Here is a 139,763-nt window from a genome sequence, read left to right on the forward strand (position 1 = left end):
GAGCGTTGGAGCAGGGGGCGGGGCGCGCAGGCGCGGGTCAGAGGACACCCAGCGGCCACCGGTGCTGGCAGCCACGTCGCTGGAATGTGAATATGCGGCAACCAGACGCCAAAGCACAATGGGAGGGAGACTTCCACCATTGACGTTTACCCGTTATGCCCAAATAAAATGTAGAGATGGATACTCACTGCCATGGAGCCCTTTCTAGCTCAAAGCGATCATACAGGACAGCGCAGAACAGTTCCTGTGGGCGCCCCTGGCAGTAAATCCTGTGAAGGGAACAGAAAGCCTCATCTTTCTCCCGAGGAGTGGCTGGTGGTTTTGAACTGCTGACACTATCAGCCCAACAAGGAATCCACTATGCCATGTTATAAACACAACACATATATCAATCTCTGTCTATGCCCATACCCATGTCCCTGTATATGGATCACTGGAAGAAGACCTCATAGCTGGTCACGTAAGAGGCTTGCAGAGAACGAGCCACACTCCTAGTGACTGAGTGACACAGTAGTCACAGTAGTAGGACCCGCCTGGAGCACGATCCCTGGCAACGTTGTGTTTGGCTAATCACGAAAGGCCGATGCACGTTCGTTCTGACTTCACAGCAGTTGACAACCACAAGATACACATCCGCATCTCCTGACATGACCCGCAAATAACACCACATTCCACATGTTTCAGCCTGGCTTCCAAAACTCCCCCGCAAACTGCCTGGTCTCCTTCCTGCCTGCCTGGACCCTGGAGCCCCAAAGCACAGCGAGGTGGAAGGGTCTTTGTGCGCAAACCACCATCCCCACTGATATTATCACCATCCCCAGCCCCTCCGTAAAGGATGCTTTTTATCCCTCAAAGCTCCACCTTTGAAATTCCACCCAAGCCTTGAGAGGTCAAAGTCCTAGTCGTGCAGTGGATTATGAAGTAGGCTGCTCACAGTAAGGCCAGCAGTTCAACTCCACCAGCTGCCCCTCAGGAGAAATTTGAGGCTGTCTCCACCTATAAAAATTTACAGCAGTGGTTCTCACCTTCCTAATGCTGTGCCCCTTTCATACAGCTCCTCATGTTGTGGTGACCCCCCAACCATAAAATTGTTTTCGTTGCTGCTTCATAACTGTCATTTTGCTACTGTTATGAATTGGGTGGCTCCTGTGAAAGGGTCATTCGACTCCCCCAAAGGGGGCACAACCCAGAAGTTGAGAACCGCCGATTTACAGCCTCTGAAGCCTTAAGGAGCAGCCCTCCTCTGTCCCAGAGGGTCACTGTGAGTCAGAAGTGACCCCATGGCAGTTGTCTTGGTTTGGGCTCTTCAAGGACCGTCTTCTTCAGAGACGTCTCCCTGACCCACCGTCAGAGCTGCCCCGTCTCTCTCCACTAAATGCCCACAGCACCTGTCAGCATCTGACCCACATGGCCCCCATCGGTTCGCCACTTCAGCCTTGGCCCCTGTCGTCTATTGAGTGACCAAGCAGGAAGACCTACTTTGCACCGGCCACTGTCCCAGCACAGAGGGTAGACCAGGGAATCAAGCCCACCAGTGTTTTCTGCTCAGGGAGTTAGGGGTGAGAGAAGACAAAGAATAAACGGGTAGCGAAAGCCCACGGAGAATGTGTGGATGGTGATAAGAAGGAGAAGCACATGAAAGTAGGGGAGAGAGTGAAGTCGGGGTGTCGGCGGCTGAGTGATAGAATTCTCCCCTCTCCCGTGGGAGGCCAGGGGTCAATTTCTGACTGACGCACACTCCTGCATGGCCAGCACCGCTCTGCCGGTGGTGCTAAATAGAGTTATTTGGCAGAGCTGTCAGAGGAAGATGGACGAAGAAGAAAGGCCTGGTAACTCACTTCCAAAAACTCAGCTCAGTGAAAACTGGTGGGTCACATGGTCTGATCTGTATTTGATCATGCAGAGTGCGCAGGCCAGGCAGTGTCTCCTTCAGCTGTGCAGGGGTTCACCGTGTGTTGGGGGCTGGCCTGACAGCAGCCAATCGCTGCAGAGAGTGATGCTGCTTCTCATCTGGGTGAGGTGTTGCGGGGGGTGGGGGTGGCGTTCAGGAGCAGATAGGAAGGGAAGGTGCCTTGCAATTCTATCTGGGACAAGGGTGTCCAGCAAATTGGACCATGGATAGGGTCACTGGTCCAGCAGAGAGCGGCCACTGGCCCAGGCCTCTCATATTCTCCAGGAGTGGCCGCCCTGGCATTTATGAGGTCAACAGTATGACCACCTTTGCAAGTCACATCTCCAAGTTAGGCTTCTCTCAGAAGATATTCTAGGATGGCAGGGAAGAGACTCCAAGTCTGGGGTCAAGTCCTGGCATTGAGCCTTGTCTGTGTGTAATTGAGAGCTGTTTTGTCTCCCCGAGTCACATCGTGTTTAACAGGACAACACGTTGCCTGGGTGTGGGCCATGTTCTTTTTGTTGATCAGACAATGTGCTGTTGCGATCCGTCAGGTTCTTGTTGGTTAACTTTTCAAAGCAGATCGCCAGGCCTTTCTTCCTAGCCTGTCTTACATGTTGGAAGTTCCACCCATACCTGTCCACCGCGGTTCCACCCTGCTGGTTTTGAAAATACTGATGGCACAGCTTCTAGCACCACAGTCACATGTAAGTCAACACCGTACAACAGGCAGACGGGATGTTGTAGGAACCCCAAGAGTAAGAGCAACCATTTGCTGCTAACCACAAGGTCGGTGGTTCTGAGCCACCAGCTGCTATTTGGGAAAAAGATAAGGCTGTGCGTTCACAGACAGATTTACAGCTTTGGAGTCCCTATATATGGTTGCTAAGCATTGCCCTGGACCCCCTGGTAGTGGATTTAGCGTCTTGGTTGGGTTGTAATGAATAAGGCTCTGTGCTAAGTTTTTCCAATGCCTTTCCTCAATTGCTACTCGGTTTGAGGTATGACTTGTGGTTTGCTCAGCAACTTGCTAAGAACTCTCTCAGACTCCAACTCCCTGAGTCTTCCTCTACCACGATGCTGGAAAACAAGGTCCGGATCAAGTTTGCATTTTAACCCTGTCATTGATTTTGTTATTGGTGTTAGAATCTGCACAGTGAGTGGGCGGAGAGAGGAGGGCGAGGAAAGCCTACACACACACACACACACACGCACATGCAGGAAGACTTGTGTGTCAACTCAACACGTTGCTGCACACACAGCTCCCTGACACGGGTGGTGTTCTTTGAGTTGGGTAACCTCCCTCACCTTCCTTTTCTGTGCGGTTCCCCACCCTGCCCCGCCCCCCACTGACACCGCCACCCCGCTGTTCCCCAGGGTCCTATCTGATCTTCTCAGCTGCCATTATCATCTTGATCCCCTTTAGATAGTTCTCTTAAAAGCAGATAGATGCTCAAGGCAGGCTTTTGAAACATTAGACTGTTTGGGGCTTAAGGATGCTCTCAGGGTGATCTGTTCAGGGCTTCTACCAGACTCCTTGGCTCTAGCAAGTCTGGAGCCCATGAGCATGTTCGGCATTCCCTTGTTGCCAACCGGTATCCTTCTACGGAATCCTGGATCAAACAGCATCCAGTTTTCCCTGCTCTGGTGGCCAAGGAGGCAGGCATTCATGGGGGCTGTTAGCTGCACCTTCCATGCCCCCCCTGCATCCCGACTCGCCTTCCTCTGCTGCTCTAGGTAAAGAGAAGCCAGGAGTGGTGCCGGGGTCACTTGTGAGCTTTTAAGATCCCAGGTGCTCCATGATGAACTGAGAGGTAGACTAGAAGTATCCTTAGCCAGGGTAGCTTTTTAACAGCTGAAATTGATGTGACGCCACCAGTAGTTTTGTGAGAAACACATGTTTCTCTTATGAGCATGGGCATATTGTAAAGCAGACGCCCTACAGGGGAGCCAGGTGGCAAAGTGGTTATGCGTTAGGCTGGGAGCCCTTTGAGCCCACCAGCCGCTCTGCAGGAGAAAGAGGAGGCTTTCTGTCCCTGTAAAGAGTGATGGTTTTGGAAGCCCATGGGGGCAGTGCCGCCCTGTCCGAGATGGTCTCTCTGAGTTGTACTGGACATGATGGCAGTGGGTTTGGTTTGGGGGACAGCGGGTGGAGGGTGGGAGAAAAAACCTTAAAAAATGCTACCTTTGATTCTGCCTTGGGCAGAACCCCACCACAGAGCGATGTGCCCTGGGGTCACTAGTGGCAGGACACAGCCGTGGGGCCCATATGAAGGATGCTCAGGGAGACTGGGAGAAGTGGTGGCTGGAGCTGGTCTAAGCCTTCCTGCAATGGTCTGGGGTGGCTCCGTGCAAGACTGTTCCCCCAGAAAGCAGCAGCTTGGGTCAGTGAGGGGCGAGCCTGCAGGCTCCTGCTGGTGCAGAGAGCTCCTGAGGGCAGGCATATAGGACCCTGGGTGATGGCAGAGAGCACCTGGGAGCTGGAGCCCCTGGCTGTTACGGATGGACTGATGCCGTCAACAAGGACTGCTGCGCTAGTCACTCCTTCACTAGTCTTATGATGGGTGTTGTTAAAGTGCCCCCCCAAACACCTGGTGGGCCCTAAGTGCTGGGCACCCTGGTGGCAGAGTGGTTATGAGTTGGACTGAGATCCACAAGGTCGGCAGTTTGAAACCACTAGCAGCTCCGTGGGAGAAAGAGGTGGCTTTCTACTCCCTGACAGAGGTACAGCTTCAGAAACCCACAAGGGCAGTTTTGCCCTGTTCTATTGTGCTGCTGTGAGTCCTAAGTGCCCCATCGGTATCCGGTCCTCTGGCTCACTGATGGAGACCATACACAGGAAGAACTTCCGTCCCCGGGTCATGATAGGAGGGCCTGGGTGCCCTGCAGCCCTGCTGACCAGAAGACGTTTGGATGCCTGCTCTTGCCTCATGTTCTGACCCTGCCCGCTCTTGGCCAACAACACTTTGTGGTTTGTGCTTCATTTCCTTTGGTTGAAGGACTTGGAGCTGCGGGGCTGCTCTTGGGCAAGAGGATGATTTCTTCAGCCGCGCCTCTCAGCTGGCCTTTCTTAGCTCCCATCTGCAGCCTCAGCCTAGCTCAGACCGTCTGCCCCTTATCTCCAGAATCTTACAAGTCACTCTGTCCCTACCAGGTCCAAGAGAACCCCGTGGCCCCTTGCTCTGTCTGTGAAGTCTTTTCCCACACAGTTTATCAGATAAGCCTCATGGAAACAATCTTCCTAGACAGACAGGCATCTGGACTGTTTGCTGTGGAATCCCAGGGTGGCCGAGTGACTAGCCTAAGATCACACAGCGAAGGAGGGGTGGACTTGGGACCCCCACCAGCGAGCTTCCTGGTTGGTGGTGGGTATGGTTGAGCTGGCTCTGACTCACGGTGACACGATCGATGCACAAGAGATTGAAACACTGTCCCATCCTCACCACCAGTTGTCAGGTTTGACCCACTGTGACAGCTACTATGTCAATCCGTCTCACTAAAGTGACTTCAGCAGGCATGGAGTCCTTCTCTAGGGGCTCCGGGAAAACTGATAGAGGGGAAATCAGTGCTAGAATTATAACATCATTTAAGATTTAGTTTGTTTAAAATCCCAAATGTAACCACTCCTACCCCCCAACCCCGCAGCATACTTGCAGTAAATTCCTTTACGCTTAATCATCAGGGATGTCCCGACTTAGGGAAGGGCGCTTGAAGCATCAGGGAATGGTGGTCTATTGTCCCTTGGAGAAATGTAGGAATAGATAACATCCTAATGATCACTATAGAAACCTACCTCCTTAGAGCTTCAGTTGTATCCTGTGGCATCCTATAAACCTGCTGATCTCACTGTTGAAACCATCCCCCTCCCCGCTGTGGTTCTTGTATATTCGCATGTGGGGTCAGGACAGAACTCAGAAACAGCCCAGAGGGGAAGCCTGAAGCCTGGCTGCCTCCCTTTGGCCAGTGCTTGCAGGAACAAAGTTAGAATTTCTCAAATCCACCTGGTCTCTGTGTTTGGCTAATGCTGTGACAGGCTTACCTGACCCCGGCAGCCAGCCACAAACCCAGCTGACCGGGGGTGAGCTATGGTAACACAGTTTCCAGTATTGAAGCAACACGCAAGCCACCACAGATGGCCGAGTGATGGCCAGGACATCAGTGGACTGGTGGTTCTCATCTTAAATCCTAATCCCTGGTCCAGCATGCTGGCCAGGGTAAAGGTCATTCCATTCTGAATTTTTCTTACTCCCTTTATTCAGGGGGTGGTTTGTTGATCAGTGCTGTGCAGTCGGCTTGGATTCCGTGATGCTGCCTGGCTGTGTGCCATCTTCACCAATATCTCTATGTTTGGGCCCCTTGCTGTCAACACTTCATTTCCTTGAGGGCCTTCCTCTTTTTCACCGCCTCTCGACTGTTCCTCGTTGCTTTCCTTCTCTAGGGACTGGTCCCCAACGCATCCAAGTACACGAGACAAAGGTGCTCCGGCTGTATTTCTTTCAAGACCGACTAGCTCGTTCTGCGGGCAGTCCAGATGGTAGTCCACATTGTTCACCAACAGCGTAGTTCACGAGCGCCATTTCTTTGGCTTTCCTTATTCGAGGTCCAGTTTTTGAATATGTGTGAGGCTATTGAAAATACCCTGGCGAGAGTCAGGCTCACTTTAATCCTCAGAGTGGAATTTAAAAAAAAGTTTTATTGACTTATAAGTCCCGTACCATACAACTTGAGAGTTTGAATATATTTAAAAGGAGTTTGCAATCATCACCACAATCAAGTTAAGAACATTTTCTTCATTTTTGTATCTATTCTTATTGACTACCTAGTTTCCCTCATCTTCCCTTGCCCATAACTCTAAGAAATTATAAGTCTAGTTACCATCTCTAGAGCTGCACCTATCTTGGATTTCATACAAAGAAAATCATTCAACCCTGCCCCCAACAACAATAACAAAATAAAACACAGGAAAACCTCAATCCAAAGAAAGTAAAAATTACTAAAAACTAGAACAAATTAGAAGTGTGTCAAAGGAGGAAACAAATGATAAGATGTTGAAATTTAACTAACTAGATTGGGACGCTCTACTTCCGTAAACAGTGACAGTCTCTGAAACTCACGGGGGCAGATCTATCCTGTCCTAGAGGGTGGCTACGAGTCCTAGTTGACTTGACAGCAGTGAGTGAGTTATATCTACACCAGATCATTTCCTGATGCACTCTGTCAGAGAGCAAGTCTATTCACATCCCTGGTCAACAAATCCCAAGGGAATTCAATGGAGGTTTAATCCAACGGAGACTCTGCAAATGTCATCTATAGCCCTCTGTAAATGGGTGCTTGGAATTTACGCTCTTGTACAATTCCCTCCTCTGATCTTGAGTTTGAATATATACAACCCTTGGATCACACAGACTCAACATGACATCTTTGCTCTTGAGCACTTTAAAAAAGTAGAATGGTTCTGCTCTGTGTGCAGTGGGTCAGAATGGTTTGATGGCGGTGCATTTGTTTGGCAGGATAGGATAACTCTATGTCTAACATTCTGAGGAGCTGATAGACTGTTCCCTAGTAGAGTAGTGGTTATGAGTTGGCCTTTGAACCGCATGGTCGGCAGTTCAAAACCACTCACACCTCTGAGGGAGAAAGATAGGGCTTTCTACTCCGGTAAACAGTGACAGTCTCAGAAGCCCACAGGGAGGCACAGTGAGTCAGCAATGACTAGATGGCTTTGAGTTTGAGTTTGGCAGCCAAACCATTGCTGTAGCTTTTAGCACATTACCGTTCCTCCCAGCCAGGTGGGAGGGCCCCACTTTCTCCACCATTATTTATTCATTAGCTTTGACCATTTCTCAGTGGAAACTGACCCTTCCCCTTGAGCGGTGTAGGCTGGAATAAGACAGAGGTGTGGGCTCTGGAAGGGAGCCTGCCCTGGGAACATGCTGGCTTGCTCTTGAGGACTAGCCCCCTCCACTCTGTTGTGCGCTCTTGAGGGCTATTTAACCTTCTGAACGGGGTTTTCTCCTGAGAATCGAAGGGGGATATAATCCCAGGGAGCACAGGGCAGCAGAATTTTGGGGACACTGACCTCTACTGTCTTTCTTTTCATTTATAAAATGCATCACCCCCTAAAAGCCAAGTCTAAATTTCCCCCATAGCGTTGAGCAGCAACTGGGGAGGCAGATGGATCTAGATTTAAAACTTGACATCTCAGCCCTTTCTCTTAGGGGTCCTTACAAGGCCTGGAAGGGCTTCACCTTCGGCGCCTCGGATTCTTCCTGGGTGAGCCAGGGTTGAGATGGCACTTCACAGCGTTGTTGTCAGGACAGGGTGGCTTAGAGTGCGCGGCAGGCGGGGTTATGTGTTGGGCTGCTGACCATGAGGTCCATGGTTGGAATCCATCCACTCCCTGGGGAGAGAAAAGTGAGGCTCTCTGCTCCCAGAAAGATGGACAGAAACCTTTGGGAGCAGTTGGAGGGTCACCGAGACTTGGAATTCAGTCAATGGCAGTTTTTTGTTTTTACAACAAACTATTAAGACACAAGAAGTCCAGCTCATTCCACTAACATTGAACTCCTAATTAAACATCAATTCCTGTGACTCAGAGGGGACTGGAATTCTTAAGGTCTGCCAGCTTAGGGTTGAGGGACCGACATATAAACAAATACAACTATAGCTTGTTCTGTTGCTTTATACTTGGTGGCACTTTGAAAATACTGGGTATTTTTTATATATATATATATATATATTATTGGGGGCTCTTTCAGCCCTTATAACAATTCATACATCCATTGTATCAAGCACATTTGTATATATGTTGCCATTGTCATTTTCAGAGCATTTTCTTTCTGCTTGAGCCCTTGGTATTAGCTCCTCTTTTTTCCTTCCCTCCCCCTCTCCTACCCTCGTGGACCCCTGATAAATGATAAATTTTTATTATTTTCATATCTTATATGGGCCACTGTCTCCCTTCGCCACATCTTTGTTGTTCACCCCCCTCAGGGATGGTAGTGGTGGTTATACGCCCATCATTTTGTTCTGTTCCTCTTTTCTCCCCCTCCCCCCTCCTTCCCTCTACCTTCATGGTATCCCTACTCTCATCATTGTTCCTGAGGGGATTTCTGTCCTGGATTCTGTGTGTTGAGAGCTCTGATATGTACACTGTTTTTTGTTGTTGTTGTTGTGTTTTAATCATTTTATTGGGGGCTCATACAGCTCTTATCATAATCCATCCATCCATCCATTGTGTCAAGCACATTTGTACATTTGTTGTCATCATCATTCTCAAAACATTTCTTTCTACTTGAGCCCTTGGTATCAGCTTCTCACCCCTTCCCTCCCCTCCCTCCTTCATAAATCCTTGATAATTTATAAATTATTATTATTTTTCCATGTCTTACACTGACTGATGTCTCTCTTCACCCACTTTCTGTTGTCCATCCCTCTGGAAGGGAGTTATATATAGATCATTGTGCTTGGTTCACCCACTGATTGCTACTCTCACTATTGGTCCTGAGGGGTTTATCTGTCCTGGATTTCCTGTGTTTCCAGCTCTTATCTGTGCCAGTGTACATGCTCTGGTCTAGCCAGATTTGTCAGGTAAAATTGGGGTCATGATAGTTGGGGGGTGGGGGGAGGAAGCATTAAAGAACTAGAGGAAAATTGTATGTTTCCTTGAGTGCTATACTGCATTCTGACTGGCTCATCTCTTCCTGTGACCCTTCTATAAGAGGATGTCCAATTGTCTACAGATGGGCTTTGGGTCTCCACTCTGCACTCCCCCTCATTCTCAATGATCTGATTTCTTTTTCTGAGTTTTTGATGCCTGATACCTGATCCCATCGACACCTCCTGATCACACAGGCTGGTGTGCTTCTTCCACGTGGGCTTAGTTGCTTCTCAGAAAGATGGCTGCTTGCTCGCCAGTGGATTACCCAAAGAACCAACACAGCGGGCTCAGAGAGGGCACCTTGGAAGCCTGGAGGATGGGGAGATTCCCTCTTGCTTATGTCCGGCAGGTCATCAGGAAGGACCAGTGGCTGCAGAAGGGCATGCTTGGTCAAGCAGAAGGTCTGCCAGGAAGTGACCATCCCTCAGCGAGATGGGTGGGTGGACGGTTGCTGGGACACCAGGCACCAGGATGGTGTGGGGACCCCAGCATCCCATCCGCTGCATGTAGGGTCACTATATCGAGGGTGTCGCTGAATGTCCGAGCCGAATCCATGACAATGAACTACTAACCATCACCGTGGGGTTCAGGGTCCTGAAGGATGGTAGGAGTCTGATGGGGAGATGTTGGAGAGGGCCTGGAGGCAGGAGGGGGTGGGGGGCAGCAGTCACGTTTCTGCAGGGTGGGTTCAGAGAGCTAGGATAGGATGCAGTCCACGAAGGGGGACCCAGGAGATACAGCTCACCAGGAGACAAGAGCATGGGACTCGGGAGACCAGGCTGGGGTTGGGCTTCCTGCCGAAGGTGGTGGTGAAGTTCTTGCATAGGGAAAAGGCTGAGGCAACTGTAAACTCTTTGAGGGCCAGGGTTGGTCTAAGAGGTTTTTGTGGAGCCAGAATATTGGGTTCAAATTCCAGCCCTGCCTGGAATGGTCGTACGCCCTTGGAAACTTTACCTAACCTTGTGACTCATGTTTTTCATCTGTGAAAATGAACAGACTAAAAGTCACAATGACAGCTGGGTTGAGAGGAAGATAATTTTATTTTTCAAAAGGAAAACTTTATTTGAATTTTTTTAGATCATTTTATTGGGGGCTCTTACAACTCTTATAACTATCCATACATCAATTTTATCAGGCATATTTGTACATATGTTGCCATCATTATTTTCTAGACATTTGCTTTCTTTTTTTGGTTTTATTTTTATTTATTTATTTTTTAAAATTTATTTATTTATTTTAACAATTTATTGGGGCTGATACAATTCTTTTCACAGGACATTTACTTTCTATTGAGCCCTTGGTATCAGCTCCTATTGCCCCCCCCCTTCCTCCCTCATGGCCCCTGATAGATTGCAGATTGTTATTATTTTCATATTTTATTAATTTATAATAATATTATTATTTTCATATTTCACACCAACCACTGTCTACCTTCCCCTCTGGTTTCTGTTGTTCTTCCCCTGGATGGGTGTGTGGTTATGTGCCATTCATTGTGATCAGTGAATCAATGATAATTTTAAGGACTAGTGGATTTGGTTGGCATGTTACTAGGGCATGGCACTTGACTCCTCTGGGCCTTGGTGCTCTCCTCTATAACTGGGCCAGGGGAACCATTGCCACATCAGTGGATTCTTGCAAGGCTGCGATAAGGTGACACCACCAGAGCCCAGGCAGTCTGTGTGGAGGTGATGCCCAGAGCCAGATTTCAGGACACTTCACCTTGGGGTACTGGCAGTCTGGCAGTACCTGTGGAGAGGGCAGAGATGGGGCAGGGGCGGGCTTGCTGGGAAGCTGGGTTCAGAGTTGAGAGGAAGGGAGTAGATGAGAGCCTGGGACAAAGGGCATTGAGTGTGCCAGGGAGAAGGACTGCAAACAGGGCAAGATGGCACTGGTAAAGACTGGTGGCTCTGTGAGCCAGGGAGAGGAAGGAGAAGGCTGGCCCCAGGCTTGAGCCTGGCTGCCAGGAGAGGCTGGAAACCTGAGCAGAGCAGGAAGTCAGGTGTGCATACCGACAGGTTTGGCAATAACCCGACGGCGGGCCGTTCAGCGTCAGACTCTTTGTCGGGCCTGAGAAGGCGGCATCTTAGTAGCAGGGAGGCACACCAAAGCCTTGGACTTAGACGGGGGTGGGGTGGGGTGGGGGTGATCTAGAGGCCTTTCAGGACGACCTGTTGTATTCTCCTAATATAAAAAGGAGTGTGTATTCTTTTGTGTCGATCTTTAATTGGTACCATATGCTTTTAAGTTTCATTTATTTAAAATAGATCATATGTTCCCATGAGCCTAAACTTAAGGGCTAGCCTGAAAACACACACACACACACACACACACCAGGAGCCCTTGTGACATAGCGGTTATACATTCGGTATGTTAACAGCAAGATCAGCAGTTCGAGATCCCCAGCCACCCCGTAGGAGAAAGACGGGGCCTTCTACTCCTGTCAAGAGTTACAGCCTCAGAAAATCACAAGGGCCAGTTTTACCTTGCCCTATAGGGTCACGATGGCCCAGCAGGGAGTTAGAGTGATGAGTAAAAATGTTCCCCCAATCAGCCAGTCCTCCCCCCGAGAATGGCAGCTTTATTCCTTTCCCGGGTAGCCTTCCAAAGATAGTCTCAGTCCAGGGTGTGTTCTTTTCACATAAAAATTATATGTGGGCTTTTTAAAAGCAACACGGAAGGTCAGGATGAGGCTGTGTTTAGAGATAGGGCTGTGGAAGTCATTCATACGGTTGTCATGGTTGAAAGTGGGGAGCAGATTAGAAAACCAGGAAGGAAGGTCCGAGATAGAAGGGAATCGTGTTGAGCCTCCAGGGCCGGGTGGCGCGTTCAGGAACAAGGAAGATCAGGAGGAACCGGTGTCTTTGAGTGACAATGTTGGTGAGGAATGTGGAATGTGCCATGGACCGCCAGGAGAATCAGCCACTCTGTCTGGGAAGGAGGACAGCCCGCGTACTCCTTAGAAGAGAGGATGCTGACGCTTCATCTCAAGCAGGGTCAATCGCTGGAGAAGGGCACTGTGGGTGGTAGAGGGCCAGCACAAAGAAGACGTCTGATGAGATGGATTGGCCCAGTGGCTGCAACCCAGCCTGAGCACAGCGGTGACTGTGAACGGTGACTGTGAAGTTGGTGCAGGCCCGGTGGTGCATCCTGGATTGAGTTTGAAGTCTATGATTATGGACTGACTTGATGGTACCGAACAGCCTGGTGTGAGAGTTGGCACATGGACACTAATGTTTCATAGACTTGTTCTGAGCAGCCTCTCTCTGTCCCTCATCTGTCCAATAAGAACCAGACTCCTATCCAGCCTGACGCTGCATTAAATGAGATCATCCTCACTGAATGCACACAGACAGTGCCTGCCACGTGCGAGAGACTCAGTAACAGTGAGCCTCCAGGGTCTTGTCCTTAGGTACCATGGAATCAGTTCTGGCCCATGGCGACCCTGTGCATAACAGGACAAAACACTGCCCGTCCTGCGCCGTCCCAGGCACTTTTCCCACACGTGGGCCCGTTGTTGCAGCCGCGGTGTCAATGAAGCTTGTTGCGGGCCTTCCTCTCTCTCAAAGCCCCTTCACTTCACCAAGCACGGATAAGTAAAACGTGAGGGTGCAACCCTGATGCGCCCCACTCCCGATTTTAAACCATGGAGTATTACTGCCTTGTTCTGTTCGGACAGCTGCCTCTTGCTCCGTGTACAAGGTGTGCCCAAGCACAATGAAGTGGTCTGGAATTCCCGCCCTTCTTGAGACTCTCCAGAGCTTGTTATGATCCACACAGCCGAATGCCTTGGCATAGTTGGTAAGACACGCGCAAACAGCTCTCTGACATTCTTTGCTCTCCGCCAAGACCCCTCTGCCATCAGCTATGAGGCCCCTTGCCTCTACCTTCTTTTCTGAATCCGGCCGGAGTCTCTGGTAGCTCCCTGAATTGGTTGAACGTCAACCAGCTCTTTTTGGATAGACGACATCGGGACTGTTTCACCACGGAGGTAGCACGGCTGGCGGTCAGAAGTTGTGCCACCTGTGATGGATTGGTGCTACCGCTCCTGGCCGTTCCAGGTGACAACCTTGGCACAGGATATTGAAGGCAGAGCAAGGAAGGCGATGGAGGTCCACGTGGAAAATTTGCCAAGAGTCTGGGGGAGGACGGCATCGCAGTTATGTGCCTTTTAGAATGAAAGTTAGATTAGAGAGAGGGGCTTGGTGAGCAGACTGCTTCCTGGAAAAGTCAGGGGACAAGAAGGAGAACCAGAGCTGTCCCTGCAGCCGTGTCAGAAAGCATTGGTTTGTTTCTACAGGTGGAATCGGGAAATCCAAAGTGCAGTGCAATTGTGTTGCCCAGACAAATGCTGAGAATGTGATCCCGGGTTGACTTCTTGCTTTGTACTATTTGTAACATTTAGTTGGTGATGTGTTACAAACTTACAGACAATTGCTAATGTGAAGAACTTCTGCTCACCAAGAGATACATTTCAGAGGGACAAAGTCAAATCTCAGACAGAAATATTGGCTACATATTGAAGAGATACTTATTTGTCTTCATGAATTGTTTCCATTTTACTTTCATTTCATGGTTTTCTTTCTTTATTTTTCTTCTTCTTTTTGAACTGAAGTATCAATTACAGTTAATAGAACACACCAATCTTGAGTGTACAAGTCAACAAGTAAGCCTATGTGTAGACTCTCTGTATCAAGCAACTGGATCAAGATCTTGAACATTTCCAGAGACCCAGGATATTCCATTGCCACCACCACCCCTGCCCCACTCCTCTGCCCTCGGTCACCATCGTGATCGTTAGGTATTGTCAAGTCAGTTCCAAATTTCAGGCACAATACAACAGGATGCTGCCTGGCTCTTGAGCCAACCTTGTCATCATTGTCACCTTCGAGCCCACTGTTGCTGTATCCACCCATTCCCTTGAGGGCGTTCCCCTTTGTGCTGACACGATGTCCTTTTCTGGAGACTGAGCTCCAAAGTAGGTGAGATGAAGTCTTGCCATCCTCTCTTCCAAGGAGCATTCGGCGGTGCTTCTTACAAAATGGATTTGTTTGTTATTCTGGCAGTCCATGAGACTTTGGGTTCTCTTTGCCAAAACTGTAATTCTTCTGTGGTCTCCCTTAGTCATTGGCCAACGTTCACATGCATATGAGGTGACCAACGATATTGTGGCTTGGGCCCTCAAAGTGCCATGACTGCTCTCCAACACGTTAAAGAGCTTTTAGAGAGCAGAGTGACCCAGCGCAGGAAGTCGCTTGATTTCTTCACTGTTGCGTCAATGCTCATTGTTGTGGACCCAAGCAAAATGAAATCCTTGACAACATCAATCTTCTCTCCATTTATCCCGCTGTCGTCGCCTGGTCCATATGCGAAGATTTTGCTTTTCTTTACATTGTGCTGTAGTCCATATCGAAGGCTGCAGCCCTTGATCTTCATCAGCAAGGGCTTCAAGTACTCCTCACTTTCAGCCAGCATAGCACGCTTTGACGCAACAAATGTTGTGTCATCTGTGTGTTGCAGGTTAAGAAGACTTCCTCCAGGTCTGAAGCCACATTCTTCTTCTTATAGTCCAACTTCTCAAATTACTTGTTCAGCATACAGATAAAGTGTGATCAAATGATACAACAACCCGGATGCACACCTTTCCTGATTTTAAATCACCCAAGCTTCCCTTGTTCTGCTTGTGTGACTGCCTCTTGGTCCAAGTACAGGTTCTCCAGGAGCACAACGAAGAATTCAAGTTTATCTATAGTTTTTCCCGATCCAGCAGTCAAAGGCCTTTGCATAGACAATAAAATACAAGCAAACTCTCTTTGGTTGTCTCTGCTTTCAGCTAAGATCTATCTGGTATCAGTAGCATCTCGTGCTACATTCCCATCTGAATACAACTTGAATTTCTAGCAGTTTCCTGTTGATGTATGGTTGCAACCAGTGTTGAGCTTTATCTTCCAACAAAATCTTAATTGCATATGTTATTAGTGATGCTGGGACACTTTACTTTGGAATGCACTTTGGGATGTGCTAGGCTGGGTTGTCTAGAGAAACAAATCCAGTGACTCATCTACGTATGGGAAAGAGCTTTATACCAAGAAGTGATTTTATGTCAAAAAAGACATCTCAGCTGAGTCCAACCCAAGTTCTTAAAGATGATGCCAGCTGGGGCCCTCTTCAGGCTCATGAGGCTGCAGGCTGCTGACCCAGAAAGGTGATACGGGAGGCAGGAAGATCACATGCCCATTTGTGCTGAGTCCCATGGACCCAACGTCACTGGAAACAGGGCAGGGTGCGGACGGCTCTCAGGGTCAGATGGCTCACCAGGGACTTCTCCTGGAGGCAGGCAGAATCCCAGTGGGCAGGAAGGCAGAGGGGCAGAGAGAGGGAAGTTCTCAGTGTCTCTCACTCTTATACAAAAAGACGGTGGCACCAAGAAGGTGTCATCAGGCCACGACCCAATCAATCGACTGGACCCCACCTCTAACCTTACCCTGGAGCGACTAGTTAATGTAATTTCTAACCATCAAAGTACACAAATATGAATCTGTTCCCGGCTCGTGGTTAGGTAGCTGTCTTCCAAGTTTCTTGGCATAGATGAATGAGTGCTTTCAAGATCTCCTCAGCTTGTGAAAACATTTCGTTTGGTATTCCACCCATTGCTGGAGCCTTGTTTTCCACTCATGTCTTCAATGCAGCCTGGATTTCTTCCCTCAGTAACATCGTTTCTTGATCACATGCTGCCTCTTGGGATGATTTAATGTCATCCAGTTCTTTTGGGTTACAGCGACTCTGTGTATTCCTTCCATCTTCGTTTGAGGTTTCACGCATCATTCAATAGTTTGCCCGTAGAATCCTTCAATAGTTCAATTCAAGGCTTGAATTTTTTCTTGACTTCTTTTGGCTTATTATAAGCAGAGTGACTTCTTTGATTGGCTTTCTAACTCCAGGTCGTTGGAGTGATTAATTCCAGTTACTAATTTCCTTCACGGGGAACTGTGTTAGTATTTTTGTCACTAGTGGTGTTTTTTTTAAACTATTTTTTTGTGGGTTTTTGCAGAAACTCTAGAACGTCCCTTCCATGGAATCATATAGTGTCTCCTCTTTTGTGTCTGGCTCTTTCACTCAGGACTGTATGTCTACAAGATCCAACCATGGTTCTTTTCTTTCCTACAGCCATTCACTCACCCACCAGATAAAGACAATTGGGTTAATTTGTAGTAGTTTATTCTCTTTAATTAAAAAACAATCCTCTATCGTATTCTTCTGGAGGAACAAGCTCCGTTATGCATCCTGTGTTGGTGGTCCCGTTCCTCGTTAACATTTGGCTGTTTCTGTACATGGCTATGGTGGATCTGAGTCTATTTCTATTGGATATGTGTTCAGGTGTTGAACTGCTGAGTCATGGTGTCTGTACTTGTATGTTCAGCCGGAGTGGGTATAGCGAAACACTTTTCCAAAGTGGCTGCAACCAATGACATCCCCACAGAGTATGAATAATTGCACCCCATCCTCTACAACGCTTCTCACTTGAGTTTTAGTTATGAGGTGGGGTTGGTGATATCTCATTGTGGTTTTAATGATGCAATTCCATGATGACGCTGAGCACTTTTTAATATGCCTATTGGCTATTTTGATAGGTTCTTTTATGTTGTATTCATTTGAATACTTCCCCGTTCAAATAAAGGAAAAAGGTCGTCTCTCTTCTTAACAGACATTCTTAATGAACTCTAAGTACATGTCCTTTGTTAAAGGAATTCTGGTGATGTAATGATTAAAGCACTCAGCTGATAGCCAGTAGGTAGGTGGTTGAGACGCACCAGCTCAGTCTGCTGCTGCAAAGATGACAGCTGGCACCCAGCAGGGCCGCTTTGCTCTGCCCCACAGGTCACTCCGAGTTGGCACTGACGTAACAGGGTGTGTTTGGTCCTTTGAAAGGTGTATTTCAAGTATTTTCTCTACTCTGTGATTTGACTTCTCACGCTCTTCAATGTGTCTCTCAAAGAATGGAACCTCTTAATTCTGCTAAAGTTCAATTTCAAGAACCTTGGCTTAAGGGAAGTGCTTTTTATCTTTTTTGTCTTGCTCAAGAAAGGGTTGCCTGCCTCAAGATCATGAAGACATTCACCTACAACTTTTTCTAGGCGCTTCCTTGGAGCTCTTGGATTTTGTCTGCATTTCCCCCATGTATGGTGTGAGGTCGGAGTCAAGATTCATTTTTTGTCGTGTAGATATGCATCTGACCTATCAACATTGAGTGAGAGTCAGCTCAGTTTCAAGTCTAAAGGGTAAGGAAGGGTTATAGTCTTCCTGTGTGGGGACAGTCTCATTTGTTCTCTCTCTCTCACAGGTGCGCTTTGTACAAAATTGTATGAAATCTTGCTACAAAATAACAAAAACTAAACTAAACTAAAACTAAGTGGTTGCAGTTGAGGCTATGTGAACCAAAGACACAGCAGCACTGTCCCTGGGATTTCCATGGCTGTAAATCTTTACAGCAGCAGACCCCTACTTCTGTCTGCCACGGGTTCAACCTCGGACTTTCTACTTAGTCACTTGTTGCTCTCAAGTCCAGAGTGGATCATCAATGCACAAGGTAAGCACAGGTTTACTTGTGCTTACTTATAAACTTACAGTGAACAGTGTTACCTTTTTCTTTGGTGAGCTCAAAAGCAACTGAAAAACACACATTCCCTCCAGATTAGTTAGTAAGCACTCATCAACCCCTGCTTACCTTGCTACCTCTCTCTGTCCTATCAGGCACTGACCCGTTGATTCTGTCTGAAGAAGCTGTGGGTTAGGAGAAAGGCAAAGATGTGCTTTTGTCTAGAAATGGATCTTTGATGTTGATGCAACAAAATGTGAAGTTGTTCTCTCCAAATTAGTCAGTAAGCTCAAGTCATCCATGCTTACTCTGTTGGGTAATTGCCCCTGGCTTTAACCACTGTGCCACTAGGCTGGTTCCTGCTTGCTGCCACTGCCTGTCCATCCCACCCCCCAAAAAGGAAAACAAGCATTGTCATTGAGTTGATTTTGACTGTAGGAAAGAGGAGAATTGCCCTCTTGGCTTCCAAGGCCATAAATCTTTACCGGAGCGAAAGCCTCATCTTCTCCTGAGAAATGGCTGGTGAATTCCAACAGCGAAACTTGCGAGGAACAGCCAAGGTAACCACGACTTCTCCTTCCTGCTTCTGTAAACCCAAACCCACTGCTGTTGAGTTGAGACCCAGTCATAGCATTCTCTAACTTGTTCTCCTTGTTTAATATATTTTAAACCAATACATATTAAAACCAAACATTTACATTTTTCTGAGTGTTTTTTCAACATAGGGATGCAATCAAATTCATGGCATCGATCTTTTATTATATTAATTTTAATTTCAAATTTATTTTACTTGATTAGTTTTAATAATGATTGTAAACAGGTTTGCAGTGAAGACATTTTGTAATGCATGTCTATGCACCTCTCCAATTATTTTCCAATTGTTTTCAAATTGCTTGATCAATCCACCTTCTGACCTGGACACTGAAACCTGCCAACAGTGAGCATTTTAATTTTTATTTTCAGTTGGTGACAAGCGTGCCCCCATGCTGTTTTGGGTTCTTTAATTTTTCATAGTTATTGGGCATGTATTATAAAACGAGGGCCATTGAAAGCACTGCGCAGCTGACCTAGGAACACATAGAGAGATCAATAGATAATACGCATGAACAGAGTCAAGAGTAGATGAATCCAGGATGATGGCGGTGGTCCCTGAAATGAGTGAAGAAAATGGTGTTTGGATAACTAGCTATCCAAAAAGCTTCTTATTCACTCCAGAACCCAAATTTTCAGATAGATTAAAAGTGCAAAACATGCCAATAAAACTGCTAACATGAAAAAAATATATACAGAAGAAATGATCAATGACTTATTATCTTGTAATGGTAACTCGCCTCTCAAAAAAAAAGCATGATTTACCTTCCTGAAATACACACACACACACACACACACACACACACACACACACACACACACACGCAAACATTTAGTAACCAGGTAGATACCCAGAAGGGAAATCCCTGCTTGAGTAAATCTCCTTCAGCTCAAAAACATCAATAGATAGGGTCAGGAATCGAACTCAGGACTCACACTATGGAATCCGGGGCTGAGTCCACGCCCGCCCTCACAAGCCATGATAATTATGCAAAACCGCATTTTTCCCATATATGGTTCTTAGTAGCTGTTCTTCTGGTAGGATGACATGGGATAGGAAAAACACAGCTTGCGGGGCCCGTGCCAGCACCCCCGACCTTCCCAGCCCGCTCCCGCGGGCCTTGCTCCAGCCCAGGCAATGCACCAAACCCCGGCGGGCCCTCCGCGCCCTGAAGCTCCCCATCCGGATTGGACGCTCGCCGCGTCAATCCGCCTCCTCCCGAACCTGTTTCTGTTGGACCAGCCCTCTGGGCGGGGCTCCCGCCTAGGAAGCTCGGGGGAAGGTGGGAGCGGGCGGAGGTGGAGGCGGATGGAGAGGAGGCGGCCCCGCCCTCTGGCCCCCGGGGCCCCGCCCACCTCGCTTCCCATAGGCCGACCTGTGTGTCCATCAAGACCAGGAACAGGCGGCGGCGAGGACCCGAGCTGGGTGCGGTGCGGCGCGCAGATCCCCGCGGTTCCTGGCTAGGGCACGGAAGGCTGAGCGAAGCTGACCTGCTGCAGCTCCCGCCACGCGCGCTCGCCGCCCCCGCCGCCGCTCGAGCGCTCCAGAAAGCTCTCTCGGGAGACGCAGCTGCGCCTGATCCTCGGGGCAGATCCAGGTTCAGGTGAGCGAGCCCCCGGGTCCCGCCCAGCCCGGCGGAGAGCGGGCGGGGGCGGCGGGACGCGCGGCCGGCCGGGGCGAGCGCGCGGACCCGTGGTTCTCGGCCGCGGCCGGGCGGGGCTGCGCATCATCCCGGAGAGCACGGCACCCCGGCGCGGCCTCTGGGAGCGCAGGACGGCGGCGGCGTCGGGCGCCCGGGGCACCTTCCCGGGACGGCTCGGGGCGCGCGCCCTGCCCACGCCGCGTGAGTGCCCAAGTTGGCCAAACTTTTTAACCCCTTCCGGGCGGGGCCGGGCAGCGCGGGCTCCGGGCAGAGGCGCCTTTGAAAGTTCCCGGGCGTTTTGGACCCGGAGGTAACGGGCAGGCGGGGACCGTTTGGCAGCTGTCAGGGCGGCCTCCTGACTCAACCGGACACTCCTGCCCGCCGCAGACTGCGCTCCGCTCGGTTTCCGCCCTCGCTCCCCACTTCCTCATTCGCCCGCCGAGCCCGCAGCGGAGAGGTGGGGACGGTGGGGAAGGTGCACGCGGCCGGGGCCCCCGCCTGGAACCCCGGGCTCCCGCGCTGCCCGGGCACGGCCCGCCGCCGTCGGGGCCGCCCAGGCTTGCACCTGACCCCGCGCCTGCCCGCGGCCCCTGCTGTCCTCGGGCTAGGCCGGGGCAAGCGCATCTTCCTAGTGCGGCCCAAGCCGGGCGGGATTTCCAGCTCCCCTCCTTCCCGATGCGGGGTCTAGCCCATCCCGGCTGGGGCCACGCCTAGGGCCAGTCCGCGAGCCCTCCCCGCGCCTTTCCTTCCGGGGTGCCTGGCTGCTTCAGGCGGAGACCGTCACCTCCGGGACTTGCTCGCCGGCCTCCTGGAGGTTGGGGGCAGGGTGCGTGCCAGGGCTGCGCCTACGGCCCCACCCAGCGGTGTGGGGCGAAGGCTCTTGGGAAGTGGCAGGTCCAGAGAGGCCCAGCCACTTCTCGGCTCACTGCGCCCTGTTGTGGGTCTCACAGGATTTCAGGGGCTCTGTTGAAGGGGAAGCTAAGCCTTCCTCCATCTCCGGAGGACTCGGTGGCCGTTCCTGGCTCCACTGCCTGAGAGGGGGTGCCGATCCCCCGACCCGATGGTTTAGCCCCTTCCCAGCCAGGGGGAAGGCTGCTTTAAGATCTGTTTAGACAATCGTTCGATTAATATAAGTCAATTTACATACAAGGCTGTTCTGCGCCGCGGAGGGAGTGGTGGTGGGGTTACACAGATGTGTAATTGAGCAAATATTTAACAGACTTCTCTGTGCCAGGGACTCGACCAGGTGGTGGGGGTGCCAGGTTGAGTAAGACCCTGCCCCTGCCCTCAGGCGCTTGGGATAAATCTGTAGATGACTTTTGTATGAGGCAGAGATGACTGGGACCCCAGAAACACTACTGTGAGTCACGGGGCTCCGGCAGCCAGCCTACCAAGGCCCCCTTACAGGCTTGAAGGATAATAGTGGCAGGATGAGAGACACCCAAAGCTGGCCTGTGGTCCCAAGTTATCACGGATTCCAGGGCTGAGAGTGGCCCCTTCATTCTGGGCTGGGGGTAAAACCACCCGGGCCGACCACCTTCAGGAGCTTACTGCCGGGTTGGCCAACTGAGGCTGGCATGAGGGTGTTTGGAAAGTGAGGAGTCATTTAGTGGATAATTGGGAGGTAATTAAAGATGGCAAGATTGCTCTGTAATTTGAGAGCCACCATGCTCCAGGATGGCCAGGCCCAGTGACCCTGAAGCACAGCAAGCCCTGGCAGCAGCCGCGGGCAAATCCGGGCGCCTGAAAGAGCTGGACTGGGGGCGGTCTCCAGCCGTGGGAGCGGCCAGTGCTTAGAGTTTCATTATTTGGAGGTCTGCTTGTCGGAAGGGCCTGTGGGTCACTGGATGAAAGAGAGGCGCTCTGGTCTTGTTATCGGTTTTCCTTCTGTTCTTAAAACTTCTTAACTGGTGGGGTTGGAGATGGGACTACCTCTCTCTTGAAGGAGGAAGGCCGCCTGCTAATCATAGACTCCCATTTTGCCTGCTCTTGCTCCAGTAAAAAACACACACAACAAAACAAGGATCTGTTAGCTCTTCAACTGAAGAAAGAAAAACACTAAAAAAAAAAAAAGCACCATTGTTATGTAGCCTGGTAGGAAGGACATTGCTACAAGCCTCCTCCATGGCTACAGCTTTCTTCACTTCCTCTTCTCCTTAATCCGTCAATAAAGACAGTCTTACCAGCTTGACATCTTTACTTCAAAAGGAGAGGAGCCTTGACTGTTGTTTTCCTCTGAGCTGGGCCCTGCCCTTCTGGTGGTGGTGGTGGTGGTGGTGGTGGTGGGAGGAGGAAGAGGGGGGTGTTGCAGCTCAGAGAAACCAAAGCAAAGGGGGAGAAAAAGAAAGAGGGGGAAAAAAAACCCATGCCTGATAGCTTCCTCCAAGCATCACGTTCCAAAATATTTAGCAGAACAAAATCTGTGTGTCCTCTTAATTAAACAAACATCCTAATTTGCAGAGCATAAAACAGCATCTCTTGACTGCCTGGGGCAGGAAGTGTGTTTCCCCTTTGTGCAGCCCCAGAGAGCCACTGCCTGGCCGCCACCTTAACCCTTGGTGCTCCGAGTCCCTGGCCTCAAGCCCTCCAGTGACAGCCCAAGGACGCCACCCAGGGTTGCCCACTGGGGAAGTAGTGCTCCAGGTCGCTGGTAGAACTGGGAAGTAGAAGGAAGGAGGCGCTGGGCAGTCAGACCTGAGTTCAACTCCTGTCCAGCCACTTGTTAGCTATGGGCTTTAGGCAAGCCACATAGCTTACTGAGGCCCAGCGAAGAGCAAGGAGCCCACTGCCACGGCATCAATTCCATCTCCTGGCGATCCCATGCCTGTACAACTGCCCTCTGCTGGGTTCTCTGTGGCCGGGTTTTTCAAAAGTAGATCACCAGGCCTTTAAACTGGAACCATTTGGTTAGCTGCCAAGGGCATTCACAATTTGCACCATCCAGGAATTCGTGTCTGTAAAGGTCACCACCGTCCATGGTGGTGTGGTGGCTATGCCCGGGGCTGCTAACAGCAGGGTCAGCAGTTCAAACCCAGCCTCTGTGAGGAAGGGAGAAAGATGAGGCTCTTTGCCCGTAGAGATCACAGTCTCTGCAACCCACAGGGGCATTTCTGCTCTGCCCTGTAGGGTCACCATGAGTCAGAAGCAACTGACTGGCAGTGAGATATAGGTGTTATCAAGATAAATCAAATTTAATGATGGTTCCTGGGTTAACTAGGGTTTGTCAAGGAGGAAAATAAGGTTTGAGAGAAGAGTAACTGAAGATCTTCTTTTCAGGTTCTCAGCTCTGATGCACTTTCTACTTCTAAGGGATGTGTGTGTGTGTGTGTGTGTGTGTGTGTGCACGCACGCACACACACGCACACATTTCAGACTGCTTGCTCATCCTCAGGGCTCTGTCTGGTGCAGACCATGTGCATTTTAAAAACTGTTTATTATGGATTGGGAGTTAATACCCACATACTCGTATATCATAACATATTCCATTGTTCCATCACGTCAAGCAGTATTGTCCAATTAGCACCACAGTCAGTTCCCAAACATGTTTTTTCCTCCTGGACCCCTTGACCACCATGTGCAGTGTTTGTTCTCAAACCTGGTTCCTGTGATCCAGGCAGTGGCCAAGGGGATGGAGCATCCAGAGACCGGCCATCCAGGTTGGCTGCGGCCCAGGGAAGGTTTGATCTTAGCAGAAAGGGTCGTATCGCCCTGCAAAGATAAAGATTGTGCCCATCAGTGATGTGTGACAACGGTATGCCCTTGGGAAACTAAAAAACACACCAACAAAGAGCTAGCTTTTATTTCTCAGAGCTGCCCTTGTTTCTCAAGCGCTCTTGTCTCCGCTCGGTGAATGGCGCAGCTCTGGGTAGCAGGATAGCTGGCAAAGCATATTCCCTGTGATGGCATTCTAGGAATTTCTCACACGGGGAAACAGATGTGCACAAGGAAAGGTCCTTCCGAGGCTATTCGTTGTCACAGGAAGGGCAGGCAGCAGGCCGAGGTCTGTGGAGAAGAGGCTCAGGCGCAATCCTCACAGCCGTGTAAATATCCGCAGCTTCTCCGGACACACGGACGGGATGTGCGTGCCTCGGTATGTTGTGAGTGACAAAAACAATCACAGAGACTAGATGTGACAGATCAGGCCTAGCACTACTGGGGACCAAGCCCGGAGTTGGGATTGGAGCTGGGTCTCGGTGTAAGGCTAAGTTTGGGTTCATGATGGACCTACTCCCATTTGTGGGCATAACACGGAATATGGCCTCTGCTTCTGTGTCTGGACTGCTTCTGGAAAAGTTCTGAAGGGGCAGGACTGTGGGGGACAGAAAACAGGGCTGCAGCCGCTCCTGTAGAAAGATGAGGCTTTCTGATCCTTCAGGGAGTTCTAGTCTCTGAAACTGGGGGAGAGGGTAGGGGGTGGGAGGGGTGTGGGCTGGGGCAGTTCTACCCTGTCCTGTAGGGTCCTGAGGAGTCAGAACTGACTCACAGCAGGGCCTTCTCTCTGGTTAGGGCTGTCATTCCTCAAACATTTTAAAGCTTCTTTATCTATGTAGACTGGGGGCAGGCCCGCTAATCTCACAAGATCTCTGCACTACAATGCTTAGCTCTAGCTTTCAAATTTCTCTCCGCCCTTCCCTCCCTGGCTGCCTGTGGGATTGCCTGCACCAGAGGCAGGGTCTTAGAAAACAACCACCCAGCCTCTGGGCTCCTTGTGGTCCGAGGACTTTCCTTTTTTTCTGACTGCATCACTCGTGCTCCCCCGCCCCCCTTGGGTGCTTGGGAATATCAGGTGATTGCTTGGGCTCTGTGGTGGGAGACTAGGATGGAGGCCCTGCTAGCACGAGCAGGTAAGTACTTGGGTGGTTGGCATTTACCCAGAGGTGCTTTGGAAGAAAGGCCTGGTGACTTGCTGCCGAAAGGTCACAGCCATGACAGAGCTTTGGAACAGCTTTGTTAGGGTCGCTTGGAGTCGGGGTTGCCCACAAGTTGGAATTGACTCCACCAAAGGCAACTGTGGGTTTTTTGGGGATTTTTTTTAGCATTTTTATTTTAAACATGCTTTTGGTAGGAAGAACAGGAAGCTACCAGGCAGGTCTGGAAAGTTATTTGTGATACCCCTTTGCCAGACTTCTCTGAGTGCTCCTGGCTCCGTACCACACCCAAGTCCCTTCCTGGGCACTCAGAGGAGGGAGACCGGTCAGGGAGGCCGGCGGGGTCCTGAGCAGGTCCCATCCCTCGAGGCAGCCTAAGGGCCTCTGGGAGAAAGGTTGAGTCACAAGCGCCAACACAGAGTTTGAGTTTAGTGTGAGCCACCTCCACAGGAGGATGGCTGGAAGGTGGGGTGCCTGCTTGTGTCTTCCCCTCCATGCCCCACCCCCCCAGCTGGGCTGGGTGGAATGAGGGGAGGCCCCCTCCCCTTGAGTCTGATGCCAGTCTCTTTACGAAGTGTCTAAGGCTCTGTTGGAATTACTCAGGCCCCCATCCTGAGGATGAGTTTCTCAAGGCAGAAGTAATTCAGCGCCTAGAATGGGACACAGCACACGGACTTGTGGGCCCAGGGGAGGCCTCACTCAGCCTTTGGCTTCTCACGCTGTGCCTTCGGCAGCCTCTCCATTGCCAGCTCAACCACTCCAAGGACCCGAGAGCTGTGGCTGGAGGGAACCACCTGGTACCTTCCAGAAGTGGCCACTGAAGGGTGTGGTTTCCTGCCGCCACACGCTGGGCCGAGGCCTCTAGAAAGGTGGCTGTTGGAGCCCACAAGTCACTTCCTGGGTGCTGGCCGGCAGAGCAGAGGGTGCGCACCTGGGAGCTTGCTCTGAGGGAAGCTCCCATCTCACCCTCTGGGCCCCGTAGTATCTGTCTATCGCCTGTGCTTTAAAGTTTGAAAATCCACGAATTAAAAAAAAATTGTGGCAAATAAATGTCCGAGTCACAAACCTGTCATTTCGGCATTCTTCCTCTGTACAGTTCAGGGTTGTCCAGCCACCAGCTGTCCTTGTGCATAGGCGTGCACTTGTGTGCACGTTGGGTGTGGGGGTTTATGTCTCAGATCATGGATTTTGTAGTCAGTAATTTACACTACTTACCAGACCCCCAGTAGCTTGCCCTGTCCCTGCTCTGGTTCCGCTTCCCCTTCTTGCACTTCCGTCCCCCCCCCAAATCCCCCTCATTCTTCATAGAAGCTCTGTCCCCCTAAGCACTAGTCCCCTGTCCCCTGCCCACTAGTAGTGCTTGGTCCCTATGGATACTTTTGTGCCTGTCCACTCCAGACAAGGGGTCGATATACTAGTTGTCCTTTGTGAATGGTGGGCTTCGGCGAGCACTTTAACGTGTTGAGCGACTGATCCCTGGTCTCTTTCCCTTAGAAGATCTTTGTAGCCAAGGGGCCGTGCACAATGTGCAAGACAGATACCTGAGCCCTAGGCTTCCTCCTTTCTCCCCACTCCATGTCCATGTTGAATCCAGTGTCCCACGATGCCCCACTTAAAAAACCACTGCCATCACCAAAGCCCCTCTTGCCCAAGGAATTTGGGATTGGAGGAAGCCGGAGCAGGATGGGGTCTGAAGGATACTTTTTCACTTTTACTTTCCTCCAATTAGAGAAGGCGTGACTGGCTCACACCCTGCTATGAGTTGGTAGGCGTCTTGGCCCCTGGTTTCACTCACTTAGCTCCAGGCCTCTCTCTAACCATGTGGCCTAATTTAAAAGTGTTTGCCTTCACTCTTCTGCCTGGTTTAGCCAAGCACACATACTTAGCGCTTCCAATCTTTCCTCAAGGCCCTCTTCCTCTCCCGTAACCACCTTCTTTCGGAGGGGCGGGGAGAGCCTAAGGAAGCCCTGGAGGGAGGGAGGGAGTTCTGGATTCTTGAGCTTCTTCCAGGGGGGCAGGACCCCTTAAAGCGGAGGTTCCCACAGTTCAGAAATCAACGTTTCACCTGGGGCCATGTCAGGCATCAGGTTGGACAATCAGAAAGCTCCGCTGGCCCTCAGCTGCCCTTTGGCCAGGCCTGGTGTCTAGTAACTCTAAGCCAGACTCGTTACCCCAGGCGGTTGCTAGCTGGTGGCTCTCCTGACACAGAACCACTTTGGGATCTGGCCTGGACTGCTCTGGTAGGCCCGAGGCTGATTAAGAGTGCCTCTTCGAGCCTCAGTTTCTCCATCTGCAGCGTGGAGATCCTGCCTTTTCAGGAAAGCAGTCCAGCCTGCCTCCTCCTCCTCCTGCTCCTCACCCCCACCCCCTACCCCTGCACATTGCTATTAACTTCTCTGCCCCCAGGTGGTAGGAGACAGAGGTCGAGTCTTAAAGAGTCTGAGTTGGTCCAACAAGTCTGTACCTTGATGACAAGCTCAGGGACTAAGCTGCTGCGGAACCTTCCGGAAGCCGCCCCAGGCACCGAGGTGGGGGTTTCTGAGACCTCTTGCATCCTTCTAGCCACTCAGCCTTACCATGATCTGAGCTGGTTTAAGCTTTTTTTCTTGTTTCTTTTCTGCATTGCCTGTGTTCAAAGGCCACCATGTTTCCTGTGTTTTGCATGAAGTCATAGGCTGGGGAAGGCTGCTTCCTGTCTGATAAACATACAGAGCCAGGCATTTGGAACAGTTGGGTGGCTGGCCCTCGCCGGGCTGGAGCTGGGGGACCTGCAGGGCCCAGGCAGGGCATTTATATCACTGTCTCTCCCACCCCCAAACCCCTCAGCCCCCCTCAGTCCTTGTTGCACAAATGGGGCTCTGGTTGACTCTCGCTACTTCAGCATTGAAACCTAGGGAGGTGGGGCCCAGAATGCCAGGCAGCTTTTGAACATCCTTTTATGATTTCGCCAGCTTACCCCCCAAAAACCAGGCATGTGGGTCCTGGTGTGGCCCTGGCTGTGCTGAGAAAGGCAGGGGGAGGGCTAGTGGGTTCAAACCTTGGTTCTTGGGGTTAGCAGCCAAGTGCTTAACTGCTGTGTCACAGGGGCTCCTGGGTTTCAGGGAATGGTCCTAGCGTGCTTCACCGAGTCAACAGGGGAGACCCTACTTTCCCCGGCGCCTGCTGGGTGGCCTCTGGGGACAGCAGAGAGCCGTCCCTGCATGCCAGGACCCCCATCCCCACCCCATAGTAGCAGAGTCAGGCAGGCCCTGAGAGGCAAACCTTTGGCCTGGGTGACTGGGGACCTCTGGGCTTTGTGAGCCAGGCCCCATAGCACGAGCCCCAGCCCCCTGTTCTCCCAGGCTCCTGGTGGCTGGGTGGAGGGTTGGGAGGAGCCTCTGGTTGGAGGAGACCCGGTCTGGGGATCAGGAGGTCTGGCCTGAAGGCCCAGCTCTGCTGATGATGGTGATGGTAGCGACAGCAACGATACCGGGTGAGCCATTTCACCGAGACCCGTGCTGTGGCTGCTGCAGGCACCACCCCATTTAGTGCTTCCTGCATTCCCCAGGAGGGCAGAAGTGACCCCATTTTACAGGCAAGATTCCTGGGCAAGATTCAGACTCGGACACTGTCTTCTGAGGCCCTGTCCTCGTCCTCACCGCTGGTCCTGGTTTCCCTGGCAGTGAGGTGCCCGGCTGGCCCTGAGGCCTGCTTCCTACTTGTGGCCGAGAATTCATCCTGATGGCAGAATGGGGCTCCCCCACTTCACTGGGCTGCTGGCTCCTGAGAGTCAGGTTGCCGGTAGGGTAGTGTTGCCGTAGCTACTGACTATACCTTTAACCCCAAACCTATTTTTCACAAGGCGATTATGCCAGAGGCCGGTGGAGTGACTGGCCAGGCAGAAGCAGCATGCTCACCAAGCCTGCGTGCTGTAGGCAGTGATCTGGGGAGCCAGCTGGCCAGTCAGCCCCGGGGGTCCCTCCATGCTGACTGAAGGATATCCACCCACCTTAGCCATTCTGCCACTACCTGCAGAACAAACCCTGTGCCAGGTGCTGGCGATGTTGAGGTGAAGGGAACGGGCCCAGGTCTCTTGGAACCAATGTTGTCCGGAGACTTGGAGAATGAGGGAGCCCAGGACAGTCTGGGAAGGCTTCCTGGAGGTGGCAGCACCTGAGCTGATAGTACCTCCCCTGCCTTCCCCCCTCTGGCAGGGGCGGGGTACTGGCTGTCCCAGGAGCAGGACTGGGTCTTTGTTCCGTGGCTCAGCTTCCAGCAGGAGCTTTGTTCCGGTGATTCAGGGGAGCCCAGGCCTGTGAGTCACCCAGGGCTGGTAATGCATTTCCTCTGTTCTTTAGAAGTGCCCACTTACACCGTGGGAGCCCCTCCTGGCCTGCTGCCTTGTTCCCAGTGCAGACTCTCCCACTTCGCACCTGCAGGGCAAGATTCTCTTGAGCTTGCTGGATACCACCACTCTGCCCCCACCCGCCACACACATACCCAGTGGCCTCAGGGACTCTTCTATATGGTCAGCAAGTCTTCCCGAGTGAAGGGACTTGGGGTGAGATTATTCAGAGCCGAGAAAGAGGGACTTGGGGTGAGATTATTCAGAGCCGAGAAAGAGAGAGAGAGAGAGAGAGAGAGAGAGAGAGAGAGCCAGTACTGACTGGAGCCAGTTCCCCTTTTAGAGTGATGGTCCCCTTTAGGGACACAGGATGGGGGGGGGTGTTCATAAAGTCGGTGGAAAAGGGGAAAGAACAGATGACGGAATTTTCCCACAGGCTTTTTGAAGCACCCTTGCAAAACATGAAGAAATGGGTTGTTTATAGCAGCGACATTAAACATCAAAACTGGCAAGAGGCAAACTGTTTGCATTTTTCCTGGGTTTCCTGCCCGGAACCATGCGTGCTTCTCAAGAGTTGGAAGTAGCAGCCCCAGTTTGTCCATCAGTACCATTAAACAGCCATTTAAATTCCTGGGCTGTGGCCCCTGGGGGAGCCGGCCATCACACTCACAGTGGGCCCCTGCATCCAGAGACCGCCTAAGACTGTACCTCCTCATGGAAGCAGGGGGGTCACCTCTCTCTCCTCGGGCAGGTTTGAGCTTCCAGTTAGTAGTCGAGTGTGGGGCCTGACCATCGCACCATCAGTGTGTCCTCTCTGCCGAGAAGAACCGCTCTGTGCAGCTTCAGAAGGGTTCAAGGGCATCGTCTTGTGGGAATCCATCCCTCAGTTAAAAAGTATCTTAAGGCCTGTTTTAGGTTAGGGAGAAAGACCGGGCTTTCCACTCGCATAAGCAGTTCAAGTCTCTGAAACTCACAAATCATCCTACCCTGTCCTATAGGGTCCCGTTCCTGCAGGGTCCCATTCTTATAGGGTCCCAGGAGCCTGCATGGATTCCAGGGCCATTAGTGGGAGTCCTAGGTTAGAGAGTGAGTGAGATGTGAGTGGGTGAGATGCCTCGGGCCCTCAGGCCCAGCCCTCAAGGGGCCCTCTGCCCCACTCAGGCAGTGTGGCGTGTGATCTAAGTAAGGGCAGCCCACGGGCCCGGATGAGGCTGATGGGGAAACAGGTAGAACTGCTGGGTCATTGAGAGGCATCAAGCCTAGCCAGCTGGGCTCTTAGGAGGGAAATCCTGCACAGGCTGGTTCCTTCCCCCCACATCTTTGGAGCCCTCCTCTCTGCAGCTGCCAGCCCTGAGAAGGAAGGGACGAGAGACTCCAGTGTCAACAGGGAGGGGGCTTGGTCTCTGGACATCTCAGGGCCGGACCTGCCTCCCCCCCAGGCTGGGGAGTAATTGTTACAACTTGTTGCAAGTTTACTTCAGTTGCTCAGAGGCTGCTTCAGAGTCCTAGGGTGGCTTGGTGGGATGGAGGGGTTTGGGGGTGTGCTCTGTGGATCCATCAAGGGTTAGACTGGGATGCAGGGGGTGGCGTGACTCTTGTTGTTTTCATTCTACATCAATGGTTTCCTGTTTATCCCTCCCTGTAGTGGGGAGGGTCCTCATTGGGTTTCAGGTCCTGCTGACCTGGGCACTTCCCCTTTCCAGCCTGCAGGGCCTCTTGGGCTTGAGGTTTAGCTGGGAGAACTTCTAACATGGTCTGTCCCGCCCCCTGCCTGCCCCCCCCATTCAATACTCACTGCTCTCTAGTCTAGGCAGTCTTCATTCACAGCAGCCCTGCCGGACAGAGGACGCTTTATGGGAGCAGGCGGCCTAATCGTTCCCCTCGGGAGGGGCGGTGGGGCGTGGATTCAAACTGCGAACCTTGCCATTAGCAGTTCAACATGTAACCACTCTACCACCCGGGCTCCCTTCCGTGAAATAAGTGACAACGACAATGAAACAAAAAACCCAAACCTCGTTTCTTACCTATTGGCTTAAAATGAGTACTTGGAGCATACTTAACTCCGGGATCCCAGCACCCGTGGACTGTACACACCTCACGGGCACAGAGCAGAGGGCCTTGTGCCTTGTCTTGCTCATTTCCACACTCCTCTGTTTAGGAGCTCTGCTGGTACAGTGGCTGACACGCTTGCCTGCCTATCAGAAGGTCAGAGGTTCAAGCCCACTGGCCACTCCGAGGGAGAATGTGTCAGGCTAGTTCCCATAAAGAGGTGCTGTCTTGGAAACCCAGTGGAACAGGTTAACTCTGCCCTTTAGAGAGCCCTGGGGCACAGTGGTTACACATTGGACAACAGTTCAAAGCCACCAGCCCCTCCAAAGGAGAAATATAAGGTTTTTCTACCCCCATAAGGATTTATAGTCTCAGAAGCCCACTCTTTTGGGTCGCTATGAGTCGGGATAGTCTTTTTTTTGTTTTTTTACATTTTATTAGGGGCTCACACAACTCTTATCACAATCCATACATATACATACATCAATTGTATAAAGCACATCCATACATTCTTTACCCGAATCGTTTTCCAAGCATTTGCTCTCCACTTAAGCCCTTTGCATCAGGTCCTCTTTTTTCCCCCCTCCCTCCCCGCTCCCCCCTCCCTTATGAGCCCTTGATAATTTATAGATTGTTATTTTGTCATATCTTGCCCTATCCGGAGTCTCCCTTCCCCCCTTTCTCTGCCGTCCGTCTCCCAGGGAGGAGGTCACATGTGGATCCTTGTAATCAGTTCCCCCTTTCCAACCCACTCACCTTCTACTTTCCCAGTATCGCCCCTCACACCCCTGGTCCTGAAGTTATCATCCACCCTGGATTCCCTGTGCCTCCAGCTCCCATATGCACCAGTGTACAACCTCTGCCCTATCCAGTCTTGCAAGGTAGAATTCGGATCATGGTAGTTGGGGGGAGGAGGCATCCAGGATCTGGGGGAAAGCTGTGTTCTTCATCGGTACTACATCGCACCCTGACTGACCCATCTCCTCTCTTAAACCCCTCTTTGATGGGATCTCCAGTGACCGACAAATGGGCTTTGGGTCCCCACTCTGCACTTCCCCCTTCATTCACTATGGTATATATATATATATGTACCATATATATGATACATATATATATATGTATTTTTTTGCATGATGCCTTATACCTGGTCAAGTTGGGATAGTCTTGATGGGAGTGAGGAGTGAGTTTGAGTTCGGTACATACAGACTTGCTATCGGTCAGAATTCACTCTAAGGCAGTGGTTCTCAACCTGTGGGTCGAGACCCCTTTGGGGGTCAAATAACCTTTTCACAAGGGTCGCCCAATCATAACAGTAGCAAAATTACAGTTATGAAGGAGCAATGAAAATAATTTTATGATGGGGGGAGGTCACCACACATGAGGAACTGCATGAAAGGGTCGAGGCACTAGGAAGGTTGAGAACCACTGCTCTACGGTAATGCCCCTCCCCCCATCACCTTGTTTGGTGGCGATCACAGGCTAGCCATTAGCTTTAAGTGTATCCTTCTAAAAGGCGCACACTTAGTATTTGTTAATGTAGATGACAAAGTCATTATTTACCGTTGGAGGAGGTTCAGGAAGAGCCAGTTATGTAAAAAGTGGGAGGAGGAAGCGGGGTGCAGGGAAGGGAGGGGGCGACTGTCTCCACAGCTGCTCCATCGAAATCCTCTTTCCACTCTGCGTGTTCCTGAGATGGGTGTCCTGCCGGCCGTGTGCTGCTGAGATCATTCTGGGTGCTGGGCCCCACCGCTGAAGAACACTGACCGAGGTCCCTGCGGTGTGTGTGTGTGTGTGTGTGTGTGTGTGTGTGTGTGTGTGGTGGGGGTGGGGTGGGGTGGGGTGGGGAACAGGTAGCCACCAAACAGGCTTACTGTGGTCCACTTAAGAGGGTGGATAAGGTTGTGAGTCATTGACCCCTGTGGAAGACTCAAAGGACAGGATATTTCTGTACCATGAGCTCTCCTCGTGGCCACCCTGAGCCCCCAGCCCCCCAATAAGATGAGATCATGAGCCACAGTGCTCCTTGAGGAGATGAAGCATGACAGGGACCCCCACCCTGGCCCGTGGCCCCTGGAGCAACTTTTCCTACTCAGTTCCCACCCCTCTGCCCTTCCCCGGGGATGAGCGTGTCCCTGCCTGGAGGTTGGCTTGTTTTTGTCCTGGCCTAGTGTTCCTGGAGATGGCTCCCCCCATCCCCCCAGGAACCAGAGTGCTGCTTACCCACAAATAGGGAGTAGCAAGTACGGACAACTCTCTCAGGACTATAAACTTGAAGCCCCCATTGCCGGCCAAGGGGCTGGATGGCGGCCAGTCACAGCTTGCCTTGCTAAGTGCTTCCGCTGGTCAACACTCCCACGGTGCCCTGGTCGCCCCGTGCTGGGCTGCCGCCACGGAACCTGGTACCCAGGCCTTGCCTGTGGCGGGTGCTGTGACAATGGGTGCATGGGTTTGTAGCAGAGACCGTCGGGTGGTCTTAGGTTGGAGGTTTCTTTCTTTGGGGTTTAAGGGTTCACTACTAGCATTTACATCATGGGTGGTGTGTATAACCCTAGCATTTACACTGACCATGCAGGAGACCCAGGTCCGGTCCCATCTCCTGCAAGCACAGCTTCTCCACTGAGACACTAGGAAGAAAGTTCTGGTGATCTGTTTCCAACAAAATGGAAAAGCCCATGGGTCACAAGAGCCTGAGCCCATTGTGCATTGGGGGTGGGTGGTCCACGTGAGTTGGGGACTGGCTTGGTGGCATGTAACAACAGCTTACATAACAGCCAGGAGCTCTGGGCCGAGACCACTTCTGCCAACCCCAAACTCTTTGGCTGTGGACAAGTCACCCCAGGTTTCTGTGCCTTGGTTCCCCATCTGTGGCATGAGAAGCCGTCGTGGAAGATGTCGGTGTTCAATCAAGTTCAGCTCGATTAGTTTTGTACAATTGTCCAAGCTAGTGAATTCCCTTTTATTTTTAATCCATTAAAAAAAATCTACTTTGGTCTATTTTCCCCCATCGCTATGTCAAGTTGGAAGGAGCCACGTTCAGGCACTTGCTGTTAAAGCTTTACTGTTTTCTGTGTCCCCGTTTCGTAGCTGGGGAGACTGAGGCACGCAGAACCCATGTGTGCCGTGGCCCCAAGTTGCAGTGGGATGCTCTCGGCCGTCTCCCAGCTCGGTGGTTTCCAGACACCTCTCTCCCGCCTCCCTTCCCCCGCCAAACCACCTTGTGGGTCAGGTGGCCACCAAAGGCTTCTGTGGACATAGCCTTAAAGCTGTGGTTTTTTTTTTATCTTTTTGCCAGATATAAAATACACCCCTTTTGTCCCCCTGGAAGTTAAGATCCCGAGTCCCCACCCTGGGCTGAAGGCTGATTTTCAAGTCCACAACACGTCATCTGGATCCCCCAGGTAATCATTACCTGAGTCCTTTGCAAAGTGACCTGTGGCCACGCACTTAGATAACAGCAAATCAATGCCTAGCCGGGCCTGTCCCATGGAGACAGTGCTGCGGGGAGCAGGATGGGCAGGCGGGCACGGGCAGTCTGAGGTCTGCTCAGCCTGCTTTCTCACCCTTCCCAGGGCAGCCCACCAGTGTGCCGCTCTCAGCTGCCTTCTGCCCAGGCCGGGCCTGCTGCCCACCAACTGTTTCCTGCATTTGCCAGAGTGAGGAGGCGGCGGGGGTGCCGTGCCAAGTGCTCAGAAGAATGCCTGGCGACGGGGAATCTGTGCCCCTCCCAGCCTGGGCATTGGCCCTGGGCCATGCTCTACCCCACCCCAGCACTACCTGGGCCACCTGCCGCCTGGGGCCTCTGTGAGGGAGAGAGAGAGTTGGTGGCCATGCTGCTGAGACTGGGAGCGGGTACTGAACTTTGCCCTGTGTGGTATTGGGTTCCCTAAGCTTTGTGGTGCCATGCCCTCAGGAGGACAGGCCTGTGACAGGGGACAGTCCCCTGCTCTCATTGTCCTTATGGAAGTGCCCCCACCCCTTCCTTACTTCTGGCTCTCAGACAAGAATCTGAGGAATGTGATACTCCACAGGGGGTGCATTAGCTGCCTGGGGGCTGCAGCGAGTGGGGGTGGGGGCAGGAATCAAAGCGTCCGCAGCCTCTGTGCCCCTGGACCTTGGGTCTTCCAAATCGGTGGTGGCTAGCAGTCACTGACTTCTTACATTCTTGGCTGTTCAGCTTGAAGCCCAGATAGGGGGTGGGAGGACAGGATGACAATGATAAGACACGCCTCCCCCTCTTCCTTCCATGGGTGGGTGGGTGCCTGCAGCAGGGGTGCAGCCTTATAGACTGTGAGTTAGGCGGGAAGACTGGAGGGGGCACAGACTCCAGTAGCTGCCACCAAGTCTGCGCTTGAGCAAGACGCTCACACACTGAGTGTCTCTTGACTGGTCTGCAGTAGAGAAGAGCCACAGAACACAGCACTCAGAACTATTGGTGCTTCTTGCAGTCCTGTCCATGGGCTTTGGGATGTCCATCTTACAGATGAAGGGAACGGCGGGGGTGGGGGGGGGCGGCGGTGCTCGGGACAGTAAGTGACTTGCCCAGATTCCCACAGACAGCCAGCGGACCGTTCAGGGCTGCCTGGCATCCACGGGTCACGACACCCTCTCCCTAGTGTCCTTTGTGTTTGCACGTGTGTATGCTGCTCAGTCCGGGCTGGGTGACGTGGCCCCTGAACCTGGCACCTCCTCAGGGCCCTGACGGCCACACTTCCCCCTCTCTCACCTGCAATGCACGGCCTTGGGGAAGCAGCCCGAGACTCGGCCTTGGCAGGAGGTAAATGAAGCAGAGACCAAGTTTCTGTTTGAGGGACGGGGTGAGGTCATTCCCACTGGCCAGGCTCCCTGCTCAAGGCCAGCATTCCAGACCAGCACCAACTCCAGGGACGGCAGGCCATTTGTCCTCACGCTAGGGAAGAAGCCTGCTTGGTCTGCGCTTCAGGGCATGTGTTTGGCTAAATTTTTCCCGGGGAGGCTAGAGGCTCTGCTTGTCTGCCTCAATATCTCTGGGAAGCTGGCCTCTGCCCAGATGGAGTGGACTGTTGCCCCTCACCATAGTCTCTGATGTAAGATTTTTGTGCCCCTGGAGGCCAGGGCTATCAAGGCAGCCCAGAGGAAATGGTCCCTCCCCCAACTCTCCCCTTGCCATGCAGACTCAAAAAGGGACGGAGTCTCTCTCCACCCGTTTCCATAACACCAACCCAACCCAAACCAACTGCTGACCAGTAGATTTCAACTCACAGCTACCCTGGAGAACAGGCCAGAACTGCATGTGTGTGTGTGTGCCCCCGAGACTGTAACTCTTTACGGGAGCAGAACGCCTCATCTTTCACCCTCGGAGCAGCTGGTGGTTTCAAACTGCTGGCCTTGTGGTTAGCAGCCCAGCTTGTGACCACTGTGCCACCAGAGCCCCCTAAACCTCTCCCATAGTTCCTGCCGAGACCCAGGAGTGTGATGACAGACTAAAGAGAACCCTTCAGCTTCCCGGACCTGGTGACTTGCTAGAGAAATGTGCAGGCAGGGGTCTCCCGGAGCTCCCGGAAGGCCGCGCACCTGAAGACACCGGGCCTCCACGAGCACGAGCGTGGAGTGTGCAGAGTTCACCAGGACATGGCTACTGTGGAGTCAGTACCCCCCACCACCCATGGTCAGAGTAGAACTGCACTCCGTGGGGTTTCAGTGGCTGTTTTTCCCCACTCTTCTCAGAAGATCTATGGGGCCTTCTCTCCAGACCTCTCTGGGTAGACTTGAACCTCTGGCGCTTTGCGTAGCAGCCCAGCTTGCTAAGTGTTTGCTCCATTGGGGACTGACACCAAAGGGTTGGGCAGTCTCCCTCAGATTCCCAGGGGGGGTCTTTGATCTGGAGCAGTGGGCCGTACCTCCCTGGGGGTGCAGGACCCATCTAGGTGGGCTGCAAAAGTGGAGACCGACACTTGATCGTGGATGGTGGACTCAATGGCAAGAGTTTTTCATTGCCTTGGGGAGGGCATATTTTCTAGAAAGGGGGCCAATAAGTTTGGGGACTTCTGGGTTAGAGAAGGGAAACTGGAAAGGAGTGTGGTGTGAAGAGTGGGATGACATGATGGTGGAATTTTTCCGTGGACTTTTTGAAGCCCCCTCGTGTGTGTGTGTGTGTGTGTGCGTGTGTGTGTGTGTGTGTGTGTGTGTGTGTATGTGAGAGAGAGAGAGAGAGAGAGAGAGAGAGAGAGAGAGAGCGCCAGAGAGCGCAGATAGGCAACCTGGACTCTGATTGGTAGGAGGGTCTGTTCACTGTCAGGTTAGGTTCTCCACCAGGAATAGAAATGTACCGAGCACCTTCTCCACCCGGAGGGGACCCTCTCCTCATAAACCTTCACGATCCCATCCCTCCCAGGCATCTTCAGCGTGGCACTGGGTGGAGAGTGACTGGCGCTGTTTCTACCGGGGCTGCACATGGTTGGCTGTAACTTTGGACGCTGAGGAGACTGGCCCTGCTTCCTGTCCACCTGGACTGCTGGCCCCACAGGACGGTGCATGCTGGGAGTGCCATGTCACCTCTCAGAACCTCTGGCTCCTCTTTGGCACATATGGTGGCACAGACAGTACAGTGCTGAGCTCTGAACTGTGTGGCGCCCGTTCTGAACCCACACAGAGCCACGGTGGACTAAGGCGGAGTCATCTCCGCCACAGGCGGCCATGGAAAACCCTATGGGGCAGGCACAGTTATATTCTAACACACGGAGGGGGGAGTGTTCCATGAGTCAGATCAGCTCAGTGGCTTCTGGTTTTTATTGTGTCGTTGTGGGTTTGGGTGGGGGTGGGCACTAGAGCGCCTGCCTCAGTTTGTTCAGGGTGGTCAGGATCAAATGCTGTAGCCAGTGTGCCTGAGGCACGGCAGGTGAGCAGGGTGGTGTGGCTGCTTTGGCTGCTTTCCTGTGGCCTGGGGTTGGACACTCTGTTTGGACTTTGGATTTAAGTTTCTGCTGGGCTTCCCCGGCTCGGCCCGTCGTTGACCTAGCCTGAGCCTCATGCACCGAGCGAGTAAGAGAGTGTCAGAGAGGTGTTGTTCAAGCCGTCTGGAGACTCTGCCAAGGGGCCGCAGTGGCACAGTGGGCTGCACACTGAACTGCTAACCCCAAGGTCAGCATTTCGAACCCACCTGCTGCTTCATGGGAGAAGGATGAGGTTGTTCACTCCCTTAACGACTCAAAGCTGCGGCAACTAATGAGGACCTCTCTCCATCCTGTCCTGTCCCTGGGAATTGATACCCCAGTGTGGCACCAGTTGAGGTGAGACTTAGTGGGTCTTGTATGTGTGTGTGTTAGATTGTGGGAAGGTGTTTTAAATGATTACTTTTTAACCGTAGCTTGAGATTTGGGGGTGGAAGAAAAAAAGATTTGCGCTCTCTCAAGGAGACACACTGGGAGGCCCTTTCAGCCCTGACCCAGTGGGTCCTGCCCAATGCTGTTATGAAAGGCGGCCCATGTGGGAGATCAGACCCTTTCCCCAAAGTTCCTGCCTCTTGAGATGCTGGGAATGAGCTGCATTCCTGGGGTGGCATAAATCACTGGGAGTCCAGCAGGCAGGATGTGACTTCAAGGCCCTGAAGTGGGCTGTGTGAGTGACTCATTATGAATGCAGCGGCACAGAGAGCAGAGGAAAGGGGGAGGGGCGCCCACCCTAGGGATCTTCCCACCAGGGGCCTGTGAGCTCCAGTACAGAGCAGGGGGGCTGGACACAGAGCTCCTGGGGGCTGGGCCAGCGTCCTCACATATCCTGCCCCGCCCTTGTGCAAAAGGGGGAAACCGAGGCCCGGAGGCCTAGTCAGCTGGCAGAGTTCCTGAGTGAACTGGTGCGTCTGGAATTCCTCTCCAGTCTGTCTGCCTCCTGCGCCCAGCCTTTTCAGAGACGGCTCTTTTCCCTTCCCCTAAAAGCCATGAATAAGTGATCCCTGTTGGAAGGGCTGCCTCCCTGACCACGCTTTCCATGGCGTCATCTGAGCTGATGGAGGTGACCACTGGATCGATCCCAGAATGTTGCTGCTGACTGCCGTCCACTCACTGGGCCCTTAAAAACAAAGCAGAGAAGGGCATGCCAGGCGGGGCCCTGGGGTGAGAGGACCGGGGGCAGCCACAGAGCAGCAGTGGACTTGAGCAGGGACAGACGATAGCCGTGCTTATGCCTGGGAAAGAACAAAGGAGATGCGGAATTGCCAGTCTGAGCATTAGGCACGGAAAGGTGGGTGGAAGCGATTTTACTGCATTCGCTCCCCGGGCTTTGGCCCTCTTGGAAACGGGGGGCTGTTCCCCCTTTTCTGAGTCCGTCCTGACTCATGGTGACCCTATACAACAGAGTAGGACTGCTCCATCGGCTTTCCAAGAGTACACATCTGGATCAGAAGGGGCCGCCTCGTCTTTCTCCTGAGGTGCGACTTGCTGGAAGTGGCTCCAGGCTCCCTTTTGGGTTTTGGCTGCGTCACTCAGAGCAGCCAGCCGCCAAAGGCTGGGTAGGTTCCGGACGGTGCGGCCTTCCATTTCTGATTTGGGCTGCATTTCTCAGCTGTCCCCTTGTGCACTGAGACCCAGAGGGCTGCGATTTCCCATGGAGATGGCGGCCGTCTAATTACATCTTCCAAGTGTGGCTATTTTTCTCCTTTGGGTTTCAGCAAGCTGTGCTCAAACGCTTGAGGAAAGAAAAACCGATCTCTCAGCAGAACCAAAGGGAAGAAAAGACCGCGCTCCGGGCGTCGGAGGGGCTCAGGAGCGCCCCCACCCCACCCCCGGGCATATGAGCTTGTGTGGGAAGCAAGTCTCAGCTTGGGATGCGGCGTCGGCAGGCCGATGGGCAGGCATGGCTGGTACACATGTGCTGTGCGACTCCAGCATTCCAAACAACAGCAGCCAAAGGGGTCCTTGCTGTGTGTGCGTGTGTGTGTGTGTGTGTGTGCCTGTGACACCCCCATACCTGAATGACTTGCTTATCTTTGCATTTTCTCCCGGGAGGCTGTCAGAGCTCATTACCCCGTAGGCAAGGCCCACGTATGACCTCACTATACAAATATTGAGTCAATTAAAAGGAAAGGCAAGGGTCCGCCATTGCCTTGCACCACGAGGGCTGATTAAGCGGACTGCTGTCGGGCCACCCCCTCTCCCTGTCAGACACCAGACTGAAGGGCACTAGGAGTTGTCTTGGGAGGGGCGATTATGCTGAGCATCTGGGTTCCCAGAAGAACCCCTGTGAGCTGCAGATGCAGGCACTTTGGATAGTTGAGTTCATCCCACAGTCCCTTTCTGTTCCCTGGGTTCTGCCCCGCCTCTCATGGCTCCTGGGGTCTGGGGAGCGGATGAAAGCAGGGTGTATACCTGAGTGGTCGGAAAGGCTGTCTGGGTGGGCTTGCTTCTGGGTTTGGGAGGTGATGGGCAGAGGACCCCTAAGGCCAGGGAGCTGGCTGGAGCAGAGCTGGAGGCTGGAGCCAGGGCAGGTGACCATGTTAGTGCGGGTGGGGCCAAGAAGAGGCCTTGGCTGACGGAAGTGGTTGGGTCTAAAGGGCATGGTAGCTCTGTACCTCCTGACTTGCCTCTGTCTACCTGTCCTCCATCAGAGTGACTGGCTGGCTGGCTGGTTCGCCCACTGTGTAGGCCTTGAGGATGGGTGGTGTCTCAGTGGAAGGGACTCAGCCGGACACTTGCTTTGTTCATGAGACATGGGGTCCGTCCGGGAGCTACGGATGCCCAGGTGCTTGGGACCCTGCCCAGAGCTCCTGGAGCTGGCCCCTGTCCTTGAGGATTGTGGGAGGAAGTGAGCCCTAAGGCTCCCCGCGGTGCAGGCACCTATGGGAGGGAGAGCAAGTGCTGCTTTGTCTGCTGGGCGCCGCGCCACTCCACCTCCTTCAGCCCTTCCTCCTCCTCTCCTGCCACCGCTGCAGGCTTCTCACCCACCAGCCAGCAGAGGTCACGGAGGGTGAGCTCATTAAAATACAAACCTGATGAGGTCACCCCTTCCCAGGCCTGTGGTGGGTACCAGCTGTCTCTGGGGAAAAGTCCACCTTCCTTTACTTGGCTGTTAAGACCCTGGTCTGCTACCCCGTCTCATCTGAGTCACGGGACTCCCACCTGCCCAGGAGAAACCTGCCCCGGAGTCTTGGAGTCTTTGCTGTGTGATATCGATGACCAGTGATCTATTGGATACAAGGTCAAGTGCCAAGGACCTCAGACCCAGGCCCGGGCAGTGGGCCACTGTGGACATTCCTCAATGTTCCCTCTGCTCCCCAAGCCCCTCGTGGGACCCTGTGGGGAGGGAAGGGGCAGGGGGCATGGGCCCTGGGGCCCTGGTGCTAAATTCCTCTCTGGCCTTTCCCTGGTCTGGTTTTCTTATCTGCGAGCATCACCCCAGGCTTGGGCTGGAGTCCTGTTAATGAAACAAGCCCCAGCTGCTTCTGCGAGCAAACAGCATTCCTGAGGTGGGAGGGTGGAGGGAGGGGGCGCCTCCGTCCCGCGCCCTTCCTCCTTACCTTCAGGTCCTGGGCTGCTAGGAGGAGCCCCTCCTCCCCCACAGCCTGGGAGGGTGGGCGCCTGGAGGGGTGCCTCTCCTGGCCCGCTGCAAGGCTGGCCTTGGATGGCAGAGCTTTGATCTTTCCCGGTAGTTAGCCGCTCTGGTCACCCTCCAGTTTGTGCAGGGGGGCTGGTGGGCGCCAGCTCTGGCTTTCGTTCAGAGAGCAGCCCCTGCCAGGCTGTGGGCAGCTTGTAGGTGGGCAAACTGAGGCCCCGGAAGGTTGGGTGAGTTCTGTAGGGTCACACAGCCGGTCAGTGCCAAGCCACAGGCACACCCCCCTGGGGGGGGCCCTTTGTAGGAAGGAGGGGGGGGCTACTGAGGACAAGTTTGTGTTGGAGAGTCCCTTACATGTCAGGGGGTCTAGGGAACTTGATGCACATATAGGTCTTTCTGGGGGGTGGTCTTGCCCGTTTTCGAGGTCTGGACGTCAAGGGTCCTAGCAGCTTCACGATCTCAGGAATCATGAGTGGGAGGATGAGGGATTCAAACCCTGTTCGCACTGCAAAGCCACACCATTAGGGTGCACACAAAGCCATTCCATTAGGGTGCACACAATTTGTCCTGGGGTTTTCAGGATGGGCACCCCAAACGGCCAGTGTTTTTGTCCCCAGGCACCCTCTGCCGGTTCTGATTGGGACCAGCATGTGTGCAGCAGATGTAAACGGGTTGTTCAGGAGAGGCAGGAATGGGTGGCCCTGGTCCTTTTGTGGGACACCAACCAGGCAGAGGCCGCACCAGCCTCGGTCCCTTCCGATGTGTCCATCGGCGCCTCCACCTTGGTCAGTCATAGGGCACTGGAAGGTTCCAGAAAATGAGGTGGCTTATTCAGCTGTTCAGGTTCTTGGGGTGGCGTGTGTGTACACATAGAAGCTCCAGTTCCTCTTTGTGGGCCAGAAGCCCGAATGGGTGTGGGAGAGCAGTTGTTCTATGACTGGTGTGGTTCATAATAAATGAGGTGACTAAGACCCCCTGCCTGCTCTCAACTTGGATCTCAGTGCTCACTTCCGGCACTGCTCGGGAGCCCTGGTGGTTACGTGCTGGATGCGATCCACAAACCCACCAGCTGCTCTGCTGGAGTAAGACGGGACTTTCTACTCCTGTGAAGACTTCCAGGCTTGGAAATCCACAGGGGTCGCTCTACCCTGCGCTGTAGGGTCACCGTGAGTCAGCTTTCACTCAATGTCAACGAGTTTGGTTTTGGGTTCTGGTGCAAGGTCAAGGGGATTGCCAGTATCCTCCACCTTCTCCCTCACACCTTCTTCGCCTGTGCCTGGGTCGTCACTTACTGCTCACCGGACTTCTGCCCGGGTCAGGCATCGCGCTAGACCACTGCCATCGGGAAATGCAGCCTGGTCTCTGGCCGCCCATAAAACGGCAAATCGGCACAAAGTGGTACCATCCGGCTCTTCGGTTGCTGCCCTGGAGCATGGAGCACAGAAGGGGGGGTGGACATCTTCCTGGTGGGGACCTTGCTGGTGCCCATTGCTAACCCACCAGGCGCTCCGTGGAGTGAAGACAAGGGAGCCTGTTGACAGACAGGGCTGCTGCGGGGAGGGCCGGAAGGAGCTTCACACCCTGCCTGCCTGTAAAGAAGGCACGGCCGGCCGGCTGGCTCTCAACCTGATTTTCATTTGCTGTAGTGCAGCATCGCGGAGTCCTGGCAAGCCAGCAGATGCATCCAGGTCCGAGCCCAAGCCAACCTCACTACCGTCAAGCCGATGCCTACTCATGGTGGCCTTGTAGGACAGAGTGGGGCTGCCACTGTGAATTTCTGAGACTGTAAGGACCGCCCCATCTGTCTCCCGTGGAGCAGTCGGTGGTTTCCAACCTTACGGATCACAGCCCAATGTGTACCCACTACGCCAGCTGGGCTCAGGGCCCCTAGAAGGCAGCAGGTTACAGGGGAGAGCCATTCATTCCTGGGGGCAGTGCCAGCAGTGGGGCGTTGCTGGGGTCCTGGGTATCTGCCCCGGGCACTTGTGTTTTATTAAGGACCCTTGCCCTGTGGCCCTCGAAGTTGGGAGGGGGTTTACTTAGCAGAGATTCCAACTTTGCACACTCACCCCTTCCTTCTATCAGTGACTCTCGTTTTGGGGTGTGTGTGTGTGTGTGTGTGTGCAGTTTTACTCTGAGGACATTGTGGCCAAGAGTTAAACGTTTGGCACTAACCCAAAGGTCGGTGACTCGAATCCTCCCAGCCTGGGAAACCCCAGGGGACAGTGCTGCTCCGTTCTGCTCTCACCGCTCGACTTGCCTGGAAACCTGCACGCACACCACAGGGGAACGTTCAGAGACAGTTTTGATCATCACAGCCTGCAGAGAGGCTGCCAGGGTGGCATGGGCAGAGACCAGGGCTGCTGCTGAACATCCTGCAAGTGCACAGGACAGCCCCCGCCACAGAGAAACCCTCTGGGCCCAGGCGTCAATAGTGACAGTGCTGAGAAGCCCTGCCCTAACCCATCCCTCCGTCAGCAGAGCTGTCCGTACCACCCAGCACCCTCTGTCCCGATTGTGGCCTTTTTCTTCACGGTCTTCCCCATCGCAGAACCTGCCACCACGGCAGATGTGCTGGTCATGGTTAGGTTCGCCCACCTAATGGTCCACACAGTGAGTGTGTGCTGTCGCTGACTGCCCTGGGAGGTCGAGAAGCTGGCGGGCCATCTTAGGGTCACAAAACAAGTGACTGCTCTTCCCGTACTGCTGGGCAAGTCCGGCTGTAGCGCGTCTCCTGGTCCAGGGCGGATGTGGAGCTTGCTCCCTCTGGTCAGTGGCCTGCTGTCCAGGGGCACGTTCACTGGCTGCATGTCTGTCCATCTGTCCATCTAGTCTTGGGGGCCCTTGCACCTCTGCCAGGGTCTTCTGCATTCAGCGCCTGCCTGGCCCCAGTTGACCCAATCGCTCTCACAGGTTTGGCCTCCTGTCTGTATGTATCACTTTACAAAGGCAGCTGCTTTCACGGCCTTCCATCCAGGCGAGCGTGTGGTTTCAGAAAATCCATGGAAAAATCCCACGACCTTTGAATTCCATTTCTTCCATGAACTTTCTGAAGTCTCCGGGTATCGCCGTTTGGCTGTTGAGCCGATTCTGACTGTGTGTGTGTGTGTGTGTGTGTGTGTGTGTGTCACAGAGTGGAACTGCACGCCGCGGGGCTCTCATAGCAGTGACCATTCAGAAGCAGATGCCAGGCCTTGCTTCTGAGGCACCTCTGGGTGGGGCTGGAACTGCCAGCCCTTCACTTACAGGGTCTTCCTTCAATGGGATGGTTCATGGCCCCCTCCTTTATAGTGGCACAGAGATCCCTGGGTGGTCTCATTGAGCCCAGAGCCAGTAGAGGGGACGGGGCAGAAAGGAAAGTGGTGCTGTCTCAGGGTAGGGGTGGGGGTGGGGGCTGCTCGCATACATCAGTAATTAAGTGGGAACAGAACTTCCGGTGTCTGGGCCACTGCTGCCAAGATTGCTGGCCTGGAACCTGGGTGTGCCCAGGACTGTTGGCCATGGTCAGTGCTCAGGGAGGCTCCTGGCTGCCCAGGGCTCCACCGGTCAGGGTGTTCCACCACTCAACCGGGCTGTAGCCCCAGTGAGCCCAGTGGGCGAGTGTATGCAGACCCTCTTTTTGAAAGCCAGCCCGAGGAGATGGGTGTGTAGTTCCATTCAAACAGGGGATCTCCACTGGGTGTCTTCCCGGAGCCCCGGTGAGCTCATAGGCAGGGCAGTGTAAGAGGAAGCCGTGTGAGCCTGAACCCTAGCTGGGTGGCCTGTCTGAGCCTCCTGTGCCCAGTCTGTCAAGTGACCTTGAGGATCTGGACCTGGGGAAAGGTTGGGGCAGGCCCGCAGCACATCGGAGGGTCACAGTGTGGGCTTCACGGGACCCTAGTTGTTGAAACTGGGGCCATTGAGCTGGTGTAGTGGGACCCACCCTGTTTTCAGGGAGCAGCAGTGTCTTGCAAATGGCCATAGAATAGAGAGAGGGGCGGAGGGAGGGAGCTCGCTCCCTGGGCAGAGAGGAGGGTAAAAGGCCAACATGGATGCTTGGGTGTGAGGGGAGGAGGAGACTAATGGAGGTATTAAATTTTGGCTCAAAGCAGAGGTTTTTGGTCAACCTACTTACTCCCAATTTCATCATTTCCTGAGAATCCTAATTTAGCCTCCGGTTGTGTCCTGCTCGATTATGGCCTAAAAAGGCAACTACTTGGGTTTCTCGGGGTTGGAATGGCAGCACCGCAGGAAGCCAGGCGTGGAAGGGCTGCAGCCTCAGCCAAGCCCTTGCCTTCTCCAGGGGAACGTTAACCCCTGGTTTGCCTGTCAGCGCCGCCCCTCAGACTCCTGGACTTTGTATGTCCCCCAAACGTGAGCTACAAGGACCTTTCCACAAACAGGTATAAGTGAGCCTTGTTTGTGCTGAAAGGCTGCCTGCTGAAAGGTGGGCCATTCCAACCCGCCCGGGGGTCAGGGGGCACCTTGGAGGCATGCCTGGTGCCCTGCTTCTGAAAGGCCACTGTTGGAGAACCCAAGACCACTGCAGGGCAGTTGTGCTGTGCACACGTGGGGTGGGCAGGCAGCCGGGAGCCAGAACAAACTTGGTGGCAATCAGCAGCACCCAAACTCAAAGAAACCAAGCTCCCTGCCCGGCAGCCCGTTCTGACTCATAGCGACAGCCACAGGGGCTGGTCGAAAATGGGGGGATGGTTACAGTTTCATCCCCCCCCAAGTTACTGAGTCAGCCATTACAATGATGTGGGTGGTGCTGCATCAAACTGTCTGGGATGCCCTGCTGGAGTTGCTCAACCCCTGGCAGCCTAGTGGTTATGCCTTGGGCTGCTAACCGCAAGGCTAGCAGTTCGAAACAGCCAGCTACCCCTCGGGAGGAAAGACTGGTCTTCTACTCCCTTGAGGGACTCCATACAGTCTTGGAAACCCACAGGGGCAGCTCTCCCCTGCCCTGAAGGGTCGCTATGTTGCTCACAGCTTGATGGCAGTGAGTTTTTGGCTCGATTTGTTGGAAAACACTATGGTAACATTGTTCAGTAATACACATCCGGGCCATAGACATGTCGGAGCCACACTCTGCTCAGTTACTTCCACTTCTGGGCAGCATGTCTCTCGCGGTGGCCTTTGCACGCAGGAAGCCTGGTGTTTAGGAAATGACCATGGCCACACATGTACAAATATGCTTGGTACAGTTGATGTATGGAATGTCACAGGAGCTGTCAGATCCCCCGATAAATGATTTGAAAAGAAGAAGCTTGGTAAGAGGAAAGCACCCAGCGAATGGGAATGTAAACTCCCGGGTTGGCCGGCTGGGCAACCATTAGGAAGCGGTCATTAAGCTGCCACACTAGGGTGCCGTCCCTGTAAAGAGGGGAAATCCAAGAGGTCAAAGTCTTGCTAGGCTCCACCTCTCCCGGGAGACCTGGGCTCCTGTGGACCAGGGCTAGTCTGGGACCAATTAATAAACAAACCAAAAGCCTGATGATTTTGCTGGGTAGTGGGTTTGGGGTGGGGGGGCTGGAGGGGTGTAAGAATATAGGGGGAAAGGGTTAATTCTTTTTGAAAACCTTTATGTTGTAAGCCCTTAAACTTGCCTTCAAGGGACTGTTTAGCCTTGCCTTCAAGGGACTGTTTAGCTGCAGGTGGGAGAGGCGACCCCTGGGCCTTGTAACAGTTAGCAAATGCCTCTTTAGGATCCTTTTCAAGTGCCTTTCCTCCCACCTCTTCCATTGTTGTGTGGTTACTTTGTTACAGGTACATATTAAAACGTTTAAAATTGTCCTGGAAGGGAAACATAGCGGAAATGCTGCCCAGTCCACCAGGGGCACCACGAACTCTCTCACCCTCCGTCCTTTCACGCAAACCCGGTGGGCCGCTAACTCCGCCCATCGAACCTTTCGAGTTGCCACTGTCGAGTTGCCACTGTCGGCTCGCTCTTTGAAGGACAGGCAGCTCCTCAGCCCAGCACTGTGCTCAAGGCTGACTTAAGCTAAACTAGGGTTTGCTCTCGAGAAGATTTAAGGAGGTTTTCTTTTATTTGGTCTCAGGTTTAAAGATGACCTCATGGTAGTAGTTTGGGGGATTTGGGGTTCACCAGCCCCTCTGGCTCCCCTAGCACCCCTTTTTCTTTCTAAATGTTACTTGTTGCTGTTCAGAGCACAGCACAGGCCAGTCAACAGTTTTTGCGGGTGCCATTTCCTGAGCACTGCCCTCTGTTTTGGAGTTGATCCCCTCCCCACTGCCTCCATGAACATAACCACCCCACCCCCTAAGGTTCTTAATTCTTAGCTGATTATCCATTGTAGTACTTGCTTCGATCTTTGAAAGAGGGTAATGCTGAAGGCAGGCTTTTTTTTTTTAAACTAGCTGAAGCTAAACTAACTTGTTGTTAGGTTTTAAGAAGACTTCAGGAGATCATGTTAAGTAGAAAGATGAGCTCAGGGCAGTAGCTTGAGGGGTTCATCCACCCACCATGGCTCCAGAACCCACCCACCCCCAGTCCTTGAGATTAGAAAATTCTGTCCTGCACCTCCCCCTTCTTGTGATCAGGACCCTGCTGTTCTTTGCTTATGACTTTTAGGTAATTGGTCTCCAATGGAGGCTGAAATGACTTGTACCCTTTAAGGCAGTGGTTCTCAACCTTCCTGGTGCTGTGACCCTTTAATACAGTTTCTTATGTTGTGGTAACCCCCCCAAACCACAAAATTATTTTTTGATGCTACTTCATAACTATAATTTTGCTACTGTTATGAATCGGGAAACCCCCGTGAAAAGGTCATTCGAACCCCCCAAAGGGGTCGTGACACACAGGTTGAGAACCACTGTTTTAAGGGGTGAGCATTAACCTACGAGTCTCTGCCCCTTCAGCAGCTACTTGGTGGGGTGGGGAGGGTAGGGCAGGAGCCTGCTCAGCTGACACAGGTGGACATGCGTTCAGCTGACCCCTATGCTTCCTGAGTCATCCAGTTCTCGAATGTGTATGTTCTTGTCCAGCCCTGGATGAGGTGAGGTGGGGGGTGGAGGGCTGCTTTCATCGAAATCCTATTGTTTAGTGTGACCTCTGCGGCCCTCCCCACCAATCTAACCCAAGTATTGATCTTGGCAGTGTTTCCGGCCCACGTCATTCCAGCCCAGTTGCTGAAGCCAAACAGCTGTGTCCTTGGCCTGGCAGAGCAGGCCCAGCCTTGCCTAATGAGACGTTAGTGTTTGGTGGGGAGGTGGCACTGAGGCTGGGGGACCTCCCACCGCCCAGGCTGCCCCTTTGAGTTTAGCTCCTTTGCTCTGTTGGCAGAGGGGCCCTGGGGGTGTGTGGAGTGTCCCCTCCCCTTGTATATAGAGCCTGTAGCCCTCAGGAGTGGACAGAGACGGCTTGCCACTGCCCTCCTCCCTGCCAGCTGCCGAGTTGCCTGTGTGCTGGCCTTGAGCACAGCCTGGGTGCAAGAGGCCAGTGCTGCCCAGATCCCTGGAAGAGCCTGCAGGGCCCGTCCCACATGTGACAGGGAGCCAGCTCCCAGACTGGCCTCACAGTGTGGCAGTTGGTTTCACTGAGCTTGGTGTTGCTGGAATCAGGTGTTTGGTTCCCGTGGGAGACGTAGCAAGTCCTGGCGAGTTGGTGACCCTGGAGGTGGAGGGAGTGTGGTGGGCAGTGAGTGCAGGGAATGCCTGCTAGGGCACACCTCCATGGCCCTGCTCCTGCAGTCACTGCCCCGCCCCAGGGACCCGGCAGTGTGTGCTGGGAGAGCCAGGCGTGGATCTGGATGGCAGAGCACCGTGGTAGGCTGGGTGGTTCTGAGCCTGTTTCCTCTTTCCTGAGTTGGGGAGCCTGGTGCCCTAGTGTTCGTGCATTGGGCAGCTGCCTGCAAGGTGAGCAGTTCAAGGCCACCAGCCGCTCTGCAGGAGGCAGACCCAGGCTTTCTTTCTCCATAAAGCGGGATGGCCTTGGCAACCCAGAAGGGCAGCTACATGCTGCCCGACCGGTCCCTGTGAGTCGGCGTTGACTCGGTGGCGGTGTTTGGTCTTTCTTGATGGCTCTCTCTGGCCCTGTTCTGCTTCTGGTCGTGACAACGTTTCCATGTTACCCTCAGGGCTTTCCACGGCTGATTCTGACCCCTTCCTCCTTGTCTGTTCTCAGTCTGGAAGCTCCGCAGACGCCCGTTCCCTTTGGGTGGCTCTGCTGGCATTTGGAATACCAGGGACACAGCTTCTGGCAGCACACAAGCCATCACACGTGGGTGGACGTTGGGGAAAATACGATCTTTTTTCCCAGGGGGGTTGACGGTTAACTGAGGCTGTAGATTAGCGGAGCCCCATATTCGAGGGCCAGTGCTTATAATGCGCACCCCCCCCCCCCCAGCTGGTGTGGCCTTGTAAAGGGAAGACAGTGACCTCTGTCCTCCCTGGGCTGCTTCAGTGTGAGGTTTCACTACAGCGGAGCCAGCCTGTTGGGCTTCTGGGATCAAGTGAGCATCCCTTTATGGACGGGCCCCCCTTGTGTGTGTGGTGTCCATGGAGAGCCCAGGAGACCCTGTGCTGTGATGGTGGGTAGGTGGTGGGGTGGCTGAATGCATGGGGGTCTGTGGGATGGACAGCACGGAGCCGGAGGGCAGTGGGGCACTGTGGGGGATCTGTGTAATTGGACAGGCCAGGGAGGAAACAAGGACAGTTGTCAAGGACAGAGCTGTCAAGAGACCTAGGCACTGCCCTTTGCTTAGCTCACATGAAAAAGAGCCAGTGGCAGGCTCCTTCCCTGCTGACCCGCTGGGCTTGCTCTCTCTTGGGGGTGGTCCTGGCAGGGCTGTGGAGAACCTGCAGGAGTCTTTGTGCTAGGGGTGCAGTCCTGGCAGGGCTGTGGAGAAACTGCAGGAGTCTTTGTGCTAGGGGTGCAGAGCATGCCTCCCGCAGGGGTGCTGGTGAGGCCGTGCACCCTGCAGTAGCTGCCCTGCTCCTGGACTGGAGGTGCCAGCAGTCATCCTGGGAAACAGCCCCCCTGGAGCCAGGCCAGAGGCGCCCCACAGCCTTGCTCTGGAAGCCATTTACTGAGCCCAGATAAGGTCTGGGCAGGCAGCCCCTTAGTGGGGTGTGTATGTGCATTAGATTCTCCTTTTGTTATGTGCCTTGCCTGTCCTGGGGATCTGGAGGCCAGGCTGGTGCTGGATTCCCCTGTGGGCGGGTCTCCAGGGTTTCTTGAGGGCCCGTGGGGGTTGGGGAGCCCTGACTTCCTAGGCAGAGGGGTGTAAAGACTGGGCTCAGAGGGGCATTGAGGGTGTGGCAGCGGTTCTCTGGGGAGCCGGTGGCCACAGTGGGGTCTTAGAGCGGGCTCTCCAAACCCTGCTTTGGTGGGCTCAGGCCTACACCTGAACCTACCCTCTCCAAGCAGGACTGGCCACAGTGTCCGGGGAGAGCCCGCAGGAGCAGGAGTGGCTGTGGGCAAGGCCTTCAGCTCCAGGGACCCGGCGTCCCCACCTGTGTAGTGGACCGGTCGCACACACGACCCACCTCCCTCGCAGAGCTCCTGCTGGGAAACCTCTAGGGATCGCAGAGCGCGGGTGACGGCATCTCGGGCACCACCAAGCCTCGCAGTTGGAAGGGTGGGTTGTCACGTGGTCATGATTTCGGCAATCAGTTTGGAAGACAGAGCAGGGACACCGTGCCTCATTACACCTGGCCCTCAGTTGGTGAGGGCTGCAGCTCCACCAGCGCCCCGGGGTCGGGGAGGCGCTCTTACTGTGCCCCCAAACCCTCAGCCACCGGCTTCTTCTCTCCTGTCCATATTTCTCCAAACTGGATCACCGAGATGGCACTTCAATCTGGTGGCCTTAAAGAGGGAAGGAAACGTGTCTGGGTTCGTTTTCCTCACGCGGTTGACTCCGTGGCAGGAGACAGCGATTTAAACGTGAAAACTCCCACAGTGTCTGGCCGTGATTGGTTGCACTTTTTTGGTCGTTTGTGGCCTGTGAGCCGTGTACTCACTGCTCCGGAGTCCACACTCACCCGTGGTTTTCCCACTCCGTTAAGTTTGTGAGACACCGTCCACGCCAGGTTTGTGAGGAAGCACGCGTCAGCCCCTGCTTACCCTCCTGACTGGGCTCTTCTCCGCCCCTGCCAGGGACAACCCATGTGAAAAGAGGCATCGATTCTGCTGGAAGGTGCTGCAGGCTGTGGGGAGAGGCAGGAAGGAGCCAGCAAGGCCTGGAAGCAGCAGCTTTCACGTGGGTGAAAAACTGTGAAGCTGGTCATTACAGAGCGCGAGCATAAGTCAGCCCATGCTTCCCTCGCTCACCGAGGAGTCTGACGCTGGACATCCCTTACCATCAATTCCTTCCAATCTCTGTTGCTTGGTGCTGTCTGGTTGAGGTGGTTCCAATCCATAGCAGCCCCATGCTCCCCAGAAAGAAACCCTGCCTGGACTGCACTGTGCTCCCCGCTGTCCCAAGCTCTGACCCCCTCGGCGCAGCCTTGGCATCCGTCCCCTCCTTGAGGGCCTTCCTCCTTTTCCCTGCCCGCGACTGTACCATGCGTGATGTCGGCCAGCGCGTCCCGACAACACGCCCAAAGCAGACGAGAAGTCTCGCCCTCCTCACCCCTCTCGAAGCAGCATTTTGGCTGCACTTCTTCCAGGACAAACGTGCTGGTTCTTTTGGCAGTCAGCGGTGCCTTCCCGGACACTGTAGTTCAAGTGCATTGGGTTTTCCTCAGGTTTCCTTCTCCGGAGTTCAGCTTTCATGTGCATATGAGGCACCTGGACCTGGTGCACCTCAGTCCTCAGAGTAACAATAGCCTGGCTTTTGTTAGCTTATATTTTCCAGCAATGCATGTCTTTCTTCCTGAAAGTGGGGGTCGGGGGTTGTGCAGGACAGCCCTGGCCGCCGACCGGGCTGCGCGGTTGTATCTCCCCGCGATGCCCACAGATAGGCCGGCTGACGTCCTCACCTCTGACGCCTGTGTCTGTTCCTTCCCCCCAGGTCCTGCCGTGAGTCACCATGGCGCAGCAAGCCGCCGACAAGTATCTCTATGTGGACAAAAACTTCATCAACAACCCGCTGGCCCAGGCCGACTGGGCGGCCAAGAAGCTGGTATGGGTGCCCTCCGACAAGAACGGCTTCGAGCCGGCCAGCCTCAAGGAGGAGGTGGGCGAGGAGGCGATAGTGGAGCTGGTGGAGAACGGGAAGAAGGTGAAGGTGAACAAAGATGACATCCAGAAGATGAACCCGCCCAAGTTCTCCAAGGTGGAGGACATGGCCGAGCTCACCTGCCTCAACGAGGCCTCCGTGTTGCACAACCTCAAGGAGCGCTACTACTCGGGGCTCATCTACGTAAGTGGCGCCGTGGCTCGGCCACGCGGGGGGCACCCAGGCCTGGGGGGGTGGGGAGTGTTGAGTGAGACCCAGTTCTGCATGGCATTCGTTACCTTTGGTCCAGTCCCAGCCGTCAGCCCACAGAACTGGTCAGGCTTCCCCAGGCCTCTGGGGTCTTCCTGTCTCTCACCGCCTGGTGGCAGCATCGTGGTCATACACATTGGGCTGCTAACCGCCAGGTCACCAGTTCAAAACCATACTCCTCGGGAGAGAGAGACGGGGACTCCCTACTCCCAGGAAGAACGTGTTCCAGTCTCGGAAACTCACAGGGGCTGTCCTCCCTATCCTATAGAGTCAGTGTGAGTTGGCATCGACTCAAGGGGCGGTGAGCTGGGTTTGGTTTCTAACCGCCTGGCGGTGGCCGCTTGTAGTGGGGAGGACGCGTGCCATCCTTCCCCGACGGCTTTCCACCTGGTGCAGGTTCCGGCTTTCAAAGGCGCTTCTGTTGGCACCAAAGGAAACCCACTGTCAGCCCTGTGTCGGGCACGTGAGGCGGCCCGCCAGCTGAACCGGACTCGGCACCTAAGAGCATGGCCGAGACACGAAGGTGCAAGCCAGTGTGGTAGGGGGTGCTGCTTCCTGGTTTCCCCTGGGTCCCGCTCACCACCCTGCCTCACCCCCTTCTGCCATCTTGCTCTTCATTTAGGCCCCGCCCAGGCCCTGTGTGGGGGGAGTTCGAAGAGGGAGCTGGCAGGATTAAAGCAGACCCCACCCACCCAGCATGTTGGAGCCTGCTCCCTGTGGCCCTGGCATGGGGAAATGCCTTCAGAAGCCAGAGGCGGGCACGGACCTCAGAGGACCAGGAGGCCTCTCTTTCCTTTCCCCTAGCCCTCTCACACTTGCATAAAGACAACCGTCACGGGACCATCAGGAAGTGACCACTTTTTCTTCCCCCCCGCCCCACCATCAGTAGTCGAAGCTTCCAGCTCTCAGAGCCCCCGGGCCAGAGGCTCGCTCTACTGCCGACCTCAGATTCCTCTGTTCAAAGAGACTTCCTTCTGGTTCTGTCCCCACGAGGGAAGAAGTATCTGTTTTTTATTAGTCCTAAAATAGCACTGTATTCAAATATGCTCTTCCATCCACCTTGGACTTCTTGGTGTTGGGTCTGGATCAACAATTCTTGAGAAATTATTTTTTCCCCTTTTGGCAGGATGAAAAAAACAAAACCAAACCCTCAGGCGGGTATTTATTGTGGTCCTCTCATTTTACAAGGAGCCCTGGTGGCCTAGTGGCTACGTGTTGGGCTGCTAACCGTAAGGTCCACAGTTCAACACCCCCAGCCACTCCTTGGGAGAAAGATGGGGCTTTCCCTGAACACAGGAACCCTGCTACCTTGCCTTGCCCTCTAGGGTCGCTGTGACAGATGGCATTGACTCAGGGCAGTGGGAGGAGGAGCCCCAGTGGCAGGGCTGGGGCCACCCCTGGACTGCAAACTGCAATGTTAGTGGTTCAGACCTACAAGTCATCCTAGAGGAGAAAGATGAGGCCGACTGCTCCCTTAAAGTTTTGCAAAGCCTCGGAAACTCGATTTAGGCTCACTCCGAGTCGGAATGGGCTCGATGGCAGTGGATGTGGGATGTTAGGTTCAGAACGACTGTGGTTGTTCAGCTTCGCCTACTCCCGTGGACCAGGTGTTTCTGTGCACCCTGCATGCCTCTGGGGCCCTCTGTAGGGTCACGGGGCACTTGGGGTTTCCCAGCAGTCCAGGCAGGTCCAGCAGTACCTCGCTGACAGCCGAAGCCCTCTGATAGCAAGGCCCTCTGCTGCCCACCGTTGGTGCCCACCTTTTGAGGGAGAGCCTGATTAGCAGGGGCCCCATCAATAAGCAGATGGACGGAGCAGTCTGCTCTGACCCCCCAACTGGGCAGGCGGGAGGAACTAAGGCCCCTTGATGGGAACACACTCCCCCATTGTCACACTGCTGACCTAGCTGAGCCTGGAAGCAGAGCTCCCTGGCTCTCAGTGGGGTCTGTCTCCCTGTCTGTCTCTGGCGTCTTGTAGAGAATGTTCTCCAAGACCAAAGGAACATCCACTGAACAGTTGCCACTCCTGTGACTGCCAGCCACTGAAATGCAGGTAGCGCCCTCCCTGCAGGGTGAGGTGGGGGCCATAGTGGCCTGATGCCTGGGAGCGAGCATTCCTCTTGGCTTCTGGTGGATCTGCTGTGCTACGCCACTAGAGCTAGCCCAAACCTCGTCCTGCCCCTTACCAGCCACACGCTGCGGTTGAGCAAGATGCCAGGCTTCACTCCACTCGAGGGCTCAGCCTGAGCCAGCCTCAGCTCTTGCGCGTTGCTGGGGCCGCTGTGCGGCTCTTTGCTATAAACGAGGGCACCCTGCCCTCTGCCCCACTGGGCCCAGCAGAGTTTTGCCTCGGACCGAGAGGGGATCACAGCTGGGGAAGTGCGCTCCATGGCCTTTCTCTCCCCCTTCCTGGAGGTTTTGTCACTCTTCCTCTGCGGGCGCCTGTGCTAGACAGACAGACAGGGTGGGGGGCAGCCCCGGAGCTTCCTCTGCGGGTGGCTGTGATAGACAGACAGGGTGGGGGCTGTCTCTGAGCTTCCTCTGTAGGCGGCACTGTAGGCAGCAGCTCCCTGTTCAGCCCTCTGCTGACCTCTCCCATGTGTGTTTCTGAAGCTGCCGACTAGCTCCTTCCTTTAGAGTGCCCTCGCTGGGCTGGTGATAGAGCCCTGGCGAGTGCAGAGCTGGGGGAGGGGGGGGCTGGTGAAGCTGGGGCTGACGGGCGCGTGCTGGCAGACACAGACATACATACCCACACCCTGCTCCCCAGTTGCCATTCCCACTTGAGGTGGCTCCTGGGTGTCAGAGTAGAACTGTGCTCCTGGGACTTCTGGTGGCTCGATGTTTCTCTTTTTTGAGGAGAACAGATTGCCAGGCCTTTCTTCTGTGGCACCCCAGGCACCAACATCCCAACCCTTCAGTCAGCAGCGAGGGCATGAATGGCTTACGCCACCTCGGTGCCTGTGTGCCCTGTCTGCCAGCATGGGGATTCTGCGCACAGCTGCTCGACCCCGGCTGCGGGGGCGGCCGGGCACAAAGCCCCTCTGTGCCCCTGTGCGTGGGAGCTGAGCCGCTCCCTGCCTGTCTCGGCCTCCAAGGGAGGGCATCCCGCGAGAGTAGCCTGTGGAGTGGACTCCACACGGGCTCCCTGCAACCAAACTTCTAATCTGATGGTTTCAGTCCGGGGAACCTTGAGGGGCCATCTGCCCACCCAGCCAGCCATCCGAGAGACTTGTGCCTGCCCCCTGTTGCAGAGCACATGGCCCCACGGGACCTTGTGGTCCTGTGGCCCTGGGACCTTTGCCCCCATCGGCCTGCATTTCCTCGGCTCAACTTCGGGGAACAAGGATGGCTTGTTTCCGGGCTCCTGGGGTGGCCCCGCTCTCCCCAACCTCAATCTTGTCCCCACTCGACATCACAGGTGGTACGTCATCCTCCGGTGCAGCCGGAGCCCACAGGGTGGTGAGCCCGAGCGTGGACCGCCTTGCCCTGGGTGTGAAGCGCGGCGGGAGTGGGAGGACAAATGACCGATTATCTCTAGGAAGAGAGGAAACGGAGCTCCCGGTAGTCCCTCCTCCAAACAGCAGTCAGCCAAGCACATTCGTTCATTCCCAGGCTCAGCTGTTCTTCTGAGACCTGTGTGTGGCACGGGGGGTGGGGGTGGATGGGTCACTCAGAGCTCTGCTCCCAGGCCCAGCCCCGGCCTGCAGATTCCCATGCTGGGGCCCGGCCGATGCCTGGGAGGGGCCCCCGTGCCTGTGGCTGCATCCTATGTGGACCTGGGCGTGGGCCTGGCTTTCCACCAGGAGGCCTGTCCTCAGAGGGCAGGGTTAGGGCTGGGCTGGCACAAGGGGGGTTGCGGGTCAGGCACTTGCTACCATGGGGCGAACGATGAGTGGGCGGGTAAAACCAGCCCCTGTCCACTTGACTATACCCTGTGTGTCAGGTAGAACTGGTTCCACAGGGTTTTCACTGACCAATTTATTGGAGGTAGATGGTCAGGCCTTTCTGCCAAGTTAGCCATGGGTGGACTCGAATCTCTGGCCCGGTTAGCAGCCGAGCACCTTAATGTAATGGTCAGTACCACCCAGGGATGGCGCTGAAGAAAACAGGCTGCAAAGAGCTGAGAACAGGCCTCTGTTAGGCAAGGAGGTCAGAACGGGGGGTGCAGGAGAAGGAGGGGTGCTGGGCGTCCTCACGGTGGGGACATTGACAGGCTGGGTGCCCACCATAGAAAAGACTTCAAGAAGCCTGTGGGGGCCACATAAGTGTGCCTTTTAAGTGTCTGTGGACTTGAACCGTCAGTATCTCTCGAGAATTACAGAATGGGAGCTTCCTTCCTTCTGGTCAGTGTCCCACTAGCCCGACAGAGATGCCCGCCAGAGGGGACCCAGGGGCCTTCTCCACACAGGAGTGCATTCGGGGGTCTCTGCCTGCGTATGGGCTCCCTTGGGTCTCAGCACCTTTGTAGCTGGGCCTTTTCTCCCGGTGTCTCCCCACCCCTCTCCCCACGCAGACACTCCTCTCATTGTCCTTGGGTGCCAGTATGGTAACTGGACTTGGACCGCACAGGACACCTGCCCCAGGCTCATCCCTGTGGACACCCATGCCGGCTGGTGAGGCATGGCAGTGGTGGTGCTGGCGTGGCTGGCGCCTGAGGCTGCAGGGCTGCTGAGGCAGGGCCAGAGTGCCCGAGGGTCTCAGCTGTGCCCTGGGCTCCGGCTGACTTTGCCTAGGAGTGGGTGCACCTCTGCGAACCCGGCATCCTGACCCCTTCTCTCTGCTTCCCCTCCCTTAGACCTACTCGGGCCTGTTCTGTGTGGTCATCAACCCTTATAAGAACCTGCCCATCTACTCCGAAGAGATCGTGGAAATGTACAAGGGCAAGAAGAGGCACGAGATGCCCCCCCACATCTATGCCATCACAGACACTGCCTACAGGAGCATGATGCAAGGTGAGTGCCAGGGGGCCAGCCTCACCCACCTTTGCCCCCGTGGCCACCGCGGAGCTAACTCTCGCTCTGGGTCACGGTGATGTATGGAGCACCGCGCAGGTCTGTAAGCTGTCGTGGGAGGACGGAGGCCCACGGTCCCCCGGAGTCTGTGAGAGCTGATATGTGGACCAGCTCCCTCTCCAGCCTCGCCCTTTGGCAAGCTCTTGGCACTTGGGCCTCTGCCGCCGCCACCGGCCAGGCCTTTCCTGCATGTTTTCCACTTCTCCCGCCACTGCTGCTCCTGCTTTCCTCGTCGGCTAGAAAGGGGCCCGAGTTTCCCCATCTGTAGGACGTCCCCCTCCCCTCCCCTCTTCTCCCTGTTCTCCTGCTGACCCTCCTCAAACGCTGTCCCTGCCCGCATGCCTCCGCCAACACTTCTCCAGACTGTCTGCCAAAGCCACCCCGGGTACTTCCTCATTTTGCCTCCGTGCCCTGAGTGTGGCTCCCTCAACCTCGGCGCAGCATCAGGCAACCTGTGACCACACTCTCGGGAGACTCTCCTTCCAGGGGCCCTGGCTCTGGTTCCCCTCATCTGTCCTCCCCCTCCACTTGGGCAGGGATGCCCCCCCCCCCAACCCTCCTGTACGGTACCTGCTCCTGCGTATTGGTGACCCTCAGTGCCCTGGGCCCCTCCAAGGAGAGTCAGTCCCTGACCATGCCCTTTCTTAGGACACGGTGGAGGTGGGTGGTGGTGGGGGGGTGCCACCTGCTATCAAGGTGATTTGACTCCTGGGCCGCCCACCCCCTCGTGTGTGCAGAGTCAAATGGCTTCCACAGGGTTCTGCGGCCTGGGTCCTTTGGGAAGTTGACCCGAAGCCCAGTACTGCTGTTCTCTACCCGGCCTGGGCGCCAGGTGGGGGGCATTGGGAGGGTGGGATGGTGGTGCACATTTTGTTCCCCTTCCCCTCCTTTCTCTCAGCCAGTCCACACAGCGTCGACTTCACCCCATTTCAATCCTCTCCCCCTCCTGCACGGTTCCTGTGGCCACTTAATTCACCCTCTGGTCAAACCACCGACGTGGAATCTTGAAAATCCTAGAAGCAAGTTTCCTACGTTAATACTGTGAGAATTTTGTTAGCCAGGAGCGGAGGGCAACGGCGAGGTCCTCTTTGTACTTCCTGCAGACTGTACGACGGGTCTCACCTTCCTAAGTGCGCCAAAGCGTGATATGTGGGTGGGCACGCTATGTGCAAAAACCCACACAGCCTGACAGCGAGCCCGACAGCGAGATGCTTCTCCACACTACGTGCAGGTGGCGTGCGGCAGCTCCGTGCCTGGTCACTCTTTGACACCACTGACCCGGGATGGGCTGTGGACAGAGCAGGATTCATCGCCTCTGCTGCCCTGATTAAGTTCTTAGATTGCCGACAGAGCCTAAGGGGGAAAGCGGGCAGGTGTGAGAGGCCATGGAAAACCACTGTCAACACAAGACAGGAGAACCTGGCCCTGCGGGGCCTGGAAGTAGGCTTGGAGTTGAAGAGGCATGAAATGCCACCATATGCCAGGCACCTGGCTAAGTACTGAAAATGTAAAGGCCGGTTGGCCCTGCCCATCTAGGGGGCAGAAACAAGCAGGTCAACACTGAAGTCAAAGAGAGTATCCACAGAGCTCTGAGGGACATCAGCCAGCTAGTCTCTCTTGAGGGTTATCATGCTTCTGTCTTAAGATTTTTTTTTAGAAAGTGGCAGGGACCTGCCAGGCCATACAGGCCGATGTAGCAGGCATGGTGGCCTGGAGCAGGCTGGTGGAAGAGCCTTCTGTGAGGTTCCAGAGGTGCCTGGGCCTGTGTCTCCAGAGCCCAAGAGTCCGTTTTCTCCTGACTTTAAATGGGCTAGACGTGCACCCGGAGTCATCCGAAAGCTAAATTGTTGAATAAGGGGCATGTGCCCACACATGGATCCTGGGTGGGAACAATCTCCTAACTCGGCAGTTCTCACCCTGTGGGTCGAGACCCCTTTAGGGGTTTAATGACCCTTTCACAGGGGTCGCCTGATTCATAACAGTAGCGAAATGACAGTGATGAAGTAGCAACGAAAATAATTTTATGGTTGGGGGAGTCACCACCACATGAACCGTATGAAAGGGCGGCATGAGGAAGGTCGAGAACCGCTGTCCCCCTGGTGGTTTTCCAGAAAGCGGCCTTTCCTCGCCGTGAGGTGCCCCATTGTGACCAGAATAAGCACAGCAGCAGGAGGCAGCAGGAGGCCCCAGCAGCCATCTCCGAGGAGATTTGCTCGTGGTTTAGCTGTTCCACCACACAGAGCGTCCAGCTCCGTAGACTGGGGATCGCTGGACGGACCTGTGTGCTGGCTGGCGCAGACCTCGGTGTTGGCCAGAACCGGGAGGCCTTGAGTGGAGCCAGAGAGCTGCCCAAATTTGGAGGGCAAGTAGGCGGTTTCCTCTCGTGGAGACCAGAGTTCCTCCGCACTTGCAGGCAGTGGGAAACCTGGAGGCTTGGTGCCCGTTTTCCAGCAGTCTACGAAGGTCGTTCCCAGGTCCGGGTGCTTGCCGCAACTTCAGTCTGGGAGAGCCTCCCTTTGCTGGACCTGGCTCGGCTCTTGGTGACCGACCCACCGAGCACACCAGCAAGCGGATGAGCTCCTGCTTGTTGCACACAGTCAGCCTGCAGTGTTTTCAGTAGCAAGCACCTTGTCTTAGCAGCAGGGGGGCTGCCGATCAAGGAAGCTGGCCGTTTTCCAATGAGAGGGTTCACCGGCAGAGAGAGGCTCCCGGAGGAGCCTTTGCTTCTTGTCCTAAATCTGGGTTTGTCCAGAGCCCGGGGTCTGCAGGTGGTGGCAGCCACCCCCCCCACCCCCCGTCGTGAAACCTCTGCACGCACAGCTGCTTGGGCAGGAAATGGCTTTGCTCCCGACCGCTCACACAGTCAGGCGGTCATCGGTCCCTCTTCTGCTTGGTCTTTAAAGGAGAACTCGGAAAAGATCTTCCTGAGCTGCCTGCGGCTGCTGCTGTGCAGTGCGGTGCTGAGTCTGGGCGAGGCTTTGTTTGGGAACCCCAGTGAGATGGGCTCCCTGACCCGCAGCCGTGTTCTCTTGCCTGCCCTGCTGCCTGTACTGCCTGAGTCATCCTGGACTCAGGATGGTAGGCCTTCTCTATGGGTGATACTCCCAGGAAGCACTCTGTGTGTCACACTAAGCCTGGCTGTCTCAGCTGGGTCAGTTTTGACATTAAAAATCCTGAGTCGATTCTGGCTCTGAGTCACTCCGTGACTCTGGACATTGGGTGTCTGATAACCCATCCCCTGTTGCATGGGGGTACCCGTGTGCTCAGGGTATTTAGCCACCACCCACGAGATGCCAGTAGCACGTGCCCACTCCAGTTGCCACCACCACCACCTCAGGTACCTACAGAATACTAGGGCTAAACACCGCCGATAGATTTTCCCATTGCTCAGCATTGGTGGCCAGGAGCCCTGTGTTGGCAATGATTTGTGGCTCCAGGCCAAGGAGTGCTGGGATAGATTAGTGCTGTCTGCCACGGGAATGGGACGGGGTGTGGCATCAGATGGTGTCCCTGGATTAGGCCCTGGTGATAAGAGAAAGCGCCTGAATACCCGAGAAGGTTCAGTGGGCTCTTCCTGGCACCTGGGCCCTGGCATTCGGTCGGTCGGGATGGAGAGGCAAGACAGAGACCTGTGGTCGTCCGTATTGCCAACGCGGCTGCAGCAGATGGCAGGTGTCTCAGGAGTTCAGAGGAAGGTGTGGCCTCGAGGCCTGGGGTGGTCGGGATTTTGTGGAAGGGCTTGCGGCCTCCTTGTCAATGAGTGGTTACGGCCCGGCCCAGACGTGCCCGGATCAGGTTTGTGTTTGTTGTCTGAAACCCCAGTTTGGGGGTTAATTAAGGCAATGGTGACAGGATTGGTGTATTTACACACAAATGCACACACATGCACAAACCTGTGTGAGCGCCCCTCTCTCCCCCCCATGGCCCTTTGTCCAGAGCTGGCTTCCTGTCTTTGGGGACCGGGCGTCTGAGGCCAGGAGAATGCTGAGCCACAGCACAAGCGTGAGCGTGTTCCGTGTGAGACCGTGCGAGGCAGACATCAGCTGGGGGGGGTGGGGCCCAGGTACAGAGTGCTGTGGTGGGCATGGATTCAGGAGGAAGGGCCCCATGGTTCTTGAGGAGTGGGGCTGGCTCCTTGTAAGGTGCCCCGGCTCCCTTGGGGGCCAGGCCCTCTGGCTCCTCCGTGCAGTGCGTGAGGGTGTGCCTGTCCTTTCAGGAGCACCTGCTATTCGAAGAATCCCACTCCAGCCAGCCAGCCAGCAGCCCCTCCCCGCACACAGAAACCCTTCCTTGTTAATTAGCTGGGCGGCCAGGGTTCCTGCTCTGACTGTATGGTATTTTAACGAGCCCCCAGCTTTTTCTTGGAAGAGGGTGGTGGGCGGGCAGGGTCTGCTTTCATTCCAGGCTTCCACTAATCCGAGAACTATGTAACCCTTGGCTATCTAATCCTGCTGTGCCCCCTCCCCACCAGCGGCAGTTCAGCGGAAGCTTCTGGAGCCGTGGTTGGCAGCATGCTGTTACCCAGCGTGACCCGGCAGTGTCCACACCGCTCGGGAGTGGCCGGCTGAGCTTTCGGAGTTTGTGCAGGGTTTAAGGAGAGGCTGCCTGTTCGCCACCTGGCCTGCGGTGGGTCTTCAGAATGTAGCAGCATCCAGCCCTGCCTCCGGGATCTCTGATTCCACTCTCTTCGTCCATCCTTGCCCCGCCCCCAAAGAGGGGGAGCCAAACGTTTCCTCCAGCCCAGCTCTTTAATCTCTTTGGAGGCAGCTTCCCAGAGCTGGGCTCTCTGTCCATTTGTCAGTTCATCCGTCCATCGGCAGCCCTCACAGGGCCACCCTCTCCTGCCTCCACATGGAGCAGGGCTGTGCAATCAGCCCTGACTTGTCTGGTCTCGTCTGAGGAGCTGGGGTGGGTGAAGCCCCAGGGTGGGGGGCGGGGGTGAGGACGGGACGTGGGCTTGGCCCAGCTCAGCAGAAAGTTGCCCTGAACCACAGTGAATGACTCCTGCCGAGTGTGCTGGTGATAAGGGAGTGCCGTGTGTGTGTGTGTGTGTGTGTGTGTGTGTGTGTGTCTCAGGGGCAGGGCTCTGGCCTCTGGGAGCAAGAACTGAGGACCTCGTGCACAGCCCTGGCTATCTGTCCTTGGAGGCCTATGTGTGGCCAGAATCCTGAGCAGCTTTCCGTGGTGGCTGCAGACTAAGATGAACTAGGAAGACAAACCCGGCTCCCTGTTTTCCGAAAAGGACCAGAGAGGGCAGCCCTGAGGGGCTTGGGGCTCCTGGGGGTTGGAGCTGGCCGATGGCAGCTCAAACCTTGGAGCCAGGAGTTCGGGGGCTGCTCTGCCTTGCCCCCCCCACAGTGAGGGGCTTAAGTGTAACATGGTTATGCCTGCTGGTCTCACGTCTCTAAAAAAAATGCTCTTTCTGGAAGAGAATCTGTGGTCAGTGAATCCTTTTAAAAAAAAATCCAACCCCACAGGCCCACCACGCTCTGCACGGTCGGCCGAAGTGAATGACCAGTCACCCTTTGGGTCCCGAAACTCTGGGGGTGGGTGACAACTTGGCTTAGCATCTTTCTGTCACCCCCTAGATCAACAAATTTACCTAACAACCAAGACTGACCCGCAGAGCCCCGCATCAGCAAGCTGCTGTGCTTAGCGAGCCTTTGCCCTGGTGGCCCAGGGACTGCTAACAGAAAGCTTGGTGTTCTAACCAAGCAGCTGCTCCCCCCTCGGGAGGAAGATGTGGGGGCCCATAAAGACAGTGGCTTCGGGAACCTATAAGGTTTCATTGAATCGGAATCCACTCCACAGCCGTGGGCTTAGGGCGCAGTCCTCTGATCGCTCGGGTGGGGGCTGCCTTTTGCCACCCAGCTTGTCTTGTCTCCAGTTCTGGCTCGGAGGTTTCAGCCGGGGGCAGAGCGCCTCCATTCAGTGCTGGGCACTGGGGTGCTCAGAGAAACGGGGTGCCTTTCTTAACCCGCCTGATGCCTGGGGTTTAGCTTCTGGGTAAAGGTCCTTCCAACTAAAGAGAGAGAAAGGAGCCAAGAGACGGCAGGCAGGTATGAAAGTCACGTTTCTACCCGGGGCTTCCGGAACATACCTGTGGTCTCGCACCAGGCCGCAGGCTCAGTGTTGACCTGTGTGTTAAGATCTAAGGTTGGTTGGGGCCCAGGATGCCGGGCCAGCTGGTCTTTGTGACATGCTGAAGGTGATGTTTCTCAAACATAATCTGGAACTCCCTAGAAAGAAGCTAGCAACTCCCTAGCAGGTTCAGGGCTGAAGGTCACTAACACGCCTCTCATTCAGAACCACTCGTGCTTTGAGCCGTGTGGGCGGCCCGACTCATCCCTCCCACAGGGGAGCGTCACAGGCCAGCCTCTCTCCTTCAGGATCAGGCTTGTCATGAGTGGCTTGGCTGTGTCTGTCTTGCCTCCTGTGCTTGTCCCCCTCCCTGCCACTCTCCCCAGAGCACCCTGGCCGTGACTGGTTTCCTTCTGTGAACAGCGCCCAGTTTTTCCTGCCCGTTAGGAGTCCTGGTGGCATTAGCTGTGGGTCATCAGCAATCCTCTCTGCCTTTTGAATTTCCCGCCAGCCCGACAGACCTGTTGGAGCTGTCTTGCCAGCCACTCCCTGACCCACCCTGCCCTTGGAGCTGAGATAGACAAACTAGCAGCTGCCCCAGCATGTCGGCCTGCACCTTGAACACTTACCTGTGTGGTAGAAGCTTACCCTGTATTGTGGAAGCTCCCTTGTATGCTGGAAGCTTACCTGTGTGGTAGAAATTTACCTGCATGCTGGAAGCATACCTGTATGCTAAAGGCTTATCTGTGTTCTGGAAATTTACCTGTGTGCTAGAACCTTACCTTTCTTGTATGCTGGAAGCTTACCTGTGTTCTGGAAATTTACTTGTGTTCTGGAAGTTCTGTGTTCTGACCCGTGTGTACTTGTGTTCTGACCCGTGTGTCAGAAGCTTACCTGTATGCTAGAAGTTTACCTCTCTTACATGCGATACCTATACCTATGTGCTTATCTGTGTTCTAGAAGTTTACCTGTGTGCTAGAATCTCACCTCTCATGTGCTGGAAGCTTACCTGTGTTCTGGAAGTTTACCTGTGTGTTAGAATCTCACCTCTCTCGTGTGCTGGATGCTTACCGGTGTTCTGCCGGATGCATTGGGGGAAGAGAGGACTTGTCTAATGTCAGGATCCTGGCCGAGGGCTTCCTGCTCCCTGCCTCAGTCTTCGGGGGACGTGGGCCTCCTCAGTGGAGTTCAGCCAAGGGCACCGGGCTGGGCAGAACCCCTGGCTTCTGGGCCTGGCCTGCTGCCAGGCGAGCGTCTCTTGAGCCTGGGCCTCCCTTGGTGCATGGGAGAGAACCACGGGAAGAGGCCTCCTTTGCCCAACGAGGGCCCGCCTGCCTTTCCCGTGACTGGGCCTGCACCTGCAGCCTTTAGCCTTATATCAGTCATGACCTCACATTGCACTCTCCCAGGCCCTGTGCTTGGTGGATGGGTTGCTTTGGAGAAACAGGAGCCGAGACTGAGGGGCCCATGTAGACCATGTGAGAGGGCAGCCCCTTCCTCCGGGGCAGAGAACCGGCGGGGATGGGGGCATCTTGGTACCTGCCCGGATGAAGCTTGTGAGGGATAGGGACAGGGCAGCCAGAGAGGCTGCAGTTTCTACCGACAGGCATTTCAGTACGGAGCTGGTGCCCGCCCTGCCAGCCTTACTACCCAGCTCAGAGCCCACAGTCAGAGCCCACAGTCTACCTTTTATACTGGAAGAAGGTTTTGCACCTGGCCTGTTTTAAGATCCTTAGGCTGTGCCCAGGAGGGTCTTGGGAGAGAAGTGACCCTTGGATCCAGGATGCCCTGAGACTCCATGTCTCAGGTTCTTCACCATGCTGATGGCGGGTGGGGGTGGAGGGGCTGAGGTGGGGCAGTGCTTGCGGACATCAACAGTACAGTCCTCCCCCACCCCTCGTGGGTGTTTTCTCTTTTGGTCCACCTTGATGTGGACACCCCGATGGACAGCCAGCCTTTCCCGTGTGTCCCCCCTCATCCCCCACCAGTGAGGCTCTGCGCCGGCCCCTGGGGGAGGCGCCCTCCCAGGAAGGCAAGGCTTCCCGTGACTCAGCCCCGCTCTCTGGTCTGTGCACTTCCCGTCGGGGCTGATGTCACTGCTGTGTGAGCGGCGTGGCCTTTTATGGACAAGAATCTGCTCACAGCTCCCCGCTCACAGAGGAAGTGAGGGGTAGGCCCCCAGCTCTGAAGTCTGCCCCCGGGTGAGGGTGTGTGTGCAGAGGCTTTGCCCACTGAGCTGGGCCTTCCCAGTGGGCTGGACACTCCTGTCCACCTTGGGCTGTACCTTGGGCCGTTTCCATCCTCCCCTCCCCTCCTGGGCATAAAATAAAACTGGCAGGGGTAGGGGGCAGCGGAGAGGGGCCATCCTCAGTCAGGGAATAGGAAACAGAGCCCCAAGCCAGTTCTCTGGGGCCAGTGCCCCCTCGGGGCAGCCCCGTGCATGTCGGGGAGTCAGACACACTGCCCGTTGGGCTGGCTCTCGGTGACGACTTGAGGTTGGTCACCTGAACTTGCTTTCGGGCGCCTTCGCCTTTCCGTTATCGACTGACACAGCTCACTGCATGCCCTGCCTGGAGACGCCCCTCCAGGGACTACAGAGCCGGAGCCTCCAAAGGAGGGGCGGAGAGTGGCACCTGGGTGGGGTGGCTAGGCCCTGAGGGGAAGGTGGGCACTTCTGGGTGCCTCAGAGCTTCTCTGTGAGGGAAGCCCCCTTTTCATTTCACCAGGGGCTAAGTCGCAGTGACCCAGAGAGGCCCAGGGGCCCAGCTGTCTGGAGGGGATGGGAGCCTCTGCCCTGGCCAGGTCCGTTGGGCTCCCTCTGACCTGCTCTGCAGTGCCCTGTGCCCACAGCCCCTCCTCAGCCAGTGCTGCCTAGCCTCTCAGCTTCTGCTGCCCCCCGTGGGGATTTGGAGAGATTCCCCCCCCCCCCCCCCCCCCGCTTGAGGAAAGGTTTCTGCTTTTTAAAGAGCTAGATTGAGGACCACCCAGGAAAGCCAGCCCTGCCCCCCCTCCGCCTATACCAGATAGGGACCAAGGCAGGGTGGGGGCCCCTAACTTTGTTTCTCAGAACAGGGTTCCCCTGAACTCTGCAGGCCCCGTATCCTGAGGTGCGAGTGTGGGCGCACATGTCTGTCTGTCTGTCCATCTCCCTCTGTGTGGAAGAAGGAAGGGCGTTTCCAAATAGGCCTGCAGCCCTCACCCCAAATAAGGAGTTGAGTCACAGCCGCCACCCTGGGCTAGACCCCGGGGGTGTTCCTCTTCCTGCCAGATGAGAAAGTGTGCCACAGAGCGGGCGGGATAAACCGAGTCAGGCAGAGGGCTGATGGTTCTCCGCAGGGCATCCGCCTCTGTGCTCCCAAGCAAACCTGGAAGTGCGGCCTTGAGAAGGGACGTGTGCAAAACGGGGCTAACAGTACCTGTCTTATCTGCCTTGTGAGGGCGGCGGGAGGTCACTGTAAGATAAGGGACCGGACTGTAGGACTTGGCTGTAAGGGCCCCGGGCCAGTCACCCAGGCCAGGTGGACTAGGTGGGGTGGAGGCAGGGGGCAGCTCCTATCAGCTTTCCTCCCCGTCCCCTTGGCCAGGTGACTATTCTGGCAAAGTAAATGCAGGTCCCCTGAGCAGAGCAGTCAGACATCTGTCTAGAGGGCTCTTTCAGGGTGGCACAGCTGCTAAGGCAGTGGTTCTCAACCTGTGGGTCACGACCCCTTGAAGGGGGGGGGGAAATCAAATGACCCTTTCACAGGGGTCACCCGATTCATAACAGTAGCAAAATGACAGTGATATAGCAACGGAAATAATTTCATGGTTGGGGCCGGGGGTCACCACCACATGACTATATTCCGGGGTCATGGCATTAGGACACTTGAGACCCACTGTGCTAATGGGAGGGTTGAACTCACTAGCCATTCCCTAGGGAGAAAGACGTGGCAGCCTGCTTCCGGAAAGAGTCCCTCTGGTAAACCCACGGGCCGTTCTCTGCCCTATAGGGTCGCTCTGAGTCCCAGTGACTCTCCAGCAACAGGCACCTGCTCAGGAGCTGGGGGTGGAAGATAGAGGAGTGGGTGAGCCGGGCCTCAGGACAGCATGGCGCTGCTGAGCAAGTTTGGGTCTGGATTGTGGAGTTTGGAGGCTATGCAGACCTCCACTCCAGTGCGTCTGTGCTCAGGGCACGTTCCACACAGATCCAGATGCGTGTGCATGCCTGTGTAGGTGAGCATGCATGTGTGTGCACATGTGCGTCTGTGTGTACACACACCTGTGTGTCTGTGTGTCTGCATGCGTGTTGCTTTGTGTGCTCCTGTGTGCGTGCACATGAGCCTGTGCGTGTCCATGTATTTGTACCTGTGTGCACGCATCTCTTGCGTAATGTACCAGTGTGTCCGTGTGCACGTGTGTCCATGTGCACGTGTGTGCCTGCACGTGTGTACGTGCGCGTGTCTGTACAAGCGTGCATGTGTCTGGGGCTCTGCTTCCTGTTGTTTAGCTGCTCCTGACTCCTCACACAATGAGAGGAATCCCAGTCACCCCAGGCCCCGGGCTGGGCAGCCCTGAGGAAAGGTTTCCTGCAGAAAGGATGGGGCATGCTTCCTTTTATGGTAGCGCCCGTCCTTTGCTGCCTGCCTTCCGCCAGCTTGCCTGCATGCGCAGGTACATTCTTGCCGGCTTTGGCTCCAGAAAGCAGCGACGAAACATGGAGACAACAGGGGGAAGCAGTGGGGGAGGAGGGGAGCTCACCCCGGGGACAGAAGCCCTGACCACAGGCTCCTGAGAGGGAGGGAAGGTGCTCGCCCTCTTCCCAGCCTCCTTCCAACCACTGTCCTATTGAGGCTGTGCCAGCTCCAGTGTTGGCATGGGCTTGGCAGCTTGGGAACTGAGAGACCACACAAGCAGGCAGGCAGCAAGCAGTCCGTCCATCCATCCGTCTGCCCCCTCTGTGAGCAGGTGCGGGGTATGCCTGAGTGAACATGCAGTGCAGCCACCACCCCCCACTTCACCCCCTGCCCTGGGTGTGATTTTTGTCTTTCTCCTTTTTCTGTCCTTCCCTCTTGCCCTCCTGAGTGACCAACAGGCAGAAGGTGCTGAGGGAAAAGGCAGTGGGCCAGCTCAGGGGCACTGTGAAGAGGCAGGTGACCTGACCTACGGCGGGCCTCGCACAGCTGACTGGCTGGCTCTGTCTCCCAGGCCAGGCGTCGTCCCAGCGGCCAGTCCTGTGGGCCTGCCCCCCTACCCCCACCCCTGCTCTTGGGCAGCGAGTGCCCCTCAGAACCCACCACATTTGCGTTTCTGCCTGGTTCCATGTGCTCCTCTGTGAGTCCTGGTGGCACAGTGGTTAAGCACGCAGCTGTGCGTGGGAAGGTTGGCAGTTCACAGCCACCCAGCTGTTCTTCAAGAGGAAGATCGGTTACTGCCCTGCTTCTGCAGAGCTGCCGGGAGCCCTGGGGGTGGGGGTACATGGGCTGCTCACCTCGAGGCTGGCAGCTTGAAACCAGCAGCTGCGCTGAGATAGAAAGATGGGCTTCCCGGGAGCCCCCTGGCCATTCTACCCTGTCCTATAGGGTCGCTCTGAGATAGAAAGATGGCTTCCCGAGGAGCCCCCTGGCCATTCTACCCTGTCCTATAGGGTTGCTCCGAGGCACGGAGTTTAGATTGTTGGTGGTCGACCACTCACATGGGGATCCATGTGGAGGGCAGGTCTCTCCTGTCGGGCAGGGTCAGCCAGGCCAGTGCCTATGACCCTATTGTGTTGGGGAGGCGACAGACACGTTGGCTTTTCCAGATAACCCTGCCTGGGTGCTCATAGTAAAGAGATGTATGTTAGGAGAAAGGAAGCTGAGCCATGGGCCTCAGGGAGTGCCCCACAGCTCACATCTGTCCACAGACTGGCCCCACAGACTGCCCCCAGGGCGGGCAAAGCCAGTGAGCATGGCGAGGGCCCAGTGAAGAGGGCCAATGTCTGTTTTCAGCTCTTGCTTATGGTTGGGTGCCCAGCGCTGAGCTGACTCAAGCTAGAAAGTCAGGGGGTCCCATTGGGTCTCACTGTCCACGCGTGGACCACGCACACGTTGTCCCCCCCCCCCGCGGGAAGCGGGCTGTGTTCTTGCTCCCCGGGGAGTGGGGGGCTTGGAGAAGCTCTGAGCTCACAGAGCCCCCTCCAAAGCCATCATCCTGACAAGCGTGCCTCAGTAGCTCCCGTGTGTGAGACGCCGGGCTCCCTCCACACGTGCTATTTACATGTCTCTCCCATGTGAGTTGTGTGTACATAACTCCCTCCACGTGTTATGTACACACAGCTCCCATGTGCGAGATGCCAGTCTCCCTCCATGTGTGTTATTTACACATAGCTCCCCCATGCAAGATGCTGGGCTCTCTCCACACATGCAATTCACGTGTAGCTCCCGCGGGCGACACACCGTGCTCCATGTGCGCTGTTTACTCGAGTGTCTGGGAGGTGTGGACTGGAAAGTGGTCGCCGGCGCCCATATGTGCTTCGGGACAGGCCTGGCCATCTCCTGGAAAAGCCAACCACTGACGATCACCGGGGGAGCCCTGGGTTGGAGTCTGTGGCTGGCAGTTGATTGGTTGTTGTCCCCCTCTCGCAGCGGGGGGAGACTGAGGCTCCGAGGTTGCGCACGGTTCACACTCCCTGCAGTAGGCATTGAGCCCTCTAGGTCTGGTCTATAGCACCACCGCCCGCCACCCCCAGCTGCTTCATGGGCACAGCTTCTTTTCACGAGGGAGCCCTGGAGGTGCTTGTGGGTAAGCATAGGGTTGCTAACGGAAAGGTGGGCGGTTCAAACCCGCGGGTCGCTCCTCAGGAGAAAGGTGAGGCTGCTTGCTCCCATAAAGAATTACCTCCTTGGAAACTGTTGTAGGGTCACCATGGGAATCACTGGGGCCAGTATGGAAAAGAAATGTTGCACACCTTGACTGTGAAGCCCGAAGCCTCTTCGTGAACACCCAGCAGCCGGCGCCAGTGCTCAGAGCACAGCCTCCTGGGGGTTTCCCATGGACCAGCCTTCCAGATAGTGAAGCTGAGAGCGCACGTCTGGCTTTATGGGGACAGGACAGCACTGTGGCAGTGGCCAGCTGAGCCCTGGGCCTGGAGGCAGCTCCTTCCCCGTGAGTCTGGCGGCCAGCCTGTGTTGACGGGGCTGCGGCAGTGCGAGGAGTCCGACGGCGGGAATGTTGGAGCCTTGGTCCTCCTTTCTGAGAAATTGGGACACTTGCCCATCAGAAGGCAGACTGGGAGGCTTTGCATCCGCCTGGAGTGGTGTTAACCACGCCCCTCATGTTTCCTTTGTTTCAGATCGGGAAGATCAGTCCATCTTGTGCACGTAAGTGTCTCTTTGCCCCGTCTGCTTTGTTCCCGAGTCTCCCCCCCCCCCCCCCCCCCCCGCAAGAACCTGGGCAGCAACCTCCATTCCCAAGTCCGAGACTCCCTGCCTTGCCCCAAGAGACGAGCTTTAGTCCACGGCCAGAGATTTAATCTGCCTTCCTCAAAGGAGCTAGTGGGTGGGTGGCGTTCACAGCCCAGAGGAAACTCAGTCTCCCTCCTTTGGTAAGCCCAGTTGGGGCTGTTTTGCCAGTTCTGAGACCCCCCGCACAGCAGGTCTCCCCCAGGAACCTGTCCCTGAGAGGAGGCTTTCTTTACCTGCCTGCCACCCTCTGAGCACCTCCCCGAAGAGGGTGCTCTTAGTACAGAACAGTCCTGCTAGGGAACAAACATTCAAAGGAATAGGCACCTTTGACCTCCAAGTCAGTGGTTCTCACCCTTCCTGATGCTGAGACCCTTTAATCCAGCTCCTCATGTGGTGACCCCCAACCATAAAATTATTTTTGTTGCTATTTCATCACTGCCATTCTGCTACTGTTATGAATTGGGTCACCCCTGTCAAAGGGTCGTTCTACCCCCAAAGGGGTCACAACCCACAGGTTGAGAACTGCTGCCCCAAGTCAACAGCTGCCTTAAACTTAAAACCAAGCCCTGAAGTATTTGAATGTGCAGTGACCAGGGCAGCGGTGGGGTTCAGTTCCCCTCTGACAGGCCCCACCTCCTCGAGGACCGTGGGACCCGAGCTGGCACTGCCCCCCTTTCCTGCCCCTGGGTGTTGGGTTCCTCGTGGATGCCCAGCAGGATGGCAGGCTGGAGGGCGTTTCCTAGGAAAGGGCAGATAGGAAGGGTGGGGCTGACCTGCCGTGAACCTTCTGGATCCTTCTCTTGGCAGGGGTGAGTCTGGAGCTGGCAAGACAGAGAACACCAAGAAGGTCATCCAGTACCTGGCCCACGTGGCCTCCTCGCACAAGAGCAAGAAGGACCAGGTGAGTGCGGGGTCTTGCCCGGGTGCCGCCTCCGGCCCTCTGGGAGTCGGCTGCAATAACTGGGCAGTGTGTGAGCTGCGGAGGCAGAGCCTGCAGGGATTCATGGCTTTGGCTGACCGTGAGGGCGCTCTGGGGAACGGTCTCAAACCTGTGTCTCCCCTCCTCCTGGATTTTGGAGTTGACATGGAAACTGGCAGTGGCCCAACCCGGGGTTTGCAGACCAGTGCCCGGGGGTAGCTGCCCGCTGCCCTGCGAGCAGAGTTGATGCCCGCCTCCAAAGTCGGTCGGAAGGATTGGAAGGCCAGGCCCCATGGCTGGTGGAGACCTGCCTCCTTTCCCCACTGGGTGGGCAGCCCCCCGGGGAAGAGAGAGGGCGGCTGGAGCGGCGTCTCATGCCCGTTTCTCTCCCCCTCCCGCGTGGTGGACTGTGTCGGCCCCGGCAGTGTCCCGGCTAGGTGAGCTGCACGTTTCTGCACGTTCTGCACCAGGAATGCGTGTTCTGCCCGTCGTGTGCCCAGTCAGTGGACTCCTTCCTTCTTCCTTCTTCAGCAGCAGTAGTAGCTTCTCACTCCACCGTGGTCACTTTTGCAGCTAGGACTCTTGTCTTTGGCCCAGCACACTGACTGGCCGGGAGGGGGGGTGTGGTGCACAGTGACCTCTCCCGCACTCTGAAATGACAGCGCCTGCTGCAACACCGGTGAGGCCACCCCGGCTCGCTGTCCTCGGTGGGCTGACCTCCGCACAGCAGCAGCGGGATGGGCGTGGAGCCCAGGGCTCAGAGGCTGAGCCGGAGGCGAGCAGCCGTCCGTGTCACCCGCCATCGCTCCATGCTAGCCAGCGGCAGTGCTGGCTGGGGCAGGGGGCCCACGTTGGGGCTGCCCACCGGCTGGGGACGGACACCCAGCCTTAAGCATGAATGTGTGGTGCCCTCTCTCCCTCTCTCAAGCACACGCACCCCTCTGAACACCTCCGTGTGAGAACCGAGTGCCACTGGGGGGCCTCTGCATGCAGGCGGGGGTGTGTCCTGCAGGATGGCCCGTGGAGCAAGCCCCTCCTCTGGAGTGGCACCAGGAGGAACTTGGCCCGGGCCAGACTCCTCTTGGCATCCTGACTCTTTACAGAGGGCGCCAGGAGTTATATTTAGAAACTAATAAGGTCTCCGCTCCCTTCCCTTCGCCCACCCCGGGGTTTTCCAGTGTTTTTGGGGGCTATTTTAAGAGCCCAGTGGTGAGGTTAGGTGTTTTCCGGCTCTGGCCCGTCCACCTCTCAACGTCGCAGCAAATTGAAGTTTCTAACTCCTGATCGAATGCCTGGTGCCCCGGAGGGAACCGTGAGTGGGAGGCAGGGCACAGTGACACACCTCACACAGACCCGGTGCTCTGCCTGAGCGCCCAGGATGGGTGGGGGCCACCCTGAGCACTCAGCAGTGACGTCAAGCCTAGGGAACACATCACTGATCTCAGGGTGCAGGACGCGCGTGTTGCCCTTGCCTCTGAGTCCACTCAACCTGCTGGCGACGCTGGCCCTGGCTCTTATTGACCCTGACGCCCTCCCTTTGGGCCAGACGCACTGGTTTACCTGTTGGCTTTCCACAGAGGAGCCCTGGGCACAGTGGGTACCAGTAGGGCTGCTAAGTGCAAGGTCAAGAGTTCGAAGCCACCAGCCACTTCTCGGGACACGGAGGAGGCTTTCTGCTCCTGTGAAGCGTTACAGTCAGGACACTCACAGGTGCATCGCTACGCTGCCCTGTAGAGGCGACGCGGGGCAGAACTGACTCCCATCTGTGGATGTGACGTTTTCCCCCCTGGGTTTGGTGGCTTTTCACACCCCGTCGGGGCGTCAGATCGTTCTTGAACTGGGGTTCACCAGGGGCACTGGGTACCGCAGATAGTGAAGCACTCAACGACTAGCCCTCAAAAGAAAGGCCTGGTTCACCAAAGGTCACAGCCATGGGAAGCCCTGCGGAGCACTGTCCTCCGCCGACACTCGGGGATCGCCGTGAGTCGGGATCGACTCCATGGGCATGGGTTAGCGGGCTGTCGGAGGTCTGTGGTGGCACACTTTCATCCTTGGAGACCCCCCTCCCTCTACCTGAGACCCCTCACCCCCCACTGGGCTTCGACTTGCCTCCTCCAGTCTCCAGGCAGAGCTTCAGACATGGTGGTGGGGCTGCTGGTCCTGGTCGCAGGGCCCTGGGATCCCTCTCCCTCCCCAATTCTGTGTTTCATGTTTAATCAGAGCCCCCACAAGCCCTCTAGAAACTGGGCGGGCAATTCCGAGCCTCCAAGCTTGTGTCTCCTGCCTCTTGCTCTCTGGGTACACCGCTCAGTTCATTGAAAACTAGAGGCTGCTCCTGTGCCCGTGAGATTTCCAGCGGTGGGAAGCGTTCCCATCTTCAGCTGGGAGCAGTCCAGACTCTCCCTGCCACAGGGCCAGCTGCAGGCCTGGGTGGGCCTGGCGCGCCTGGCTGCAGGGAATGGGAGTGGTGCGGCCCTCTGGCAGACTGCCCTGAACTCCCAGAGGTGCTTTCTGTCTATTGGGGGAGAAGCAAGCCTCCCAGTCTGGCTCTACAGTGGTGGGTGGCAGTCTGGTACCTTCCCCACTGTGCTAGGCCCCCACCGAGAACTCCGGGCTGTGGGCTGGCCTATTGACCCTGGTCGGCGGCCAAGGGTCTGGAGCAGGGCCTGTGTTTCTCTGTGTCGTCCAGGAGTGGAAGGGGGACGGATGTTCTGGGGGTTGTCAGGTAGCATGGCCTACTGGGCCTCCCGCTCACCTTTCCCCCGGGCAGGTCTCCCAGGACCTCCCTTGCCACCATCCTGCCTTCCCGTCCCTCCCGGCAGCCTACATTCTGGGAAGGCCCTGGCTCCCCTCCAGCCTTGCTAATAAGTACCGAGTCCGCCCAACTCCCGAGGGCGCCCAGGTGTGCAGGTGACTCGAAGTGCGTTTTCCTCCACCTGGCAGTTTGGGCCTGATGCAAGGACCCCATGGTCAGCAAGGCTTAAGTGCCAGAGACCCAACCAGGCAGGCACGGTGAGCTGCCCTGACGAGGGTCGGGACCCTCCATCCTGGCGTGCTGGACGCACAGATGGATCTGCCAGCACCTGTCACCTGCCCACCGGGACAGGGTCACCCGCCCGGGCCTCGGTCCCTGCCTCACTGCCCTGTGGCTTCCCTCTCAGGGTGAGCTGGAGCGACAGCTGCTGCAGGCCAACCCCATCCTGGAGGCCTTTGGGAACGCCAAGACCGTGAAGAACGACAACTCCTCCCGCTTTGTGAGTATGGACAGGGCAGGGGTCGCACCCGGAGGTCCCCAATGAGCGCATGCTCCCGGTCAGGTCCTGCTTTATAGGCTGGCGTGCCTCTTTGTGACCAGGAGACACTCAGCCCCCAGGGGCAGGTGAAGTGGCGAGGACCACTTTCAGAGTGTCCCCTTCCTCTCCTCAGAGAGTCTGGGCAGCTCGTCTTCATCGGCAGGCTCCAAGCCAAGTGGCATCTCCATTAGCCTCAGGACCAGTTCGGAGGGGGTGAGGGTGGGGAATGCTGACAATGGTGACTTGGGTCCCCTGACCGACATTCCACCCCCTGGAGGCAGAGGTTGGGGACTTGTTCCTGGTCCCTAATGAGGGGACCACTCACCTCTTGTCTGTTTTTGTCAGGTCAAGATGCGTGGGCCACTCACTTCTTGTCTGTTCTTTCTCAGGGCAAGATGCGAGGGCCACTCACCTCTTGTCTGTTCTTTCTCAGGGCAAGTTCATTCGCATCAACTTTGATGTCAATGGCTACATTGTGGGTGCCAACATCGAGACGTGTATCCTTGGGCTACTTCTGAGGAGGGTCTGGCACTGAAGGAGAAGGGAGGACGCCGGGGACGGGGGAAGTGATACTGAGTCCTGACCCCACTGACTCTCCCCAGTGGCCCCATCTCCTGGGTCTGGGAGTAAGGAGGCATCCTGGCATGAGCGCACTGCACACCAGCTCAGGGTCTTGTCTCTCTTTCTACAGAACCTGAGAGTCTGCTTAGAGGGACCGGGAATGAATGCTGGTTCTTGGGAGGGGCTTAGGTACATAACACTCCCTGCTTCCGGAGGCCTGTGTGTCAGCCTCTGCTTGTGGGCACCCACTCACCTCCTGGCCCTCGGCGGCTGGACAAGAGGCAGCCCTGGGAGGGCAGAGGACCACGGGGGCCAGGCTTCACCTTGGGGTTCTGTTGAGCTACACTGTGGAAAAGCTGGGGTCCTTTGACCGGGAGGAGGAGGGGACGGGGAGGGACTGCCGTCCCTGCAGCGGGTGCAGCTCCTTAATGGTTGCCAAGATCTTCTGGAGAAATCCCGAGCTATCCGCCAAGCCAAAGACGAGCGCACCTTCCACATCTTCTACTATCTCCTGTCCGGGGCCGGAGAGCACCTGAAGAGTGAGTCGCTGGAGGCTACCCGGTGCTGGTCTTGGGTGGTGGGTGGGTGGGGGTGAGGGCGGGAAGAGCAGCACGGTGCCCTCTGTGCTGTCTTAGGGACTCAGTCTGGAGAAGAGGCAATGTCATGGGGTAGCTGGTGTGTGCCACCCCCACTGACTCCCTCACGCCCTCTGGCTCCACAGCGGACCTCCTGCTAGAGCCGTACAACAAGTACCGCTTCCTGTCCAACGGGCACATCACCATCCCCGGCCAGCAGGACAAGGACATGTTCCAGGAGACCATGGAGGCCATGCGGATCATGAGCATCCCAGAGGACGAGCAAATGGGTACGGGGCTGGCCCTGCCGTGGCTTCGGGGCAGGGGCTGGTCACCCACAGGCTTGCTTTGAGGCCAGGAGGAGGAGGAAGGCGGGGGCTGTGGGGTTCAGGGTTTGCCTGCAGCAGGCAGTCTCCCCGTGGAGGCAATGCTGTTCTGATCCTTGTCTCACCCTCTGCGGGGTGGGGGCTGGAAAGGTGGGGAGGGACAGCCCAGGGTGAACAGCAATGTAGACCAAACCCTGGGCACGTATGTGGTAGGGCGGGGCAGGGGTGGGGATGGGGGAGCTACCCCACCGAGTTGAGTCTTTAGTCTGTGTGTGTGGTGGGGGCGGCTTCCCCACCTGTGTCTCCTGAGGGTGCAGTCTGTGGTGTGAGCTTGGGGGAGGGAGCCACGCTCACCTGCTGAGGGCTCAGTCCTGGGTCTGCTGCTGGGCCAAGGGGTTTGCCCTGCTTTTGTTGCCATCAGAGAGCTCCTGGGGGGGGGAGCCTCCGAGTCCCCAATTCTTTGCGGGAGCAGAAAGTCCCCTCTTTCTCCTCGGACCACGACCTCGCAGTTAGCAGCTCAGCCTGTCACCCCTGCTCCACCAGGACTCCTGAGCTCTCGCCGTGGCTGCGGTGTGGTTCCGCCCTCGTGGGTGGTCACACGTGTCCTACGAAGGGGCCAGCGGGGGGAGAGTGCTTACACCCTGCTGCAGGCCTCCATTGGGGTCCCTTCACTGTGCTGAGGGAGCACTACAGCAGCCTCAGACCACATGGAAGGAAACGCAGGGCCTGGCAGCGTTCCCATAAGACGTTATTGACAACAGGCTCCGGACACCTGGCCTGGCGTGAAAGCCCTGTGGTAGACTTGGGAGTGTTGACACTTGACAGAGGGGGAGAGCCCCTGCAGGCTGGCTCCCTGCCCGACATGCCACGAGACAGCGACTAGGGAGCGCGGTAGCCCTCTTCGTCAGGGACCCCCTGGGTTAGGGACCTCCCCTCCAGCGCAGGCCCGGCGCTGAGCAGCCCTCCTGCCCCCACAGGCCTGCTGCGCGTGATCTCGGGGGTCCTGCAGCTGGGGAACATCGTCTTCAAGAAGGAGCGCAACAGCGACCAGGCGTCCATGCCCGACAACACAGGTACGGCGCTCAGCTTGCTTAGCTCGGGAGAACGAGCACCCGGCCATCCCCGGTGCTCTGGTGATGCACCGTGTGTTGATGGCCACTCTGTGGTTCTGTGAAGCGTGTGTGCAGGGGGCCCTGCTGCCTCTCGTGATGGAAACGTTGGGCTGGGTTAGAAACGAACCCCTGGCTCCCCCTCCATCCCGAGCGCAGGCCCCTTGTCTTAGCCACCGAAGCAGTCCGTCCTGCACGAGAGCCGACTTCCTTCCCACCAACTTGGCCCGGTGCCCGTCACCCACCACACAGCACTGCCTTTCCTGGGGCGGGTTTGCCCACGGCCGCTTCCCCGGGTGGTAGCAGTGACCCCGTCTGAGTGGCCCGCCTTACGACCCCTCTTGCTGATCTTTCTATGAAAAGGAGCGTGTGGCCGCGCTGCTTGTCCAGGATGGCCCTGTGCCCCTGACCAGGGTGTCTGAGTCTGGTCCCTCTCAGCCCCAACTTTGGGTGGGACGGACACCCTTTAGGACAGGACGGAAGTGGGGGTGGGGGCCGAGGTTTTTAGGGCAGACGCTGCGGGGCCTGCAGTTGGAGCACTTTCATCCTGGGGGTTGGGGGAACAGAGGCTCCAGCCGGCCCGTGTGGTGCAGACACCGAGCCGGGTCCAGGGACACGCCGCGCCTTTGGTGACCCAGCTGAGAGGGCCAGACGCAGCTATCAGTGGGGTGGGATAAAAGCAGTCGGTGGGGCAGGGGCAGTGATTGTCCAGGGGGCCCAGAGGGAATTGCTCTCCTGGGTGTAACTCGAATTTTCCCTTTGTGGAATCCCAGCTGCCCAGAAAGTCTCCCACCTCTTGGGCATCAATGTGACCGACTTCACCCGAGGGATTCTGACCCCCCGTATCAAGGTGGGGCGGGACTACGTCCAGAAGGCACAGACCAAGGAGCAGGTCAGTGTCCCTGTGGCCAGTGGGAGTGGGTCGAGCGGCCGCACCAGGACAGGAATGTGTGTGCATGGTGAGTGAAAGTGGGATAGAGTCAGTATGTACGGCTCTGTGTGTGTGTGTGTGTGTGTCTCCTGTCAGGGCTGTGGCCGTGGCCCAGGGTGAGGATGTGTGACTGTTATGGTATTGTGAGCGTGCGTGCCGCAGTGGGTGGGTGCGTGTCGCTGGCTGAGGGTGTGCGTGCACAGCAGGTGCAGGGTGGGGTGTTAGGCACTTGCACCCGGCTTTCCGTGTTCACTCCTGATGACTACCCGGCCTTGCAGAGCGGAGTCCCCCAGGACCGGCGGGCCTGCCCGTGGGGTCTCCGTGCTGTGGTCCCACTTCTTTTCTCCTTTGTGAACGGCTGATCTTGCGGCCCCCACTGTCCCCCTCAGCCCTTTTCCTGAACAACTAGGTGGGGTGGGATGAGGGGATACCCAGGTCCCTGCCCTGCAGCCCAGCGCACCTGACACGGGCATCCCAGGTTGGTCCCCTGGGGCGGGTCATCGGCTTATCCCAGGCCTTCTTTCGAGGTGAGGTGGCTCCATCCTCATGACTCACGGCAGAGATGTCACAGGTGTTTTTTAAAGTGACGGAACTGAGCATCCCCAGGAGTGACGTCAGGGCTAGGGACTGCCACCGTTCCCATGGCTGCCCTGGATGCCAGTGTGGAGGAAGGGAGCCTGCTCCGCTCAGAGACAGATGGGTACCAGCTTGATCCCCCCACAGCGCAGCTACTTCTGGTGCCTCTGTCATCCTCGAGCCGCCCACCCGCTGCCCTGCACTCGTGGGTGCTGAGAGGCAGACTGGGCCTCTGCCACCGTGTGTGCTGACAAGCAGGGTCGTCTCCCTCTGGTGCCCAGGTCCAGGTTTCAGTGTCTGCCAGGGCACTGGCTCTGGGCAGTTTTAAGGCACTGGCCCCAGCGCCCACAAAGGCTTTGGGACGTGACATCGCCAGATCCTCTCCCAAGGAAGCAGCATCGTGTAGCGCTGACGAGGGTGGCTGGGAGCCGCCTCCACACCAGCAGACAGGAACACGGCCTCCCCCAGACAGCAGGGCGTCTCGCCGCCCTGGCACCCTTCCCTCGTAACCAGGGAACCCTTCCCTTCTCAGGACGGCAGAGAGCTCTGAAAACACAGAAATTGAAGCCAGTGGAAAAACTTGCCAGTCTCCCCTGGTCCCGTGGGTGAAGTTTTTTTGGGAGATCTTCTGTTTCCCACAAGTCCTTGTGCCCCGGCTGTCTTTTAAAGTCAGAGCTGAGCTCTTCCTCTGTCTCCTAATGGAGCTTGCCAGACGCGTGTGAGCAAAGTGGAGAGGCTGACGTAATGAACCCCTACATGCCCGTCACCCCAGTGTCGCCCCTGTAATACGCACCCATCACCCCTGTACCCATCCACTCCTAACTAGTGTCAGCGCCTCCTTCACCCTGAGGGGCACAGATGGCTAAGCGATCAGCCGTTAATGATGGGTTGGCAGTTCCAGTCCACCCAGAGGCATCACAGAACAGAGGAAAGGCCTGGCAATCCCTGTGGGAACAATGGCAGCCGTGGGTTGCCAGTGGTCAGAATTGATTCAGTGGCCAGGGCTTTGGATTTATTTTGAAGCAGACAACAGCTAGCTCTACCATCGATGCCACGAGCACTGGAGCACATCCCGTTCCATTATTTAAAAAAAAAAATTTCCCCTGCCCACTTCACCCCAACCCCATTTTATATCTTCAAAAGGTTTGGGCCACTGTCTCTAGTTTAATATGCCCCATACTGCCGGGTATTTCGTTTGTTTCACTGGAGCCCTGGTGGGATAGGGGATAACCCATTGGGCTGCTAAATGCAAGGTCAGCAGTTCGAACGCGTCTGCCGATCGATGGGCAAAAGATGAGGCTGCCTGCTTCCTGTAGATTTACAGCCTGGGAAACCCGACGGGCAGGTCCACTGGGTCCTCTAGGCTCGCTCACTGTGAGTCAGAGTCCACTCGGTGGCAATGAGCTGGGCTTTGTCAGTGACACCGCAGGGGACACATTTGTGCACTTGCACTTGGGCTAGTTTCCCTGGCAGTGGAGGGTGTTGAAGGTGAGAGAGTTTTCATGCTTCCCCCTCCCCTGCTCCCTCCTCCAGGCGGACTTTGCCATCGAGGCCTTGGCCAAGGCCACGTACGAGCGGATGTTCCGCTGGCTGGTGCTGCGCATCAACAAGGCCCTGGACAAGACCAAGAGGCAGGGCGCCTCATTCATCGGCATCCTGGACATCGCCGGTTTCGAGATCTTCGATGTGAGCCCCCTTGGCCGCCCCCTCAGCCCCTAGCTGTTGTCTCCCTGTCCCCAGAGCCCCTCTCTCTGCCCTCGGAGTCACACAGCACTCAAGGCCAGCCGCATCCTGTCGAGGGCTCGCAGGGAGAATGCGCGGGCGCTGTGCAGCTCATGCCCTCAGTCCCGGCACGGGCAGGCGCGTCCGCCCCCTGTTTATTCCCCCAGTAGCCGTGTCTGGAGCACGGGGACAAGACAGTGTCCCTGCTCCCAAGGGCACCTAGGTCGGAGAGGAACACCTGATAGTTGTGTTCCTAACCTGGGGCCCACGGTCGATTGGGAGGACCATGCATGAGCAGGATGAGAGAAAGTTTACACCTCTGTTGTAGTTTCCCTTACACCTCTCCCTGACCCTTGTGAGCTGGTCCCGCCCTCAGCACAGTGACCCTCGGCAGTGTTTGCGATTTGTCACCTGCAGAAACCAGCCGGCCTGTCCCATCAGGTTTGCTGCAGGGGTCCTGCGGGGACTGAGTGAGTCATCCAGCCCACTGCCAGTGTGGCTGATAGAGAGCGAGCCCCTGCCACCCAAGCCCCACTGCTGGTGTGGAATGCCCACCCGCCGTCCACCATCCATCGCCCGTCTCTTGGGCCTCCCCTCTGAGAAGGGTCCTTACCTAGGGTCCCTAGAACGTGAAGCCCCTGGGGAAGGCCGTCTGTCTTACCAGCCAGGGCAAGCGAGAGCCCCTGCCCCACGCTGCCCTGCCTGGACGGGGGGCCTGGCTCTGACGCGGCCTCTCCCCCGGCAGCTGAACTCCTTCGAGCAGCTGTGCATCAACTACACCAACGAGAAGCTGCAGCAGCTGTTCAACCACACCATGTTCATCCTGGAGCAGGAGGAGTACCAGCGCGAGGGCATCGAGTGGAACTTCATCGACTTCGGCCTTGACCTGCAGCCCTGCATCGACCTCATCGAGAAGCCAGTAAGAGCCGAGCCCCTCTGCTCTCCCTTCCCAGGGGACTGGAGCCCTCCTCTGCACCAGCTCCTGCCCGGGCTGACTAGAGGAGGAAGGGGCCCTGGAGCTTAGAGCTGGTGGCAGGGAGGCCAGCAGTGGGCCACAGCTGTGGGCCAGCCTCACCCCTCTGACCAAGGGCGGGCACATGGAGCAGTATCCATGCCCGGGCATCCACCACCTGAGGGTGAGCTGCACAGCCCGGCTTTGTCCCAAGTCCTTCTGCAGATGCTTCTCCGGGCCGAGCACAGGGTGTTCTCAGGCCCCAGCTCTCTCTCAGGGTCACTTCGTCCTCGGAGTCTGTGTCCCCCGCAGGGGTTGTAGCCAGCAACCTCTTCCCTTTCGCCTGCCCCTCACCTGTGTGTGCTGCAGGTGTGCGGTGTCTGTAATGAACCATGAGCATTTCTATTTCAAGTTAAATGCACTGAACTCATGTTCTTCCCAGAATCCTCGCTGCTTGAGAACACAAATTCCAGGGCTGTGTGAACCCGGGGACTGAGCTTGTTCCTTCTAAAGGGTTGGTGCTGATGGCTGGCACGGTCTAAGATCTCACTGGGAGGCAGAGTACTTTGGGGATTTTTTTTTTGTTGTTGTTCTCTTTCATCAGTTGATCTCCCACCACAAGCAGAAACCCATCTGGCCTCATTCTTGTCAGAAAATCTGTCTGTGGATGCTGGCTAGGCCTGGATGTCTCAGATGTTCCCTGCGCACTGGAGGGCTTGGGCTCTGTCTTACCCTCAGGAAGTCTTCTGAATCTCACTACTCACTACCCAGCTCTGCGGGCACACAGGGTGGGGAGCGGTGTTTCGCTGTGACCCCCGCCCCTGCGGTAGTGACGTGGGGCCACCTGCTGAGGGCCAGCGCCTGAGTGTCCAAGGCAGCAAATCTGTTCCTAAGGGCAGGGGTGGGGTGGGGGGAGACACTCAAGGTTGTGTTTTGGCTTCCTTGGACTGGTCTGGATTTTCTTGAGCTTCAACCTGAGCTTACATCCGAGCAACGGATGGTCAGCACCACAGTTGACCCCTGGCCCTGGCCTGGTTTCAGCTGCCAAAACACGAGGTCGTGAGCTGCTCCATCGTCTCTTGCCGCAGCACAGCTGCCGTCTGTTTGATCTCTGTGCCATTGTGTCCACTTGCTGTTGCCGCCCCTCCGTTTCTGACTTCTTCATCCCGGCCACCAGTGATGATCGTCGCATCTCGGTGGCCTCTTTGATCCCATTCAGACTGAAGATGCTGGTTGAATTTTTCGGCTCCTTCATTACCAGCTTTAGTGTTGGGGACATGCTCTGGACAGTCCTTGTCTTGCTGGGTTTCCTTGTGTGGGGATAGAGCTCACCCTATCACAGACCGACTTGTACTTTAAGGTGGCTCTTGAGATTTCCTTTTGACCTTGAAAGCAACCCCCTTCCCCTTGAGTCTGTAATCCTGGAGCAGTCAGCCATGTGACGGTCTGATTCTCAGTGGCCCACACCAGCCCATTTCGGCTCGCCCAAGCCTGGGATATCTATCTCCATGCGTTGTGTCACATTTCACAGCTTTCCATTTCTCCAGACTCGTTGATACATCGGACACCCCAAGTTCCAATTCGTCGTACATGCTTACGGCTCATGCTGAGCCTGTGTCCCATCAGGAAACAGAGGTCCACGTCATCATGGTCGACCCGACCCTGAGAAGGCAGCTCTTCTTCTGAGCATTCTGCCGCTTGTTTAGCTCTCCTTACCCGGCGGCGTTCCACTGTTGTCCATAAGGTTTAGTGGGTGTGTCAGTCTGGGTAGACTAGAGAAACACATCTATAGAAACTCATATGCATGTAAGAGAGACTTTTATTTATTTAGTGTAAGAGAGACTTTTATATAAAGGGTAAATGTATGTTAAGAACGCATCCAAAAAAAGAAAGAAAGAAAGAAAGCATCCCAACCCAGTGCAGTCCATTAGCTCTTATGTCCGGCACCAATCTAGAGTCCCCCTCCAGCACACACAATGACACCGACTACAGGAGGAAAGCTGAATCAGTGAGCGTGTCAGCATCTCAGCGCTGTCAGAGGTCTCCACGAGGCTGTTCCAGCACCCAGGGCTGCATTGGGGTAGTTCCACATGGCTTCTCCTCAGGGATGTCTTGCAGGAAGCGAGCCTTGCCAGCTGAAGCAGGGAACTGGTAAGGCAGCTGCACGCTGGTCAGAGAGCAAGAGACTCAAGAACTAGAAAGGCAAGGCTCACTGAGCCAGTTCTCTCTTCGCCCTTCAGTTAATCCCACATGTGTTTATTGGCCAGGTTGGCACAATAAACCCTAATTACCTCAGTGGGTGACTCCTCTGAAGTGGATCGCCTATTCCTTCACCATCGTCTGCTCTTAGTCTGGAAGCTCTGCTGAAACCTGTTCACCTGGGTGACCCTGCCGGCATTGGAAAACCAGTGACAGAGCTTCCGTCATCCCAGCAGCACACAAGCCACCACCGTACAACAAGCTGACAGACAGACAAATGGTGGCAGAGACGCTAGAGAGTAGCGAGGGGTCTGGAGAGACTTAGGGCAGTAGGTTTGGTTTTGGGTTTGACAGAAGGTGAGCCATTATGTTGGGCCTTCATGTAGACAACCCCGCTGTGCTGGGTTGTAGCATGTAGGCCCTTGCTGTGTCGTTCACGGGGTGGGGAACCCTGCTGTGCTAGGCCACTGGGTAGAGACCTCACCGTGTCAGGCTTTTGAGTGGCGAGCCCTGTGTGTTGGTTATAACGTGTAGCCCCTCACTGTGTCAGGGCACAGGATGGAGAACCCCACTGTCTCGGGCCATTGGGAGGAGGGGACCCTCCCTGTATTGGTCCACAATTTAGCCCCAGCATCCTGTTTTTAAGCTAGAACTCACGTTTCCCAGGAGGCTTCTTATCACCTTGTGGACCTGCCCTGCCCTCCTGGTGGCCTTCCTGAAGGGGCTGGGGAGTGGGTTCTGCGCCGCGCTCACCTGTGCCCATGCTCTGCCCCCCGTAGGCAGGCCCCCCGGGCATCCTGGCCTTGCTGGACGAAGAGTGCTGGTTCCCGAAGGCCACCGACAAGAGCTTTGTGGAGAAGGTGGTGCAGGAGCAGGGGACCCACCCCAAGTTCCAGAAGCCCAAACAGCTGAAGGACAAAGCCGATTTCTGCATTATGCACTATGCCGGCAAGGTGAGTGGGCTGCAGCGAACCTCTCCAGGACCAGGGTGGGCTGCCCCTGTGGTGGGAGACAGTAAGGGGTCACTCACATAGATCCCCCCATGGCCAAGCCGGTTGCTGTAAAGTTATGTTACGATTCTTTAGCCCACCGCCCAGGTGGCTCAAGGCTCAAGCTCTGGAGTTAGAAGTCCGCCACTCATGCTGTGTGGCCTTGGGCCTGTTGCTCACGCTCTCTGAGTCTTGGTTTCCTCACTGGGAAGTGGGGTGACCACCAAACGCACAGGGTGGCGGATGAGTTTGCAGAGCCCGATGCTGGGCCTTGGGACCGCTGACGTCGTGGGTGGACACTTCCTGGTCAAGGGTGCCTGTCCCATGGCTGGTGGGCTGTTTGGCAGCCCCTGAGGCACCTGCCTACCAGATGCCAGCAGCAACTCCAGATGTTGAGAATCTCCTCTGTGGCATGGAGACTAGGGGCCTGCTGACTTCCAGGTGACGACTGTGGTCACACGTCCCAAGAGCAGTAGGCAGACCTGCTCACACGGCACACAGCCTCCCAGTCCGCCTGATGCTGGAGCTTCCACTGACAGAGCCCCTGCCCACAGGCCATACAGGCATGGGCATCCCGGGAGCTAAGGCTGGCGTTTTACAGCGAGCTCTGCATCCCCTGTGGGAAGTGCCCATCATTCATTGCAGACGCACATGTGACTGACGGGCCTGGGCCCAGGTAGTACCACCCTGCAGCCCCTGCCCGCTGCCCCCCAGCTGCCTCGCCTAACACCTCGTCCACCTGAGCGTTTGTCTCCTGCGCCGGTGCCTCAGAGAGACACACGGACATGCCTCCATTGTGTCGCGCACTTCACAGATCACGTAGCTTTTGCACACAGAAGGCGAGCAAGTCTGTCAGCGCCCTTTTCTCCGTGGAAAGGGACCGGGCCGGCCGGCTGTTGTCCCAGCAGCGGTGCCCTCATGTGATTCCTCTAGCCTGGTAGAACAAGGATCGGGGGTCCACCCCTCAGTCTGGAGGGCTGGCAGGGCACCGATGAGGGCATACAGTTGTGCTGCACTGGCTGCATGTCAAACCAGCGGCGAATGCACGCCCCCTGGAGAAGCACAGCTGCTCTGAGAGGCTGACGAAAGCCCCAGGTTACCCCCATCCCAGGACTCGGACGCAAGTAGTCCATCAGCGCGGGCCCCCTTGGATGTTTCCTCTGTGTCTCTCACCCAAGGGACACCTAGAGAAGCAGAAGGTTCTGGTGTGTGGTCGGTCCCGAGGATGGCTGGCTGGGTGCTGTGTGCTTTGTGATCCTTCCGCAGCACGCCGACCTCCCGCCGGGCCCCTCGTCATTCCCAGGAGGGCGAGCACGCCTGTCCCCAGAGCCTGCCCGAGGGGTCGGGTGTGAGTGCGGAGGTCCCCAGAGCCCACTTGCCCCTGAGGTCGGGTGTGAGGGCTGCCACCGGCTCCGCGTGGCCCGTCTCAGTCCTGGGGCTCTTGCAGGTGGACTACAAGGCGGACGAGTGGCTGATGAAGAACATGGACCCCCTGAACGACAACATCGCCACGCTGCTGCACCAGTCCTCCGACAAGTTCGTCTCCGAGCTGTGGAAGGATGGTACGCCCTTTGTCCATGCTGCCGGCTGGCCGGCCTCGCCCCCCCACGTGGGGGCCCATCTCCTGGCTTCTCACTCGAGACAAGCCCCATTGTTTCGGGGCCCCGGCCCTTTCCCAGAGCGTGGGCTCATTGAATGGAGGAAGGCCTCCCTGGGGCTGAGTGTGGCGCCTGCAGACAGCTAGAGTCCTCCCCAGCCTGGCTGGGGCCCGGCGTCCCCCCCTCCCCGCTGCTCAGGTCTCCTGCCACGGGCTCTCTCGCCACCCCTCTCCTGCCCCTCAGCACGCTCTTGGCTTCGGGGCTCTTTTCTGCCCGGTGCCTGCCGGTGTCCCTCGCCTTCGCCTCGTTCTGCTTTACCCTCTCCGTTGCAGAGATGCTGAACACGCAGAGAGCCTATTTCTATCAGCGCTTTCCCATTCTCCACCTAGAATCAGGTGACCGGCCGCTCCAGGGGCTCGAGTGTGGGGTGCATCCCAGGCTGCGCAAGAACTGCTTCTGCCGAGCCCCTGCTGCCCTGCCCGCCTGACTGCCCCCATGCCTGCCTGCCCGTGGGTCTGTGGGAGAACAGAAGCCTGGCGTAGTTAGAAGGGGAGCCGGAGGTGACAAGCCCGCGCCACCTTCTGGAGGCACAGCTGTGGGCAGGAGGGGGGTGTAGGTGCCGGGCAGGCTGCCGTCTGTGTGTGCCATGCCTGTGCTTGTGTGTGTGTATGCAGCTCGTGCTGGCACAGGCCCTGAGGGGCCACCTCTGTCCCACCTCAAAGCCACCTCCATGTGTGTTCGTTCCTAAGGGCCATAGTGCCTCCCTTTTGCCCTGGCTGGTCAATCTCCCACCCTCGCCCCCAGCTGTGGTCTATCTTGCTGTCCTGAGATCAGCAATCGGGGTCTGGTGACCCCAAGAGCAGGCACAGGATGGGCAGCTTCCCCAGCAGGCGCAGGAGGCTTCCAGCTTCACATTCGTTCTGGCTGACAGCTGGCCTCGCAGGCTTATGTGTGTGTCTGTCTGTGTCTGCCTGGGAAGTAGCTGTCCAGTGCCCGGCAGTGGGCGGCCACCACAGCCATCGGGCTGCTCCCCCGCAGTGGGCTAGCTTAGGTGTCCTAGACCTGTGAGCAAGGCCAGGAGAGGGGATGGTGGGTGGGAGGAGCGAGTGTGGGCGCGCTTGTTTCTAACACAGCAAGTGCTCCTGGAGGTCCCCAACGAGAGCCCACCCCCGCCTGAGGAGGAGCCCTGGTGGTGGAGTGGATACACACTGGGCTGCTGACGGCAAGGTCAGTGGTTCCAAACCACCAGCCACTCCACGGGAGAAGGAGGAGGCTTTTTAGTCCCTGTAGAGAGTTACAGCCTCAGAAACCCGCACGGCAGTTCTGCTCTGCCCTGTCCTCCAGGGGTGCCGTGCCGTGAGCTGGCATCAAGCTGATGGCAGTGTGTTTGGTTTCTTTGGTTCAGCTGCCGGAAGAGGGGGTTCCATCCAGAGTCCCGTGGACACCCACAGGTGGCTTTTTTAGCTCACTGGCCCTGCACATGCTCGGTGGTCCAAGTCAGCAGGAGCTTAAGATGCCCATTCATTTCCCCCCGGGACTACGGGATGATTCTGAAAGTAGGGTTTCACACCCCCTCCCAGTCAGGGCCGGGGAGCCCCAATAGCACAGGTGGCTTGCAGTCACCCACCAACCCAGAGGGCTGCAGTTCGGGCCTGTCCAGAGGGATTGCAGCTGACAGGGCGCAGCTGCACAACTGTGCCTGTGGGTGGAGTCCCCATCACCTGACAGTGAGGGTGGGGTGTGCTTTAGTCCGAGCCTGCCAAGTGGGGAACCTCTCAGTTCTGAATCTTTTCTCCAACTTACTGCCTTTCTGTGGGTTGAGCAGCTTGCAGTGGCTACAGGTAGGTATTGGGTCAGGAACGCCACTTTGGCAGATGCTGTACTCCCAGAGAGGGCACCTCAGTGGCTCGTCTCCCCAGCGTCCACTGTGCTCAGCATTTGGGGGTGATCTTGGCACCTGTGTAAAGTCCAAGCAAGGCCTGTGTTCTGTCCTGGTTCGTCTCTTCTGCCCACATGACCGTCTGCCCCGCGCCTCGCCGGGCGGACTGAGGCTCACGGGCACCCATCTGGTCTCCATAGTGGACCGCATCATCGGCCTGGACCAGGTGGCCGGCATGTCGGAGACGGCGTTGCCCGGGGCCTTCAAGACTCGCAAGGGCATGTTCCGCACCGTGGGGCAGCTCTACAAGGAGCAGCTGGCCAAGCTGATGGCCACGCTGAGGAACACCAACCCCAACTTCGTGCGCTGCATCATCCCCAACCACGAGAAGAAGGTGTGTCCTGCCGCCGCCATACCCAGCTTGGGTTATGCGCCTGCGCGGTTAACTGGGGGGACGGACAGAGGGTCCCTCTCTAAGTCTGCGGGGCACGCCCAACTGTTCCCCTCGATTCATGGGCACCAACCCAAGCGAGACCCATGCCCGTACTCTCTGCATTAGGCTGGCAAGCTGGACCCCCACCTGGTGCTGGACCAGCTGCGCTGTAATGGCGTCCTGGAGGGCATCCGCATCTGCCGACAGGGCTTCCCCAACAGGGTGGTCTTCCAGGAGTTCAGACAGAGGTGAGTGGGGTAGGGGGGGGTGGGCCTGTCAGCCCTTCCCCCTGGGACTTTACCCTGGTCCCCCAGCCCGCCTCTGTAGGGCGCTCCTTCTTCCCCTCTGTCTCTCCGCCCACCATACTTCTCTCCTCTAGCCCACCCTTGGTCCCGCCCCCAACCCCCTTTCTCCGCCCCCACCTGCCTTTCCCCTGGGTGCCCACCCCCTCCACCTTGGCCACGCCCACCACCTTCTAGGCCACGCCCCTGCCTCACCCTTCCGCACCAGAGTGGACACCTCCCAATGGGTTTGGGGATTTTGTTTTTAAAACCGAACCTCAAGCCCGGACTCGGAGTGCGTTCCACAGCCCACTGGAGTTTCTGTTCATGTGCAAGCCTTCCTCCTGCCATCCGGCCAGGCCAAGAGCAGGGTGGGCTTTGCTGCCTGGCTGCTGCCCGCTGAAGAACGAGACAGGCCTGAGGGGCTCCACCTCTCGCGTGATCTCCAGGCCTTGCCTGGTGAACACCCCTACACACCCCTTTTCCTCCTCTGCTTGGCAAGCAGCATGACCAGGCTACCCCCTTCATCCACAGATACGAGATCCTGACGCCAAATTCCATCCCCAAGGGCTTCATGGACGGAAAGCAGGCATGCGTGCTCATGGTGAGTAGGGCAGCCAGGCTGTCCGGTGGAGGTGCCGGTCACAGACGCCCTTGTGGGGGGGAGTCCCTCCATGGTGCTCCGAGCAGCTGCCCGCTCGGCCCTTGGGTGGTGTGGGTGGCACATGGGCCCCAGCCCTGTGCCCATGACAGAGCCCTGCCGGCAGCCCTGCAATCTCATGGCGTGACTCTCCCCGCCTCCCGGTCCCAGGGTGGGAACTCTTCAGGGGCGGAGGCCGGTGGTCTGGGCTATTGGCTGTCAGGTACCCGCGGTGGTGCCAGCGTGGCCCACAGCCTGCCCTGTTCCTGCCTAGATCAAAGCCCTGGAGCTGGACAGCAACCTGTACCGCATTGGCCAGAGCAAGGTGTTCTTTCGGGCCGGTGTGCTGGCCCACCTGGAGGAGGAGCGGGACTTGAAGATCACAGACGTCATCATCGGCTTCCAGGCTTGCTGCCGAGGCTACCTGGCCAGGAAGTGAGTGCCCGTAGGGGCCCAGTAACGTGCTGGGTGGGAGGGGCTTGCCATGTTGGTGGCACTCAGAATGAGTCCAGACAGCAAGCAGCCTGGGGAGCCGAGTGTCCCTGCTCTAGTGGGACCACAGCCATGGGCTGAACTGTGTTGGGATAAAGGGTCCCCCCTGTCATGGCTGCTGCCACAGCAGTGCCACAAGGGTGCAACTCTAGAGAACAAAACTGACTTCCTTGTGGTTCCGGGGCCCGGCAGTCTGGGGGAGGGCTCTGACTACTTTGTCCATGCTCCTGGGGGGCGCCCCATGGCAGCCCTCCTTTGCCCTTGCCTGCCTGCCACTCAGCCTCCTCTACTGATCTTCCTATCTCGGGAATGCCAGGCCACCTACCCTCTCTGGGATGGCCCCAGTATAAAATACAGGCCCCCCTGCCGGAGCATCAATCATTCACAGTGCTACGTAGTTTTTGGGGGCACACAATTCCATCTGTAACCCCCACTGCGACGGCCACCTCTCCGCTGCTAATGTTTCTCCATCAGCCAAAACCCCAGCACATGCCGGCTGGGATGCTGGCATTCACAGACACCTCACGTCTTTTTGGCTTTGGGGTCATTGCCCTCCCACCTGGCCGGGCGTGCTGGACCCATGATGGCCACCCTCCTCCCCCCGAGGGTCAGTGGCTTGGCCGACATCCTGCAGCTCCTCAGTGGGGTCCCCTAGAGAGGCTGCCAGCCCGCTGCCCTGAGGTGCTGAGCGAGCTCCCGCCCCCCCCCCCCCCTTCCAGGGCCTTTGCTAAGCGACAGCAGCAGTTGACGGCCATGAAGGTCCTGCAGCGGAACTGCGCCGCTTACCTCAAGCTGCGCAACTGGCAGTGGTGGCGCCTGTTCACCAAGGTAGGTCTTGCCCGGCCTGCAGGCCCAGCCAAGTATCCCCCTGTGCGCAGGCCCCACCCGCTCCTGGCCTAGGTTCAGGGTCGCTCAGTGGGGGGTAGCGCGGTGCGTGTCCGGGTCTCTGTCTGAGAAGCCACAGACACGGGACTTAATTTTTGCACGTGGCTGTAGGTTCAGCCCTGCCCTTTAAGCAAGTGCGAATGGGGTTCAGTCTGCTTTGGGGGTCATTCCAAAAGCTTTAGCAAACCAGTAGCTGTTCCAGTGTTTAGTCTCAGCCCTTTGGTCCTGTATTCTACTCTTACACTGGAGCCGTGTAAACCACGTACATTGCAACCTCACCGGGGTGTGCCAACAGTGTCGGCTCTGCCCTTTCTGTCTACAATGCCTTCAGGCTCCATGCTTCCTGAGGCACCAAGCTGCCGCCCTGGCAGGCGATAGCTTCCTGCACAGGGAGGGTTTCCCTGACCAGAGCGAGCGGGCCAGAGGCCTAGGGCCCAGCTGGATTTCCAGAGACCCTTGGTCCCATTTGGCCCTGCTGCCTGTAGCACCCTGGTCCGCCTGCAGGCGTCCCCCAGCCAAGCCCAATGGTGTCCTTCCCTCTGTCCTCCTAGGTCAAGCCGCTGCTCCAGGTGAGCCGGCAGGAGGAGGAGATGATGGCCAAGGAGGAGGAGCTGGTGAAGGTGCGCGAGAAGCAGGTGGCTGCAGAGAACAGAGTCACCGAGATGGAGACGCTCCAGTCCCAGGTGAGTTTTCACCTCTCCCCAGCGCTGCCACCTGCTGGCCACCAGTGAGCACGGCATGTTTGGAGCCGGGTTAGGTGTTAGCTCAGGAAGCCGGTGTGAGCACAGACTCTGCTAGATGCAGGGAGGTGGGATGAGAATGACCTCTGGTCCCAGCCCCTCCCCGTGACCTCCCCCAGAAGCTTTCCTCAGGACCATGTTGCTCCTGGGCAGCAATGCCCATGATAGGCATGGGGCCTGGGCTGGGCTGGGGCATGCTCCAGCATCTCCGCCGTGTGCCCTTGCAGCTCATGGCAGAGAAGCTGCAGCTGCAGGAGCAGCTCCAGGCGGAGACGGAGCTGTGTGCCGAGGCAGAGGAGCTGCGGGCCCGCCTGACCGCCAAGAAGCAGGAGCTGGAGGAGATCTGCCACGACCTGGAGGCCCGCGTGGAGGAGGAGGAGGAGCGCTGCCAGCACCTGCAGACGGAGAAGAAGAAGATGCAGCAGAACATTCAGGTGAGCGACCCCGATCTCCGACCCCGCAGAGGCCACACTTAGGCCCCAGCGAGAGCCCAGCATCCGGGAGCCTCCTGGGAGGCTGCCACCATGCCTTCTGCTCCCGGGTGTGCTCTCTGGGGTGACTGTGTCTGACACAGACGCCTCCATACTCTGGACACGGCTCAGGGAGTGTCCTGCTGGTCTGAGCTCCCTCCCATTGGACCACCCGCTGTGGGTCTAGAGAGCAGAGGGGGGTCAGTGAGGGTGTCTAGGGGTGTGACTTCTTGTCCCAGTCATTGGGAGGTGGGGATGGATTGCGAAGGAGGCCCCATAGAGCACATGACCAAAAAGTGGACTGGGGTCATGCCCCCTCCAACCCTAATTTTCCAACCCTTGGGGGATGGCCTGGGGCTCGGAGGGGAGCCTTCATTGCTCAGCCTGCGTTGTCTGGCCTGGCCGGGGGCAGGAGCTGGAGGAGCAGCTGGAGGAGGAGGAGAGTGCCCGGCAGAAGCTGCAGCTGGAGAAGGTGACCACCGAGGCCAAGCTGAAGAAGCTGGAGGAGGACCAGATCATCATGGAAGACCAGAACTGCAAACTGGCCAAGGTGAGGCCCCAGCGCAGGCCAGCAGGCCGATGCACTGCAGCCTAGGGCATGTGGGTGGAGCCGGTAGGCTACACTGCAGTGCTGACCCTCCATCAGGCTCCCCCTGACCCTTGGGGCCCTCCCAGTCAGCCCACAGCACTAGCCCCTGGCTCTCCCTGCACTGAGGCTCCTGCTCTGTTGTGGCCCTCCTTCTCGGGGCTCCCTTGACTTCTGGGTGTGGACATCCTGTTTGAAGTGTAGTTCTCGATCATCAGGATCCCCACGTGGCACACGTGGTTAAAGGCCCCGCTGCTAACTGAAAGGTTGGGTGTTCGAATGCCCCAGGCTGCTTTAGCAGACAGGATTGGCCATGCACTGCCATAACAAACCCCAGGGAGTCAGAATCGGCAGCGCGGCACCTGGCTTGCTTGGTTTATTTTTGTGTCGTGTCAGGTTTCTCGTACACTGCTGGGGCCAGGGGGAGGCCATGCCCTCTCGCCTCTGCAGAGCTGCCTCGAAAGCTTTGAGACACGAGGTGCCACAGCAGCTTGGTCTGAGGTGCATAGAGCCCCCTCGGCCGCCTCTGAGGGGACTGACTGGCAGTTTCTCCTGGGAACTGACCCTCTAGTCAACGTCTGCCACAGGGAACAGAGCAAAGCCAAGAAAGTGCTGGAGGGGAAGGGCGGGGCTGGGCCTGGACACTGTCCCCTGTCTCCAGAGGGTGGGGCGGGTGGAAGGGGAGATGCTGTTTGGGGAGGTAGTGCTGATTCACTGCTGGCCTCTGGGTGGTGAGTGTCAGGGGGACCCTCCTGGGCAAAGTGAGGACAGCATCCCTGCATGCAGACTCTTTGGGGGTCATTTGAAGGGGTCATTGTGAAGGTGTGAGGAAGGGGGAGGAGCCAGAGCTCACAAGGTGGGTGGGTGGGGGCAGGTATAGGGATGGTGAGGTAACGCCTCCCTCTTAAAGGGACAGTACCAGGTTATCCTCACCAACAATAGCTGCCATCCAGAAGCCTATGTTGCCTGAGCCCCAGGGGGTAACACAGGTCCAGGGAGGGCTTTCCCCATTTGAGCGTTAGCTACATTTAGATTCTAAGGTGCTTGACTTGGTTACTTCAGGAAAGTTAGCCCTCTTTCCTTGGAGCCCTGGTGGTATAATGCGTTACATGTTGGACTGCTAAGGTCAGCAGTTCAAAACCACCAGCTGCTCCTCAGGAGGAAGATGAGGCTCCCTCTGTATCGGGGTGTACTGGTGGGTCAGAGGTAGAATTCTCACTTCCTTGCAGGGGACCTGGGTCTGATGCCGAGCAATGCAGTGCACCCACAACCAGTGAGATGTGGGCGTTGCTATGATGCTGAAGGGGTTTCAGCAGAGCTTCTACACCAAGAATGGCCTGGTGATATACTTCCCCCTCAAAAGACACCAAAAACCCCGTGGGTCAAAGCAGACACTCACTGGGCTCGGTGCAGGATCAGGCAGCACGCTGCTGTTTGTGTGTGGGGAGGCCGTGAGCTCAGGGACCAACCTGAAGGCAGCTAATCGCAGTGCTCCTTCTAAATGATCCCTTTGCCGCAGGAAATCCTACTGAAGGTGACCAAGCGTTTCAGGCCCTGCCGCTCCGTTCAGTTCTGGAATCTGGAGGTGCCAGGCTCTGAGAACCAAGTTGTTGAGTGCACAACTGACGTTAAGCTTCCCCCTTCTCCCGCGCCACAGGAGAAGAAGCTGCTGGAAGACAGAATCGCCGAGTTCACCACCAACCTTACGGAGGAGGAGGAGAAGTCGAAGAGCCTCGCCAAGCTCAAGAACAAACACGAGGCGATGATCACGGACTTGGAAGGTAGGATGGGCGAGAGGGGGCCCTCTGGACCACAGGGAAGGTCGGGCTGGCGTCAGAGAGGACACAGGATCTGGAAGCGAAGGATTGCCCGTTTGAGTATCGTGATACCTCAGTGTGTTTTATTTTCTACTTAATGCTTTATTTAAATAATTTTTAAAAATCCAGGAGGGTCTGTGGCTACTCAGGGCTCCCCCATCATCTTTCTCCCCCTCCTCCTCTCTCAGAGCGCCTGCGAAGAGAAGAGAAGCAGCGTCAGGAGCTGGAGAAGACTCGCCGGAAGCTGGAGGGAGACTCCACGGACCTCAGTGATCAGATTGCTGAGCTCCAGGCTCAGATCGCAGAGCTCAAGATGCAGCTGGCCAAGAAAGAGGAGGAGCTCCAGGCTGCCCTGGCCAGGTGAGGAGCCAGGCCACCAGGCGGCCAAGAGGGGCATTTTGTTTCCACACTTGGTTTCCGGTGTGCTTCCTGCTGTGCCTGCCAGCCTCAAGCCTGCTCCCTCTCCGACTGCCTGAAAGTAGAACATTTCACGTGAAAGCATTTCGTATTTGATAAAATACGTCGTTAAGGACCCCTTTCTCTTTACATTCAAAATTTCATTTACAATGGGAAAAAAGTCACCACAACATATTATTGCTCAACCACAGTATCCTTTTTCTTTCGTGGAAAGATTCGTTTTCTTGCCAGTTAATTTATTGATTATAGTCCCATGTTTATATGTTTGCATCGTTGCAGTCATCACAAACCATAGCATTTTATTAAGACTTTTTTCTTTCCTAATTTAACATTTGAGTTGTTCAGTAATTAAATCTCAGAATATATTTGAGAACTGTCCATATGAAATTTTCAAAGTGATGCTATCCCTAAATCTTTTGGCTGTCACTTTTGTTGAGAGAAACTCCTAAGTACTATGATTATGCCCACTGGGGTCAGCTTTGGCTGCACACCACCTCTCTAGCACTTTTCTGTAAGTGCTGTTCTTGATGGTAAAAATGGCATCATACCAATGATGTTCTTTTATTTTTGGCAGAGTGGAGGAAGAAGCTGCTCAGAAGAACATGGCCCTCAAGAAGATTAGGGAACTGGAATCTCAGATTTCCGAACTGCAGGAAGACCTGGAGTCCGAGCGTGCTTTTAGGAACAAAGCTGAGAAGCAGAAACGGGACCTTGGGGAAGAATTGGAGGCTCTGAAAACAGAGTTGGAGGATACCCTGGATTCCACAGCTGCCCAGCAAGAGCTCAGGTGTGCCATGCGATTGGCCGGCCAAATCACATGTGGTCCAGGAAAGGGGAAGCCTTGGCCTGGTCCTCACACAGCAGCAATTGTCATTGTATAATGGAGAACCTGGAATGGGCTCCTCAGTAGCTTCTCCCTGCTGACCAGAAGACCTGCTTGCAGACTCTTTTCACAGTTTTGGGTATACAAAGGGTGTGGCAGGACATAGAAGTAGGTCCCTGAAATCTTGGGCATAGGATGGGCAGCCAAGGAGGGTGGCCAGAACAGCTCCTTGGGGTGGAGCACGCCTCCATGCAGCTAGGAAGGGGCCCCAGCTGTGGCCCTTGGCCTCCATCCTGAGGGTGCTTCTCTGTCCAGGTCCAAACGTGAACAGGAAGTGAACATCCTGAAAAAAACCCTGGAGGAAGAGGCCAAGACGCATGAGGCTCAGATCCAGGAGATGCGGCAGAAGCACTCGCAGGCTGTGGAGGAGCTGGCGGAGCAGCTGGAGCAGACAAAGCGGGTGCGAGAGCTTGGCCACGGGTGGGGAGGGGCTGCCTTCAGGAGAACAACTGTGCCGACGCAGCTCCACGTCAGACTGCCCGGCGTCTGAGTTCAGGCCGCACCCCTTAGCAGCACTGTGACCCGGGCAACTTGTGCCTCAGCTTCCATCTGCAAAAGAGGGTCATGCTAGCCCTGGCCCGGATCATTCCGTGAGGATTAGGTAGTGACCAGCACATGTAAGCTGGCAGCGTGTAGGGATGCTGTGGATGTATGTCATCACCACTCTTTAGTTCACCTAGCTTGGCCAGAAAGTTCCTAAGAAATCAGAGCAGCCCGGAGACTGAATGCCAGGGCGTTGTGTTTTGGAACCTGGGCCCTCTCCAGCGGACCCCCATGTCGTTGGCCAGGGTCTTCCTGGAGAGGTGGTGGCGTAGATACCAACACATTTCCCACTCAGGCGACTGACAGTGGGCAGTCTTTAGCAGGGCAAGGGCAGTCCCTGGGGCTTCCAGCTCCCACCCATGCCTGTTGGCCAGTGTTCCCATGAGGCACCATGCCAGGAAGCTCCATTCTTAACGGGGTTACCCTACCATCCCATTCTCAGCGGGCCTACACAGGCCTTCTGAGATGGTCAGTCTTTGTGGGAGCAGATTGCTTCATCTTTCTTCCACTGAGCAGCTGGTGGGTTTGAACTGCCGACCTTGAGGTTAGCATCTCAGTGCTCAACACACAGCGCCTCTGGGATCCTTGTTCACAAGGTTAGGGCTTGAGATTTTCATCTTGTACACAAGGACTCCAAAAAATTTGTAGGAACATTCGATTCTATTTTAACTCTATTTTTAAGAGCTTTAAAAGACCCCCTCGTATTTAGGGGCGGGGGTGAGGCTATTCCTTCTACCCTAATGATCTTAGAGGGGACTGTGGGCAGGGATCATTTTGACCCATGTGGGTCTGAGAGCCAAGTGAGGGTCAGGCCGTGCCCTCTGTGCCCCTGGCTGCCCGCAGCAACACCATCCTCTCCTCGAGATAACCGGAGGGGCACTGCAGCCCCTCCTAGCTGTTGCTGTCCTCCCCCACCACCCCAGGTGAAGGCCAACCTGGAGAAGACGAAGCAGACCCTGGAGGGCGAGCGCGGGGAGCTGGCCAACGAGGTGAAGGTCCTGCTGCAGGGGAAAGGAGACTCAGAGCACAAGCGGAAGAGGGTGGAGGCCCAGCTGCAGGAGCTGCAGGTGAAGTTCAACGAGGGCGAGCGAGTGCGCACGGAGATGGCCGACAAGGTCACCAAGCTGCAGGTGAGCGGTGGCTCTCTCCTCTCCCCGCCCCGGGCGAGGCCCACGTACTTGGGCTGGGAACTTGAGCCCATGGCTCTGAGGTGTGAACAGGTGTGGTCGTATTGTCACCATGGTTCTCCGTCCCCTGCAGGTGGAGCTGGACAACGTCACAGGACTTCTCAGCCAGTCCGACAGCAAGTCCAGCAAGCTGGCCAAGGACTTCTCCACGCTGGAGTCCCAGCTGCAGGACACTCAGGTACAGCCTCACCCGCCCTGGGGACCCTGAATGGCTGGCCTCAGCCGCCGGACTTTACCCGTTCCCGAGTTAATCTGGGGCTCTCCCCAGGCCCCAACTCAGAGGATGTGGTGACCGTCTGCCCCCGCCCCCGCCCCCTGAGTGCCCGCCCCCCTCTCCCGAGCGCAGGAGCTGCTGCAGGAGGAGAACCGGCAGAAGCTGAGCCTGAGCACCAGGCTGAAGCAGATGGAGGACGAGAAGAACTCCTTCAAAGAGCAGCTGGAGGAGGAAGAGGAGGCCAAGCGGAACCTTGAGAAGCAGATCAGCGTCCTGCAAGCCCAGGTGCGGGCTACCCCCGCTCCCCACTCACAGATCGGGGTCCGGGATTGACCAACACACACACAACTCCACACCCCAAACAATCCCCCGTCCCACCCCTGAAGGTATTTCTGTAAACTGACTTTGCTGTGTGTGTATGCGCGCGCGCACGTGTGTGTAACAACAGTGTGGTGAGCTTACAGAATGCCCTGGGGCCAGTTGTCCGGCAGTTGGAGCGCCTGTGTGTTTATCTGCTTAAAAGCACAGACCCCGGGGTGGCCCCTGTGTGGGCATCACTGCACAGTCGCTGCTTCAGAGCGGCCCTGCCCGGCCAGCTGGCCAGGAGGCTTGCCCAGTGGGTCCACGGTGACAGACTCTGCTTCTCTGGACTGGGCTTGAGTTGGCAGCCAAGTCGATTCTGCTCTGACTCGCTGCCGCCGCTGCCCTACAGTGCAGACTTGAACTGCTCTGGGAGATTCCAGGATGGCTGACTGCCCAGCCTGTCTACCAAGGCACCAGGTTGGGGGGTTGGCGGGTGCGGCGCCTGCAGGTTCTGAGCTGCGAACACTCGGTCAGCCCTGCAGCACCTCCCCCAGTCCCCTAGAGTCGATGTGTGTCGCCGCATTATCGGGGAGGGAAGCCTTTCCTATAGCGCCCAAGTTCCTAACTTGGGACTTCAGAGGGTCGACTCCGTGCGGGCTGGGCTCACAGCCTGGCACAGAGCAGCCAGGGTGCCCATGGCAGGGTAAAGGTATCTCCAGGTACAAGAAGGGGTTTGGGACAAATGCCTCCTGGGGCCACCTCCTGCTGACAAGCCCCCTTGGGCTTCAGTCTTCCTGGGATGGAGGAGGGTGAAGCCTTTCCAGGCTGCCCGCGCCCCCATCCCCACGCAGCGCCCCCATCCCCAGCGCAGGTCCACACTCGAGGCAGACACCCCTCTGCAGAAACCGTGTGCTTGCTGCTCCCAGCTGAAAGGAGAGAGCTTGGGGTGACACCTGGTGTCCCCGCTTCAGGGGCAGGCAGGCCAGCTCTCAGAGATGGGTCTGTCACCGGACCAGGTGCCACCCAGGGTGTCTGCCCCTCCTTGATCCTGCCCAGGTGACCGACATGAGGAAGAGGATGGAGGATGGTGTGGGGTGCTTGGAGACCTCGGAGGAAGCCAAGAGGAAGCTCCAGAAGGACCTGGAGGGGCTGAGCCAGCGCTTTGAGGAGAAGGGGGCCGCCTACGACAAGCTGGAGAAGACCAAGACGCGGCTGCAGCAGGAACTGGATGACCTGCTGGTGGACCTGGACCACCAGCGGCAGAGCGTGTCCAACCTGGAGAAGAAGCAGAAGAAGTTTGACCAGGTGTGTGGTGGCCCAGCCCTCTGGGTCCTGGCCTCCTCGGGGCGCTGCCCAGCGCACAGGTGCCTGGATAGTGCAGCGAGGAAGCCTTCGGGTGGGGCGGGGGGCAGGATCCCCTCAGAACCTCTTGTCCTTGCTTGCGGGGGGTTCTGGGAGGAAAGCAGCGGCGCCCAGGTGTCTCTGTGTGGCTGCATTTTGGGTGGCAACCCATCCAACACGTCCACATGGTAGTTGCTGCACATGCAGCTCAGTGACACGGGTTACTGTGTACACGGAGGGTCGCTGTGCCCCCTCTCCCGTCCCCCTTCACCCAGTTATTTCACCTCCTGAGAGTCGGACCCCTGAACTTTATCGCCACTGCTTGTTGGCACTGTGCTCCAAACTGGCTCTTCTTTAAGCCACAAGCCTCGTTTCCTGCTTGGGCTAAGCTGCTGTTAGGCTTAAAGGAGGCTTCAGAGGCTAGTTTCCACTGAAAGTGTACAGATGTTCTCAGGGCAGCAAATCTTGGGTCTCTTCCAGCCAGTGCCTCTGGTAGGCAAGTGTGGATTCTAGGAGAATGGGAGGTTCTGTTCCACATTCCCCCCACCCCTTGAGCAGAATCCAGCTATTGATCACATACCATAATAGTAGTTGGGCCCTTTCCCCTTTGTGTCATAGGGCAGAGGAGGCAGGGAGACACATGGGCAGTCCACATCTCCTGGAATAGACCACCTTCATCTGATAGCTTCTGAGTGACAGCTTCCCTTTCAGATTATTTTCCAAAATGGGCCTGTTTTCATATCCACAGATTCCATTTAAATGTGCTGATAGACAGTGTCGCTATGAGTCGGAATCAAATCAGTGGCTGTGAGAGTACGTGCTCACACCTTATCTTTATCCCGAGAGATGCACTGCGACTTCCCAAGCTCCAGACAGCAGGCAGGATGGAAAGGGACACCAAGTCAAGGGTCAGCAGACCCCAGCCCGCCAGCCACAGCATTTTTTTGCCGATAAAGATGCACTTAGAGCACAGCTGCTGGCAGTGGCACTGACAAGGCAGTGCCTCCCAACCAGAACTGCAAGCTGGGTTCAAACCAGCGGCCGCCTGGATGCACCAAACCAAGTTGTCACTCCGCTGGTCTGCTGGGTCCCCCTCTGTCCACTGACCGCAGAGCTGAGTACTTGCAGCAGAGACCAGAGCCTGCATGCCTGATGCACTTATGACCAGGCATGATGTACTTGTGACCAGGGGCTAGGAAAAGCTTGCCAGCCCACCCATCCTAATAGAGGTCTTGGGGCCAAGGGTCTGAGAAGGTAGGGTGGGGTCAGGGTCCAAGGAGGGCCGCAGAGGAGGACGGGGCTGGTAAGCAACAGGCCTGGCTTCCGTCAGGAGAGACAGCCATCAGTGCAGGAGGCCAGAGTGTCCCCAGGTCCGAGAGTAAGCAGAGCGCTTCTAGCAGGATGCCTTGTCTTGCAGAGTGGCTGGTGGTCTCGAATTGCTGACCTTGCAGCTAATGGCCCGATGCATCCCGACAGTACCATCAGAGCTCCTTAGCTCCTGATAAAGTGTCATTTGGGGGACCAGCATGGGCCATCAGTCAGTGCCCCTGTTCTTCCCCTGACAGCAGCTTTGAGCATCTCTGTGGGACCCTCTCCCCTCAGTCCTGGAATCCGTGTGTCCTGATTCCTGGGGGTAAAAGGGACTGGCAGGCTTTGTGCCGCTCGTGGTCAGCAGGCTTAGCTCTTCCTAAGAATGCTGCTGTGCACCGTCTGGCAGGCATCTGTTTGTCTCAGTGAGCCAGCACAGCCGTGATATGAGATTGATACCGTTCAGTGGGTGGCTTTCTCTCCAAAGAGACCCACTGCTGTTCTGATCCATAGTGACCCACAGGACGCGTAGCAGTGAGGGTAAATCTAGGAGAGCAGACAGAGCAGCTGGTGGCTTCCAGCCGCTGACCTTGTGCCTTTGGGGATCAGAACTTGGTTTGGTGTGTTCAGGAGGCCGCTGGTTTGAACTCAGCTTGTGGTTCTAGCAGGAGAGGATAGGAGTGGACCTGCTCCCGGTGGTGTCTATCTGTTCTGTCTTGTAACGATTCAGAAGAGATGGGACTTAATCTCCCTTCTACTACTTAGGCCTCGTTAGCACACAGGACAAACCGCATTTCCAGATAAGATCACACCCCAGGCACAGAGTTGGGGTGCTGTCCCCAATCTTGCGGGGCGGGGGAGGACACCCTCAGTCCATAACTGCTTTGGTCCGCTGCCCAGCTGCTGGCCGAGGAGAAGACCATTTCGGCCAAGTACGCCGAGGAGCGCGACAGGGCCGAGGCGGAGGCCCGGGAGAAGGAGACCAAGGCGCTGTCGCTGGCCCGCGCCCTGGAGGAGGCCATGGAGGCGAAGGCGGAGCTGGAGAGGCTCAACAAGCAGTTCCGCACCGAGATGGAGGACCTCATGAGCTCGAAGGACGACGTTGGCAAGAGCGTGCGTGCCCACCCTGCCCGCTGGGAGGCCCGGGCTGCCGTGGGGGAGGCTGTGCAGAGGGGGCTCTGGTGCCCCTGCGGGAGCCCCTGAGCAGAATGTCCCAGGGCGAGGGTAGGAGTGGCCAGCAGGGACCGGGCTCTGACCAGGCTCCCGTGGCAGGTCCATGAGCTGGAGAAGTCCAAGCGAGCCCTGGAGCAGCAGGTGGAGGAGATGAAGACCCAGCTGGAAGAGCTGGAGGACGAGCTGCAGGCCACCGAGGACGCCAAGCTGCGGCTGGAGGTGAACCTGCAGGCCATGAAGGCCCAGTTCGAGCGGGACCTGCAGGGCCGCGACGAGCAGAGCGAGGAGAAGAAGAAGCAGCTGGTCCGACAGGTGGGCGCTCGCTCTTCTCCTGCTGCCACCGGCACTTCCGGGCACCGTGTCCTCCCATGGCTCTGCCGCTCCTTCGAGGGCAGCCTCTCCGGCCCGCAGCCCCTGGGCCCCAGCTCTCGGCGGAGTCCCGCACGCTGAGCGGCCGGCCGTCCCCCGCAGGTGCGCGAGATGGAGGCTGAGCTGGAGGATGAGCGGAAGCAGCGCTCGATAGCCATGGCCGCGCGCAAGAAGCTGGAGCTGGACCTCAAGGACCTGGAGGCCCACATCGACTCGGCCAACAAGAACCGGGACGAAGCCATCAAGCAGCTGCGGAAGCTGCAGGTGAGGCCGTCTGCCCCCGTGCCCCCCTCAGCACAGGCTGGGCTGTCCTCGGCCTCCCTCCTCCCTGGGCAGGGGAGCCCAGAGCCTGGTGGAAACCGTGTGCTGTGGTCTGCACGGGCCTGGGGGCGTCTGAGTGGGACAAACAGATGAGTACAGAGCCAGGGAAGACAGGGAGTTGGGCTGGAGTGGCTCAGGTGATGAGCTAAGCCAGGACACAGCCCAGCCAGGCGGGACAAATGCCTGGAGGGTCATAATCGAAGGCCTCTGGGGGGGGCAGCGCAGTCAGGGACACACGGGGGCATGACTAAAAACTAAAATCCCTGCTGCCAGCTCTGAGATGTCACGTCGTACCCACAAGACAGCGGGCACCCGCACTGTGGGCACAGTTGCAGGCAAATAGAGACCCAATGGCAGGCACCCTTTTTAACTGGTGCCCTGACCCGAGGGCTTAGCCTGTGGCCCGAAGCCAGCTGCCTGTCCTGTTGGCATGGTGTCCCTGTGCTCTGGTGGGGAATAGAGGGGGGCGGCTTGGGTGGGAAATGGGTGCTGGTTCCAAGCTCTCTCTGCCCGCCCCCCAGGCCCAGATGAAGGATTACATGCGTGAGCTGGATGACACGCGGGCCTCCCGGGAGGAGATCCTGGCCCAGGCCAAGGAGAACGAGAAGAAGCTGAAGAGCATGGAGGCCGAGATGATTCAACTTCAGGAGGTGGGCCAGGGGCTCTAGGGGTGGGGGTGGGGGGCACAGAGTTTGGTCTGCAGGAGGTACGCGGGGTAGAGGGAGGAGGGAGGAGGCTCTATTCAGCTTCCCTCTGACCAGCAGGTGGCACCCAAGGCACTCTCTGGACCAGTCTGAGTCCCTGGGCAGGGCTCCTAGTAAACCAGCCTGACTGCAGAGAAGAGCTTTCTAAAGGAGTTCTCTCTGGGGTCTCATTAAGCAGCGCGGCTCCTTCTTGTGAATAAATTGTGAATTAAATTGTGATGTTTGGGAAGAAGCTCCTGGCCCAAGAGACGTTGTGGAACTGGCCAGCACCCGCTCTGCAGGCCCCCCCTAGATGGGGGCTTCTACTACACATGCTTACACAGGGCTGTCTCCTGGCCACTGTGGCCTCTCCCAAGCATCCCTCTCAGGAAGGGACAGTCTGCTGAGGCATAGACGCACTTCCACAGGGTGGCCCTAGCTCCTGCTCCTATCCCTCCCCCACAGAGGGGCCAGTGGACAGGGCGTCCCCTTTCATGTCAGCCCCCAGGCCTGCTCTTCCTCATGTCTGCAGTTCAGGCCACAGGTGTGGCTCCTGTTGCTCAGACACGGGGGCTTCATAACAATCGGTGCATATGCTGGGGACTCGAGTGACGGTGGGCTGTGAGAAGGGGCCTGGGGGAGTGCTCTGGGCCCTCCCTATGTAGGGGTGGGGGCTCCAGGGGCAGCCGTCACACTCTGGGTCCTCCCACAGGAGCTGGCAGCCGCCGAGCGTGCCAAGCGCCAGGCCCAGCAGGAGCGGGACGAGCTGGCCGATGAAATTGCCAACAGCAGCGGCAAAGGGTGAGTGGTGGTCAGGCCGCATGGTTCCCACAGTTTGGCGGGGGGGGGCATCTCGGGGGATTCACACTCATGGCACCCTGACCCTCCCCTCCCCACAGAGCACTGGCCATGGAGGAGAAGAGGCGCCTAGAGGCCCGCATCGCACAGCTGGAGGAGGAGCTGGAGGAGGAGCAGGGAAACACGGAGCTGGTGAACGACCGGCTGAAGAAGGCCAACCTTCAGGTGGGGCTCCCAGTGCTGACTGACCCTGGCCCCCAGTCTCGGCCCTGGCCCCCGGCCCCACTGAGTGCTTGCCAGTCACCGGCCCTCCTCCCCACAGATCGACCAGATCAACACCGACCTGAACCTGGAGCGCAGTCACGCGCAGAAAAACGAGAACGCACGGCAGCAGATGGAGCGGCAGAACAAAGAGCTCAAGGTTAAGCTGCAGGAGATGGAGGGCACCGTCAAGTCCAAGTACAAGGCCTCCATCGCAGCCCTGGAGGCCAAGATCTCGCAGCTGGAGGAGCAGCTAGACAACGAGACCAAGTGAGGCTCAGCCCTGGCCAGCCCGCAGGCCAGCGGAGCGGTCGTCTGCCCCTGTCTTCATAGGCCTTCCCCCGTTTCCTGGCGGGGCGGGCGCCTGGCCATTTGTACAGGACCTCATCTTCCGTCTTAAGAGTTTTGGTGACAGGCTCTGAGGGCTGAGTCCAGGTGGGGAAGTGGGTTCTTCCCGGGTGGCCCCCAGAGAGGTTCTTGAACCCCAGCTTTTCCCCTAGCTGAGCTGCCAGTCCCCCGCTCCTCATTCTCAGCACCTCCCTAACAGTGAAGCACACAGGCTGAGGCCCTGGGCAAGGGCAGGCCCCTGTGGGGAGGGTCTGGAGGCGGGGCCCCCTGCTGAGCCCCCCATGTCTACCCCCCCAGGGAGCGCCAGGCGGCCTGCAAGCAGGTGCGTCGGACGGAGAAGAAGCTGAAGGATGTGCTGCTGCAGGTGGATGACGAGCGGAGGAACTCGGAGCAGTTCAAGGACCAGGTGGGCACCCAGGGCCTGGCTGGCCGCTGGACAGCAGGGACTGGGCAGGCTGTCCCTGCCCCAACTGCTCACAAGGGCCTCTGGGGTCCCTTCTTCGCAGGCCGACAAGGCGTCCACCCGCCTGAAACAGCTCAAGCGGCAACTGGAGGAGGCGGAAGAGGAGGTGCAGCGGGCCAACGCCTCCCGCCGGAAACTGCAGCGTGAGCTGGAAGACGCCACTGAGACCGCGGAGTCCATGAACCGCGAGGTCAGCTCCCTCAAGAACAAGCTCAGGTGAGTGGGCGGGGCGGGGCGCAGGGGAGGTGTGTGTGACTTGGAAGTCCTGAGGAGCAGCTGGTGTGTGTGTTCTGGGAAGCACAACCCTGCCTACCAGTCATGCTGCCAGCAGCCAGTGAACATGTGGGACGTGGAGCCATCCGGGCCCCGCCCAGGCCGATGCCCAGCTTTTCAGTAAGACAGTGAAATCTCTTGGTAACGGATTCTCCCCAGCCTGGCAGCTGTGGGGCTTGGGCCGGTAAGCTGAGCACCAGCCTCTGTGGGAAGCAGATGAGGCCGGCCACCTCCAGGAGGATTTGCAGCCTTGGAACTCCCCCCTCCCCCTTATTAGGGAGCAGTGGGTCGCAGTCCACTGTTCCTGGTGGGACTTGTGCAATTAGAGGGGCTGGAGGCGGGCAGCTGGCCCTGTACGTGGCCCCAGGTGCAGCCTACGGTGCCTGTCTAAACTGGAGATGCTGATGGAATCCCATGGCCAGTGTGCCTGGGTAGGGTCCCCGAGAGGCAGGTCAGGTCTTTTTTCTCCCGAGTCTCATTTCCAACCTCATTTGCCCAAGAGTGTCTTTTATGTGTTTTTTTTTAGCATAAAGCAACAAGACCAGGCTCAGTGGTCAGTATTTCATGTCAGTCCGTGTGCACTGCCCCATGCCGGGCGCCCTGTGGTGGGGTCCGGCTGAGCAAAGGTGGCATGTTGCTGGGGCGCTCTGTAGTCTGCAGCTCCCCCTCCCTGCCGCGATTCAGTCCTGTATCTGATGCCGGTGTCGTGTGTGACAACGTCTGGTCCCTGCTCTCCTGGGAGCTCTCTGCCCGACCTGGAGGGGGCCCCAAAGGCTCCCTCTGGGGAGATGGGAGGCAGCCCGTTTCCGTGCGAACCCGCTGTGCCATGTGGGAGCTATGCTGTGTGCCCGTCCCCCAGCCCAGCTCAGCCTGCTGACCCTCGGCCTCTGTTCTTCCAGGCGTGGGGACTTGCCCTTTGTCGTGCCCCGCCGAATGGTCCGGAAGGGGACTGGTGAATGCTCAGATGAAGAGGTGGACGGCAAGGCGGACGGGGCGGAGCCCAAAGCTGCCGAATAAGCGTCTCCTCTCCCTCCCTGCTGAAGGACGGACAGACAACTCCGCCTCCCCTTCCTAGCCCCGCAGCATCCCCTCCCACCCTCCGGAGACCGCTGTGACCGGGCCCCCAGCTCCCTGCCCAGCCGAGAGATCTCTGGCCCACAGATGTCCCCCCACCCCGCCAAGGGCACTTGGCTTATTCCTCTGCTTCAGTTCCTTCAGGTCGCCTCCTGTCCCTCCTCCCAGAATCTGATACCAAAGAGTCAGCGTTCAGGCCCGGCCGGCGAGGGTGAGCAGCGGGCTTGCCAGCCCCGTCTCGCCAGGAGGCAGAGGGGCCAGTGGAGGCCGCCGGGCACCCCGCCGGTGGGCGGGGGTCTTCTCTAGGAATCTGTGTTTTTTCCGTCTAGAGGAGTTTTTGTATTCCGACACCCCATAGGGGTAGGCACCTTCCCCCACACCTGTCGCCAGCACCCCCCTGCCCCCCCCCACATCCCGTCTGCTGTTGGCAATCACACGCGGTGACCTCACACACTTGCTGCCTCATCGCCCCCCCCCACTTAGGGGGCTCTGGGGGCTTGGGCAAGAGTGGGCCCAGGGCGAGGGCTGAGGGGGGTGGGCAGGGACTCCACTTCTGTGCCGGGCACAGAATGCTGGGGTGGAGGAGGGAAGAATGAATTCCTCCATACCCCTCCCAGGCCGTGCCACTGTCCTCTGTCCCCTCCCTGACTCCTCTAAAATGTCTCAAGTGCAATGATACCCCCGCCCCCAACCTTTGCCGAAGACAGTTCACCCCGGTTGGGGGGGTCCGGCATCTGGGGCTCTGGGGCCAGCTATAGCCGCCAGCAACAGCCGCTTCTCCCAGTACCTTGGGGACCAAATCTATTTAATGGTTAAGGGACGTGCCCCAAGTCCAACAGCCAGAGCGTCACCTAGGGCCAGTGTTCCTCCCGTAACTTTGTCGCCGGCTCCAGGACCGGGGCCGAGCCAGCATCGGCGACCTGTAGCTCTGTACCCTTTAAAAACCCACCCTCCGTCTGAGCAGCTCTCTTCTGAAAGCAACAATAGAAAGCCCCCCCCCCCATTTCGTCACACGTGAACCCACTTGTCCGTCCCCGTCACGTCCTCCCCCTCCCGTTGTGTACATGCTGCATTTCGACTGACCTGTGGCACAGCCTGCGTCACTGTCCTTTTGTAAAGAAACAAACTCTGAATCATGAAGCTATCGGTCAAGCTGCATATGCCTACCAAGCTCGGAACCCAGGCCCAGTTGCTGCCCAGAGCCGTGCCGGGAAATCCCACTGCCCCTTTTTTATATAACGGAAGTGCCTTAGCATGTGCGGCAGCCGCTCCTGCTGCTGCAGGAAGCCGGTTTACAGACGTTTTCCACTGAGCGCCACAATAAAACAGTACAGTGTGCTAAGTGCCTGCTTCCCAGGTCCGCCAGGGGCAGAGGGCACCGGGAGGGGCAGCAAAACTGGCACCCACCCTGCAGCCTGGCTGGGGCAGGGGCACATTGGGGGTTGGTTGTACCAGTCGTATGGAGAACATAGAGCAGCCAGGCTAAAGGATGCTGGGAACTCTAGTGGCACTCCCATTGAGCACTCACTCAGCGGTGCATTGGATTAAGCACTGGGCAGCGTTGCAGACATTAGCAGTTCAAGCCCACTTAGTGCTCCCCAGGGGAAGGATTAGGCCACCTGCTTCCACAAAGCCACACAGTTTTGGACACCCCGTGAAGCAGCTCTATCCCGCCTTATGGTGTCACTGTGAGTCTGAATTGAAGGTAGAAGGTTTGGCTTTTGGGTTTTAGGAGCCCAGGTGGCTTAGTGGTTATGCATTGAGGTCATAACAAGGTCAGCAGTTCAAAACCCCCAGCAGCTCCGAAGGAGACAGATGAGGCCGCCTACTCAAGTGAAGAGTTAGTCTCGGAAACCCACAGGGGCAGTTCTACTCTGACCACTAGGGCGGCCATGAGTTGGTATCCACTCGATGGGGTGGGAGTTTGAGTCTGAGGTGTTGTTCTCAACTGCAAACCCCAGTGTTGCCTATAGTGGGTGAGAAGCCCCACCTGCCCCTGGGGTGGGAGTGCTGGAGTGATCGGGGGTTGGGGGTGTGGGGATGGGGGTTGCAGACTCAAATGGCTACACAGTATGTTGGTTCTGGGCCGGGGGCCCCAAAGGTAGTTCATTACCGGTCGGGGCTGACTTGTTTTTCTCCCCCCTGCAAAGCGTAGGCCCAGTGAGCTTGGGGATCTTTGTGTTAACTCCAAACCAAACCGCTGGTTCAAATATGGCCCCCCGGTGCTGGGAGGAGAGACGATCTGAAAAGGCCACGCGAGCTTGTGCTGTCAGGAGGGGTCGCTGCAAACAGGAGCATCTTGTGAGAACTTGCTGCTGTCCAGGGTGCTGCCACTGGGGGTGCCCAAATCGCCAGTGTGCCCAAGCACAGACTGTTGGGCCACTGCAGCGCCTGCCCTGCAGAGGGAGGGAGGGAAGGGCGTCTCAAATACAGTGAGTACTCCCCCCCGCCCCCCACACACACCCAAGGGCTGGGAGGCTCTTTATGTAGCCTTCACGCTGTGTATTCAGCTCTCCCTACACTTGTGCTGGGCACAAGCCCAGTCCCTGGCCAGGAAGAGGCCTGGGAAGACCGTCCGCCTTGAGGAGGGTGGTGGGGGCCATCAGAGTGCGGCTACCCCATTTGGTAGCAACACTGCCATCCGCTGAGTGAGACACAGGTCCCCCATGCTCCACAGGCCTCCAGGAGTGACCTGGCTGGCCTCTGAGCAGCTTCCTCGGCCCTGGGAAGGGAGCCACACAAGGGTAGGTGAGGGTTGGTAGGTGGCACCTCGCTTTGGGGCAACGAAGGAACTAGCATCAGTTGCTTTCATCGTCCACTAGGGGTCTCCCTTTGGGAACCCTGCTGTTGAAACCTCCCAATTCATCCATCTGTCAATCCATCCATGCATCCATCCAGAGCCTACACAGATACATAGCATAGAACCTGCAGTTGCTGCTGGCCGGGTCTCAGCTCTGCTTTTGTGTCCTCAGGAAGGGCCTTGCTTCCCCCCGCATCCCCCCACACACCGCCTCCCCCCTTCCAGGCCTGTTCCTGGAGAGGGGTGGGGGTTCCCATTCTAAGGGGCAGGTTCGGCATCCTTGAAGTTGAAATGCCATCCTGCAGGTGACCTTGGACACGTGGCCCAACCTCACTGCCTTGTGGAGAGGGGCAGGTGCTACAGCGGAAACACCCACCTGGTGCCCACAGGGGCTGATGGCTATGTTCCCTGTGGTCATCCGGGGGCCCCGCAGCCCCCAGGTGTGCTGGGAGGGCAGAGCTGGAAGAGAAAGTTCCAGTGGGCAAGCCCCTCGGCATGTTTCTGCCTTTGTCTGAGCAGCTCAGCTCATCACGTCTGCATGTGATGCTGTGGCTGCGACGCTGGAGGCAATGCTGTCGGTAGTTCAAACACCAGCACGGACCAGGAGTCTAGCGAGGAAGCGCTGGAGATCTACTGAAGGAAATTAGCCACTCAGAGCATTGCAGGAGGCTGAGACACTCCCCCTTAGGGTGGAAGGTACCACACAGCAGTTACTACACTGGGTTCCAATGCACCAGCGAGGGGCTGGGGTGGCTGATGGCACAGGACTGGGCAGCTCCCATGGTTACGCATCAGGCTGCCAGGGACTGGTGTCGACTCAACTCCACAGTAACTAAGTTGAGTGGTCAGACCAGGAAGGACATATGTCTCCCTGGAGGGGACTGCAGCATCTGGAGGCCACAGGGGGAGCCGTTCAGTTTTGGAATCTGCTTCGGGAGGGAGGTCCCTTTGGGGGCTAACCCATTGCAGACACACCACCCCCACCCCATCCCCACGGACCGCTAGCTTTATGTGAGCCACCTTGCCCTGTCTCCCTGGATGGGCCACCTTCTCTGTCAAAGTCCACCAGCCCTCCCAATCCTCAGAGGTCCCACCCTGGACCAGCAGCAGTGGCTGCCAGAGGTCCCACCCCACTGCGAACCTTCAAAATCAGCACCTGCATGTTAGCAAGAGGTCCTAGATCAGTGGTTCTCAGCCTTTCTACTGCTGTGACTCTTGAATATAGTTCCTCATGTGTGGTGACGCCCCCCCGCCAACCACAAAATGATTTTCGTTGCTACTTCATCCCTGCAATTTTGCTATGGTGATGAATCGGGTGACCCCGGTGAAAGGGTCGTTCGACCCCTAAAGGAGTGGAGACTCACAGGTTGAGAACCGCTGCCCTAGATGATACGGAAGCGTTTCCCCAGCATCTTGACCACCCTCCGCCCCCGAGGATGTTCCCTGGGGCCTGACTGAGCCTATGAGTTCGTTGTTAGCATCTCTCGATCCAGAGCCACTGGGGCACCAGGAGGGTTTACGCAGCCGCTCATCCCAACTGCTCTTCAGATCTTGGGTGCAGTTGGCTCACTGGTGGGGAGAACACACAGCCCAGGACTGAGCAGAGAGGAAGGGCCCGTGGGAGTCACACATCCTACACAATGCCCCGTGTGTCCTATCTCCCAGTGTCTGTGGCCGAACAAGATGCGGCTGGCTGGCTGGAACCCCTCCTGTACAGTGACGAGACTGGGCTCCCCACGACGTCTGCACATTCTCGGGTTGCCGTAGGTCCTCCCAGCCACTGCCAGCTCCAAGTCCCTCTACCCTAAATACTCCCTGTACTGGACATGGGCCCCTGGCATGGGATTCACCCTTTCATTTCCATCCCAGTGCATATAGTGAGCAGCCGGGAAGACACATCGAGGGGATCAATATCCTAGCACAATCTCCCTACAGCTGGGTGTTGGCTGTGCCCGAGCCTCTGGTCACTGTGATCGCCCACAGGGCACCTGGTCTTGCTCTGCAGCAGCCCCTCCTATCCCCTCCCCACCTGGCCTCCCAGAGATCCCGAGAACCCTGCCTGCTTCTCAGTGAGCCAGCCCTCACTCCATGCCCTGCCCCCCCCCATCATTTCCATACCTAGCCCAGGAACAGTCTTAATGGGACACCAGCAATCACCCCCCTCCCGAGGAGGTAAGGGGTCTGGGAAGTACCCTGTGATGCAGAAAGAAGCTCCAGATGCTGAGGTGTGTCAAAAACTGTCCCCCAGTTTCATGCCACCCCCAGCCCTGAGCCATAACATGTGACCTTGGATCTTGGCAGACTGTCATCCTTCAGGGTCAGCCCTAACTTCAGTGACTGGTGTCTTTGTGAGAAGCTGAGAGAACAGAGGGGCATAGACGTCTGTGTGAGGGAGGGCAGAGGTTGGAGAGATGCTGCTGGAAGCCTGGGGATGCCCGGGCCACTAGGGGCCAGAGAGACAAGGAGGATTCTTCCCTAGAACCTCTACTGACCTGATTGCTGACATGTCTGCTGCCCTAGGGTGGCTGGCCTGCTGTGATGCTGTCATTTTGAATACCATCGGGGTGGGTCACCCATGTGCACAGATTTCAAGCTAAGAACACAACTCACTGGGGAGGGATTAGCCTTGTAACTAGCAGCGGGACGCAGTCAGATACAATGCTTGGAGTGAGACCCCCGCGTGGGGAGGCAATACAGCGCAATGGGAAGGAGCTGCCCCCTCCAAGTAACTTCAAAGGTCAGCAGGTGGATGGAGCAAGGCTTTCACCTTCTTCATTGGCTGGTGAGGTGCAACTCAAGAAACAGTTGCAAACACCCAGGAACGATCGAAATGTGGAAGGTACAGTGTACCCAGTATGGGGCGGGGGTATACACATACACCACCACCACCCCAAAAAAACCCGGATTTCCCCCCCTAAAGCTTTGTAAAAAAAAAAAAAATATATATATATATATATATATATATATATATATATTTTTAACAAAACTACCTGTAGCACCTTCAAAGTACTCCCCATCACCATTAGACTTAGCTGCGGTTCCATACTTGGAGACATGTTTCAATGTTTGGAGGGCCAATGCTCCTCCCTCGGTTTTTCCTTCACCTCTTCGAAGTCATCAAATCGCTGTCCCGTTGGGCCCTTCTTCATTCAAGGAAAGAAAAAGAAGTGTCACAGAGTGAGGTCAGGGGAGTAAGGTGCACGGGACAAGAGCGGTATACTGGTCTTTGCCCCAAACTGGCGCACTCAGATGGCCGCGTGAGCAGGTGCGTTGCCATGGAGGCAAGTCAGACCTTTCTCTGGACACGCTGTCACCATGTTCATCCTTTTTGGAAGTTGGCCGATGTCCAGAAGGAGGTCTGTCATCCATCGACTTTTCACCTTGTACGAAATGAGAAAACCACTCTGACGCTTGAGTGTTTCCCGCAGTGCTGTCCTTGTAAGCTGTATTAACACCAAGTTTCAGCTGCATTTCCCAGCAGGGAATACGTTTCACAGCTGCATGCTGTTCTCTTAAATCAGCCATCACACACACACAAAAAAAGAGGCTTGAATGAAACTGCTTTTAATGAAAATATTCACTGTGCCCAGAGAGGATTTTCCCAGGCAATGCCACTGGGTGCACTAACACACAGTTGCTGGATGCTTGCCTAGTGGGAAAAATTCATACTATGAAAGCGCTCCACCCAGCACAATTCTGGTTTGTTTTTGTTTTGGTGACCCGGCATATACTCTAAACAAGCATCCGACGTATGGCGCTGTTTTTCCAACATGCAGGATTCAGGGACCAGGAACCAACGGGTGGTTTTGAGCGTGGTACCACTTACTGTTTCTCCTAACGACTCCCCAGCAACATGTTTGCTTCCTTTCACCTGGACTCGGCCCCTCAGGCTTGCAGGTTTAACTATAACCCCAAGCACACGTCCACCTGGAGACATGCTGATTCCCGTCAACTGGAAGCTAACAATGACTCTGAAGCACTTCGCACAGCCGGGGCCAAGGTCAAGTGTGGACCTGCAGCCTGGCTACTTTCTGCTGCTCATGCCCCTGAATCAGCAGGCCAAGAAGGGGGTCTTGTATTGAACGACATGATTGATCCTGACTACCAAGGGGAAAATGGTTTGATAGTGCATAGTAGAGAGAAAGAAGAATATGCCTGGAACACAGGAGATTCCGTAGGACGTCCTTCAGGACCAGCATGCCCTGTGATGAAAGTCAATGGTAAACTGCAGCGATCAGGGCCGACAGGACTACTAAGGGCTCAGACCCTTCAGGAAGGAAGGTTGGGGCCACGCCACCAGTCAAGTAACTGCCACCAACTGAGGTGCTTGCTGAGGACAAAACAAAAACCAAAATGAGTGCGGGAAGAAAGTAGTTGTGAGTACCCGCTAAGAACCCCCTGGATCTGTTGTAGAAATGAGAGCTAATTTTCACTAGTATTTCCTCTGTATTGTTCAAATATAAAATGTAAAGGGGTCATGCGTTTTTGCATGTACTTATGTTGGTTGTATCATGTTAGGCACAAGGATAACTTTATTATTGTTTTTATCGATTATATGTGGTTTAAAGAGATGTGTACAAGTGTCAGGGTCCCTGGTGGTGTCATGGTTCTGCGTTGGGCCATGGTCTACGTGGTCAGCAGTTTGAAACCACCAGCCGCTCCCCAGGAGAAAGATTGGACTGTCTCCCCCTTAATGCAGCCCCACTCCCAGAAACTCACAGGGTGTTGCTAGGAGTCTGCATTGGTCCAGTGGCTTGGAGTTTGGTTGGTTTGTTTTGGTACCAATGCCAAGTTGACAAAGGGTGGACTATGAAGGTTAAGCTTTGAGTCAACCTGTCTGGGCCAGGATTCCCAGTGCCTTGGCCTTTAAGAGCTAGTATCCCCTATGATGTGACCTAACACAATGCAATCAATACCACAATGGGATCAGTTGTCAGCAGCCAATCAGCTGTAAGAAAATTAGGGTGGGCTGCAAGACCCTCTCTCTGGCGGGGGCACCTTCCTACGGTAGGGCAGGGAAGGGAGGGTCAGGACAGTGTATTCATGCCGAGTGACCTTTAATGACAGCCCAGGGCAAGGTTCAAGGAACACTGGTGGCCATATGGGCAAACCCTAGGCTGCTAACCAGACCGTCACTAGTTTGAAGTTCAAACTTCATACCCACAGCTGCTCCGTGGGAGGGGGGAGGCTAACTCGCTGCGGTCAAGTCAATGTGGATTCATGGCAAGCCTCTAGGACAGAGCAGAACGACCCCCTGATTGTTTCTGAGATTGTCATGCTTTCTGGAAGGTGAAAGTGCCTGGTGGATTCAAACTGCTACCCTTGTGTTTAGTAGCATGGCACAGAACCCACTACCCCACAGACTTCCTTCCAGAAGAAAAAGTTCCTGTCAATCTGCTCTCCTAAAAATGAGAACCTAGAGCACTCTCTACCGCGAATCTTCTATGCCACATCGTGTGACCATGTGTCCAATAGGCAGCTTCACGGCACATACTCACAATGAAAGGCCCAAGTTCAACTCCATTAGCCTGTTCACAGACCCTCCGGTCTCATCCCAACTCCTTTCCCACTCCCCGTGTTAATTTGGGGAGCTTGACCTGGGTGTGCTGGCGAGGGCAGCGTGGTGGAACTGGTAACGAAGAGTTAGGAGCTGGCACCTAATACAAAGGGCTGCAGAGACGGTAGCAGCGAGTGTCTGGACGCAGTTCTGCCTGGGCCAGAGAGCCAGTCCGCATCTCTTTTGTGCCTTGAAGGGGGCTGATTGGCAGAACCAGTGCGACTGGTGTCTTTGGGTGCCTCTGGAGACAGGAGCATGGGTGCAAGAGTGGGTCTAAGAGCGGTGCTGGCTGTGCTCGGACCTTGGCTTTGGCTAGTTCTCCTGGCAGCCCATGGTATCACCAATACTCCTCATCAAGACCCACGTTCAAATGCATCAGTTCTCCGGCTGCCTCAGTCTTTGCCCAGCTTTCCCATGAAGCAACTGAAAATACCTTGGTCTAGGGCAGGAGCTCCCACGGTCTGGGTCCGGGAAAGGGGACCCAGCTGGGAACAGATAGAGAAATGGGCTGTCCAGCTGAGTGACTGGGGCCACCTGCCTGCTAACCGGACTCTGGAGACTCCACTGGTCCTTGGAGAAGTTCCACCTTGGCAATGGCTGTGACTCCAACACCATTTTCTTCAGGGGTTGCGCTCAGTGGGAGCCAGTTGTGCTTACGCTGGGGGAGAAAGTCAGATGCCAGGGGCGGGCACAGAGTCGGGTGGGGGGGGGCAGGCTTTACAGTAAGAAGTCCTGTCTGAAAAGTGATCTGCTCGGAGGGGCTGCTGGGTTCTGCAGGTGCTGCCGCTCAGAAGGCAGGTGGGCGAGGGCAATGGGCTTTATGGATCAAGGCTGGGCTGTGAGTTCCAGTCCTGAGGAGCCACAGAGGTCCTCCTCTAAGAGGGGGACCCTGCCACCTAGTGCCTGGCCCTGGATATAGCATGCCATGGCCAGCTATGGCCCCCAGTGGGGACCATGAGTTTCCTGGGAGATCAGCGCATATTTGACTTCAATAATCCAAGGGTGGTTGCGTCACCATGTTTGTACCCAGGGATCTGAAGTGTATCTGGACCAGTCCCTGGTGAACGATCGCACCCTCGTCTACTTGCCATCTGATCAGGCTATCGGCAGGGATTCAAGCCAGATTCCGAAGAGGACGCGGCAGGAGAGATCTCCTGGCTGATGTCAAGTGGCTCTTGGCTGAGAGCAGAGATGACCAGAACAATGTTGCCTTGTTTCACTGACCCTGAAAGCCCTAGACGGTGTGGGTCATGACAAACTACAGACAGCCTTGAGAAGATGGTTATGTGAGGGCACTTCCTTCCTGAGGGGCCCCGGTGGTGTAGTGGTTCAGCGTTGGGCTGAGCAGTTCAAAACCACCACTAGCAGCTCCGCAGGAGAAGGGCTGGGCTTTCTACTCCATATATGGGGTTTGGTAAACCACAGGGCTCCCTGTGAGTCAGCCTGGACTGGACGGCAGGGAGTTTGCAGCAGTCTCTGGGCTCCTGCAGCACCTGGACTTGGAAATAGGCAAGATTTCAACGAGGACAAGGGGACCTTCCTGGTTGAACATCAGGGATGATGTGTGTCAGGGTCACAGTCTTTCATGATATGTGTTTCATCTGTGTGTTGATCAAATAATTGAAGAAGTTGTACTATACGCAGAAGAACCAGCATCCTGAGTGGAGGCGGCTTATGAACAACCTGTGATATGCCTCAAGGCCGCCTGAAGCCATGCCTGCACGTTCCCAACCCCTCCTGCTCCCACCTCTCCCACTGCGTTTGGGGCCCTGAAATCAAGCAACAAAGGGCTTGCCCTTGACCCCTAACCTAAAGGAGCCTGGTGGCCTAGTGGCTTGTGTCGGACTGCGAGCCCCGAGGTCAGTAGTTGGAACCACCAGCCTCTCCAAAAATCAAACTGCAGCTTTCTGCTCCTTTCACCAATGACAGCCTCAGATCCTCCCAGGGGAGTGCTATCGGGTCCTGCAGGGTCGCAGGAGTCCCCATGGACACGATGCTGGGGAGTTTGGCATTTCGGTTTTAAATCCAAAGGTCAGCCATTGGAACTCGCCCTGTGGCACGCTGCGGAACAAAGGCAGGGCTATCTGCTGCTTTAAGAGGAGCACCAGGCACACTGTGGAGTAGAACACACAGGGTGACAAGAGCTGGGTGTGCTGGGTGACAGCCGTTTGGGTTTCTCAGGTTATCTGCTCAGAGAGGACCTCGGAGTCATCTCCTGGTTTGCTGGGCTGTCCCAGGACAGTGTTGTTCATGTACCTTGCAATCCCCTGTGGGCACCTGTCCCAGGCTGGTGGGCTGATGACCGGAAGGGTTGGCCGGCCCAGCTCCTCAGATGCTCCATGGGAGAAAGAGGGGTGGCCAGCTTCCCTGAAGCTCACAGTCTTGGAAACCCCAAAGGGCAACTCTGCCCCTTGCTTTGGGGTCACCATGAACCAGAGTCCACTAGTGAGCAGTGTATTTGAATTGGAGTTTTGTTACGTGTCAGACCAGGCTGCAGCTCCGGGCCTCCTCCAGGAAGCCGTGGTGGATTGTCTGCAGACAAACAGCAGCACCTCCTCTGTGACCCCACTGTCCCTGAGCTGACACCCATCCTTGTGTCTCAAAGCAGCACCGTGTGGGGACACGACTGTCCATGGCCCCGGCTGTGACCATGGCCACCTGCCTCCCTTACTTTAACATGGGCGGGGGTCTGCACACAGCCAGCTCTCCATCCAGTGGTGGTTGCTGACTAGCGGAGGTAATGAGCTCCCTGTGGGTAATCCCAGGACGGCATGGAGGCAGTGGCCTTCGACTAGCCCTGGAGGAGGGCAGGGTGTAGCCAGTGAGGACTCAGAGAAGTTGCTTCTGGAGCCAGGTGTGACATGGATACAAGCAATGGCAAGGTGGGTGGGGTGCACGCCATCAGAGGGCTGGAGGGCTGGGTGTTTGGGGCGTGAGCGGGGAGAAGGAGGGGAGCAGGTTGGGACCCTGGGGCCTGTGCTGAAGATGCTGGAATTTTCTTGGGATCCGTGGAGCCAGGGAGTGTGCCTGAGGAGAATGGGCTGTGTGTCAGTTTGGGGCAGCTCAGAGCAAGCAGATGGATTGACTACAAGGCCTTTTGTAGGCTGACACCCCCCCCCGATTGTGACCAAAAAATTTTACCCCAGACCACTTGGGGTCAGCCATGCTCAGCCCGCCTCCAGCTGCTGATGTTAGCCCAAGAAGTGACCAGCAGTGGTTCCCCTTTCCTGTCAGGAGGGACAAGGGGGGGCGAGGACTGCTGGCGCCCCACGTTGATGTCCACATGGGAGCATTCCTGAGAATGTACTACAGCGTGTCCATCACCACCATTCATCAGCCGGGTGCAGGCTTGGGCTCCGTGCCATGCGGAGAACAAAATGAAAGGGAAGGTGGCCAGGTGGGATGTGGTGGTCGGCCTTGACCTCCAGAGGTGGGTGGAGTGGGGTGAAGAAGGACTCTGGTCAGGAGCAGGAGCTGGAACCCTGAGATCAGCAAAAACTAAGCAGGGAAAGGACGTGGACCATGCTCAAGGTCAACTGTGCTGTGTAGCTTCTTGTACCTGTGACTCAGGGAGGTGAGGATGGAGTCCTAGGGTCACAGATTTGACTTATTTAAAAAAAAATTTAAATGAAAAAAAATTTGTAATGAGCTGATACCAAATGCTCAAGTGGAAGAAACAAGTTTTTTTTTCTTTTTTTTAACAATTTATTGGGGCTCATACAATTCTTATCACAGTTCATACATATACATACATCAATTGTATAAAGCACTTCTGTACAGTCTTTGCCCTAATCATTTTTTCCTCCTCTTTTCTTTTTTTACATTTTATTAGGGACTCATACAACTCTTATCACCAACCATACAGATACATACATCAATTGCATAAAGCACATCCATACATTCCCTGCCCCAATCATTCTCAAGGCATTTGCTCTCCACTTAAGCCCCTCGCATCAGGTCCTCTTTTTTTTCCCCTCCCTCCCCTTTCCCCCCTCCCTCATGTGCCCTTGGTAATTTATACATCGTTATTTTGTCATATCTTGCCCTATCCGGAGTCTCCCTTCCCCCCTTCTCTGCTGTCCCTCTCCCAGGGAAGAGGTCACCTGTGGATCCTTGTAATCAGTTCCCCCTTTCCAACCCACTCACCCTCCACTCTCCCAGCATCGTCCCTTACACCCTTGGTCCTGAAGGTATCATCCACCCTGGATTCCCTGTACCTCCAGCCCTCATATGTACCAGTGTACAGCCTCTGTCCTATCCAGGCCTGCAAGGTAGAATTCGGATCATGGTAGATGGGGGGAGGAAGCATCCAGGATCTGGGGGAAAGCTGTGTTCTTCATCGGTACTACCTTGCACCCTAATTAACCCATCTCCTCTCCTAAACCCCTCTATGAGGGGATCTCCACTGGCCGACACTTGGGCCTTGGGTCTCCACTCTGCACTTTCCCCTTCATTTAATATGGTATATATATACACACATATATACACATACATACACACACTTATATCGTTTTTTTTTTTTTTGCATGATGCCTTATACCTGGTCTCTTGGCACCTCGTGATCGCACTGGCCGGTGTGCTTCTTCCATGTGGGCTTTTTTGCTTCTGAGCTAGATGGCTGCTTGTTCACCTTCAAGCCTTTAAGACCCCAGACACTATCTCTTTTGATAGCCGGGCACCATCAGCTTTCTTCACCACATTTGCTTAGGCACCCATTTGTCTTCAGCGATCCTATCATGGAGGTGTGCAGTCAATGATATGATTTTTTGTTCTTTGATGCCTGGTAACTGATCCCTTTGGGACCACTCGATCACACAGGCTGGTGTGTTCTTCCATGTGGACTTTGTTGCTTCTGAGCTAGATGGCCGCTTGTTTATCTTCAAGCCTTTAAGACCCCAGTCACTATCTCTTTTGATAGCCAGGCACCATCAGCTTTCTTCACCACATTTACTTGTTCACCCACTTTGGCTCCAGCCGTTGTGTCGGGAGAGTGAGCATCATAGCGTTCCAATTTAATAAAAGAAGGTATTCATGCATTGAGGGAGTGTTTGAGTAGAGGCCCAAGGTCCTTCCGCCACCTTAATACTTGACCTATAAATATAGACACATAGATCTATTTCCCCATCCTCCTATATATATTTGCATGTACATGTCTTTGTCTAGACCTCCATGAATGCCCTTTGACTCCTAGCTCTTTCCTCCATCTCCCTTGACTTTCCTCCTGCCCTACTACCATGCTTCGTCGCCACCTGGGCTAGAGTATACCTCTTCTCTACGCAACCTTACCCTTGATCATTTCCCACCAGGCCTACCACTCCCCCTTCTCTACCATTTGGGGTCCCATGTTTTTCCCTTGTCCCTGGGTTTGAGAAATAAGTTTTAAGAATGATGATGGCAACAAATTTACAGATGTGCTTGATACAACGGATGGATATATGGATTGTGAGAAGAGTGTACGAGCCCCCGATAAAATGATTAAAAAAATTTTTTAAAGGATAAAGCTCCTAGGTAGGAGAAGCATCCCATAGCAAAGCATGTGTCTGGGAATAGTAAGTTCCCTGTGGCTGGAGGCATGAAAGCAGAGATAAAATTCAAATAAAATGAGCTTCATGTAGCCATTATTTTGGCCAGCCTATTTCCTGCATTCATTTCTTCTCTCTCTGCCTTTGCCTCTGGACCTCCAGAATTCTGGCCAGGCTCCTTGTGGAGGGACCGGTCTCCACAGTGAAACGGACCAAGGGGCGGTTGTGTCATTGAGGGTAAATTAACGGACCAACAGACAAGGCAGGCAAGCCCCCTCTTCCATGGCAACCTCACCTGGGATGAGGGAGGCACCTATTCTCTCACTAGCTTATGCAATCTGGGGCATAAGGCAGGTGTCGCATAGAGGCTGACATGTAGCAGGAAGGGGACGAGCTAGGGGCATACACGCAACAGGAAGGGCAGGCGCTAGGGGCATACACGCAACAGGAAGGGGAGGCGCTACGGGCATACATGTGACAGGAAGGGGACGAGCTAGGGCCTACATGTGACAGGAAGGTGCGTATGTAACAAGATGGGCAGGTTCTAGAGTTAAATGGTGGTTAAAAGTGGCGTCTCTGAGCTGGCTCCGCCTTAGGTGTCCCCGAGGTCTTCTCCAGGGACACAAGCTCTGATGCTCATCAGAAGGCACTGGGCCATCTTAGGGTTAGCTGGTCTGACTGCTTTTGATGCCAGAGAACCTTAAGGCAGCTAGCCTTCAAGCACTTGACCTTCAAGAGGATAGGAAGCACCATGTGCTTCCAAACAGCACTTCAAACTTGGCATTCTTACGGGGGGACTTTGTGGGGAACCACTTTTGCTTAGGAGAATGACTGGGGTGCATCTCCAGCCCACGAACGTGAAGACCTCTCTCCATGCCCGGGAGCCCCCACCTGCCAGACTCCCTAACTCGTGAGCACAGAGTCTGTCTGTGTACACGGTTCCCGGGTCTCAGTCTCCCGCTGAGGCTCTGAGAAGGAAGGACAGATTGGAGTGTCCACGCTTCCCTTCCATGTGCACAGCCCTTTCCTCACTGGTCAGGAGCCGTGGTGGCGCAGTGGTTATGTGCATGCTTATTAACTACAAGCTCCAGGTTCAACACCCCCAGCCATTGTGTGAGTAGGAAAAGGTGGCAGCTGCTGAGCGTAGGGGTGCGGAGATGTGGAGGAAGGGTGCTCCCCACCCAGAGGATGCTCCTAGGCTCATGGACCATAAGAAATCATGATGGGGATTGTAGGAAGCCCTGAGCCCAGATGGGGAGATGACGACCGGAGGAGCTTTCCTCAGTGTCCGGCCCTTGCTGTCCCGCCCTCACACCTGCACATCGAGCCCTCACATCCCGAAGGTGACTCGTGTTCTCTGTGTCAATCCTGGGCCCTGAGCATTGGACCCAAAATGCAGTTACTCTTCTTTCAAATTCGACATGTACATGTGCTCCTGGCGCACCCAGTGGGGCCTCTGGCTGTCGGTGTCTGAGGGAAACACCTGGATGGGACAGTGGGAGCCCAGGGAGGGAGCAGGAGTTGTGTGGTGGATTCAATCCCTGAGATCCAGGAAGACAGCATCACGGGAATGGCAAGTCAAGAACCCAGAATCCATGTGAGACAATCATTCCATGCAGGACAAGCTGGGGCACTAATCAATATTTATTGAACCAAAGCCTACAGAAGCCAAGATAGGAGGACCCCGAAAAAACACAAGTAGCAACTTCTACAACCCTCCCCCTTCCAATAAGCTGATAAAGAAACCGAGGCAGAGATGTTTTGGTTCTTGACTCCATGCTGGTTAGTTTCCATGGCATATCCTGAATTGTTTAGCATGTCCCTGGAATCTGGTTTACTTTTTGTCTCCAAGCAACCACTGTTCCAGTGCATCCTTTGGAATCTACGTGGAACTTCTGTTGGGCTTTCAGGACATGCTGAACCTCGAGAAGGCAGAAGACGTGCCAAGGCTCCATCCACTGAGGTGTTACCACCCCCGTCATCTTCACCATCATCTCTACCACTGCCCAACCGTGAGCAACCCCCATGGAAAGCCAAGGAGAGAGGATGCTGGAAACATCGGGCTGGAGACCACCACCGGGGAAGGCTCCACTCTTGCCGGGCCAATAACCAATATTGGGAGAGTCCGCAGTGCAGTCGTTCCTCTATTCCCGTCATCCCAACGCTGGCTTCCTCCCATTACAACTCTCCAGCGTCCTCATTGCTTATTCCTGCACGTGTTCTCCCACCTCTCTGGTCCCCATTTCTAATTTGATGTTCCACCTTTCCTTTCCTGCTTCATCCTTTTATTATTGTCATTTGTAGTTGTTATTATTGATAATCCACCCAGTGGGCACATACCAACCCACCAGCCTCGCCTGTACCAGTCACCGGCCCAGATGCCTGCCTTTGAGCGTGCGACTCCGCCCACCCTCCTTTTCTCAGCCGTTCATCAGCTCGCTGCCCCCCTCCCCCAGTTTCCCATCTCAGTGTTTGAGTTGCTGTTGTCAGTTTCATCCCAAATGGATAGCTCCTGAAAGAGCACAATGTTTGAGGGCGGGCACTTCCTCGTGGAGGCCTCGGTTGTGGTGTTGAAGGAACAGGCAGAGAGCGCTGTGATGGAGGGTGTGCAGATGATCGCAGAAGAAGTAGATTGACAGGGGGGACAGTGCCTGTACCCCTAGCACTGCTCAGGGAGTCTGAGTCAGCGCTTTTTCGCAGACTCTCATAGACCCAGGTGAGGTCCTCCAGCCTCCGCTCCAGCTCCTGGGCCCACTCCCTGAGCTCCTGAGCACACGTCTCTGGCGCTCCCTTTTGCAAGTGCATTGACACATATACAAGGTGGATCACATCTATCAGGAGGAAGACACCTGACATGACCAAACCAAAAACCCGGGCTCCTTTGCTCATGGCCAGAGCAGTGCCTCCAAAGGCTTTCCGTACTTGCCCCGCTCTATTGCCCCAGATGCTTCCATTGGTCATGAGACGCTTGGCACTGGCAAATAGGCGGGGGTCGCTTTGGACCAGCTTAGAGGCAAAGATGATCTTCTCGATGTCTATCGATTTTTTTATCACGTCCACTGTGGTGGAGCCAAGTTTCAATGCCTTAGACACAGCGTCCACAACCTCCTCCTTTACGTGGACGTCCATCGACACCAGTGTGCTGGCTTCAGATTTTGCAGACTTCTTGCTTGTATGATCCACGATGCTGGTGGACACACTGGTGACAGCAGATGCGGCCCCCAGCCCTATCCCAGCTGCTGTGAGGCCAAGACTAACGCCTGCTGTCACAGGGGCCAGGGACAGGCCACAGATGCTCAGGACACCAGAGACCACGCCAGCAGAAGCAGCCACGACTTGGGATATGGTGCAGTCCCTGTGTGTCTTAGCAACCTTGTCTGCAAGGGCATGAAGCTTTCTTATTCGTTCCTCTATCTCCTTTATCATCCCAGGAAATGCGTCCAAAAGCAGCTGCTCCTGGTCCTGTTGAAGTGTGTCGTCCTCTTTCATGTTCCTGTCTGTCTCAAAGCAGCTCAGAACTTTGTAGAGCGCATCTTCCTCAGCCCTGTAACAGCGGACATGAAGCAAGCAAGGAAGGGAGGTGTTGTTTTGAACCTGTGAAGGGACATTTTTCACAAAGCATAGAGCTCATGCTAAACATCAAACAGAACAGACTCCAACAGAAGCCACGAAGTTCTTTCTCAGTGTGAACACAGCCAGTGGGCATCATCGGTGCTGCCTGAGACCAAACCAAAGTCACTGCCGACAAGCCGATGCTGCCTCATCACAACCCGAGGAGATGGGCTGGAAGGGCCCCTGTGGGTTTCCGGGCCTGCACCCCTCTACAGGAGGAGACAGCCACGTCTTTCTCCCGAAGGACAGCGGAAGGATTCCAACTGCCGACCTTGCTGTGAGTGGCCCAATTCGTACCCACGACCGTTACAGGGCCCCTAGTGCTCCACAGCCCTTCTGGAATAGGAGGTCATTAAGCAAACCCATCTCCAGGTGCTCTGTCCTGTAGGTAAAGGTGTTTTCTCACTCCAGGATTTGGAAGGGTCAGTCCAAGAAGAGCCTGTTAGCTTTCCCTGGGATGCCTGGAGGAACCTGTGTGAGAGCCTGGCTCTTTGGACAAGAGGAGAGGATGGGCTGGCTCTCCTTTCTGGGTCACATTCATGCAAACATATCCCAGACAGAGAGTGGCTTATCACTGCATCCGTCCTCTCCTGCCTGAGTTCATGTGAACATTCCCAGAAAACCTTATGTAAGTGCGTGTATCGATGACACCTGGGCGTCTCCTCTGGTCTATCTGTTCCCTGTGGGGAAGGAATGGGTTCCTTCTCCTGCATCACAAAAAGGATGTGTGTTCGTTACATGATTTCATGTCAACTTAAAGACATATAAAAATATAGGTGTGGTGTTCAACATGCCAAACAAGTTACAGTCTGATGGTGCCTGCTTGTGGGAGGAGCCTTCTTATAAGGAGGGTCTTGGAAACCTCCCGTTCTCTTCTCCCTTCCACCCCACCCATAACCTTCACCTTCCTGCTGGCAGGCCACTGTGGGACCTGCCTGAGCACTGGGATGCTTCCACTGCCATTGCATCCACAAGACTTTGCACCCAACAACGTGTGATCTCCCTGCATTCTCTATCATTGCACGTGGCTCCATGAGTCTGAAGAGGGATTATAGACTTGTTTCAGACTATGGACTTGAGTTGGACTGGGCTGGGATGTTTTCTCAATATAAAGCTCTGTCCTATACATATTTAAGTGGTTCTGGATTGGTTTCTCAGGTCAACCCAGCCTAACACAGGATGCTTGGAGACCATATACTGGTGTCAGCTGAGGAGTGACACTCTCTGGCCATGGGGAGCCCATGCCCACTATTCAAGTGGACCTCACTTTGCCTCTTCTGTGTGAGTAAAGCCTCGCTCCATTCAGTGCTTGTGGGAGTCATGTCTTCATGGGGTCCACAACACCTGTGAACAAGAGCATCAGCATTATCCCCATGGGAGGGGCTCCTCTCCTGGGGGTGGTAACAGAGAGAGAGACCCACCTCTTTTGATGGGAGAATCAAGAGAGGAAGTTCCCAGAATCCTCTTGAGAAGGCCACGCCCACAAGGAGGCATCATCAGGTTGTGACCTGATTGACAGCTAGATTCCACCCCTAGACTTATTTATCAAGTTGACATGAAATTATGTAACGACCATGCTTAATTTTTTTTCTTTCCCTTTTAATTTGCTCTTTGCTTTGTATTGTTTCTATTGGGTTTCTCAGTTTATGAAGCACAGAAGAAGGGGGTGCATGCCGACAATGACTGATGAGATGATTCATGCGACAGGACGGGTGGGAGAAGGGAAGAAGGGAGCAAGCAGTGAATTCAGAGGGGAGAGGCAGTGCGAGAGCTGAGTGTAATGATGTCGAGACAACCCGTTTCAAAGCGACTGCACTGAGGAAGCATGTGACGTGTGAATATTATATGAAGCAAACTACCCGAACAAAAGAAACCAGAGTTGACCAATGGTTGCCATGGGTGAAGGAGGAAGAGTTTCTTCTCAGGGGGCGTAGAGTTTATGGTAACGGTGGTGGAGTCATTTGTAAAGAGATATCAATAATGGTTGCACAACACAAAGAGGAGAATCAATGGCCCTGAATCAGACATGCAGAAGTTGATGAATTGCAGAATGTTATTGTTGCGTGTATTTTTGCCACAATTTCATACTAATAATAGTAACATTAATGGCAATGAGGATGAGGTAGAGGAAATGGTACTAAGATGGACTGTGGTCATGGCTGCCCTTCTCTTCTTGAAACGATGGAACTACTGAATTGTGTGATGTGGGGATGCAGGGTCAATACACGGGTTTGGGAAGAAAAAGAAAGACTGGAGTAAAAACGAGACATGAAGGGTCCCCCCAGTAGCAGTATAGGGGCCCACAGTGGCTAGTTGGTTACCCATTGAGCTGCCCATCATAATGTTAGTGGCTCAAAACTACTAGTCTCTCTGCAGCCTTTAAAAGATTTAATGTTTTCAATCCCAAAGTAGCAGTTCTCTGTCCTCACCATGGACCGCAGCAGGGGAGGGAATGGGTGGAGCCTGGTGAGTATCTTGACTGACATCACACAGCTCTCAGATGGCAGAGACCATCAGCCCCGAGTAAGTTGTGTCCCTTCTCAGCTAAGGCCCTTCCCTGCCAGCGAGTGACCCGGAGGAAAGCTTCCCCATGGACTGTTGAGCGTCAGGACCCTCCTCCACCCCAACCACAGCACACTGCCTGGAGGAGGGGTGCCTGCCAGGGGGCTACTGGCCCAGCTGGCAGACCTAGGGGCAATCCTGGGTCGCTGTGGAGGTACCTGGACAAGTTGGCCTCTTCCGCGAGTTTTCTCCATTGCTCTTCATCATGCAGCAGGAACTGCAGCTCCCCGTGGCTCACCAGATCCAAGAAATATTCACAAGCTCTGTCGTAGTCTAGTTGGGAAAAGAAAGAACATGAGGTTGAGGGGCTTGTGGCCGAGCAGACACGGCGGGGCGTGGACTCAGGTGGTTCAGCGCGCATCTTCCCGAGCAGCTGGGGGGTTCGGTAAAGTCACCTGGCAAGTGTCTCGGCCCTTTGTGGAGGAACAAGTCATTGTCAGCTCAGGTGCCAGAGAGCCTGCCTGTCCCTCAACAGGGAAGATGCCCAAGGTGGCTGCTGTGACAGGGGACAAGCACGGTTCAGTTGTGGCATAGCTGCTGGGCACACATTTTACAGAGAAAATGGGATGGAAAATACCAGAGTTGTGAAGAGAGTGAAGGACATGGTTGTTTGTTTGAATGACTCAGACACAACATTGTCTGTTAATTGCGCAGCCGCGTCGGTCCTGACTGGTGGTATCCTGCGAGCTACATGGTGGCCTCAGGCTGTCACCTTTAAGGAAGCAGGCCACCAGGCTTCCCTTCCTTGTGTCATTACGTTTGGTTACCAGCCGAGCACCAACGGGTTGTGCCACCTAAATCCCATTGCTCTTGAGTCAAATCCACGTTACAGGCGTCCTCGAGGCCAGAGGACTAGCACAGAGGAGGATGACCCCATTAGGATCCGTTAGGACAGAGGAAGATTACCCCATAGGGGTGTCCTCAAGGACAGAGGGAGATTATCTTATAAAGGTGCAATGAGACAGAGGAGGATTACCCCATAGGGATCCTGCAGGAACAAGGAGGACTAGCCCACAGGGGTTCTCAAGGACATAGGGAGATTACCCCAAAGGGGTCTGATAGGACAGAGGACAATGACCCCATAGGGGTCCTCAAGGACAGAGGGAGATTTCCTTATACATGTGCAATGGGACAGAGGAGGATTACCTCATAAGGCACCAAAAAGACAGAGGAGGACTAGCCCATAGGGTCTCCAAGTCATTGGGGTCTTAAAGGACAGAGATCTAGCCCGTAAGTTTTCCAAGTCACAGGGGCCCTATAGGACAGAGGACTCGCACATAGGGTTTCCAATTCATAAAGGTCCTATAGGACAGGAGATTCACACATAAGGTTTCCAAGTCTTCGGGGTCTCATAGGCTAGAGATATAGCCCGTAGCATTTCCAAGTTATAGAGGCACTGCAGGACAGGAGGCTCGTACATATCGTTTGGAAGTCTTGGGGTTTTATAGGACAGGGGACTCGCCCATAGAGTTTCCAAGTCATAAGGGTCTTATAGGACAGAGATCTAGCCTGTAGGGTTTCCAAGTCATAGGGGCCTATAGGACAGGGGACTCGCCCATAGGGTTTCCAAGTCATAGTGGTTTTATAGGACAGAGATCTAGCCTATAGGGTTTCCAAGTCATAGGGGCCCTGTAGGACAGGGGACTCACCCATAGGGTTTCCAAGTCATAGGGGCCTGTAGGACAGGAGACTCGCCCATAAGGTTTCCAAGTCATAGGGGGCCTGTAGGACAGAGGACTCGCCCGTAGGGTTTCCAAGTCATAGGGGGCCTATAGGACAGGGGACTCGCCCATAGGGTTTCCAAGTCATAGGGGCCTGTAGGACAGGAGACTCGCCCATAAGGTTTCCAAGTCATAGGGGGCCTGTAGGACAGGGGACTCACCCATAGGTTTTCCAAGTCATAGGGTCCTGTAGGACAGGGGACTCACCCATAGGGTTTCCAAGTCACACGGGCCTGCAGGACAGGGGACTCGCCCATAAGGTTTCCAAGTCATAGGGGCCTGTAGGACAGGAGACTCGCCCATAAGGTTTCCAAGTCATAGGGGGCCTGTAGGACAGAGGACTCGCCCGTAGGGTTTCCAAGTCATAGGGGGCCTATAGGACAGGGGACTCGCCCATAGGGTTTCCAAGTCATAGGGGCCTGTAGGACAGGAGACTCGCCCATAAGGTTTCCAAGTCATAGGGGGCCTGTGGAACAGGAGACTCACCCATAAAGTTTCCAAGTCATAGGGGGCCTGTAGGACAGGGGACTTGCCCATAGGGTTTCCAAGTCACACGGGCCTGCAGGACAGGGGACTCGCCCATAAGGTTTCCAAGTCACAGAGGGCCTGTAGGACAGGGGACTCGCCCATAGGTTTTCCAAGTCATAGGGGGCCTATAGGACAGGGGCCTCGCTCATAAGGTTTCCAAGTCACAGGGGCCCTGTATGACAGGGGACTCGCCCACAGCGTTTCCCAGGTGTAATCTTTACAAAGCTGACTGCCATGTCTTGCTCCCATGCAGCAGCTGCTGGGCTCAAACTGTCAGACTCCTGGGGAGGAGCCAATTGCTTTAATCACTGAACTACCAGTGCTCCTGTTTGACACAAGCCTTTCAGTTCCCAAGATTCATAATCTGGGAAATCCTACCGAGGTCAGTATAAGTCCGAATCAACTCAGTGAGAGTGGGCTTTTTTGGGGCTCCTGTGTGTACATGTGTGTGCGTGTAATATACCATTATGTACAGACAGGGATCTAGATGTGTTTCATATCTGAGAATCTTTAAGATTTGCGGCAGGGAGTGCACCCTCAGCAGGGTCTAAGATGCACCTTAATCAAGTACATTCATGTTTAACTAATTCAGCCTGCAAAGGGGAACAAATAGAAAACTCTTTGCCATCAAGTCAATTGCTACCCATAGCAAACCTATAGGGGGAGTAACGTTGCCCTATAGATTCCCAAGGAGCCCTGGTGACACAGTGGTTCCAGATGGACTGCTAACGGTAAGGTCGGCAGTTCAACACCACCAACCGCTCCATGGGAGAAGGGCTGGGCGGTACAGTCTCAGAAAGTCACAGAGGCAGCTCTACCCGGTCCTAAACGGTTCAATTGAGTGGCAGAGAGAGTCAGTCTCTATCTCTTTCGCTCTCTCTTTGATTCCCTCCCTTCCTCCCTCCATAGGTTCCCAAGGTTGGAATCTTTACAGAAGATACTGTATACTGTTCTCCCTCAGAGTAGCTGGTGGTTTGAACCACTGAACTTAAGTTAACCACTTGTACATAATCCCATGACTGTAAAAGTCAGTGCATTCAGGATTTCTGTGTACACGCACAGGTTGCTCTGAGAAATTGGGGGTTGTGGACTTCCAGGTAAGGCTCTGTGGACCTGTATGTGTTTATGTGTGTGCCGAGACTTTTATAAAATGCATGTCCTACCATGTTCACACACCGCCTGGTTCTCATTTCACAGCGAGGGCCAGCAAGTGCCCAGAGCCAGCCACCAGGGGGCTGAGCACATACAGCCTCAAAGCCTGCTTGGCAGCCCGCTCTCTTTGAGATGATGTTGAAACCCCGTGCTTTAGTTTCCTTCAACTGTCCAGTGTACATAGACAGCTTATTCTAAAACAACACTTCCACCTACACCCACTGAGGACACCTCCACGTGAGGGGACCCTCCTGCTGACCAGCAGTGCGTGAGAGGGTGGGAGACGCTCTGGATTCTGCTAGGCCTCTTCCCGTGTAGGTCAGGGCACACCCTCCTGTCACGGAGTCCAATCCGGGAGTTCCTAGACAGGCTGTGAGCTGAGTTCTTTAAGTTGGGCTTGTGGCTGGACCTCAGCCTGATCCTTGTGACCCCTCAGACAGGTCTCAGGACACTGATCCCAAGGACACCTAGGAACTTAAGTGGCCCCCAATGTTTAAAGCAGACTTGACTCATCAAGGGACCTTCTTGTTCTCACCAGTGAAAAGCCAACAGCCATCAAGCCAGCTCTGGTTCTGGGCCACACCTTCTGTGTTAGCCTGGACCAATGTTCCCCTGGGAGGGGGTGTTCAGTGGCTGAATTGGGGGATGTTGGTTGCTGAGCTTGTCCTCCACCATCACCGTTGGAGTACTCCTGGGTCCTAACCTCTGCCTTCTGGGTTCTGCAACCTGAGGATGCGGAGTTGACTCAGGGTGGTGAGGTGGTGAGGTGGGGAAGGCGGTCAGTAATTGCCTGAGAGAATTTGATTTGTTTGCCAAGGCAACTCAGGGAGGGAAGGAAAGCATCTCTGGGGAACACCACGTGTTGATTTGGGGGGAGAGGCCATTGGCAGTCCATGTTACCTGAGGAAACCAGGCGAGAAGTAGTGGCCCCACCACACCGAATCTGGAAATGTATGATGGGGTTGCGGGGGGATGGGGGTAAGTGGCTGTGAGTCAGGTGCCTACAAGGAAGGGGATGGGAGGGAATGTGAGATCCCTGAGATTCCTTCCTGCCCAAGACACCTGCACTTTGCATATGTCATAGCGAACACAGGCTGGTGACTGTAGAAACCAATGTGCGGAGCTGGGGAGATCCCCCAAACCCTCCCCTGGCTCTAGGCAGAGGGGAAGGATGGCAACACTTAGAGAAGACCTACTGTGTGGTAGGCACTGCCCTGGTTCAGGGGCACACATGGTATTTGGTGCTTGTACCAACACGGGAAGGACTATTTTCAGATGAAGTTCAGTAAGGAGGTCCAAGTCACACACATGGAACGTGGCAAAGCCAGTTGTGTGACCCGTGGAGCCCCTCACTGCTCCATGATGTCCACACAGAGAGTCTGGGCTGGCAGCAGGGCAAGGGCTGCAGGGGAGGCCAGTGTGTGCAAAGCCCACGGCCAGCCAGGAGCAGAGAGAGTGAGAGGGCGAGCGGAATGGAGGCTCAGACTGGGTGAGAGATGAGAAACCCTCTGGGTGGCTGGTCTGCCTCCTCTCCTTATCTGGCTGGTTCTCCTGAACCCCAGTGGCATAGGGTTTATGGGTTGTGCTGCCAACCACAAGGTCAATAGTTTGAAACTAGCAGCCACTCTGCACGAGAAAGGCGAGGCTTAGTACTCCCAGAGAGTTACAGTCTTGGAACCCACAGGGCCAGTCAGTCACTAGTGAGTTTGGAATGGTGTTTTATTATGTTCCCTGCCGTCTCTCCTGCCCCCCGAGCCTCAGGTATGACCCATAGAGAGGTGAGCACGTAAGCCAAGTATACCCGGGAGATGCCGGGAAGGAGGTGCCCCCACGTGTGCCCGGGAAATCCCACCTGGTGTCTCCTGGGACTCAGAGCTTTTCCTTGGAGCCCCCGGGGCTGCGTTCAGGTTGGAGGAGGCTTTGCTCCACTCCTCGGGAGAAGAATCCGTCGTCTGTGATGGGAGGCGAGCTGGACGGCGAAGGGGGGCCCTGAGATCCATTGGCTCCTGCGGAGGGCAGCATGTGTAAAACTACATGGGTTTCACCAGCGCAGTTGACTGGGGGTTCAGCCAGGGGCTAGTGATCGCAAGCGATGCCCCTTCCCTCGGGGTCCCTGTGCCCAGCGGGCAGGTCCCGGAGTGCTGCTGGGGTACAAGAAGGAGGCCACTGAGAAGGGGAATGTGCCAGCATGGGAAGCCCTTGTTGTTGATTTGACTCTGAGCGTCCTGCGTGGCAGAGCAGATGAACCTCCCAGGGGGCTTCAGGCTGCCCTCCTTACCCAAAGGAAAGAACATGCTGGCCATATCTCAAGGGGGAAGAAACTCTTCCAGTCTCCAAGGGCAAGGTCGATAGTTTCTGTGGCCAGAAGGTGACTGGCTAATACTGAGCACAGGTGCGTGGGTAGGGAAGCCCTGGAAGAAAGGCTTGGAAATCCCCTTCTGAAAGGGCCCAGCCTTGGAAAACCTGTGGAGCCCCGCACCACTCCGCACGCGGGAATCAGGGGGCGTAGTGAAGTGGAGCTGACTCTGGCAACTGGGGTGACTTTGGTTTGGGGGTAGTTTGTAGGCAGGTGAGTTCTGGACAGACTGCGAGTGGGGGGAGAAGGGAGGATCTGCCTGACCATACCCACCTATATGATCAAGACCTGGCGCCTTCCCATCCCATGTCCCCGAAGCTGCTCAGAGGCAGCTGGAGGGAGGTTCTCAGAGAAGCAGCTCCCTTTCCATGGCTGGAGCGCATGGCCTCAGGCAGGGCGGAGAGCTTTAGATGATGTGTTCCCGCCCCACCATCCTGGCCCCACTCAGCCGCCCCGGGCCCCTCACCTGATGCCTGGTCCCTCCCACTAACCCCCCCCCCCTGCCTCCCAGGCCCTGCCCCTGCCCCGCCTCCGCGGGCCCCGCCCCGCCTCCATAGCCCCGCCCCACCCCGCGTGCCTGCGTGACGTCCTCTCGCCAGGGACGCCAGCGTGCGCCCCGGAAGAGAGATCCTGGCGGAAAGGGGCGGGAAGCCGCCCGCCTAGGTGGTCAGTGATGCTCCCCGAGAAGAGTCCTCGCTGCGGAGCTGTCCGGTCCCGGCCGCCCTCTCCCCCCGCCGGCCACTTCCCTGCTTCCGCGCCTGCCCGCCCTCCGCTTCCTGCTGCAGTGTGCTCCGAGCCAGCGCTGCAGCCCGTACCCCTTCCTTGTGGCCTCCCTCCGTTCCCAGAAAGCCTGCGTTTTCTCCACCGGCTCCGCCCTCCCTCCACTCCTCTCGCACCTCTCACGTCACTCCCTCCATCTCTGGAAGTCCCAGGACCCCAAATAAAGGCTGTTCATGAAAACCGTGGTTCTGTCTCTCGCCTCTCCTCTGGTCGCCGGCAAACCTACAGTCACCGCTCTGCTGGACTCATCCCGAGGGCTGCAATCAGATGCCCACTCTTTATCCCGCACTATGGGCTAGCGTGGAGGGAAGTTTTCATGACCAGGGCATGCCGAATAAATTGTTTTCTCTCCCCTCGAAAGGGGGCGGGAAGCCAAATAAAACTAGGAACCCATATGGCGCAGGGTCTGTGTAGCATGTCAGTCTGGTGTGCCCTCTTGTCAGAAGTCCTGGACATTCACAGCCTTGGACACCTGCTTGGGTCACACCGGGTGCACAGGAGTCGGTAAGCAGCAGACAGTCACTAACAACAACAAAAGCATGCCCTCATGGCAGCGGGTGTGTGTAAATGTCTAGGAGGCACAGGGACAAGGAGTTCAGGGACATCATCCCACAGAGGTGCAGGGAGCCCCTGCTATTGGCGCGGTGCTAAGTACTGGTGACTCAGGGCTAAAGACGCCAGGATCCGGGTGGGGCCCTGGATGGCGGGATGAGGATGGGTCCACAGGCAGCAGCACCCACTGCCAGTCCTCCCTAAAGCCCCGGTATCCAGGAGAGCATCCAGATGGGCTTTCTCGAGCCAGAACTGGAATATCAAGCCTGGCTCTGCGCCTCTTGATGGTCAGGTCTGGGGTGTCCTGGGAAAAGGGTGGTGACATCATATTTTACCTGCGCTGCTCTAAGGCATGACTTACAGTTTCTTTTCCAGCTCCTGAGGATACCTGAAGGCACAGCAGACGAAATTATTGACTACACAGACCCAGGACTGGTGCCTCGTCTACACGCCTAAGAGTAGGCCAGTCCTTCCAAATCTTGGCAAGGGGACAAGTCTTTGGTTAATTGGGGGTAACGTGAGGGGGAGAGGGCTTACACCTCTTTTTCCAGACCTCTGATTCTCACACCACCATAAACAAAGGACTCTCATCCTAAAACACACACACACACACACACACACAAATCAGCAAAACCAACACTGCCATCGAACCGAATCCAACTCAGAGTGACTTTGTAGGTCTGTGGGTTTCCAAAACTTCAGATCTTTTATAAGCCTCACATTTCTCCTGACAGGTGACTGGTGGCTTCTAACGGCTAACTCTGTGGTTAGCAGCTCAATGTGTGAAAACCAAGTATCAGAGAGATTAGCTAACCGGCCCAACCTCACTCACCTAAACTGCGGCAGCACCTGGAACCCAGGTTAGCATGCCTCCTTACCCCCAACCCTCCATGCCCCTTGAGCAGTAGTGGGGGACTGCTCAGATGGCTTACAAAGCTCCACAGGCTCAGTACAGGTTCCCACATACCTGAGACCTGCCCGGGGAACCCTGAAGGAAGGTCAATGGTGCTGTGTCTGACTCTTGGGGAACTTTGAAGGAAGCACAGGAGGGGTGGGGAGCCAAGTCCTGAGGCTGCTGCTGGCTCTGATGGGGCACAGCACCTCTTTAGAGGTAAGAGGAATCCTTAGATTATGCCACCCATTTTGTCTCTGAGAACTTCTCTGTGCCTGGCTCTCTGGGGAAACTGAGGTCCTGATAGGGCAGAATGCCTTGCTTTATAAATTAAGCTAATGGTAATCAAAAAAGATTCACTTATTCTGATAAAATAGACTTTAAAGTCTATTTAAGAATTTAAGGTCTATTTAAGACATTATATAACAATGGAAGGATCAATAGTGCAGGAGGACGAAACCATACAAATTATCTAGGCACCCAATAAAAGAACCCCCAAAAATATGAGTCGAAGTATACCAGAGTTGAGTACAGAAATAGTCAACCACACTATAGCAGTAGGAGATTTTATCTTACTCGTTCTGATGAAGGCTAGAACAACTGTAAAAAATTCAGCTAAGGTATCCAGGAACTTAACAACCAGTCATGCTCGTTTGATTTCACAGACTTGCAGAATGCTCCACCCAGCAACATAATCTGCGTTATTTTTATTGGACATGGAACATTTTCTAGAATAGACCAAATGATAGGCCGCAAAACAAGCCCCACTTAATTAAAAATCTACAAAATATTTTCAGATACAGGGCTATAAAGTTAGCCTCAACAATAGGGAGATCAAGGAAAATTAAATATTTGGAAATTGAAAAACACTCCACTTAAGAAACTATTGGAAATAGAAGAAAAATATTTGAGTCTAATGAGAATGGAAACATAATGTACCAAAACCTCTGTGATTCACAGACCAATTTATAGCACTAAATTGCATGCATCAGAAATGAAGAAAGAACCCTGACCAACATTTTAGCCTAACATTCCAACAGTTAGAGAAAGGACAGCAAAAGAGGCTTATGGTGACTAGAGGAAAATAAATAATAAACGTTTCAGCAGAAATAAGGAACCAGGAAAACAATATAAAGCATGAACAAGACAAGAAGGTGGTTCTTGAAAAGGTTAATTCAATAAACCAGACACTGACAAATATAACCAAGGAAAAGAAGGGGCAAATGCAAGAACATGACTAAGATATGACATGAGTGACCTCACAACAGCATCAGCTGAAATTGAATGTATGACAATAGAATGCTACTGAGAACTCTACCCCAGGCAATCTAAAAGCCTGGGAAAAGGACAACAATTTCTAGAAACATATTCCCTAATTAACATGGACGAGAGTCACACAATTTAACAAGCCCGTAACAAAAGAAGACATTGAGCAGTTGTTTTAAAACTCAACAAAAAATAGTTTGGGTCCAAAAGGCTTCACTGATGGATTCTACCAGACGTCCAAGGGAAGATCTGACCCTACTTCTTTCAGACTACTCCCGAAGATAGATAAGGATGGAATATCACAGAATACCAAAAAGGACTTCATGAAATAAACATAACCCTGATACAGATGTGCAAAGATATCATTAAATAACAAATTATCAACCAGTATCGTCCATGAACATAATTTCAAATATCTCAACAAAACCTGATTCAATCGAATCCAACAACATATCAGTAGCTAATACATCATGGCCGAATGAGTTTACCAGGCATTCAAGGATGATTCAACATTAGAAAAAAATCAACAAAATCCACCCCATAAATAAAGCAAAGGTAAAGAACCAAACGATCCTATTGATCAACGCGGAAAAGGCATTTGACAAAATGCAACATCTATTACTGATGATGATGCTAAACAGACACAGAAGGGAAATTTCTCCACACAGCAAAGGGCATCAGTACAAAAGCAATGGAGCAGAACTGAAAACATCCACTTGCGAATGGGAACAAGACAGGATGTCTGAGATCGCCAGTCAATATTGACACGCATGTCTTAGCAGAAGGATTCCACAGAAGGGAAGCGAGAGGTATGCAAACTGTCAAATACTTGGGAAAAACCTGTCTGTTGCCTAATGACTGATCCCATTCACAGAAAATCCAAAGACAGAGCGAGACAATGCTGGGATTAATTGAAAGATTCAGCAAACAGAGAGTAAAACAACAAGTTTTTAAACCCACTCAGATCCCTTTACATTACCAAAGGGGACTGACTACGGAGAGTAAATCAGGAAAAAACATTTACCATAACCACCCAAAGATGGAATAGTTAGGAATAAATCTAACCAGACAGACAAGGGATTTGTTCAAAGAAAACTACAAAGTGTGACGACAAGAGAACAGAGAGACACGGACAGATAGAAGGGCACCATGCTCAAGATGGGAAGCTTTAAGATTGTGAACATGTTCATTTTCTTCAAAGACATCTGCAGATAGACTGTAATTCCAATCCAGATTCTAACACCATGTTTGAAAGAGATGTAAAAATGAATGCCCACTTTTATATGGAAAGAAAAGACACTTTAGCAAAGTGCTAGTGGAAAATTTAACAAAGTAGGAGGCTTCGCACATCCTGATGTCAAGGGAGCTTTTAACCGATCCCCACTGCTGACCAGGGCTGCGGGGGAGGGAGAGGGCGGACTAATCTGGGTTCAAATCCACTCATGTCACACTCTAGCTGTTTGACTGTGGCTCAATACCTAGCACCCCTGGCATTTAATTTTTCTCCCCCTCCTCTGTAACAAGACGGTGATAGCCTTTTCCTTAAGGACGGATATGAGGACAAAAAATGAGGGTCCAGTGGGTCATAGACTCTTCTCTTACCCTGTCCCAACTTCCGAAGGAATTGTTCTCTGCAAATTGAGTAAGATCCCGCTGGTCTTCACTGTGTCGTCCCAGTTGGTCGTGCAGGGCCCACGGACTGTGCAGCCACCAGAAATGGCTTCTGTCCCCTTTGTCTCTGAGCAATCACAGGAAACCCAAAGGGAAACAGAAACAACAACCTTACAGCAGGAAACACATTCACATCACCCACCTCAGGCCAGTCCCACTGCTTGGCAGATCTCTGAGGGAGCGGCCCAGACTTGACATTCCAGGTCCTTCCACACTGAGACTGTCTTGCCTCCCTTTCTGGCAGAGTGAGGTGCAGGGGCGGGGCGTGTCTTCAAGAAGGAGCAGTGCTTCAGAGCCAGGCCCCGCCTTGCCAGGGGGTCTAGCTGTGGGACAAGGGGCCATGCATCCTGCCCCACCCCCCAGTGCTGCTCCCTCTTCACCCCTGTCACCAGTTCTTGGAACCACTGAGCACACCGTGGTGCTCCGTGCACCTGTGGGATGACTGTCGGCGAATGCCACATCTCTGAGGGCCTAGACATTGACAACACAGGTGCTTGTGCTTCTGTTGCTGTGAGCTGCTGTGGAGTGTGTTCTCGTTCACGGTGACCCCATGTGTGCAGAGTAGAACTGGTCTTCACAGCGATTTTAAGGCTGTGATGGTTCAGCACTAGATCACCAGGCCCAACTTCTGAGGAACTTCCCGGTGGTTTCAGCTACCAACCTGTCAGCTAGTAGTCAGTCACTAAACCATCTACCCACCCAGGGCCTCCTACAGCCTGGAAAATCATGCCAATCCTTCAAGAGCCAACCTGGCATCAGGTCCTCAGAGAAGCCCTCCAGCAACCTTCTGCCACCTCACCCTCTGACCCCTGGTTCTGTGCGGAGTGGACACTTC

At 55.6% G+C, this 139,763-nt stretch overlaps 2 protein-coding genes across 3 annotated transcripts; one reads left to right on the top strand and one right to left on the bottom strand.

Moving 5' to 3' along the window:
* The first annotated feature begins 20,161 nt into the window (after positions 1-20,161).
* Positions 20,162-109,299, top strand: MYH9 (myosin heavy chain 9). Of its 2 annotated transcripts, XM_075550993.1 has the most exons (42): positions 20,162-20,339; positions 34,912-35,017; positions 53,096-53,446; positions 58,307-58,463; positions 71,914-71,941; positions 72,833-72,926; positions 76,106-76,198; positions 76,671-76,734; positions 77,239-77,337; positions 77,520-77,663; positions 78,677-78,772; positions 79,582-79,700; positions 81,849-82,001; positions 82,783-82,956; positions 85,968-86,141; positions 87,625-87,739; positions 89,855-90,048; positions 90,214-90,335; positions 90,903-90,972; positions 91,283-91,443; positions 92,220-92,328; positions 92,937-93,068; positions 93,353-93,559; positions 94,008-94,145; positions 95,839-95,962; positions 96,187-96,358; positions 96,990-97,202; positions 97,554-97,698; positions 98,765-98,971; positions 99,102-99,206; positions 99,375-99,527; positions 100,602-100,850; positions 103,095-103,307; positions 103,467-103,679; positions 103,839-104,000; positions 104,579-104,707; positions 105,453-105,541; positions 105,640-105,763; positions 105,861-106,069; positions 106,445-106,553; positions 106,654-106,826; positions 107,783-109,299. In XM_075550993.1, the coding sequence occupies exons 3-42, from the start codon at positions 53,114-53,116 to the stop codon at positions 107,898-107,900; spliced, it is 5,883 nt and encodes a 1,960-aa protein (XP_075407108.1). In that variant the 5' UTR covers positions 20,162-20,339; positions 34,912-35,017; positions 53,096-53,113; the 3' UTR covers positions 107,901-109,299. The 2 variants fall into 2 exon arrangements, with proteins under 2 accessions (XP_075407108.1, XP_075407107.1); XM_075550992.1 differs by lacking the exon at positions 34,912-35,017.
* A 14,050-nt stretch (positions 109,300-123,349) lies between these two features.
* LOC142449792 (apolipoprotein L3-like) lies at positions 123,350-133,416 on the bottom strand. The gene is made up of 3 exons (XM_075550994.1): positions 133,264-133,416; positions 128,169-128,283; positions 123,350-125,380 (listed from the first exon to the last, which is right to left on the bottom strand). Exons 1-3 carry the CDS (start codon positions 133,409-133,411, stop codon positions 124,147-124,149), a joined length of 1,497 nt encoding a protein of 498 aa, XP_075407109.1. The 5' UTR covers positions 133,412-133,416; the 3' UTR covers positions 123,350-124,146.
* Positions 133,417-139,763: the final 6,347 nt, after the last annotated feature.

Source organism: Tenrec ecaudatus, chromosome 6 (genome assembly GCF_050624435.1).
Source record: "Tenrec ecaudatus isolate mTenEca1 chromosome 6, mTenEca1.hap1, whole genome shotgun sequence".
NCBI lineage: Eukaryota > Metazoa > Chordata > Mammalia > Afrosoricida > Tenrecidae > Tenrec > Tenrec ecaudatus.

What these genes read in the sequence shown, in the direction of transcription:
- MYH9 (XM_075550993.1), top strand. Translation starts at nt 53,114, where the DNA reads ATGGCGCAGCAAGCCGCCGACAAGTATCTCTATGTGGACAAAAACTTC. An exon ending in TCGACCTCATCGAGAAGCCA is followed by an intron (nt 82,957 to 85,967) that starts GTAAGAGCCGAG and finishes TGCCCCCCGTAG; the next exon opens with GCAGGCCCCCCGGGCATCCT. An exon ending in TCAGCGTCCTGCAAGCCCAG is followed by an intron (nt 99,528 to 100,601) that starts GTGCGGGCTACC and finishes GATCCTGCCCAG; the next exon opens with GTGACCGACATGAGGAAGAG.
- LOC142449792 (XM_075550994.1), bottom strand. Translation starts at nt 133,411, where the DNA reads ATGGATCTCAGGGCCCCCCTTCGCCGTCCAGCTCGCCTCCCATCACAG. An exon ending in TGAGTCCCAGGAGACACCAG is followed by an intron (nt 128,284 to 133,263) that starts GTGGGATTTCCC and finishes TTTCCCAACTAG; the next exon opens with ACTACGACAGAGCTTGTGAA. An exon ending in GAAGAGGCCAACTTGTCCAG is followed by an intron (nt 125,381 to 128,168) that starts GTACCTCCACAG and finishes CCGCTGTTACAG; the next exon opens with GGCTGAGGAAGATGCGCTCT.